Source organism: Poecilia mexicana, unplaced genomic scaffold (genome assembly GCF_051168715.1).
Source record: "Poecilia mexicana isolate PSO_F unplaced genomic scaffold, ASM5116871v1 scaffold_4, whole genome shotgun sequence".
Classification (NCBI taxonomy): domain Eukaryota; kingdom Metazoa; phylum Chordata; class Actinopteri; order Cyprinodontiformes; family Poeciliidae; genus Poecilia; species Poecilia mexicana.
In genome coordinates this window covers 4464622-4608800 of record NW_028263373.1, presented here as the reverse complement: position 1 = coordinate 4608800, position 144179 = coordinate 4464622, and the positions used below count along the sequence as shown (strand labels likewise).

General features: G+C 38.1%; 4 protein-coding genes and 1 long non-coding RNA gene across 10 annotated transcripts; 4 read left to right on the top strand and 1 right to left on the bottom strand.

Moving 5' to 3' along the window:
* Window positions 1-43419: 43419 nt before the first annotated feature.
* usp1 (ubiquitin specific peptidase 1) lies at window positions 43420-52294 on the top strand. Of its 2 annotated transcripts, none has more exons than XM_088004834.1 (10): window positions 43420-43487; window positions 43613-43780; window positions 44267-44481; window positions 45909-46050; window positions 47043-47144; window positions 47303-47484; window positions 47681-48375; window positions 48564-48722; window positions 49046-49247; window positions 49320-52294. In XM_088004834.1, exons 3-10 carry the CDS (start codon window positions 44312-44314, stop codon window positions 50074-50076), a joined length of 2409 nt encoding a protein of 802 aa, XP_087860960.1. In that variant the 5' UTR covers window positions 43420-43487; window positions 43613-43780; window positions 44267-44311; the 3' UTR covers window positions 50077-52294. The 2 variants fall into 2 exon arrangements, with proteins under 2 accessions (XP_087860960.1, XP_087860961.1); XM_088004835.1 differs by having other exon boundaries at window positions 43430-43487; window positions 43617-43780.
* Window positions 52295-52898: 604 nt separating this feature from the next.
* dock7 (dedicator of cytokinesis 7) lies at window positions 52899-102870 on the bottom strand. 5 transcript variants are annotated; one of them, XM_088004831.1, is made up of 49 exons: window positions 102744-102870; window positions 99139-99238; window positions 98044-98219; window positions 97394-97462; window positions 97176-97305; window positions 96569-96781; window positions 96314-96399; window positions 96145-96211; window positions 95531-95680; window positions 94567-94647; window positions 94153-94315; window positions 93429-93571; window positions 93256-93349; window positions 92987-93149; window positions 84432-84549; window positions 84208-84278; window positions 83170-83308; window positions 82961-83062; window positions 82416-82502; window positions 81164-81395; window positions 80876-81040; window positions 79682-79851; window positions 72417-72506; window positions 70681-70776; window positions 70440-70580; window positions 70041-70154; window positions 69259-69426; window positions 69004-69143; window positions 68744-68913; window positions 67262-67440; window positions 66976-67158; window positions 65840-65999; window positions 65484-65580; window positions 62511-62607; window positions 62221-62355; window positions 61965-62117; window positions 61410-61568; window positions 61152-61252; window positions 60867-61059; window positions 60643-60786; window positions 59770-59901; window positions 59001-59015; window positions 56173-56298; window positions 55970-56059; window positions 55648-55884; window positions 55096-55239; window positions 54907-55013; window positions 54668-54835; window positions 52899-53633 (listed from the first exon to the last, which is right to left on the bottom strand). In XM_088004831.1, exons 1-49 carry the CDS (start codon window positions 102779-102781, stop codon window positions 53591-53593), a joined length of 6339 nt encoding a protein of 2112 aa, XP_087860957.1. In that variant the 5' UTR covers window positions 102782-102870; the 3' UTR covers window positions 52899-53590. The 5 variants fall into 5 exon arrangements, with proteins under 5 accessions (XP_087860957.1, XP_014845219.2, XP_087860958.1 ...); XM_014989733.2 differs by having other exon boundaries at window positions 65840-65975; XM_088004832.1 differs by lacking the exon at window positions 59001-59015 and having other exon boundaries at window positions 56173-56307.
* Window positions 88217-91649, top strand: angptl3 (angiopoietin like 3). The gene is made up of 7 exons (XM_014989741.2): window positions 88217-88893; window positions 89258-89368; window positions 89477-89588; window positions 89680-89793; window positions 89886-89981; window positions 90147-90422; window positions 90505-91649. Exons 1-7 carry the CDS (start codon window positions 88366-88368, stop codon window positions 90681-90683), a joined length of 1416 nt encoding a protein of 471 aa, XP_014845227.1. The 5' UTR covers window positions 88217-88365; the 3' UTR covers window positions 90684-91649.
* A 1794-nt stretch (window positions 102871-104664) lies between the features above and the next one.
* Window positions 104665-115945, top strand: atg4c (autophagy related 4C, cysteine peptidase). Its single transcript, XM_014989739.2, has 12 exons — window positions 104665-104761; window positions 104860-104916; window positions 105012-105138; window positions 105827-105910; window positions 106013-106231; window positions 108183-108522; window positions 109243-109313; window positions 110265-110467; window positions 111170-111248; window positions 112039-112115; window positions 113523-113642; window positions 113979-115945. Exons 3-12 carry the CDS (start codon window positions 105063-105065, stop codon window positions 114138-114140), a joined length of 1431 nt encoding a protein of 476 aa, XP_014845225.1. The 5' UTR covers window positions 104665-104761; window positions 104860-104916; window positions 105012-105062; the 3' UTR covers window positions 114141-115945.
* A 10266-nt stretch (window positions 115946-126211) lies between these two features.
* Window positions 126212-133184, top strand: LOC106919407 (uncharacterized). The gene is made up of 2 exons (XR_001418616.2): window positions 126212-130335; window positions 132657-133184. It is a non-coding gene; the product is annotated as an uncharacterized LOC106919407 (long non-coding RNA).
* The last annotated feature ends 10995 nt before the right edge of the window (window positions 133185-144179 follow it).

Sequence of the window (144179 nt, the reverse complement as noted above, 5' to 3'; positions counted from 1 at the left end):
CCTTCCCCCGAGCTCCCCGAGTCTGCTGCCGGAGCGCAGCCTTCCCCCGAGCTCCCCGAGTCTGCTGCCGGAGCGCAGCCTTCCCCCGAGCTCCCCGAGTCTGCTGCCGGAGCGCAGCCTTCCCCCGAGCTCCCCGAGTCTGCTGCCGGAGCGCAGCCTTCCCCCGAGCTCCCCGAGTCTGCTGCCGGAGCGCAGCCGCCCCCCGAGCTGCCCGAGTCTGCTGCCGGAGCGCAGCCTTCCCCCGAGCTCCCCGAGTCTGCTGCCGGAGCGCAGCCTTCCCCCGAGCTCCCCGAGTCTGCTGCCGGAGCGCAGCCTTCCCCCGAGCTCCCCGAGTCTGCTGCCGGAGCGCAGCCTTCCCCCGAGCTCCCCGAGTCTGCTGCCGGAGCGCAGCCTTCCCCCGAGCTCCCCGAGTCTGCTGCCAGAGCGCAGCCGCCCCCCGAGCTCCCCGAGTCTGCTGCCGGAGCGCAGCCGCCCCCCGAGCTCCCCGAGTCTGCTGCCGGAGCGCAGCCGCCCCCCGAGCTCCCCGAGTCTGCTGCCGGAGCGCAGCCGCCCCCCGAGCTCCCCGAGTCTGCTGCCGGAGCGCAGCCGCCCCCCGAGCTCCCCGAGTCTGCTGCCGGAGCGCAGCCGCCCCCCGAGCTCCCCGAGTCTGCTGCCGGAGCGCAGCCGCCCCCCGAGCTCCCCGAGTCTGCTGCCGGAGCGCAGCCGCCCCCCGAGCTCCCCGAGTCTGCTGCCGGAGCGCAGCCGCCCGAGTTTCCTGAGTCTGCTCCGCCCGAGTTTCCTGAGTCTGCTCCGCCCGAGTTTCCTGAGTCTGCTCCGCCCGAGTTTCCTGAGTCTGCTCCGCCCGAGTTTCCTGAGTCTCCATGTGCGCAGTCCGCTGCCGGTGCGCAGCAGTCCGCTGCCGGTGCGCAGCACCCCGAGCTCCTCGAGCCAGCCCCGTCCGAGCCTCCTGCCGGCTGGCCCCTCTGCCGGCCTTCTAGGGCCTCCAGCCGGCCCCACGGGCCCGAGGGCCTCCTGCTGCGGTGGCGGGAACGACCGCCGGACCCGGCTCCACGTCTCTGCTTCCTGCGCCGGCGGAAGAGACCGCCGGACCCGCCTCCGGGACTCCGCTTCCTGCGCCGGCGACGCCCGCCGGACCCGCCTCCGGGACTCCGCTTCCTGCGCCGGCGACGCCCGCCGGACCCGCCTCCGGGACTCCGCTTCCTGCGCCGGCGACGCCCGCCGGACCCGCCTCCGGGACTCCGCTTCCTGCGCCGGCGACGCCCGCCGGACCCGCCTCCGGGACTCCGCTTTCTGCGCCGGCGACGCCCGCCGGACTCGCCCCTCCGCCCACCAGTTGGGTTGTTTTCCTTTGTTGTTTTGGACAGTTTTCTGGACACTTGCCCTCCGGCCATCGCCCCTCCGCCCACCCAGTTGGGTTGTTTTTTGTTGAACTGTTTTTGTGGGCGTCTGGTATCCGCCCTTGAGGGGGGGGTATTGTTAGGTTCCGTGTTTCTGTGTGTTTATTTTTGAGTTTTTCTGTGTTCAGCCCTGTTTCCTGTGAGTCTGTCCTGTCCTCCCCGCTGATTGCTCCCCAGGTGTGTCTCATTTCCCGATTATCCCGTGTGTATTTAAACCCAGCTGTTGTCTGTGTTCCTCGTCGGGTCGTTGTCTAACTTTGTCTAACGTCTAGTTGGTTGGTTTCTGCTCTGACATTATATCGTACTCACCAGTGGAACTGCCAAGTCCTGGTTTGTGCGTGCTCTCGTTTCATGTCCAGTTTTATCAGTTGCTACCGGTATTTGGCTGTGTGCCTGTCTCTCTGCCGTGCTGCCTGTGTTTGGACTGTTGGAGTATCTTCGTCATTAAAATCTTCATCATCATCACTATACCTGGGTCTCAGCGTCTCTCCTCACCACTACCAACCACACCTTACGACAAAAACTCAAGCAAACATTTTTCACATCAGGTGAAAATAATTTCTGGCATGCCATCGTTAAGAAAGGCGGGTTCAGTCCAAGGAATGAAACATGAATAAGAGAGCGATACACTGTAAGAAATAAAGTGTACTTTGCATCATTAGTCTGTCTTCCTGCCTTGGAAAAATACCAGTGCTGAAATGTTAAAATAACAACCTGTGTGGTGCAAAGTCTGGCACCCCAAACCTATGTGTATAAGTGTGAAAACATAAAATAGCAGAACTCCCACGAGGGTAGTCATCGCTGACTATTTTCTAGGCATAGGTCTGACATAAAAATTAAAACTCATTTTGATGAGAATGTTGTGAAAACTGCTGCTACTCTGCTAAAACAGCTAAAATTATTTTTGTGCTATTGCTACATTTTTACAAGACATTTGAAAAATTATAAAACATATAATTACCCATGTGGTGTTGGCAGGAAGTGTGCATTTGTTTGCATTAAGGTGAACGTTTTTGCCAAAATTAGTTGCAGCCCAGTCAAAGGAAAATATTGTAGACTAAGACGTAAAGTGAGATGATATTTCTCATAATGATAAAATCATTAAAGTCATGATTAACAACAATTCAACTGAATTTAAGCTATATTTCCTTTGGCAATGGCTTGTATTTCGTACAGTGATGTAATTATTTAAGAGACCACATTTTGCTTTGGGATTAGTCATAAATCATGTGTGTAATCATGTCTAGTGTTTAGACATGCCATTCTTTCATTGAGTTACTGAGGATTTATTGATCAAAGCAAAGATTTACAGTATAAATCAAGAATGTTGTTTTAAGAGATCTTGAAAAGAATTATTAAGGTAAAACCAGCCACATTCTTTTTATGTTTATAAAGTATGTTGAATGTATGTGTAATTTAAGCAATGCATCAGTGCTTAAGTACACACAGTCTGGAGTTCAAGACCATATATAGCCTCAACCTGACCCAGCAACGCCAGCTGACGATATCACACCCCATGAAGCCAAACAAAAAGAATGTGAGCTGCATTTATCCCCCCCTTTCTTTCTCTGCTCTGATTTTAGTTTTTCCAGGAAAGCAAATACATAGAGGAAAAATACAAGAATATAATTCACCAGCCACCATTTTTGACAAAGTGTTGCTGGAAGATGCTAATATTTCCACAAAAAAATCTTCTCTCTGCCTCTTGTAGTTCTGTTTTAGGGTGAATTTACTTTGTGCATCACAAGAATAAGCCACAGAACAAGTCGAGCTAAACACGTTTCAAAAGATTGTCAAAAATAATCTAGGACTTACTTGACACACCACTCCTGACATTTTGACAGTTGGCTGAGCTCTGAATCAGACATTTGTTACTAGCCAGAAACAGTGCAAAAATATTCCACTTTGCAATTGTACTTTATTTTTCATTTGGTTATCCACATAAAACCATAATTAAATACACAGGAAATACACTAATCTTTTTATTAATTCATAACATTCAACTGTGGCAAGGAATATTGATAAAAATATATACCTTAGAATAAACATATTAACAATGGAATAAAGTCCCAACCAGGGGTTTCCAAGGTGTGTTTGTGTTGCTGTTCGGTGACTGGCAGACATCCTGAGGAAGGCCAGTTACTGATAAGGCTTTCAGGCAGGGAAACGACTGTTTATACGTTGAAACAGTCGCCCTCAAGGCTAACCGCAGCACACACCTCACTGCACAAGTGAAAATGATTTGAAGTATTTCAAGCAGTGTGAGTTCATGGTCAATATGAAAGACAGAGAACAAATCAGCAATGGCAAAGCAACTGCAAAACTGAAATCCATAAAACCAGCAACTTCTTTTTGAGGTTCATTAACAAGCCTGTTAAACACAGTGACCAATGTGAAATACAGAAATTAAGAGCACGATATTTCATTCCTTCCTTAGTGAAATGTGTCAGCCAAAGTTTATCTCACCACTAAATACTGCGAGGGGTATAGCAAAGAGAAAAAACTCTCCAAAGATCAGCAGCAATTGTTGCAGTGCAGTTTCCTAATACAATAAAAAAATATTTTATTTTAAGGCTTTAGGAATTGTGGGGGACATTGCAAATAAAGTACATGATCACATGGTTTGTCCTGTCATATGAGATATCCTAGAACACTGACCACTGTGAGTGTAGCTTAGATAGCCAACTGCTGAAAATGTGCTATATAAATAAAATTACCTTATCTTACCTTACCAACATGTGAAAGAAAATTGGTGTGCAATTATGCTCATAGCAATATTAGCACTTTTTACAGTCAAAAATTGTAATCAGCTGGGCTACTATGGCTACAAAGAACATTGTGTGTATCCTCCACCACACAATTTCGTACTACTTTCTACCTTGATCTGTCACATAAGTCTAATTGCAGTACGTTTGTAACAGAACTAAATATATACGGATATGTTACACAGGTATAGTAGTTTTGGAAGACACTGTATTTAATGAAAAGACTCAATTTATTTTGTTACCTTTTTTGTCAAAAAATTATGATATGATATTGATTTTATTCCTGTCCTCTGCTAAACTGCTAAAGGAGGAAGACAGGAGGCATTGGTAGATATGGGATTAGAGTAGATTTAGTCTGTCTGCCTGTAATTATAAAGGAAGTGTATGAACCACCATATGGTGCAAATTGTTCTATAAATGCCCTCACTTATAAAGATGGCAATCTAGTTTCATAATATACAGAATAGCAGATATACACCAAAACTAAGAAAAGTAATTAGAATACACAGACAGACTAGATAAGTTTCATCGTTATGTTTGGGTAAAATGTGTCTGCACTCGTCTCTCAGGTCGGCTCCTGCTGGGCTGATCTGTGCTCAGATCTGTGGGCAACCACAGGCAGACCTTGATCTCACTCACAATCACAAAGAATGTAGAGAAGCATGGACATAGAGTCTTCTTCAAATTTATTGCACTGGTCTTGTGAAGGAAGAGCACCGTTTTATGTATTTCTATATCTCTGTTTGCATTTTATTGCGTTTTTCCAGACCGTGACTAAATCTCAAATCCAGTGAAGCCACAGCTTTGATCACAAGTCAAATTAAAAATGGGCTCCACAGGATAAAGGAAAGCAAGATAGCAGAATAACAGCACTCTGAATACAAAGTGACTAAATCAGATGAAAAGTGGAGAATATCACATGCCAGTTTTCATCTTATTTTAGGAGGAGTAAATAATTGTCACAAATGTGGGAGGAGAAGCAAACGGTCGACACTAGTGCATTAAATTCAAACCATCTGAACCAAAAACACCCTGAGGGAAGATATTGATCTGAAACCACTGCATAGAAGGGAAAACACTACATGGTTTTTAATCCTGTTGTGGCAAAATCCAGGGCAATACAGGGAAAAAAAATCCTGCTAGAGCCTGCAAAAGATTTTAGACTTTGGTGAAAATTCATGTTTTAGCAGGACAACAATCTCAAACAAACAACCGAAGCTACAATGTGATAGCTTTAATCATAGCATTTCTATGTTTTAGAACAGCACAAAGTAGGACTTTAGTTTAACTGAGAATCTGATGCAAGACTCAAAAAATGCTGTTCAAGGACACTCTCCACCCAAACGGACATTTAAGGAAAATGTATGCCACACTTTTCAGATTCTTATTTGTAAAAAAATATATATAAATTTCCCTCCATTTCCCAGTTATGCACTACTTTGTGTTTGTCTAGCTCATAAAAGCTCTGTGGATGTTGAATAGTGAAATGTAGAAAAGGTTAATAGATATAAATACTATTTATTTTGATCGAACCCTAATAGTTTTGTTTTTTTATCTACCACATCTGCTTTAGCATATTTTGACCGTAACTTGCCAGATATTTTAAACCGTCTCTTGATGCCAATGTGCAAACCTGTTTCTACTCAATCACTCCTGGTAGTACCAGCCAGTTTTTCCCAATTCTCACAAAGAGTATTTTTAAAACCCTAAATAACCCTAGACTGCTTTTGTCTGTTATTTGTGTGATTGTATATCAGTCAATAAGCATATGAAAAAAATTTGGACTGTGTTTTCCAATGTCTCAAAATGTTAAAGAGATTGCTCATTTTAAAAACATGAATTTGAATTCAAACAGTACAAGTAACGAATAGCGGTATTTCTGTCTCAACTCTCAGCAAATGCAGCATGTTGATCCTCACGGGAAGCAACCAGGGGGTCACAGCCTTGTCTGAACAATTCCCAGAGATTCTCCCGTATGTAGGTAATAATGGGAGGTTTCTCATGTTGTAAGAGAAAATATTTGATAGGACAACAGATTGGAATGATTGCCATCAAAAAAGCTAAAAGAAATTAGGCTTAAAAGATACAAAGATAAATATTGGTTTAAACAGATAATCCTGTTTTAAAGCCTGCAGGAGCCCAGATCCAGCTTTATCACCCCTCAGGAGAACCTTGTGGTATTTCAATGTTTTCCTTTGAGTTAAAAATGGAAATCCAAATATAACTTTGTAAATCTTCACAATTCAAGCAAAATGCTCTAAATGTGGAAAATTGGGAGCACATGTTGAGGATGTCTTTGGGGATTTGTATAATGGCCGACACAATAGAAATAACTTCTTTGGGTAAACAAACTGTCTTGTGTGGGAATTTGTTCTTGGTCTTTATCCAACTACAGACAAATAAGAATAATGTTAACATTTTAATTGTATATTTTATTTTTAAAACATGCAGAAAAGATATTGAGATTTTTCCAAATAAGAAAAGGGGATAGTGGGAAAAGGAGGGATTTACTCTGGAGCACGCCGAGTTTTCTACAATGATGCAAAGATTCAGATTTGGCTAACAGCCCTCTGTGCATGTTCCACCCACACTCTTATCTATCCTGACACTCTCTGTGGTTCCCTATCTTAAAAAAAGCCTCAGAGTCAAACTCATCTGGAAGAAGTACAACTAAAGTGGAAGCATTGTAGAGCAACAGCTGCCCATGGCTAAAAAGCAATAGGTCAGGGTTAAAGCTCTGTACCTGTGTGTTATTTGATTATTTTCTCCTTCCTTCATATGTCGAGCTGCCCTGAGATGTACACTAAATACTTCAGTGTGCTCCAGGCAGAAGGACTAAACGAGGAAAATAATCAGCAGGATGGCCATAAAAAAAATGAAGCTTTCCTGTTATTAATGAGGTGACAGAGATTAGAGAAACAAAAAAGAGGGAAAAAAAGACAGAGCAGTGTCTTTCTAGTCTTTCAGATTTACTTGTTGACTCTAAAGACAAGCATTTGGGCATAGTGCTTGTTTACAAGAAAATCTTGGAATCTGTGACTAATCCAGTCATTCTGTTCCGATGGTTTAAAGTACATTTAATGACAGAGTTAGCAGTATTTCTCTCACTTTATGCCCCTCCCCCACTTGTTCCTGAACCCTGCCATTCACATAACTGAAAGACATGTGACTGAAAGTGTAGTCAGCTACACTTTCTCATTACTTTCAAAAAGGACAAATTTACAGCAGAGGTAGATTAAACTTAATGTGTACTCTTTGTACAATAAGCACATTTATTAATGCATCAGCCACTCATTCAGTATTTTTGTTGAAGTATTTCTATCAAAATCAAACTGATAATCAAATGTTATAACATTAGCAGAAATGAAAACATATAACATCAGAATCTCATCCTGGTTCTTGTCTAGCTGGAGGCTGAAGAAAAGAAGAATGATGTGACACATGACATATCAGGAAAATAAATAGATTTGAACTTGAATTACAAATAAAAACCTGCCACTGCTTTAGGATGAAAATAATCAACTGCTGAGAGGAAATAACAGCCTATGTGAAAATGTTCATTATTGAACACTTACATCGACAGCAGCGCCATCTTCCCCCATCTCACTACCAGCTATGTCATTAGCTTAGATGTCAGCCTGTAATTTTTTTCAGGGAATTTCAAAGGGGCTTTTGAATGTGTACTCTTGATCAGTTTCTTTGAGAAGTGTGCTGCTTTCTTTCACTGGTATTCTTTGCAGTTATTTTAACTAAGCAAAGTTTAAGTGCTTTTTAACTACTTTTATTTAGTCCTACCATTACGACTGTAGCACACCTAGCATTTCAAGCAGTGCTTTAACACTACAGAAAATACTCAATATTTGATCCCACAGTTGGAAAAAAATATGATTTAATGTTTTTTTTAATATTTTTTTCACACAAACAGCTCCAGAACCTTTTTATTTTCTGTTTCTGTATCAGTCTATTAAATACCACAGATTTAAATTCTGATTTATGATTCAAATAATGCATTTTAATACAATTTTAAAAAAAATCACAATGATTTTTCTGCAATATTGTCTATGATTTTGTTCTTTGCACATCCAGAATGTACAAGTCTTATCATGTCTAAACCAGTCCAGCTGAGAAACAAGCATTGACATTTTGTATTGACATCTTGTAGGCCATCACCAAATTAGACCTTATGCATTTCTCATAGTTTAGAAAATAAAATTAAAAAAAGTCTTAAAATGACAGCATTTTACCTTATGGATGGTGATTCTTTAAAGAAGCAAATAATACAATAAGGGAGCATGACAAAATTGTCTTTATCTACTGTTGATTTAACTTAGGATTTTTACAGTTGCAACTATTTCTATTACAAAATTAAAACACTTTGAGTTAAAGTTGATACCTTTCTGAACGCCCCAAATTTTATGTGAATAATTTGGCTTTTGACTTTGTATCCCATCAGTGTCATTGTGTAACGTAAATTGCACCTTCTTTAACTTTTTCAGAGACTCTGGGGGCAAATTTCATGTCAACATGAGCGCTGGAGATAGCTCAACACTTTGCACAGTCAACATAAGCTGTAATTTAGTAGAACAGGGTCTCTTAAGGATTAAAATGTCCTGCGTTTTCTATCTTTAAAGGGGGATGGGGTCGGGTTTTTCCTCATGCCGGAGCTAAGCAATAAACTGAACCTTAGGATGAAAAGAGGATCACAATTTGCAAAAAAAAAAAAAAAAAAGCTGCTTTGCTTCCCATATGCCACCAAAGTCATGGGTCATATCTAATTCTTTGCTGAGGTATTAATAGTTAAGAATTAGTCAACAGGTAAATCAAGCATCCTTTACAAATAATCCTTCTGAGGCGTCACTTATTTTTGAATTTGGCCTGAATCCACTGTGAGCACATGGAGACAGCCTGCTCATTTTCCATCACTAATTACTTTTCTAAATCTGTCTACAATATTGTTTGTAAATCTCACACAAAAACTGGCTTACTTTGCTAGCTGATGTTTAATACCAATTAAACATCATCCAACATGCTCTCTATATTTGGAAACAGAGAGAAAATTGTAAGGGCATTATTTAGAAAATGACTGCAGGTTCCCTCAAAGCAAATACTCTTCCATTTAAAACCTGTTAGAAGTCAGAAATCTGGTTGTAAGGCATTTAAGTGTGACTTTTTAGCAGAACAGAACTGAATAAACTTATACAAACATTTTTAAAGCTTCATTCTGCTCAGCTCTGTAACATATAACATCTTAATCTGTTTTAGACAGATGGTATAAACACAAGTTTTCTCACATGATAGAGCCATAAATAAAGTCACAATAATTAAATGCAAGATGCAACACAGTATCTAAAAATGTGACAATTTTAGCAAGCTAGAGGGACTAAACAATATGTCATAATAATATTAGATATACAACCTGCCTGGAGACATGTTTAGTGGTCATGCATTCATTTTTAGAAGCTGGTTTTAGATGGGGTTTCTCTGCCTTTTATTGCAGTTTTCAGGTCATACATATGCACTGAAGTGAAATAAAAATAATCTGTTTTTCTTTAAATCTATAATCCTGATTTCAATATAAATCCTGACCCAATAAAATAACCTAGGAACTCATTGTTTTCCACTAGGCTCTTTAATACTTTTACTTGCTGATTGTCTTTACATTCTATGGTTTTAATCTCAAACTTCTTTAATAATAGCAGCTATAGAGGATAGAAAATTAAGTATTATAGCAAAAAAGTAGAGAAGCAATGTTGCATCTTTCTGATCATCTAATTATAACATTAACAAAACCTTTGCTGAATTACTTTTTTATTTTTGAATTGCATCAGCAGTGAAATATTCCGCATATTCTCCAAAAGAGGTTTAATCATCTTAAAAAAATAAAAACTTTGAGGGCCTGCATAAACTGGTGCATGTTCATAAAGCTGTGAGTGGCATGGCTGACTTTTAAAGATTGCTAGACAAATTTGAAAGAAAGCTCTCTTGATAGTTGTGTTTTAACAGGCAACCCATACCCCACCAACATTTACGAATAGTGTCATGAAGTGGTGAAGGAGGTGAGTGAGAATGCAGGCAGGACCCAGGATGTAGTGAGGACGATGTCTTTAATACTCAAATGCAACTCAAACAGTCCAGGAACATGCAGCACGGCAGAGTGGAAACAAAATACTCAGCACCGGCAGCAACTCAACAAAGACTGACAAATGAGAGCTATCGCTGCCACAGGACTTTACAGGTCTACTGCGACGACTTCAACTAAACTACAAACCAACTTATTTGACTGACGACATGCAAGACAGCTTAGACAGACTGGTACAACAAACGACATTTGACGAGGATCCAACAAGAGACAAAGACAACAGGTGGACTTAAATACGCAGGGAGGGAACTCAGGGAATGAGACACACCTGGGAAGCAATCAACAGGGAAGACAGGACAGGGACAGGATTAAACACAGAAAACCTGAAAAATAACTACACAGAAAATACAGAACACAACAAATAGGGCTCATATGTGTAGAAAAGGGACTAAAAATAGCCATCAGATGAGCTTGTCCAATGATTCCAGTACCTACCACAGTTAGGTAATTGCTTTTTTAAAATTTGATGCAGCAAACCTCCGGTTCAAATTGCACTATATTTCTAGGACCCATGATGCTGACATTGTGTGCACTGATCTCTGCTTGATTTTTCCTAGACTGACGTCAATAAAGGCTCATATTGTGTGGTAAAATTCATCTGAGTCTTAAACATATAAGTGAATGCTTGTTACTAGCAGCCATGAAGCCAGCCATTAATTCCAAGTGCAGCTTTTATCCAGCTCTGACCCAAAAAAGACACAGATAGTTGGACTGAAAGAGGAATGAGGGAGTATTCCCTGAGTACGGGAAGGATATCAAATAAAATCCTCCCCCCACTCCTCTCATTGTTCACTCTTTGCTCTACAAAAGAAATAAGACGGAGAGGTAGAAAGGTTTACCAAGGTCACTTTTGTTCTCTCCTCACTCCACTTTCTTATGTATGTAATCAATTTCACACACATTAATGTACAGACTCAGAGGCCTTGTAATGTTTCAGTCGAATGTGGGAGCCAAGCTTAAAAAAAAAAGAAATACTGCAAAGGAAATGTGACTCCTGCATAAGCAAAGAACTGGCTGTAGGATTTTGTTCAAATCTAAACGCTTCATTATCCAAAGTGAAGCAAGTATGATACAGAAGTAGGCTGAAAGGCCACTCAAAAAGAAAGAAGCCATTACTCCAAAACAACCAAGATTTTTATAGTTTGTAAATTAACACAAAAATGTGAATGTAAATTTCTGCTTTTAGCCATCAGCCCTAAGCAGTACCTGAAAGACCACTTTTGAGACAGATTCCCAATGTAACGATGTTATTCACTTATGGATGTACAGTTGGGTGACCATAACCTGAGAGGCCCGTTAAATTCCAAGAATTAGTGATAAAATTTGATCAAAAATTAACTGGCAAACTTTTGTTTAGGGTTGTAGAAAAGAAGACTTGCCCTAACCAACTAAAGTTTGAGTCATTACTACAACTTTACCAAATGTGTGAATATAACAAGGAAGCCGCTGTGGAGAACCGATTGGTGGAGGACGACTAAAATCACAGCTTTCCATTCTATATTTTACCTACAGCTACACTGAAAGAAGTTTTTTTTCTCCTCTTTCTGAGCCACCACTACCTCAAATGTATGTCAGTAAATCAAGACTGAGCAGACAGGCTGACTGAAACACACTGCTCTTTAAGGCTGGTTTTTGTTTCCAAGGCTTCCAAAATTACCATCTCCCTGAAATAGACTCTCTCTTTGGAAAGATCCATTCATTTTGGTTCAGCGGGAGACAAATAGAAGAGGACAAAAAGAAATTCCAACACACAACTCTGTTAAATTTTTTACCAGAGAATGTATCTCTCTTGATGATTGTGGTAGATAGTGTATTTTGGAAGAGAACCTAAAAAAATACACTATACGTTACCCTTTTTTCACCTTTTATGGCTGTTTGTACCCTAGGGCTGACTGCGTTACTGTCATCTTGTCTGTTGTTTGGAGACAAACACAATTTGGGCAAACGGGGAGCAGCTTCCTTGAGGTGAAGGTGTGTTTGACAGGCTGAGGCGTCTGTAAATCAAGCAGAAATGGCTCCATGTCTCAAGGAAAATATATCCTGGTTTGGTTGTTCTACGGAAGAAAAGCTCTCTCTGCAGGAGAGTTATGCTTGTTTCACAATTACAATGTAGCATGTGACTTTCAAAAATGTTGGTAAAATGTTGTGGCTGACTGTGTGTTGTGGTGAATGTGTGTACACGCGTGTGTGTGTGTGTTCACACCACCTACTTTCCAGATGCTGCATTGCAGCTACTGATTGAACAGTGTTACTGCACAGCAATATGCTAATGTTGATGCCCATCATCATGACAGGCTTTGATGATTTTCAGTCTCCATGATAAATTGCTTATGCATTCAGTTTCGGTTTTGTCTTTTTTGTGAATTGCTTCTATGATGCAAGCATCTGCAATTGTCATCTAATTTCCTGGTTACCTGTCTGTGTTGCAGCTGCTGATGTACTGACTCCAGTTACAGCCTACACTTTGAGCATTTCCCCTAAACACTTGATGTGCCTCCCTGCTGTCTTTTGCACCTTTTTACCACAGTTTTTCCTTCCACTAAATTATCCATTGACATATTTGGATACAGCAGGTCCAAACTAATCAAAACCAACACAAACAAATGATTGAAATATATTACTTGATGTCCAATGATACGAGTTTTACTTGTAACCTAAAAATAAATCATATTTTATCCTTTATCCTAAGTTAATGAGATGAACCTGCATCTTAGTAAGGAAATGGGTGCCTAATGAAGCATTTAAACTCAGTGAATTCTGAGTAGCTTGGCCTGAAAGGAACTCATTTTTAAACAGTGGCTTTGGTTAGGGAGCATAAAGCACTCACTTGTTGGCAGACTTGAGGCAGTTACACTCCTTAGGGGCAGCTCAGACGTTTCTAAAAGATGTGCATGACAGATGAGGGTGTGTGAATAAATGACTAATTAAAAATACTACAAAATTAAGGCCGGATGAGGGTGCAAGATAGATTTTGTCGATGCGTCATATAATTGCAAATGTCAGCAAAGGGACACAATGCACCTGCTTTAGCTATGATACTGCATGATGAAAAATAGATTTCTCTATATAAGGAAAGGGCAATTTTTACAATTTAAATAGGGAGTCCTGGCACCTCAGAAGAAAATGAATTGCTTTCCAAGAAGAGACAGTAATAGGAGGCTCCAAAATGGGAAGAGAACAGGCTGTGATCTGAGAAAATCTGGCTGCGTTCGGGGAACCCTCTGAACTGGCTGAGATGGTTTTGCTAATGCAAAGGCTTCCTGATTTGTCTGGTAATGGCTCACTGCTAAACATTATCAATTGAGAAAAAAACATATTCTTTCCAATATATATATATATATATATATATATATATATATATAAATATATATATATATATATATATATATATATATATATATATATATATATATATATATATATATATATATTTCAGCATGACTAAATTTGACTTAATATGTCTGAGAATACCAGGAAATTATTATCAAGAAAAGGTGACAAAATTAATAACTTAATTTATTAAATACATTAGAGAAAAACAATGACAAAAAATAAATCTTTGTATTAAGCATGCCTGCAGCTTAGGGAAGAACTGTCCTCAGGGTTGTTTATATCGGTAATTAAGCACAGTTCCAGTCATTAATAATATTTTGAGAAATGAACATCCATAAATTCCTTCACATAAAAGTTGTGTTGTGATAGGTAACCATAAATTCCCTGTTCTTAAAAAAAAACAGTTTCAGTTGATTAAATGAGGCTCTTGAAGCATAATTTGATCAAATAAACGCTGGTTTTATGCTGTCTTTTCTGATTTTTGGTCACACTTGGTCTTGATTTCTCTAAGCTCTAATTTATGCCTCCACTTTCTTTCTACACCCACAGCCGCGGTTAAAAAAACTGAAAATCTGCCTTTTCACATTTGTCTTCATTATACACATATGATCTTGTCAACCCACTGAATCTCACCAGTTTGTGAAGAATTTTGTAAAGTGAGAATCTTTTCTTTTTTTTATTGTTAATAACAGAATATAGTCAAAAACAGACTGAATTCCAAAACATCAGGAGAACCATTAGAAGTCAATTTAATAAATTAAAGCCAAAAGGTGTCACAGCTTCACGGTGACACTTTACCAAATTTCAATTAAACTGCACAGCAAGAATTAATAGACTGTCAGCTTGTGACATTTCAGATTTTTTCCCCCGCATTATTTTCAATTCCCTTTCAGTAGTTATTTAAATTTCAAAATCACACTTGGACAAAATGATTCCAATAATACTGAAACAAATAAATCCTTCAGTTTCACTCGGGCTTACTGCCTTTTTAGTGAGCTTTACACATTTTAAAAGAATTCAGAATTTAACAAAAGGAATTTTAAATTTGCACTGGAAGTGAGGTGACACAATAATGCAGCTCTAAGCAGGTTATTTCATAGAAAAAAGTTAAGAACTAGTGAAACACAAGATCTGGGAATAATGTTGAATAATTTGGATTTTAAAAAACAACTTACAGAGTGAGCAAAGTACTTGGCACACAATTTATAAAGCTTTGCAAAGTTTTTATATCTATATTTGTAAACAATTTTCAGGGAAAAAAATATTTATTGTACATTAATGGACATAGTTATGAGTAAAGTGACAAAATTTATTCAAGAAAATGTCCTGAACCATTTAACCAGGAGCAACCATCAACATGCTTTCCCTGTAAACAATCCAAAATAATGCAGACAAAGGAGAAGATGTCTCATGCAGCTATTCTGCTAGACACATAGAGAATGAGATACAGAACATTGTGACACATTGATTTGTCATGTAGAACCTCCATTCTTGCATGCAGCTAAATGTCACATGTGAGTTCTTCACAGATAACACTGAGGGAGAATTATGGCTACTTTGAGCAAATCGTTGTTCAGTTACAAAATAAGCATCATTTCCAAAAAAACAAAAAAAAAATAAAACTAAAACAATCAAAGTGAGTCAGCAGTTTTCAAAGTGTGAGTAGGTGTGGAGGAGGCAATGGATTAGTTTCTATCAAAGAACCTTCAGATCTGAGTTTATTAGAAAAATCACACTGAGGGAAGTTAAATCTCACATTCAGCTCATCACGGTGCTGCAGCGAGAGAACCTCACGTTTCTATTATCATTGTTTGGCGGATGAATGGTATGAGACAAAAGAATAAAAATTCTGACTGTTTCTCAGCTGCAGTGAAAGAGCTGCCCTTTTGACTGCTAACGGACTAAGAGAACAGATGGCAACAGCTTTATTATCAGGGTTAATAATAAATCTACATCCCAAGATTTGTTTAAATATGATGTATGAAGCAATTAAAAAGTTGCAAAGAACAAAGAAAATCCTTATAAGCAGTCATGTAGCAAGTGGGGATGTTTTCATCCGATCTCAGTTATGAGCTCATCGTCCCCAAAGTGCAAAATTCCTGATGCTGAACTTCTGCTGTAAGTTTTGTACACACACTATTAAAAGTGCTCTGAAATATGTTAGTAAACAATTAATCAACAAGTTGTATCAAAACTGAGAGTAAGCCCACTTAGATCTTGAACTAAATAAAGAAAACTGGAACAATAATCAGCAGAAGTGACATGAACTCACTGAAAACTGTAGCTGTATGTGTTGATTGAAATCGATGTATTAAAAACCAATGATGAAGCTGTTACATGTTTTTGTGTGACCGTATCAAACTGACTCGACTTGGTATCGAGTATAATAACATCCTGAACTGGACACTCATAGAAGCAAGTGTTGGAGCAAAATATGAAATATAAAAGGCCAGTCAAAGAGACATCCTTGAACTTTATTTAGCTGTAATATGTAACATATGGTTGCATAATGACACCAGCAGGCTTTAGTATCTCTGTGAGCTACCATGCAAACCATGACCTTTAGAGGTTTTTTATGATTCATTTAATTCAAGAACTGGGTCTCACTCACATCAACCCATATCTCGTCCCTCTTTTATTCTCCTGATTGACTTCCTTCCTGTCCCCCTGCTGACCCCTCCTTTGTCTTGCAGGATGGGATGTGACCACAAGCCCTTCGCTGCTGTAATGAAATCCTTAAGCAAAAGGAAGGAGAAACAATTTACAATGTGTAGGTGAGGAAAACGGATGACTAACTCAACAAAATCTAACAAGATTTTTATGAAGCTGTTGCCTGAATTTTGTGTAAATACTATGAATGTTGATTAATGGGTGCGGATTTATTCTTCCGGTTGAATTTGTACATGTAACACCAATTCTCAACAAAATGTAATCTAATATTCTACAAGTCTTTTGCTTCATTTAATACTAATGTGGTCCATTTTGCTGCAGTCACACACACTTAATCTACAAAATAAGGAGTAAAACGCTAAAGTATGAATATGAGAACAACATTTTACCAGTGTGTCACTCGTTGCAAATAGTTTTCTGCTTCTTAAAGATTTAAATTCAAGCTTTACTGTTTGTTTCTTCCAAATAGCTTTAGCTCTCAAAATAAATTCAAGAAATGTCCATTAAAGCACCAGAGCACTGAAAGCTTTCCACACACATATGGCAGGGCAGCTGAAAATGCAAATGTAAACAGCATTTCCTCATGGCTTCTCACGTCAGATTAACCAGCCAGCTTCCATGTAAGACATCTGGTCTAATCGAGTGAAACCGAGTGTGAATACAGTAGGTAATCCCTGCAGGAATTTCAGATCATTTTTGCGCAAACCTGAACATCACTTTACAGCAGCTTGTCAAAATACCTTCAAGTCTGTATTACAATAACATAGCCTCATGTTGCACTGCTACAAAAATAAAAGTTGTGACTTCGTCAGTGTAGTTCTGACATCGTAACATGCCTCTACTCAAACTATTTCAGCATTGGTTGTGGATAATCCCCGGCTGCAGAGTAAATGTGGTCATGACTTGAATACACTTATGAGGGGTTAAAACTGAAACAGGAGAATTTTGTGTGAAAAGCTGTATGCGTTCAACACTTTGAGAGCCAACTAAAACTTGGCTCTCAACTTTGTCTCATTTTGTAGTTTTCCAGTAGTTTTCAGTAGCAAAAAGTCATGAAGGTTTTCTATTTACACAATCAGACTAAACATTTTAACCCTTCTCTAAGTATTCATAACCTTCTAATCTGCTAAACTAATTAGAAGGAAATAGCGGGTTTGAAATCTGGTCAAAGTTAGCTTTAGGTTCTAAGTAATAGTAAAACATTAGTATGTTTAAAGCTGAGCAGAGAACCTACTTAGCAGATGATCAACCATCAATACATCCATCAACCAAGTTCTGGGTCTTTCCAGGTGACGCCTCAACATGACAGCCTCTTAATAAAAACACTAATTCAGCCAAAGTCAGAAGGAAAATCAGCTACATATTGTGAGAAGCCTGTGATCCTTTGAGAACAAATTGTTCCTGCTGAAGAGCAGCAGAACGCAGTGAGACGAAACCTCAAAAGGACACAGTTCAGTTTCTGCAGCAGTAAGAAATCCTTGCTGACTCCCTAACTACTTATTTATTGCTTAATTGCTTTCTTCTTTGATGCGACTTCTGTGACAGACACTGGTTTGTTTTGTTCTTAATATATGGATACAGATGTACATTTTGTTAAGTCACAATCATAACAATATAACAAATTTTACCAAGCTTACAGTTTTTTCTTTCTTTACCACAGCCATGTTTTGGATGCTGTCAGCAGCAGAACAACAGTGGTTTGAGCAGCTGACTGTCCCTGCAGGCTGTGCGTTGTTGATTCACCGGGTCAAAGCTGGCTTCAAAGAGACAGAAACAGATGCTTCATCCACTCACCTGCCCTTGTCCAAATAGCTCACTTCAAAAATCCTTTTTTTTTTAAACAAATCACCAACCAGCTGCATGACTACAACATTTGTGTTTTCCATTATATCCTGGTAGAAAGTCATGGATTTGGTTGCTGATCTCTCTTCCAGTTAAGAACGTTCCTACCACTAACAAATTTGGTGAAATCTTGGAGAGGGCGATAAGTTTCATTGAGTGAGTTTAAAAGCAATTTATTTTGGTCATTATTTGTTAAGATGTCCTTTGAGCTTGAAAACAAAGAAAAGATTAGTCTTGTATGATCAGATTGCAACTCCTATACAGCAATCAAACAGTTAGAGTTTGTAGTTTTTAGTATTCTTTGTCCTTTAGTATTCTGTAGACAAAAGGTTTTTAACTAGACTGCTAAAGAATATGTTTGTTTGTTTCTGTCTGTGTGTGCGTGGGCATTTATGTAAGTTTTGATAGTCTTGGTTTTATGTTTATGGCTTTCTGAAGCACTTTTACTGTCTGTGATCGGTGCTATATAAATAAATTTTACTTACTTTCTTACTTTTACTTAGTTTAATTCACAACTTAAACAGTACAAATGGTTTAATTTATCTGCTAAACTATACAGTTTAATTTAACAGGATCATCATTCTCAATAAAAAAAATAAGAATTTTGCCTTTCCCTTTGGCTGCCTCTGATTCCCTGCCTGCACCTGAAAACAGTGTCTTACTGTTTTGAACCAAATCAAAACCAGCAGAGACGATCCAATTACATGGAAAATATCTTATGTGTAATCTGTTTTACGCAGAAATTATGTGTGAAAATATAACAAATTGTTCCTCCATCTACAGATAAACTAATATTTCATGTGTTACATGCTGAATATTTTTAATAAAACACCCTCAAGATCTTAGATCACAGATGGGATCATTTTATATAATGGGTTTTCTTTTTTTTTCCTAAATAACTTTCCTCAAAGGTCAAGGAAAATCATAATAACAAACCTGAATCACATATTATGATTCAGGTTATCGGCGCTGCTCTTTGTTTGTTTGCGATTATGCATCTACCGTGAAAATAGGGGGTGTTGCATGAGGCTGCTGGTCACACATGTCACATCAGGAGGCACGATTATCCACCAGGATTACACTTTAATCAATCTAAAGCACTAGTCCCTGTCTGCCACTGTACTAATCGCATCAAAGGAGGGCTCTTCCTGCCCGTCAGCTTATCTCCTTCCCATTCACCACAACGTTAAACGCCACAGAAAGCTTCGTGTCAAGTGTCAGCTGGGCCTCACTCAGCAGTTCTGCATCATGTTTACCAACAATTCAATTTCAAGATGCTGTAGGATGGGTTTTTCTCACTGATGAGGCAAATTAGAGATGGCAATACATTTAAATGGAACCAGGATAAAAAGGGTATTTATGTTGTTGGCCATCGTTGGCGGCTGCTGCAGTGATTAGCTTTTCCCATTATACTAAAAGGATGGCAGTGTTGTTGTTCTAAATGGTACCCACTTGGTCGATTAGTCATTAAACCAAATAATACTAGAGTGATGCAATGTAAAAGATGCCAAATATTTACTGATTATAACTTTTTAAATATATTTTGGGGATTTATCAAGTTATTTTGAGTTGATCAGCTTTGCATTTTTGGATGGATTACATGTCAAACAAAGGAAAAGAAGAAAATACAACAACAGCATGCAAATGTGTACCCATTACTCAGATCCAGCATTATGCATGCAACTGGGTGCCCACCCACATGCAGACACAAACATATTCTTTGTGAGAAGCTAAAATGCACTGTCACGCTTTGACAGCAATGTGCTTATCCTGGTTATTTTTGATTGATAAATATAAATGCAAGCAGACCAAAAATATAGCATATCTGAAACATAAATCCAATTTAGAACATTTTAAAATGCATTATAGCTTTTAGTTTTTATATTTATTTATTTATTTATTTATTTTTGGTGAATTGTATTAAACTATGGAGAGCAATTAAAACCGTGCTCTCCATAGTCAACGCAGTGACCTAATTTGTCACTGTACCGCCACAAGTTTCAATGTCTTTTATTGGGATTTTCTGTGATTAGCCAAAACAAAGTAGTGCGTAAGTGGAATTAAAATGATTCAGATTCATTTGAATACATTACAATTTGGTCCTAGTTGTAAGGCAATGCTGTCAAATTCAGCTGATAATGCAAATCTGTAAAAAGTTACATATCTAAGGAAGCCTAGCCATCACTTTTGCTGCAATCCTTCCTCATTTATATTCTGTACCACTGATTTAGTATTTTGTAGAACGAACCCATCAATTGTTTTTCTGTTGGATTTAGGTCAGAACTTTGACTGGACCCATGCATATGTTTTGATCTAAATCATTTAAGTGTAACTCTGGTTGTATATTAAACAATGTTTTCCAACTGAAAAGCGTAACCACAGCTTGATGCTGCCACTATCATAAAAAGCCATTCTTTTATTTTGTGCAAAATTTGAAAAATCGTTTTTCCTTTGTTTCTCCAGAAATATCTTTTTATATTTGTCTACCTCATAACATCCCAGCAAAACACCTAATGTCTGCAGTTGTATAATGGAAAAAGTCATGCGCTATCAAGTTATTTCAAGGTACTGTGCATGTAGAGATTACGAAAATTGTGTGTCTGCATATTTGTATAATGATGGGGGAAAAAACACTTGAGGGTCTTTCATCTTCTGCCTCAGATTCACTTTCTCACTGCTCCAATGACAATAGGGGGAGAAGGGAGGATGTGAAAGGAGGATAAAAGTCAGCAAGGCACAAAGATACACAAAAAGGAAAACCCACAATCTTACCACCATTCAAGTTAAAAATAACATAAGAACCAGGAAGAGACAGAAAGTCATGTTTATATTTTAGCAGGCCTCTCACTGTTCACTTGTGTGGGTTATTTATGAGTCTGCATGGTGGACCGAGGGAGGCTGAGTGTAAGAATCATGTTTATTATCAATAAAGAAGATGGATGAATGCAAACAGACACTCTGTAAATATACTGATGTCCTTTACAAAAGACATAAGCTCCCCATAAATCCACTAGCAGATAAAAAACAGAGGAACTCAAGATAGCCTGCATGTTTTCATAATAAACAAACTGCGAATGACAAGAACCGGTCAGATAAGCTCGTAACACGGTAAAAATGCCCAGATAAAGACATATCTGGGCTGTGATGAACAGATCAACTGTCCATCTGCTTCCTCCCGGTGACAAATTGGGTTTGTCGTGGAGGCTGGTTATTTTCTGCCTGTATTAAGGCACAGTTGGTGTGATTCTTCCAACTCAAATGGTTAGGGATAAATCTGGGGCTCTGGGTTGTGGCCAAACTGCCTCATTGGATTGGGAGATTTGAAGAGGCTTAGTCAGTAGCAGACAATGCACAATGCTGCCGTCGTGACACAGAAAGACAAAGTGACGCTGGTCACTCCTGGCTTGTGTTTCAGCCATTTGTGCATGCTGGCAAAGCATGTGTTGACATTAGATATCTTCTGGGAAAACAGCACGACCACACAGCAGGGACAAACTGCTACATACTGAAGTCTCATAGTGGGAACAGCAATAATTTTTTTAATCAATTTTTCTTTTTTTCTCTTCAAATGGAAAAGATTGGATATTCCCACTGTCCTCTGTGAATCCCCACTGGATTTACAGAGGGCAGAAGATGATTAGCAGCCTTGTGGTATCATTGCAAAAAGCACCTGCAGGTCATGGGGCACCATTTCAATTTAAAGCTGAAAGCTGCATGTCTGACCTCTTGGTTTTTAAGTAATATTAAATGGAGTTGCAGTTAACACAATTTATCAAATTCAGATGCTTTTGGAGAAAAAATGAAATTAAAGTTTTGTTAGGCATTAACCGCTTATTACTGCATATTGTAATCATTCAAAATATACTTCGATATGCACAGAGGAAACTATCTTGGCACTAACATCCAGAGTCTTCCTTATCGCCCGTCTTGGGGATTCTATGCCGCTGGAAATGAACGTTAGTCCTGAATTGCCTGCTTACAAATATCAGCTAATTGCATGTCAAGTAGCAAAGTATTTCAACTTCCAAGCTGCTTTTTATTTTCAAACATTTCAGATATGTTCTATGAACTGGACAGTAAATACAGGCATTTTCTTTTTTTTATTTTGCAAATAAGTTTCCCAACATGCAACTGAGCGAACGCAACTTGTGTGTGAAGTCATGCCCAGATCTGAACTCAAACAGCCAAGACGAATTTGAACATTGCATAACATCACATGTTTAGTCACCAATTTTATTAAAACACAGCAATACATATGTTTTTCAATAAATTCATATTTTTGCAATGACAGAGGATTTTCAGTGTTGTGTGATATATATTTAAAATCCAAAAATGTGCCTCAGTCCTTGTTGAGATAAAACTCTTATGCAATAGTTATTTTGGAATTGCATCATCTTGAAACTTGTGTTTTACTCATTATAACTGGTTTCTCCATTATTAGTCGATATTGCACACTCTGTACTACGAAGCGACGCTGCAAGCAAACTGAACTCAGTTAAATATTTCTGGAGAGGAAGCTGCCAGTGGTTGTCCTCTTTTTTACTCCCAAGTCTGAAACATATCCTACTCTCAAAGGTTTACCTAATTCCTACTGACAGACAAAGCTAGCTAAATTAAACTGAAATGTTCTCACTGTTTATTGTGATTGTGCCACATAACTAGTGATCATAGAAATGAGAAACTTGGTTTGGGGATCTAAGTAGCTTCATTACTTTTGACCAAGAAGTAATTGCAGTGCCCTAAAAAAGACAGAGTTGAGTCATTGTGCTGGTGGTACCTAAGCCATCATTTCAGATGCCAAAAATATCTGCTGATCCAGCTTTCTCACTTCTCTTTCAGCCACCACTGCCACCACTTCATCATTCACAGTCTTACAACCTTCTTTTTTTCTAACTCTCTGCCTCTGAGCGGCTGTATGAAAGGAGCTGAATGCCAGAATTTTCAAGGATCACTTGCTGATTGACTGAAATATCTGATTGGAGACACAAATACAAAGACGGATACTTTTTGAAATAAATGGCTTCTAGAATCCTGCACTGACATCCTGTCTTTTCCTTCTCTCATAACATCTCTCCTCACAGCTGCCATGAGAGATGGGATCTGAAGGCGAGTTAATGTCAACCTGCTCTCATCACCGCTTTTGCTTTATTGATTTATTGTTTTGTATTTCTGTAACCCCTCCTGTCTTCATCTGTATTTCTGCTCTCCTCCCAATTCTATATTTCCTCTGAAAATTAAACTTAAGGTCATCAATCTGTATATTTCCCCCATTTGTGCAGTAAATGCACATAGCAAAAAGGCTATATGTTCCTATCTGTCTTGCAAAATGCTGTCTAGCAGCAGGGTGAAGTGCTGATTTGAAATCGGGGCTACCTCCAATCTGATTGGCTGACATGGAGAGCTGTCTGTGGAATTTTGTTACCGGGGAGAATGGAGAGATAATGGTAACTTGTCAGCAACTTTGGTAGCTAAATAGGCCAGAAGAAGATAAATGGAGGATGTGTTTACATTTTTCTAAGTTTTGATCATGTATTTATTTATTCATTTATTTTGCATGCACACCGGTGAATTATTAAAAATGATTGCTAGGCTCAGGAAAAATAACCTTTATGTGACAGTAACAATGCCTATAAAACTCTGAATAGTTGTTAAAGTTACACATATTTAAATAAATACATATTTAATAATTACAATGCACATCACTCTATTTGTCAGGTTTAGATAAAGAGTTAAAAAGTACAAGTGGTTATGGTTTTATAGTGTCACAAATTGGGATTAAGTTTTTAAAAAAATCGTCTAGTGACAATGTTATATAATTACATTTTTACAACCTTATATGAACAGCCATTTATAAAATATTACTTTTGTCCTAGCTTTTAAAATATCTGAGCCGATAAGCAGAACAAACCTGTTCAAAGTTTATGTCAGAATGATTCAAAATCTTTAGGACACATTTTAACCAAATCAACTTCAAGTACTTGAAGAACATTGATCCACTTGTCAGTACGCTGATACTTGCAAGGTTTTTAACGATACATGCAATTTAAATGTTATTTTGTCCTTTAAAATTGTATTTTCACATTTACGTTTATGCTATGATTGTAAATATTTGACATATTGCGCTCTCTTTTAAGCAAAACCTTAAGAGCATCTTAAGAAAATCTTTTTTGTTTCTTCCAATAAAGCACTTTAGATTTCCTTGTGTATTAAGTGTGATGAATAAAGACATTTGCCAATTTGTACAAGAAACTTCTTTGCTGACTGAAAAAAAAGTTAAAAATAAATCTCTAACATATATGAATAGTTTAGAGTTTAATTGTATATTTAAAGTGGGAGTCGACTGCATTGGAAAATTAACTTTAAAAATCTAAAGGCAGGTTAAATGAGTATTATGGCAAAGATGGTTGAAGACATTTGCTAGAAATCAAAGTCTTTAGCTATAAGCAAACTTCTAACACTGCCTGAAGAATAGTTGGGTTTTTCCTGCAATCATTTTTTTCTACCAAAAAGAGCATAAAGTATAACAGCTTTTCATAAAGACAACTTTTGCTCTCTCTTACTCCTCACTTATTTTAAAGCAACAGCTGTTCTGCTACACTGTAATGTCCTGCGTTTTTGCACAAAGGGGTATTCAAACTTTGACTCTAGCCACATTAGTGGATGATTCAGATGTGATTGTTTGAGCTAAACCATGGCTGCAGTCATAATCGCAGCAGCAGCTCATCCCGGTATCAGTGGAAGTTGACTGGAAAGCACTTTGAACTGTTGCTCCCTGGTTATTTTTACACTGCCACTGAACTGACGACGCGGTCAGAGCTAAAGCAGTAATGACTCACACTTAGCCACCCGAGATCCCCGTTAGGACTGAAAAAAGAAAAGAAGAAGACATTTTCTAAAACTTTTAAAGAGTTATTATTCATTTTAATCTCATGCAATTAGTTTTGGTTGTTTTTAAATTTGTCTCCATGTTTTTACTTGAGTATTTTTCTCATGACAAAAATCATTATAATCATATATTTATTGATTCATTTTTCCTGCTGTGCTATTTAGATACGCTAACATGAAACACATCGAATACTTGCCCCTGATTGACAATCACAAGAGGCCCCCTGATGATACACTCCTCCTGATTAGAGTCATTCATCATGGGTGTGGGAGTTCAAGTGCTGCAATCTATCTATACTGATTGTATCACAGCGACACCTGCGCCTTCCCACTTTACTACTTATGACTGCTGAGACACTTTACTGAGTCTTTAGCAGTTCCCTAACCAGAGTATCATGTGTTTAAAGAAATGGTAAATAAAGTGGCAGTTCTATGAAGATTGGACATATTTCAGAAGAGCAAGCTGTTTCAGACTGCTATTAATGTATGCGTTGTTTACCGGCACACTTCAGGAGGTCTTGTTTTAACTGCATGTCTCTTTAACTAATTTCTGCTATGTGCCTGCCTGATTTCTGCTGCGTGGCTCCACTGGTTGGTCTTCCTTCTAATTTTAAAGCATTTTACACATAATCCCATCTGCCTATTATTTAGTAAAGGTGTTAGGCTTCTTGAATTCTTTTATGTACAAAACGTCCGATCTGTCCAGCAAATCTGGGTGGGAGGCACATGTTTTTGTTATTCCACACATTTTATCTATTCTATACAGACACCCGATGGGAGTTAACACATTTTTTTAAGCAAAAATGTTTGCTTAAACAGTATTAAATAATATTTCACTCTCAGAGTAACATTTAAAATATGGCAGAGTAACATTTAAAATATGGCTTACAATACATTTAAAGGGGCTTTTTGGATCACAAAGTAGAACAGTGGCTAAACATAGATGTGTCTGCGTGGTCCCGGGTGGGAAACAAGTGTTTTAGCTGCTCCAGTAAGGGATGGTGAGATGCTGAAATGCACAAACACAGTCACTCACAGGTGGAGCAGCAGCAAGAGTTCAGGGCTCATTAAATCCAGGTCAGAATCTGTCCCACTGAGGCCTAACCTGGTGCAACTCGCACAAGAAACACATCAACACTTCACTTTGTGTTTGCGTCTGCCCACAAACACACCTGTCTGAAAGCTCAAGCTAGCCTAAAAACATCTGTATGTGTTCATGTTTTTCTATTCTGTCCATCTACATAACCGAGCCTTGTGCAACCCATTAATGTATTATAGTTTTTGTGAATGAAACAGGAGAGAAACATCAAATAACTAGAGTGCACACACAAAAAAAGTTGCTTACACAAAAGTCTTGCATCTACCTGCACTCTGTTATCTCGTCCCTTGTTTTGTCCCTTCTCACTTTGTGCCTTTCCGCCTGACTTCAATCATTTCAAATGTGTGTTTTTGACCTTTGGTAGAATAGCATTCACCTCAGAAACTGCACATCGCTGTAAAAAATCCAAGATCTTTAAACTGTTACCACCTTTGAAGAAAACCCTTGGAAGAAAAACAATCAATCAATAGCCCACACAATTACATAGTCAGGGGAGATAGAAATAGAACATATCAGCTCGCAAAATCATAAATAACCTTTAAATAAATGCCAACACATACAGCACTCTGAGAGGAGGATCAAGAGGTTAGAAAGTGAAGCTGCTGAAGAAACTGATTTGGACTCTGTCAAAAGCTCTCAGGGTAAAATATGAAAAAAGAAAACTCACCCCTCTCTCTCTCACACACACACACACACGCACACACACACACACACATATAACTACACTGCAGAAAAGATGACAAACTGACAGGTCTCTGTCTCCTCTGTCTCCTATTCCTCACAGCCACCACTGCTGGTGTTTTTCCTTTTGACAACAGAAGGTATATCTGCTCACAGTAAACCTTTTGCAAAAGTGCGAGTTTTTCATTTTGCATGAAATTCTTCACTTAGCAGCAAAAAAACAGCATTTCACTGATTATTCCAGATGCTAAAAAGTGCTGGAATAAACAATGTCTACATTGTAACTTCTCTGCTCAATAAATCGCTGCAAGACAATCAAGTGTCCATGTATGCATCTTTTATTTGAATTAAATCTATGTTACTCATGAGGAGAGATTTTTTTTAAATGTCACATCGTCTTAAACTCTTTAAAATTTCACATCTCTTGAAAAGATTGTGCTGTGCAAGATGGAAAAATCAGAACAACGACAGACTAAACGTGACACTTTAGTCTTGACAGCTGAGGCCTTCCTGTAGTTCAGCAGCTTCCCTGACTCTCTGAACAGTCACATACTTGTGGTTTACCCTCCGCCTCTCCTTGCTGTTCATGTTGTCAGCAAGAGCAGTGTGAGACACTGCAAACAGTAAACCGCACGCGCTGAGTTTTGGTTTTGGAGCAATTCGGTCAGGAAGCTCACATGGAAGAGAGCTCTGGGTGTGTGCACAGTGTAGATAACTCTGGGCTTAGCACCTCATCACCCCCTGTAAGGACAGAATACGTCCAGCACAGCGGAGGCCCGGCAGTGAATGTAGTGACCTTCCATTTGAGGAAAACGTGTAATCAAAGGCTGCAGGAAGGTGATGGAGTGGAAATAAAATACTGTAAAATTGAAGGTTTTGCTTGACATGAAGAGTTTGTGTTTCCCAGCTAAACATAAAGACAACAGTAAATGTGATGGTTCAACACCTAATGAAAAACATACATGGTTTAAAGTTTGATTTTCTGACAGTTGTTTTCTTTATTAGGGCATAGTAAAATAGGGTCAGATCTAAGAAAAACTCTTAAACAGAAAAGAACAACTATGTACTTTTAAGATACGCTTAAAAGATGTGTTACAAAGTCACACCTTATTATTTATAGTGAGTAATAACCCTTTTTAAAATACAGCAGGGTTGATATCTGAATTCACTCCTATTTGGACTGTGAAAAAAATAAAGCTTAAAATTTAGAAGCCTTGGTTTAAATCCTGGCAAGGGGCTTTCTGCATCGTTTTCTCCAAGTACCTCACACCATTCATCATATTAGTATGTTAGGTTAACAAGCTACATAAACTGCCCTTAAGTCCTCGGCTACTGCAGGCAGATATGCCATGCCAGCAGATCTGACACCATGACAGCACCCAACCTCCCAAAATTAAGTGAGGAAGATGGGGATTTATCACAACTATTACTGCCATCATAGTTTCTACCAGTAATATTGTCATTGCATGACTTTCTTATATTATGCAACCCTACTTCTCTGACTTTAATGCCTGGATATTTTATCATGTCCTAGATCTGTTAGTAGCCCTCAACCTGGTAAACCTCCCAGGGGAACATCTTTATTTAGATCCTGGACTACTGCAAGAAGCACCACTGTGGAGGTTCAGCATATATCTTCCTGTTAGGAACCTGAATTTTCAAATGTCCTATTCGACTACCCAGTATTGGGATATTGAATATATGTATAGTCATGGTTTTTTATTCATAAGCCCAAGATTATGGCCATGGGTTTGCGAAGGAACATTGAATACAGTTGGAAGATTGAGCTGTTTATCTCACTTCTTCACCACAAAGATATGATAATGTGACTGCTGAAACAATCATACACCGAAACACTAAGTTGATCTAAGCTAACTGGTTAATAGTCAGTCATCTCTAAAACTTCACCTAAGGTAGCATAACCTCCTCCCTTTCCTAGAGAGAACCACAGTCTCAGCTTTTGAGCTGCTAATTTGCATTCAAGGAGCATCAAATCTGACTGAAAACAACCCAGCTGAGCTCTGGAGCCTCATGGAACCTCATGCTCTGACTGCGTCTGAAGTGCATGTCATGCACATAAACAAAGAAATGACATCCTCATCCACATGTTGAATGTCTCTCTCATAAAAGAAATGCAATCTTCAACTCCTGCTGCAAACAGATGTGACTTACTAAAATGCATGCAATGTCACTTCATGCTATTTGTGTACAAAGACCCTTTACAGGATCTTGGAGTAAACCTGATCAGAAGCTCTCTGGCTCTCTCAACTTTTGGGTGACACTTTGAGTTTTGGTGTAACATAGAAATGGAGAAACCACAACAAACATTTAGACTCCTATGTGGCTGCACTTCACTCCACACACCTGAAAAGCATAGCCAATGATACAGGCACCAAACTCCACCCTTAGAGGAGAGAAATGATGCACAAAAATCCTGCTTTGGTATGCAGATCAGCTTTAGAGCCGCAGTTTGGTTTGATTCAAACAAAAGAAACAAGCAAAATATGTTCTTATCAGTGAACAATGTTTCTGTTCTTTGTACAGACAGTACAGATCAAACTGAGAATTTGATTCGATTTTGTTAATTGATAAAATTCTTTAACAACAAAAAGCTGAAGGATAACTGTCAGTGTTGGTTAGAATTTTCAAATACAACTTTGAAGATTTGATATTGAATGAAATATCTGAATTACTTTAGAGTTTGGATATTTAGACCAAACAGTGTTCAATCTTCCATCTGCTGTGGGATACGAACAGACGATTCCTCTCCCAGGCTTTTGGGTCTGGCTGAGTGCGACAGGCAGCTGCATTTGGAGTTCAGCCTGCTTTTCTCCATACCAGGAATATTTACATTTGGCTTGACTTCAGGAGAGTAATTAAGTTAAATGCAGAGTAAACTACCGTAGTGATGTTGAAAACTGCTGACATTAAGCTCTGGTCCAATCCATCCTTCTTTCTCTGTTGTCAATGTAGCTTAATGAGAGACTCTAAAGTTGCCAAATAGCAGACTTTACTGTTAGCTGGGGATCCTCTTAGACTAGTGCTGCACTTTAAAGTTGCATTGTGTGCACTGTGTTTCCAAACCACAGAATACACATTCCTAATCTGTTCTCCTTAAAACATTGTTGTGACCATGTGGTGTGTGTGGGCCAATCCAAAAAAGGCTGTACCACAGTTTGTTTTGGTAAAAATACATGCACCTTTATTTTTACAGAGTCTTAGTAGTCACATCAATCCATCATCCAATCAATAGCAGAGCGCTTTAGGCTGGGCGTGAAAAGCTCAAAAGAACCACCATATTGCAGTCTGTCATGTAACCACAGGCTTTTGCCTCCTCCTCTCCTTACCTGTTTTCTAAGTCTCATATTCAGTGCAAAAAAAAAAAAAAACAATCCACCTCAATTCCCATTCATGTCAATGTACATGTATCATCTAAAATGCTAAAAGGTGTCTTTTAAACACTTTCTAGCACAAACTTAAATGCATCTCATTACAGGGAGCGGTCATTTCCAACAATATTGAAACAGGAAGTTCCTGCCTCCTGCGTTCAGCAAATTAGAACACAGTATTTGACGACAAAGGTTCCATTAAGGAAGTCCCGTGTTACCCTCAGCACTCTAGGCTTCTCTCACGACAGACTCTGTTTTTTCCTGCATGTCAATGCCAGGAACCCATTAAGTAGCAGCGCTGGGGAAACAATACAGGGATGGACCTGTGCTATTGTTTCTCATTGCTGCTCCTTGAGAAATCTCCAGCCTTTTCCGTTATTTCTGGCAAAAACCAAGCCAGCTGTATATACATAACATGATCTCCCTAACCCAAACAAATGCCATATTTTTATCCTTTAATGAATACACTGTATCACTGTCTTCTATCAGCTCTGATAGAAGACAAACTGAGTCCTGATATCAACCTGATAGAATAGCTTAGGGATGGATTAGCTGGGATTCTGTGCCAGTCCAACTCATCCAACATCAGCGTCTGACCTCACAAGTATTCTCAAGAGAAAAATATTGTCTTTTTTTTCTTTTTCTTACACTGCCTTCTGCTTTTGTCTTCAGCAAAATGTTGGAAAATGCTGGATTTTATAGATTATTTTAGAATTTCAATAGTGCAACTGAATCCAGTTTAAATTACTCATTTTATTTTAAAACAGTTTTTGTTAATACTCTATTTTGTTGGTATTTTAATCTTTTAAGGATGACACATTTCCAGCAATCCAGAGTAGCAAAGTAAACAAATATCTGTTTTAATAAATAAAGGATGTCATCAGTTCCAATTTGTTTTATTTATGATATCAACCGCTAGTTTTCTTTGAAAACAAAAACCAAGCAAATATCCTCCACCCAACGTGAAAACAAGAAACAAGGGAAAGTCTTACAGTATTGTTCCTCTGATCTCCATGCCTTCCCGCCCAACTCACTGACCCTTGTCCAGCCAACGTCACCCACTCACACGTCCACAAAGGAAGCTCCACAAAAACACACATACCATCACGTCGCACAGCAAAAAGGCAGATCTATCCTTGCACATTAACACATTGTGCTTCAAAATATTTACTCTTTTTCAGAGGCATGACTCCAAGACACTAAGGATTTATATTAACATCCATAATATAAAATATGTTACAAAAGCAGTAACATAAATCGCAAATAGGAAAAGAGCAACATAGTGATAGGGTAAATGGTAATCACTTTATTCCAGTTGAATGATTGTGTGACATTTAAAAATAGGCATTTCCGTCAGTGCATTAAAGGCTATGCAATTTATGTGCAATCTGATGCATCTCAGGTGGAAATAATTAACCACTAATAACCTCCAAATATGCAATCTCCTCATCAGCACAAATCAGCCACAGTTTTGATTTTCAAGATGTTCAACTCCATGTACTGCCATGTGTCAATTCAGGTGCTGGAATGAATAACGCTGAGTTAAATAACTTCAATTAAATCTGCCCAGATATCACAGACTGAATCAGTTTGGAGCATGCTGTGCAGATGTAAAACATTCCTTTAAAAAAACGAAATGTGCTTTCTGTGCAAAGGCAGAAATCTGCCCACGCTGGCAATGATTTCAGTGCAGGCAACTGCAACCACAACAAACTCATGAATTGTCTGGGACAAAAGTGCTGAGTCCACAACTAAAGGGTAAGTAAAAAGGCAGTTCACTCTTTTAACTGTGTTGTTTCATTGTTTTATATTACACATAATTTATGTCTGTGTTTCGTAAATCTGAAAAATCTAATTAGACCAAACGGCTTGCAAATCGCAACACTGTGCTCAAGCCAAAAAATATTCATACCTTTGGCAGATTTAGGTTTAAAGTAATCTTTTAAAGATAAATGAAACTAAGAATATCAGTGAAAACATGCAAGGCACTGGTTAGGATTGCCAATCAAGGTTTAATTTAAAGACTGATTACTGTGGAGAAAAACTAAATAATTTTCAACATTCTTCTGAGGACAAACAGAAGCAGTAACCAGTTTTGGACCGTACATAAGTCATGTGGATTTTTTTTTAAAGAAATATGTATGATTTTTCAGGTAAAACAACAAATCCTAGACTTGATGAAATCGGGTTTTTAGATCACGATCAGTGCTTTTATTTCTTCCTGCCCTGCAAGAATTGCTGTGCTACACAACAATTTTTTAGCAAAGTGTTGCAGTTAGTGGGACGCTGTGGTTTGCAGATTAGAAGTGTTGCTGGTAAAAAGTGAACAAACACCCCTGGTGCCTCTGTGAACTTTCCTGATCTGCTGACACAGATAGAAGCGAACACACCTCCAGCTTCGGAATACCAGGATAGCAGAAGAAAGAGCTGCGAAAGCATGCACAGATGATCACTAGTGTGTCAGCGGAGAATGAGATTAGTAGTACCCTCCCCAGGCGTTCGCTCAGCTGGTGTGTGTGTATGCTCTGACTCCTGGCTCTCGTGTATCTGTGTGTGTTCTCAGCTAGGGGTTTTTGGCTGCTTTGACTGACACACAGAGAGTTTAGGGAGTCCCGTCCCTCCCACAGCTGAGCTAAGAAGCCTTAAAGCTCCTTATCCCATGACTCTGCCACTTGTTTGATAAAAGAGAATTTGTTTAAAACCATTAATATCATGGAACTAAAACAATTAAAAGAATCTGACTTTAAGGAGGGCAGTATGCTGCAAATATACACTCTCGTCTGAAAGTTTTCATATATAAAAGTAGGCCTGTCACGATAAACGATAACTCAATTAATTGCACGATAATTTAAACCTATCGACCTCATTTTAATTATCGGCTTTGTCGTCTTTTCCTGCCTTTTTTTTTTCTTTCTTTCTGTTGATGACACTGAATGAAATAAGGCTCAACTCCGGTGCTCTGCACTGACCCTCCCTTCCTCATTTCCTTAGTGTAATGTCCAGCGCACATTACACAAGTTGTCGGCCCATTTTCAAAACCTGAGACACATTAGCCGACAGAATTCCTCGGTATAACGGTTCAATCGAGTTCGATCATGCCATGTGGTGTCCAGCCACATGGGCACAAAATAATGGCTACAAGTCCAGTTAACTAATTTTAAAATCAGACATTAATCAATGCTTTACTAGAATCATCCTGTGATGCATGTGGCTAGATTCAGCGTAAAGTCCTGACTGAATGAAAATCATTAGAACCTATTTATGTCACGTTAACGAAGATCAGCTGAAAAGTTACCGGGTTTATCAACTGCGGTAACAATTTGGCTCCAACTCCTCTCCCTGTCATTTCTATATTCTTTGTACGAAATGTTGAATAAACATTAATGTTGTTTGCACATATAATCTCCAATGTCCGCTGGACTTCGGGTTGCACCGTTTCAGCTGTTTGGGATTCCCCTCTGTAATTTCCTCTCAGAAAGCAGATGAGAATCCGTGCTTTCTGATTGGCTACCCGTCACATTCAGCGTTAAGCTCCCAGTCGGGGAAAACCCCTGATTTAGATCGGAGAGGCCACGACGATCTACCGTAACCCACCACACACTACAGGATGATCGGTTAGGAAATCACCAGCGACAATCTTAGATCGGCCAACGATCTAAGATTGTCTTAAGGGGAAAATAGGAGCAAAAAAATCGTGTAGTATGAACTACTGCATCAGGTAGTCGGATGGCCCATCTTCTCTACTTAAATCTAGTGATTACTGAAGGGCAATATAGTATACAGACTTCATAATCTGCACTCTTTTGGTTGAATGCAGTATTTATTTTCACTTTGGCTTTATGTTTAGTTTTTATTCAAGTACGTTTTTTGCTAATGGAGACTGAGAATCCATTTTATTTTTGTTTTTAGTTGTTTTGTTTATTTAGTTTATCAGTTCCAGTATTATGTGTTCTTTTGAAAATAAAAAGTATGTATCTATGACAGGAAATCGCATGCATTATTACATCATTTCCATTAAATCAGTGTCAGAAGGTCTTGAAACAATATTATTGTTTAGTGCAATAATTTTTTAGACAATTAATCGCTCAGCAAAATTTGTTATCGTGACAGGCCTATATATAAGCTAATTTATCCCTGAGGGCAATAAACTTGGCACAAACATTTGCAGATAAACATACTCAGGCTGTGTGGGCTGAAAGAGGAGTTTACAGGTTCAGTGAAGCCTTATGAGAAGTCGTGGATGTGGAAGTCTGTGGAATATGAAGCACATGAGGAGAGCTGGGCATCCAGCCAGCTGAAGCACAGAACACAGCCTGGCATCGAGTGGCACAGGCCGACTTCAAACTCTCATCTGGGAAAATTATGGGCCATCTCCATCATTGACTTGCAGTCCTTGACACAGCAGATCTGCACAATGCTAGTGGGTATAGACTGCGTAACCTGTCACATTGCATACATTGACTATTTGCCGGCATCTATGTTTAGGGAAGCAGGTTGTAATAATTACTATTTTGAAAGTCATAAAACCACACCAAAAAGAACAAAAAAAAAAACACACACACACACACACACACAGTGGGAGAGTTATGGGTTAAAAAGCACTGTATGGCCATTTGTTCATAGTGCAGCAGCTCTGTATAGGAGCAGCCATCCTAAAATGCTCACTGGACTGGCTGCAGATTCTCAGAATGTGTCTGCATGTGCGACTACTCCAGTGCTTCAATACACTTTCCATCAGATTAAGCTGCTATGCCTTTTTTTTAGTAGAGTTCTACCTAGGGCATTGGTCTTTAATGGCCTGCTTTTCATAGCAGAACCAAAGTAGGATAATTTTTCACAGGATTCTAGTTTCACATCAAAACTGCCTGTGGGTCACAAAAGTGTGCATACTCCTGGTAAAATACCAAGACTTTAATAGCTACTTTTGCCCAGTGGTGCCCAAAGTCGGTCCTCCAGGGCCGGCATCCTGGATGTTTTAGATCTCTCTCCGGTGGTAGTTACAACCTTTTCAGCATGCCATTGTTCTTCTTGGGCCTTCTAGTGAACCATCATTTGAAGTCTGTATTCAAGACGTGGTGAATGTATTGAAGAAAACTGGGATTTTCTCCAAAATGAATAAAAAGACAAGAGGAAAACTAATAAGGGAGTCTGCAATGAAAAACAAAGAAACAATCACAACACTAATGGAGCTGCAGGAATTTCTTGCTTTTACTGGTTGATTTCCAGATGATACTAAGGTTCATGAATGTTCAATATATCTGGAGTAAGGAGTAGGGTTGCAGAACAGAAACATGTTATTCCGCTGAAAACATCCTGACCTGCATGAAGTCTCCAACATGTGGGAGAGCATTTTATGGTCAGATTAAGACACTCTATTTCACTGGTATATTCGACACAGAAAGAACATTGTAGATTATTCAACAAACAATATACCTACAGGAAAACATGGTGTTGGTGGAATCACGCTGTGGGGTAGCTTTTCTTGAAGTAAAACTGGGTCATTTTTCAAAGTGGACACAATTATGAGCAGATCCAATTACGTCTCAATTTTAGCCCCAAACCTTTGGGTATCTGCTACAAGGCTGAATGGACTGTTGTTTATTTCAAAGTCAGTCCAGAAGTAAAATTAACAAATATTCAGTGCAATAACATAAGATTGTTGAGGATAAGACATTTTCTCTCATTCTGACAGAGATGAAGAACTTTAGCAAAACAAAACCCACATGTACTGCAAAGTCAAGATATAGAACGCTGACAGTTATGCCCACTTATGTTATCTATTGTTTATAAAAACACATTAAGTTCATCGGCTCTAAACCTAAAGATTTTAGATGCCATCACATTGCATAATGTGTCAAGATAATGAAAATGTTGAATCCAGCTTAAAAGATCAAAACCTCATCAATACAGACACACTGATCAGAATTGTGTGACTGATTTTTGAATGCCCAGATAATCTTGTCAGTAAGGGCATTGATTACTTCTACTAAATGTCACACGAGATAAAAACCCTTGTAAGTACAAGGCAGCTGCATTCAGGACAAGTGAAACATTGCAGATGCTTCCTGCAAAATTCACTGGGATTTAACAACACAACTTTGTCCTGTGTGGCTTTAAGCTCCATTAAGAAACATGGTGTGGGATGTGGAATACTTTAGATCTGTTATATACTGGCCTGAGGTTATCTTTGCCAAACTGAGTGCACTTTATTGTTCATGTTTCTTTTAGCACTTTTAGATTCCTTATATATTAATATTACACACTGGAGAGTAAGTTACAACATTTATTTATTATTAAAATCATAGTGTCTTTCGCACCAAGTGGGACACATTTTCTTAGAACAAAATGGTGCTTAATTGTGAAGAGGAGAGATAAAACCAGAGTTTTTCTTTTCTTTATTGTTCAAGTAAGAATCGGAATAATTTGACTTCCATTTCTATTCAGTCCCCCAAATGCAATTCTTTGACTGAAGGGTATTTTGCAGTTGTATAAGGTTTTAGCTATAATGTATGAAATTCTGTTGGTCTATCAGATAAAATCTATTTATCCATGTCTACACCCGCTTATCCTGGCAGGATCACAGGGTCAATCATTGGGTGAGAGGCAAGAACACCCTGGACAGGTCACCAGTCAATCACAGGGCAACACAGAGACACATAGGACAAACAACAGTAGCTCTGCCAATGCTAAAACACAACACCAGCACAGTGTGGCGTTCATACTTAACGTGTACCATAAGTGGTGCGGTATTCTTTAAAAATGAGCTCTAATGGAGGAGCCATTTAAATGCCAGTGCAGGTGGACCAGCTCTGCAAGAGTATTTTGAAAATCACCCAGTTTGTGTGAAAGATGGCATGTGCAATCCTCGAGGACTCATAAAAATTCAGAGATGCACGGCAGTGACAGCATGACAACGTGAGAGGTGGGGACGGCTCAATGCACCAACTATAAACCTCGCTATGACACTCCATAACCAAAACTTCAACACATGTCAAACTGAAAATTTACAAAACACCCATGTAAATTATCTCATTTCAAGTTATCCGGAAAAAATTATTTTACGGAAAGCTAAGTGCGCTAAATATTTTTGAAGTTAGCAAAACCATTAAGCGAAAAATTAGCTTTGGTATTAGCATATTAGCGGATTAGCAGAAATGTGCCCACCTCCTTGTGGAGAAGATGCAAACTCCATGCAGAAAAACCCCAAGCAGGGATTCTACATACAATCACAAAAACTTAATATAAAATTTTTGGTTGTGAAAAATTACAAAATGTCAAAATATTTCAGGTGTTCTAATACCTTTTCAAGAGAGTAAAATCAAGTACTCTCTGTTAATACTAAACAAGTGTACAACTTCTACTTGTTTATGATTTCCTCTGAAAGCTACTGGCTTTATAAAAAATACTTTCAGATCTGACCTCCTCCGAATAAGACACATTGCACAGAAAAAAAAATCAATAGATGGTAAGCTCTTCAAAAAAAGGCAAATTTGCTTGTTTTCATTTCCTGAAAGGTCGACATTTCACAGATACACTGCTTCATCAGACACTGCCGATTTGCAAATCACACAACACGATGTGGTTACACTGAACGCCGGTGGCAGCCACCAGCGTGTGAGCCGGTATGACTCACCTCTCTGCACCTCCAAGAAAAACACACCAACACAAACATAAATAAACTCAGAAAGCGGGACGAACACCGATCTGGGTCAGCCCCGTTTAATGTGCTCCTTGTTGGGCACTGAGGTAAAATTGTAAGTGTAACAAACAAGACACGTGCACAGTATGACACTTATAGTGAACAGCCAACATTTAATGTGTAACTGCAGTCTGCCAACCAATCAGAGCCGACAGTCTGTGGCAGGCAAGCAAGCAGAGCAGAAGCTGAGACTAACTGTGAATACATGCAGACACAGGAGAGAGGAGAGGCAAGGAGGGGTTTGACAGTGAAGGAGGGAGAGGAAACCAAGCGAAGACATCCCCACTGAGTGTTCACCGAAGCCATCAGCTGAAGCTGCTGATATGATCGCTCTAAACAACAAATAATCCCCTGGATGGTAACTTTTGAAATTATGCCTATTGCAACTATATGTACGTAGATGGAAATATGATTTAAATAGTATGATGATACTATTGATTGTGGCAATGTAGTAGTAAAAACACCAAATAATAAATAAGAGAAAACTACAGAGAGAATGCCAAAAAAATGTGTAGTGAAGAAATAAAATGCAAATAAAAATGATCTCTTACCTTTGTGAGTGTTCTATCCTTTGTAATAAAACTGCAATTTAGTAGATGCTTCTGTCTTTGTAGGACAAGTTACATCTACATGTATGCTTCTTTCATCTGAGCATGAACTCCTCAGTCCTCTGTGCCAGCGCTTTTGGTCCACCTTAGTAGGTTTGTGAAAATACACACAAGATGGTAATGAATAGTGGAGAGTGAAAGGACAGCACTACGCTGGAAGGCAGGCAGTCTGCATGAAACAGGAGAGCTGGGAGAGTAGAGAGCAGACTGAGTAGGATGCAGGAGCTATTCTTCCCAACATCAGAGTGGCCGGGTTGGAAACACCCACCTTCTCAGCATGCATCAAATGGGAAGCCCGCTCTAAAGTATGTGGACATGGAAAACTCCTGCGTGCGGCGGGAGATCATACCTGATGAACGGCGGCTCTAAAAACTGTTCGCCAGAATTGCCAGATTTTTTAATGCAAAAACAAGAGACTATGGGAAGGAAATTTTCCTTTTAATCATTTAACACATAAACCAAAAATATACACCTGTTTGCATAAATGTGCACTCCCTTAAACAAGTACTTTGATAAAGCACCTTTTAATTTGGTTTTAACACTCACTCTTCCTGGGAACACTTCTGCTATTAATTATAAAGCATCTGATAACCCAGAAACAAAGTTCAGCTGCCCAAGCAAGATTTTTTTGAAATTTGCTCATTTGTATCTGTTAGCTAAAGGAATAGTTTGCAGAGAGATTACAAAAAAATTGAGTCATCTAACTGTAGAAATGTATCAGTCTGGAGCCAGGAAGCAAAAAAAGGGCATCACTAGAAGAACACGTTGTGACTAAGTCTGTAACCAAGTCAAAGTGTGGAATGCAATTAAAATCCTACCAAATAATGCAGAACACTGAAATGCAATCAGAAGCTACTTCATACTTTGATTTGTTTATTTTTAGGTTGTTAGAGGACATATGTAACATTACAGGTATAATGCTTTAAAGGTATTTTTCCACTCATATCATTATTTTATGAAAATGTGTCATTTTTCCAACGGTGTGTAGACTTTTAAGATCCACTGCATACACATGTGAGGCTGTGAGCGCTTGTTAACTTCCGCTTAATTACATATTAAACCTTTCCCCTCAGCCGAGTGCAGCCTGTGAGATTTGTCCACCGGTACTTTTTTTCAGTGGAAAGAAATAAACCGCGATAAGAGTCTTCATGCCTTAAACGGCTGCTAATGAGTTGAATTCGGGGCTCAAGATGTATGTTCTTATAAAATCACTGCAATGATGTGATTAAACCAGCTGTTCCCAACCTTGAAGGATGCCCTGCAGGTCAAAGGAGGAAATGTAACTCTCAAACACGAATCCTTTAATGTGTTTGTGTTTTACTGCCTTATTCGCAATGAGTTCTTCAAATGAAATTAGAAAGACTCAAAACATGCTAAAGATGTATTTCCAGGTTTGCTAAAAAGTGTTGTGGTACAGTAATAGTTCATCTGATGCAAATAACAAAATAACAACTGTGTGCAGCTGTAACAACAGGATTTGTACTGAGAGCTAAAAAGATTCTTGGAGTGCACCGTTGCCTGTCACTCAACATGCCTTCATTTTCCCATCAGTGATCTCCTCCTGACAGAGATGGAGCATGAGAGTGGGGAGATTTCTTTTTTTTTTTTTTTTTCTGGGCTTTAAAGCGTTCACACCACCTACATCTCCCGGTCCGTGCTGTGAGGGCTCCACGCCTCCTGGGACAAAGCCTGCTTTAATAAAGGCCAGCAGCATTGCACAGGGCATGCAAAGAACTCCTCATTAACACAAGTTGAAAGAATAAAATGTACAAAATTGCTGCATTTACATCAGGTGAAAAGAAACCAACTAAATTCTTCCTTCAATAGAAATAATATTTCTAACATTTCAAAGCTCAAATCTGCTTAATGACTTAATTATGTGCTTTAAAGTTTCATTTCTACTGTTTTAGGAACGTCATACTCTATAGCTCAGGACATGGGTGGTGGGATTTGTCTTTTGTTGAAGAAAAAAAACATAATTATTAGGAGGCGATGAGAGAAAGGCACCACAATAATGCTTCTTTATTATGCAGCCCCACGTTAGGATTTAGATGGACTCTGAGACGGGATGTGGAAAATTACTGCCCTATCAGTTGTATCTGTCAGCTCCAGGGCCAGCATAAGGCTTAAAAAACTGAGAAGCATCCCCCAGTACTCCCTCCTCCAAATCCTCCCACACCCCCAACTAATAGTGGGCCCCTAAAACCACCAGAATTATCATTCTTTGGTTGCATTAGCAATCGCGCAAAACAAAGCTCCCTAATATGTAAAAATGCTTTCATTATGAAAAAAAAAAACCTAGTTGATTAACATGTTAATGCTTCTGAAGTCCCCACTCCATCTCTCCTAACAGCTAAATCCCTTAAACAACAGCAATAAGGATAAACTGCTTGTTTGTTTTTACATTTGGGATTTTTTTGTGTGTTTTATTTTATTTTTTTCTAAAAATAATCTGCATAATTTTTTGAGAGGCTAAAATAAAAACCAAACACCATTCCATTTGATAATTTCCATCCTTTACTCTGCCATTAACTTCTGAAGTCCTAGCAGAATTTATGAGAACTAAAAAAACAACCATATATTTTGAAACATGTCCACCAAGTTTGTAGACTAACAAACAGTAGTGCAAACCTGTGCAGTGGAGGGGAAATGGTTCTAGGACAACCATTCACTGACATTACAGCTGCAGGTCTTTAGGGTCTTTCTGCCAGATTTGCAGATCTACAGACTGAATATTTTCCTTTTTGTTCTTTACAAAAAGGCTCTATGAATGCCACTTTGACTTGGATTCTCTAACACATGAATGAATATTCTTTGATCCAAACCATTTCAGCTCTGACCCTGTATCGTAGCTGCCCTGCTCAAAACAAAACCTCAGGTCTTTTGCAGCTTTTAACAGTTTTTCTTCAATTTTTTTCCTGCAAACATCTCCATCCATCTTTTAATCAACTCTATTCAAGTTCCTTTTAAATACAATGCTTCCCCATAACATGATCCTGCCACCACCATGTTTCACGTTAGCTTGTTGAAGCAGAAGTGCAACAATAGTTTTCAACAAATACTGTTTTTGCTTTGGTTTCATCTGAACTTCTCTTCCCAGACTTTATCTGTCCCTTACACGGCTTGCGGAAAGCTTCAAATAGAAGTCTGCATGGCTTTTTAAAACTATTTTCTAGACAGTTTTTCATAAAGGTCAGTTTTGTTGATTACTTCACTAGAGGTTGTCTTTTCAACACATTCTTGCACCTGAACAAAAATTCTGTTTAGGCCCCCCAAACAGGAGCTCTGAACCAGCTCATATTACAGCTTGGTAAATCATTCTCCTGATTCATTTTCTTTATTAATCAAGTTAATTTTGAAGAAAGTGTAGCTATGTTATTTGGGATGAAATACCCTGAAATTATTCCTGTTGTGAGATTTTTGCACACTGAACCAGTCATGAAATTTATATTAGTCACTCCAAAGCCCGAGATAGAGGAGACATCCTATTCTGGAGCATTAGACTGAGGATACCTTTGGGAATATCAGCCAGTCCCACAGGAAGTACTAGTCTGCGAAACTACTACTACCGTCCATTATCTGCATCCTTGCTGCAACAACACTTGATAACCAAGGGGTTTCTTGAAGCTCAGGCACAGTATAGCTCAGCTCCATTGATGCAATGTTTGCTGCTGACCAAGCATCCACTCTGCAGCAGCAGCAACAGAAGAAACGGAACGTCCAGCTCGAGTATCGTATGGAAAAAATGTCCCCGCAGTTTGAATCCCACCGTGCAACGACGCACCTGTCGTTTCGCTTTTTTTATTTTGGCAACATGCAGGTGCTACGATACTCCCCTCATCGTACAAACACACGCCAGAACCAACAGTCTTTAGCCCTTTTAACATCACAGTGCAACTGATACTATTAAGGTGAGACGAGATTAAATAGACACCTTAGTGCTGCGATCAAAGTACATTTACGTTTCCCCCCAGAAAGCAATGCACAAACAAACTGTATCTTACCGTTAAAATCATGAAGGAGTAGCCTGGTGACTGTCAGATGAGGAGATGGTCCAGTGAAGATGGTGATGCTGCTGGATAGTTTGCTGTCATATTCCCTGGATAATGTCGCCCCCTGTTGATCAAAATTTTGTACAACCGTTGTTAATCATTCCAATGGACGGGACCGTTTTTTTTTAAATTTAGGAATGTAAAACTTTACTTATAATGAAACAATTTATAATTGCAACTGATACAAACACGGTATACACGGTAGTTCAGTTATTATTATAATTGTTTTGGAGCATACAGCTTCCCGAAATAATGATAATGCAAGGTTTGCAGGTAGAAAACGGATTTATGATTTCAAAATAAAAGCACGAAATTGTTGACGTTTAGTTTACATTTTACTTGTCATTATGCCACATACTATGTATGTGCGGACTTTTAAAAACTAAATATATAACGACAACGGATTATATTGAATAAGCCTGAAGGTTTAGTTTTATTTATGTCAAAACTATACTTGCAAGCAATGTGTTCCAGGCCTCTTGATTAGTTGTTATGCCCTTATATAGAATCGTGATTGCAGTACATTATGATGACGGAAAAGGTAGAAAGTGATGTAATCAAAATATCACCACAATATCAAGCAATAATACCGCAACTTTGCAATAGTTTTTTCCAAATACGAATACTTTTGCTGTGAATCGCAAACAGCAAACAACTTTGGATGGGCTATCTATCCCTAAAGTAACAATAATTATCCAAAAATGGATTGTATACCTAACCAAATTGTCTATGTTTGTTGATAAAATCTCCTCCTCTCAGCAAACAGCTATTTTGCTTGTCAGCCTTTATTTTGATGGGAACCCCAAACTCTCGATCTTTCTCCTTTTTAGCTCAGCTGCCCTTTCAGGAAACACTACAAACATGGCGTCAACAGGGTGGATGGAGTTCGTCTTTTTAGGTGTCCTTAGATCGGCCTGCGTTTTAGACTGTAAATTTTCCACGTTATCTAATTTTACAAAAACCTGTGCATATTTATAAGATTTATGTGCTCGCATGGTTTACATTCATTATGAAATGGAACCGTTATGTGATATTTTTGTCGGATATGTTCAGACAGTGTCGATTCTTCACCGGCGGAGAAACGGTCAACGTGTCTTCGAGCAGGAAAAAGCGCCAACTTCTCTTTGCACCGTCTGAATAGTCAAACAGCGGACTACATGGTTTGAATGACTATATATTTGGGAATATATATTAAAACAGAAGCTGGAATGAGTCCTTCAGGTAAGACTTAAACGTGTCCTCTGACTGTTCGAATTAAGAGAGTTCGTTGTTTTGAATTAAGCAGTTGAAGGCAGCGTGCTGCCTGTTTACTCCTCCCACTGCTTCACAACACCGCTCCATGTCGACCCAGTTTTTGGACTGTGTTGTGTTCAAATAGTTTGGAATTAGTTTTTAAATGCACACTGCTTTGTTTTTACCATTATGTAAAAAATAGAGAGGCAGAGGTTCGTCTCTGGTTGTTGTGGAGGGGTGGTTATACAGGCATCATTAAGTTAGCGTTAGCTTGGTAATATGTTATATAATACCGAACTGAACTTGTAACTGTACACTACACTGTAAACCAGAACCGTCTGAACTGATCAACTCGAACTGTTTTGCTCAAAATTACATTACAGGAGCAGAAACTTAAGTGCGTAGTTACGTTCGTTCATGTCGAGCTCTGATGGCGCCCACTGAAATATAATGTGCAATTCTCTTTTTCGCCAGTGCGCTGCGCTGTTCGGTCTCAGTAAGATACTAAGGAGAACGAAGATGTCAGGTCTGCTGGCTGAGAATGCTGGAGCAGGACAGGGGAGTCCTGTGAAAAGGAACAAACTTTCCTTGAAGTTCTTCCAGAAGAAGGACACAAAACGAGCTCTGGATTTCTCCGAACCTCAAGCAGAAGATGCAAAGACACTAGAACAAGAAGATTCTCCAGCCAGGTGGGTCTGTGAGTAGTAGTAGTGTAGTTTAGTTCATTTTTCAAACTTTGCAATAATAAACCACATTGCCAGGTTATGAACAACACTCAGTTAATCACTGAGATACAGATGTTGATATTTTAAAAGTAGTCCATGTTAACTTATTTTGTCAGCAGTACACAAATCAACTTCTTTTGTTTTATAAACAGTTGACAAATGTCAATTTTTGTAAAAAAAAAAAAAAAAAAAAGTCAGTTTATTTATAGAACACTTTAAAACAAGGAAAGCTGAACAAGTAGAATTTGGGTCATAAATCATATAGGAACAGCAGTCATTAGTTGCTGTCCTGCAGTTTTTAGCTATGCCACAGGTACAAAACACTGGAATGAAATGGCTTAATTACCTCCTCCTTGTGTAGATAGGTTCTCCAGAGCCTTGTGTAGCTAGGCTACACAAGGCTATCTACACAATCTACATAATTAGGCTAATGACCTAATTATTCTAATCAGGTGTGGTGCAGCAGAGGCACATCTAAATGTTGCAGAACACCGGCCCTTGCGGACTGGACTTTGACACTCCGGATTTAAGAGAACATCAAGGTTCAGCATTTTAACCTTTGCCAACTTAAACAGAGATTGTAGAAACGAAACTAAAGGAAAACTGACATCTTCATTTATTATTAATGTGTAAGAAAAATAACAATATTTATTTTCTAGACTTTATTGCTCATTCAGTTCAAAGTTTTCTCAATCTCGGTTCAGTAGACTTAAGATTTATGTAAATAAACACGAATTGAAAATGAAATGGTTCTTTAGTACCAAAAATGTACATTTAATCACATAAGTAGTAAATAATGGTATTTTAAATGGGCATGTAAATATGAAGTGTATCCCTGTAGGAAGAAAAAAACACACTATGTTTTGTTTCTCCAATTTGTTTTCTGTGTGTAGATAATCTCAACAACTACAAACATCCAGCAGCTTTCTAACACCCACTGAGTTTAATAATGACCGTCTTCAGTCTGCCGGCTCTGCCAATCTGGGTTCTCAAAAAACTTTTCAGCTTTTTATTTTTAGATTCTTCCTATAATTTGTATAAATTTTCACAGTAACTTTTTCCATTGCAGAATTGTTTACACCCTCTCTATATACACCACCAACAGGTTTTCAACTCTGGATAGACAAAGAACATGTAATCTCTCTCCACTCTGAATGAGGGCTGCACAATATAAATAAAATCTGTTTTAAACATTTGTGGAATTATTGGATACTCAAGACACTTTTGGCCTAGAACACTGGAGAAAAAAACGTTGGCAAGCGTAATAATATTGCTACAGTTATATACAGTTTATGCTCTCATTCCATATAAAAAACCTAGAATAATTTAAGCAATGACTGTGAAAATTAAAACAATCCATTTCCTGTTTTGTTTTTCCTAATCTGCTGCAGCTGTGATCAGGTGGTCTATGGCCCCGCCCCCTGTCCATCTTCACCTGGCCTTCCAATCCCATGTGAGAAGAGGGAGAACCTGGTGCCTTTTGTGGGTCTCAATAACCTTGGCAACACCTGCTACTTAAACAGCATCTTGCAGGTGGGTGATTACTTCTTAGTTCAAGTTCCACAAATCAAAAAATCTCCTTCAGAAATGTATTTAATACATCGTAGGTCACATAATTTGACTAGTGCCCTAAAAGTATATTTTGCTTCACCAGTTTTTAAGTTTGTTCTGGTTAATACTTGCTGGTTTCTAATCTTGAAGGAAGTTTTGCACATGGCAGCACAAAACAACCCATAAAGAGGCAAAGAGATGAAATTGTTTCTCATTCACTAAAAGAAGAGAAGGGTTTTTTCAGGTAGAACGGCTTAAGGCTGGAGATAAGAGGCTGCTTTGCAGTGCATTGTCCTCCTGAATGATGCATTGTGTGCTTAGATTGCCCCATTGTGGCTTATCTGTAGAGGCATTGTTTGGAAGTGAAGAGACGTCAAGCGGTGAACGTTTCATCACTCAGTTGGACTCTTGTGTGATCTCCTCTGTAACACCTGTTCACACAGCGGGCCTGTTGCTGCAGTGTCATATTTCACCAGTTGCTTACAATAGGTGAGATGTCTCTCCTTTCCAAAGAGAAGAGGACAAAAGATAAAGAAATTTGCCTCGTCTTCACAGTGAAATGATATCGGATATACAGAAAAAAGCACAAAAAATTTGTAAAAGTATGAGATGGATTTAAGTTTGTTTTGATAAATATTGACTCATAAAACTGTTTTACTTCATTACTTTTTTTTGTATAACTACTTTTACATAAACTATGAAAACCCATGGAGTGCATTTGTTAAAATCAATTGATAAAATCTTGATACTCCTTTTCTTTAAATTGTTGTGTGTGTAGAAGCTGTTTATAATAGCAGAAGACCGCTCACACACACTCATAGCCTCTGACAATTTTTTTTTTTTGAAAGACCAGTTAAACTGTGGAAGGAAGCCATCCTACACATGTTCATGTCTGGGGCATTCATTGGCTGTTGGGTTTTAGAAATCTGTGTAAATGGAGCTAAAATGTAATGAATTGTGTTTTTCACCTGCAGGTTCTGTATTACTGCCCTGGGTTCAGAGAAGGGGTCAAGAAGCTGTACGACCTTTCCAAAAGACCAGAGAAACCAAAGGATGAAACTGCTAAAAATGAAGAGGTTGGTTCAAAGCAAACTGCTTAAAGAATTACTTTTAGAATATTGCACTATTTATCTGGATGTTGCTATATAAACACACTTTAATTGTTTTTCTAAAGCTCTTGTGTGTTACAACTAGAACATTTATTCAACAAACCTCTTGGGTTTTATTTCTTCAGCCTCAGAGTCAGCAGTCAGAGTGTGTGTCTGAGACTGTGCCGGCTCACATCGAGCTCCTTGGGAGCTTCAGCAGCCTGATGACCTCAGTGGAGCAGCTGCAGTCCAGCTTCCTGCTCAACCCTGATGGCTTCAGCGAGGGAGAGCTGGCCACGCCCCCTCGCAAAATACTTCACACCATCAGGTCCCGTCAGCCTGCTGCTGCTATTCAAAGGCTAACCTGAGAAAAAGTAGAACAGGATAATTAAAGTATTTGCAACAAAATAAAAAAAAATGTTTAATCTGAATGAGTAAATTGAAACCTAATTTGTTGTTTTGATATTTTAATGTGTTTAGAGTGAAAATGCTTTGAGTGTTTACTGTGCTTTTGTGCTTTGCAGGCAGCTGAACCCTATGTATGAAGGCTATCTCCAGCATGATGCTCAGGAGGTTCTGCAGTGCATCCTGGGATACATCCAGGAGGCCTGTGACACTATCAGAAAAGAGCTGGAGAGGAAGGAAGAGGAGGAGGAGGACGACAGAGACGTTAAAACAGAGAATGGTGTTCCCTCGGATTCCAATTTCTCTGGGGCGGAATCGAGAGCTTCTGTGGACGAGGACGGACAAGTCAGCGGAAAGAGGAAGAGCGACACAGAGGTGGGAAATGCCAAGAAGAAGCCCAAGTCTAAGAAGTCTGAGAGTGCTGAGGAAAATGTCTGTAGAAATAAACCCTTCACTCGCTCCAAGAGGAAGTCCTCCAGTGATATCACCGTGGACAGCGCTCAGAGTAAAGAGGGAGAGCAGGAGGAAGAGAAGAAGAATCTGAATCCCGATGAAGAGAAAGATGAAAAAGCATCCAGTAAAGAGACAAGCGGGAAAAGGAAGAAGAGAGGTACTCTGGGTTGGCTGAGATCCTCTGGGAAGCAGCCGAGTATTTTCTCAAAGTTCTGCAGCGTCGGGAAGATCAGCTCTACAAATCCAAAAACTTTGAACAAATCTGAGCCAGAGAATGGACCATCGGAGGAGCCAAAACAGAAAAGCACTCAGCAGTCTGCAGCAAAGAAGTCAGCTAAAGGTCAAACAGAGAAACGACATGGTAAGAGATGAGAAATGAAGGTAGAGGGAGTAATGTGGGAAAATGTAGTAAGTTTGAGTAACGCCTGTAAGGCAACACATCGTCAAAAACTGATAACTGTTGCGGTAAAAATAGATTCAACTTCTGTCTTGAATCCAGTATGTTTGTTAGAGATCTGATCATGATCCAGACTTCTCTGTTTGCCTCAGACGTTCTGGGCCTGATGGAGAAACTGTTCCAGGGCCGACTGGTGCTGAGAACTCGCTGTCTGGAGTGTGAGAGCTTCACTGAGCGGAGAGAGGACTTCCAGGACATCAGCGTGCCGGTGCTGGACGACCAGCCCACCAGTCCAGAGGACCTATCTGACGGTGAGGTGTTGAAAATATTGAATTGTGACAGAAAAGTAAAAACAGAAGAAACCTGTAACTTGCCAAATTTTCACAGCTCCACAGGCATGCTGTGTGCCTCATCAGCCATTTTCTCGTCACTGATTGTATTTGTTATAAAGTCAAGTTTAGCTTTTTGCATTTCTCAACATTGCTTTATCGGAATAACATTTCCCAGAAATAACTATTAACCTGAGAAATAGAATTTTGATTATGTAGTAGAGATGTTTTTAAACTACTACTTATGGTTACTTATTAATGAAATTAATACAATACAAAACAAGTAATATTGTTTATCTTCTCAGTCTCTCCAGACCCAAAGCCTGAGATGAAGACCTTGACCTGGGCCATTTCTCAGTTTGCCTCTGTGGAACGCATCGTTGGCGAAGATAAATACTTCTGTGAAACCTGTCATCACTACACAGAGGCTGAAAGGAGTCTGCTGTTTGACAAAACTCCTGAAGTCATCACTATTCACCTGAAGCGCTTCTCTGCCAGCAGCTTGGAGTGAGTTCACAAACGATCCTTTGTAAAACCAAAACCTTTAAGGTTCGGTGTCTAACCTGGTTTTCCTGGCAGGGTGGATCCGTACGCAGGCCTCTCGAAAGTCAACACTCCCTTACAGACGCCCCTCACCCTGTCTCTGAACGAGTGGTGCACAAAGCCGTCGGCTGCTACAGGGCAGCAGTACGAACTGTTTGCTGTGGTCATGCACAGCGGTGTCACCATCAGCAGCGGCCACTACACCACCTACATCCGCATGTCTGATCTGAAGGATGCGAAGGTCTGGCTGCAGGACAAGAAAGAAAAAGTTTCTGAGGAGGATGTAAAAGAAAGCAAAGAGGAAGCACAGACAGACGAAAACACAACCTTCGAGGATGGCGAGGTGTCGGTCAGCCTGAGCACAAGGGGGCAGCGGCGAGCAGGTTTGGCTAGCACTAAATCAGGGAGCAAAAAGCTTTTGGAGGGAGGTGTTGGACTCCTGGGGGGACAGAGGAGTTTGCCCAATTGTGAGCTGGGAAGCAGCAGCAAAGCAGCTAACCGTGACGCAGCGGAGGGATCTAAACGGAGAAAGACGCTAAGCATCTCCAGCCAGAATGCAAGCGGACTCAAAAAGGAGCCAGAGGATTCGGCAGTGGCTCCCCCTGGTGGGATGGAGGCAGCAGAGCAGCAAGCATTAACCAGCCTGCTGGAGTATGAGGGGAAATGGCTGCTGTTTGATGACTCTGAAGTGCGTTTGTTTGAGGAGGAGGACTTCCTGCGAGCCTGTTCTCCTGAAACGTGCTCCTCATCCACACCGTACCTGCTGTTCTACAAAAGGATCCCTGAGCCCTGACACTAAAATAAGCACAAGACATAAATGTACACACACACACACACACACACACATAATTGTTGGTGCCAAAAACATTCATTGCCATTTCAACACATTATCTAAAGTTTGTCTCCACCTGCAGCAGTCTCCTCCTTTAGGACCAAGGCCAGTTGACTCTACTCTAAAGCCGGGGCTCACTATAAAGACTAGCTGAGTTTAAAACTGTTTCGTTATTTTTTTTTTTTTGGACTTGTCAGGGATGTTTAAGCCTTCTTTGTACAGACTTAGTTGTTTGTAGTGGTGTATTTTTGACACTGGCTTTCATACTTGTCATGCCTTTTGTTGTTTCTGTCTGTAAGGGTTATTAGTGGCAAGAGTACTTTTCAGCTCAGCTTTTATTTAAATCGAAGACTTTTTTTTCTCTCCATGCGACAGAATTTGCAAAATACTTTTTTTAATGCATTGTTTTCTCAAGCTGTCCCCTAATTTTTTTTCTCAAATCTCCCATTTGTATGCTGTTTTTTTTATTACTGTGCTTGGGCCTTCAGTAAGTAAATTTTTTTTTTTGATATATCGAAGCATATTTACAATATATTTCTATTAGAAATACAAAAATAACCGTGTGCAGTCTGTTTAGAAAACCAGGTTTTTATATCACATTTTATATAGTCAAAGTTTCAGTAATGTTCAGAATTTTAAAAGTGCAACTCTTGATTGAAAATCCTTTATCCTTATTACAGAGATTAGTAGTATATTTAGGGAAAGTAAATGGTTAAAGCTGCCCATTATCCAGTTTTTTTTTTCTTTTCGTGCAATGTTATGTTTAATTGATCACACATTCACTTCCGTCTGAGAGAAAATTATTGAAATTATTTCTGGAGAGGCTATTTGATACTTTGAGAACTCCTGGAAAGTCTAAATGGGTCCTGCTGTATCACTCAACAGTAATAACCACGGACAAAAATCTTTTTTTTTTTTTTTCCTGGATTTCTTCAAAAAAAATCTAAACACAATTTTTTACAAACCCTAGACGGGAAAAGAAGTTGCAAGAACTCACAGGGTGGACATATTTTTCTGCAACGCTGGGGAAGAGAAATCGGTAACACTTTATTTGAAGGGGGTTGAATAAGACTGACATGACACTGTCATAAACATGACATAACACATGTCATGAACATCAATAAGCCTTCATGAATATTTATGACTGTTGTCATAAAGCGTCATTCGGTAAATTATGACACTTTTAATACAAAGTTGACATTATTAAAATGTCTTTGTTATGACATCTTGACATTAACCAATAAATCAGTACTGATAATTTTTTTGATAAAAGTATTACTGATTGCACTTTAAAAATTAGGTAACTTTATGTCATCAAAGGTAAAGTTTAAACAGTGATGATTTCCTGGTTAATGTCAAGTTGTCATAAAGACATTTTAATGTCAACTTTGTATTAAAAGTGTCATAATTTACCGAATGACGCTTTATGACAACAGTCATAAATATTCATGAAGACTTATTCATGTTCATGACAGTGTCATGTCAGTCTTATTCAACCCCCTTCAAATAAAGTGTTACCCAGAAATCAGTTGCTTATATGATAAAAAAATGTAAGCTTTGGGTCCACTCAGCCTACCTCACTGCACCTTGGTCATGACATGGAAAAATTTGAGGCTACTCCCATTGCACAAGTTGCTTTCTTTTTTTCTTTTTATTGTTTTCCCCTTAACAGCTCTAAGTGTCCCACATGTTCAGTTATATTTTAACAATATTTTTACCAAATTCAAATGCGTTTCCATCTGCCCTGGGAAAAAGGATGAGAATTGTATCATAATTGTCATACAGTCCAGCAACCTTTTGACATCCTTCAGTTCAGAGGTTCCCAAACTAACAGTTGTCTATGTTCAGCTACTTCAATTCATTTTGCCCCCAAAATAAGTCGATCACCCCCCACTCCCTCCACCACTCACACACATCGTTCAACCAGGTAGCCTCCATTTTGGTAATCCACAGGGGGGGCCCAGGAGAAAAAGTTTGGGAACCACTGCTTTAGTTAATTGGCTACATTCATGTTTATCCATGTGAGACAAAACTTCATATTGTGAAGAATACTCTGTATTTTGCTTGAAGATTTTCTTCAGAAGATAAAAGCAACCTTGATAAGCGTGAAGCTGTAGCCCATACCAGCTGTAATGACCCTTCGGTTGAAAGCAGACGAGCAATAAAGTTTTTACCTCCAGTTTTGCTTTATTGTCATTTTCTTTTGCATAAAGCAGCTTAACTGGAATTTTGCATAAGTAATACATACCGAGCAATATACAGGTGCATGTCTGGGAAACATTTTTTACCAGTACATAAAAAATTAATGGGCTTAATTTATGGTTTGATTTAGTTTCTCAAATTTGAATATTATACGTCAATAAAAATAGATTTTTATAGCAAATGTCTACGAAACCATGGTGAAGACTGCTGACTTGACAATTGTCAAACATCCTGCATAATAAAAACTGCTGAAGAACTGTTTGTTCAGAGTGCTTCAACCAAACACATTAACATAAAGTTAAGCTGAAAGAAAAACTGGTTGCTACTGAACCAAATGTCAAAAGTCTCTTTAAAATGAAAGTTTTAGTCGTCAGCCAGACCAAGTACTATTAGTTTTGTAAAGCTTTATCTGTTGTTTGTATTTTTATTGTAAGCCATGATAAAAATGAACAGAAATAAGTGATTGACATGTGTCACTGAGTATATATGTCTCAGTTTTTTAATTAAATTACATTTTCAATGCTATTCCAAATTATTTACATAGGTTTGTTTGTTACAAGAAAAAAAAATCACACACCATCTGAACATTAAAATATTTATTTAGTAAAATATTTAAAGTAAAACAAAACTACATAAAATTATACAAGGATGTTTTAAGTACCTAATTTTAAAATGTTGCTTCAACATAAAATAATAAAGGATCATGATAAATACTGGTACAACTTTCTTTTTTTTTCTTCCTCGCCTCCCTCCAATACATAAACTTTCAAGTCATAAATGCATTGCTACGCTATAATAAAAAAGTGCACAAATGAAATTGAATACATTATTTTTTGACACATCGTACAGAATTAAATAAACACCTTGACTTTTAAAGTGGTACCTTTTTCTGTGGACGCTTGTAAAAACGTTGGTTGTAAAAAGGGGAGCAGGGGGTTTGGCACTTAACCGGGGCTCAGAGCACTCTTCATATTCACTGGTTTACAGCTTGAAGGTTCTGTTGGTATCAAGTGTTTAAATGTGTGGGTTTCTTAAGGTAGCTGAGGGGGAAAAAAACATCCCCATAGCAACAAACAGCAACTCCTGATCCTCAAGATCTCCTTGTTCACTTTTCAGACTGTGCGACCGTTTGTCTAGAAACAAATTAAGACACTGGAATGACGTACCGAGCTCCGTTGCTTGTAACAAACACTCCTATTTACACTTCAAAATAAATTAATACTGCAAATTTATGTAGTCTTTGTGTCGGTGACTGAGTGCAATCTCTCCATCTTCAAATGTCAAGTTTGCGAAGACTCAGTCTGCTGAAGGAATCTCTGCAAAATGGAAAGAAAAAAAGAATTTAGAAAATTTCCTGCTTTTTCCTGGACTCCTTTTACGTACTGATGGACATGAGCTGGATGATTTACTTTAAAGCTTGATTTGAGAGGTTGGGCAGCATTTTGTGACTTGCAAAAGTATTTACAACCCTTGAACATTTCACCTTTTAATTTAAAATCACACACTTAAATGTATTTTATGTGATAGATCAGCACTAAATATACAACTGTGAAGTGCATGAAAAGAAACACATGGTTTTCTTGCTGCTTCTGAGAGCTCTTGCCACAGATTCTCGGTTGCATTAAAATTTAGGACTTTGACTAGGAACAGTGTTCTGTGAAAACTTATAACTAGTATTTTTTGATTTTCATAGAACAGCAGGATTTATAAACACACAGGTGGACTCTATACTAATTAGGCAGCTTGGAGAGAATTTTATTTAGCGTATCAGAGTGCACGAGGGTGAACACAGATGTACACCACACTTTTCAGATTCAGTTGAAAACCATATATCATTTTCTTTCAATTTCACAGTTTTTCATTACTTTGTGTTGGCCTATAATATCAAATCTCAATCAAATATATTAAAGTATGAGAATGAAACATGACAATGTGTAAAACAGTTCAAACGGTGCGAATACTTTGGCAAGGCACTTCATGTATCTGCTGTTGAAATATCAAAATCTTTTTATTCAAATGGCAGAAGTGTTAGCAACTGTGATTTTTTTAAACCAAATGCATAATAAAAGAATCATTCATATTTGGGTGTTTGTGTGCAGCATCACTACTTCCATGTTAACTTCTTTGTTTTTAAAGGTGGCTGCAGAGCTGCAAACTGTTTTCATTTTACTTGAGAAAACTCTCTAAAATCTCTAAATGACGACACAAAAACACAAAGTGTGGTTTCAGAGCTACCTTATCAAGCTGTCCGTTTGCTGCGTGATTATTACAAAAACAAAACACTGTTTAAAAAAAAAAACACCACCAAAACAAAGAAGTGAGCGCAGACGGGCAACATGTCTTCTCTCACCTGTGCGAGTTGACCTGCAGGACGGGTTTGTAAAGCTGCGGGATCTTCCTGTTGATGAGGGGCTGCAGCGCCTCCTTCAGTCTGTGGTAGTTCCTCTCCAGCTCCCTCTGGTACTCTTTCTGGTCCGGTCCGATCAGGCTCTTGTTCTTCCGGAGGGCGTCTTCGCACCTTTGGCAGGACAAACTTTCCAATGTAAAACTGAAATGTCCTAACAAACAGAGTTTGGAAGCATAAAGTACCTCTTTGTGAAGTCCTTAAAGCACAGACGGAGCTTGTTGTGATGTCGATACAGTTTTGGGTCAATTGGGATTTCTGACAGGAACACCTGAGCCACTTCCAACGGACCCTAAAAATGGGTTTTCTATATGAGCATCAACAGAAATAAAATAAAATAAAAAGAAGTGCAGTGTGTTTCGCTGATGTCTGACCTGATTTACCGTTGTGCCCACAGATCCCTGCAGGACCATCTGCAGCATTTTGGCGTCAGCAGGGTCCTGGTGGGTGGCAAAGGCCAACTCCTGAGTCTTCTTCTGCATATCCTCTATCGCCACCTCTATGGGTGTGGAAATAATCTGGAAACAGAAAAATGTCCAGAGATTTTACTAACTGTAATAATACAATATGCTAAACAGCATTTTCTAATCTGTAACCTCCTATTTCTGTAAAGAATTTCCACAACAGAATGACAGTTGTTGTTTGTGATGGGTCACAGACTAGTCATATTTAAAACAAAATTACAATACATGTTCCAATGAGCCTAGTTTGTCAGACTAAAAGTACCTTTTGGGAATAAACCTTAATCAGTTAAATTTATGCATTAAGTATTAAACATAATTTTCCTTTTACCATTTTTAACATTTCACAATAACTCCTTCTAAAAATACTTGTTTACATATTTGTGAACCTTTCTTCAGTTCTCAGCAGACATCTGGCTTCTCCAAGTCTTTTCCAGTTTAACCTCTTGTTCCTTCGTGGCCTACCTCTTCCTTGTGAATGATGTTGATCCTCGTCTTGATGTAAGGAAAGGCGTGTGACGTGGTAAGGATGGTCTTGCGTTTGAATTGCTCGTGCAGGTCCCCGTGGGCTCGGCCGTCCAAGGTGAAAGGAGTGCAGTACACAAAGCGCCTCAGGTTGTAGTTCTTGTCGAAGTAGGTTATGCGGTCTTTCATCTCGTAAGTGTCGAAGTACGGCTCCACATACGTGATCTGGATGAAGGCCTGCGCACAGTAAAATGTCGTCAGATGACCAGGCGGGTTTGCTGTGGATGAATTTGACGTGGTGATGAGGCTTTGGAGCACCAACCTTATTGGGGTCAAGTTTGCACTTATCTACAGGGTTGGAGTCCTTAATGACTTCTACCTGCTCCTCCCCGAAGCGCTCCCCATAGAAGCTCTAAGAGAAAAGAGGGCGGGGCCTTTACACTTCTGCTAGGTGTAAACATTTTAGACCGGTTATTCTATTTCAGTTCAAAAGTTCAGGAGTTGTTGAAGAGCAATGCTGTTTACCTCGAGCCTGTGGGAGATTTCGGCCAGCTTCGTGATGGCCGGCTCTTTATACACAAACTCCTGCTCATCCAAGTCGCCAAACTTTGAACCATAAAATCCCACCCTGAAGTATGTACCAAACATCCTCTTCCCGTCCTGTGAGCAGATAAAAACACCTGTCAGAGGAATGTCTTCCAGTCTAAATAAATTAAAACTTTAGATAAAAATCACAGTTCTCCACAACGGCGGAACCAAGACCGGCCGAGGCTTGTAAAAGAGTTCAAAGCCTTTCACTTTAGGTACAACGGAAACGGGAGGTCTTTTCCAGAAGGCAACCTCTGGGAAGAGTTAAGGTCAATGTGCAAAGATGTTCAATAATATTTAATTTCAAGAAGTATTCATCAAATGCAGATGCAGCAATGTATTAATATCTTTACAGTTTGTTAATGGGCAGTTTTATCAATGCATTCTGCCCTTTAAAAACTTTGATCTCGATATGGTCCAAAATAAAAAAGTGAAATATTGAAATAAAAATGACCTACAGTTCAAGTAACATGACCTACACACAGCATGTTGTGGTATTTAGATTGCAGCATGTAATGGATTACCTAGAGATTTTGCAAGTTAACAAGAGATGCACCAAGAAATGGGCTGGGAAGCGATTACCTATGTTTAGAACTGCTACTTGTCAGATGGAGATTGAAAAAAGAACGATAACAGCTGACAGAGCGGAGGTTTCTACTGAGTAAAGACAAGGTTACCTACAAGGTTACCTATTGTCAATTTCAGTGTAATTAATTCAGAGCAAAAACAGATGTAACAAGCTATTCAAAAGGAAAGTGTATTTTCTATAACAGTGAGAAAATTAAGTGGTTCATTTAGCCTGAGACAAAGAAAGAGAGAGCAAGGCTTTCAGCAGATAATAGGAAGAACATAGTTCAAGTCTTCCACTGTTTTATTCTTTTGATATGGAACATTCTTGATTTGAAAATGTTGATACCATTTTCAAAAGCTAACACTTTGGGAAACAATCTGCATTTTCTAGGGAAACCACAGACTGTCTATTGTCAAATTCGATACTGTAGAATTAGGACATTTTTTTTACTGGTTTTAAAGTCATTTCAGAGCAAACACTCACGTGCGCACAAGTTGTTAGAATTGTTAAATTGCCAGGTTTTGGTGATGTAAGTAAGTACATTTTAAAAATGACTAAATATGAATACAGGAAGTCCTAGAGAATTAAGAATTGGCTAATGTAAGAATAAGAGGTAATAAAATAAAATAAAATAGGGAATTGGAAATCAGAAAGCATGTATGAGAAACCCAAAAGCCTCCAGAAATGGTAACTTTCAACTGTTTTTCATTTAACACAGTTCAACTACAAACAAAGCAACAAAAAAAGAAGGGAAAACAGACAACAGACGTTTCTATCCACATAATGTAAACTGTTGAATTCAAGTCATGAATCGAAGCAGGAGGGCTTGCCGAATCAAAGCCTTGCATGTTTTATTTGTAGATAAAATTGAAATAATTATACCCTGAGAAACAACAAAAAGAAGACCAAAGGAGAACTGGCGTGTTATTTTAACAGGTGTGTATGTCAAAGTCTAACATTTCCTTTATAGGATATTACAATGTGATGGCTTGGTAGATTTTCAAAGCATTTAACAATATTGCAACCAAATGCTGTCAATACCCTTAAACTAATGCACTTACCACAAGACACAATTAAGTAAAGTGGGAGGGGAGGGTCAGCAACCAGGCAAATCAAAAAAGGAGAAAACAGAACAAATTTTAATCAGGATGGGGTTTCCCCCCAGAATCAACAAAAACAACACAAACACAAGATCAAAAATATCTTCAGTGATTTGAAGAAAATGATTCCAAACCATGCAAGATGAAAGAAAAAGAGAAAAAAGTCAGAAATAAAGAACCTTAACCCTTAAACACCACCATGCACCCTTCGTGCAATTCCAAAACAAGAAAGAAAAAAAACAAAAAAACAACCAGAATCTGAGCCAACTCATGCAACAAACCATGAAAACTCACCCAGACGTTAATAAAGTTAACACAATGAAGGGTGGATGGAAAATAATAGTAATTAAAAGTCAGGGGTCGATTTAGTTTATATAATTAAAAGAAAAAGTCCATCATAATAGTAACTTTAAATCAATAGGAAAAATCAAGTAACTCAAAAAATACAGTTAGTTGAACCCTCTCTGGAGAAAAAAAAATGGCAGCTTAAATAATCTGACTCCAGCTTCCACCCAAAGTTTGCAACACCTTCATTTGAAAAGGCTTATAAAATTGAGTGAGGCAAGAAAGATCCGAGACCCTTCGTGTTTAAACAGAGTACTGAAATCGAGCCCTGTGAATGAAGATGAGGGTGAGATGAAGTGTGGCAGCAGGCGGTGTCAGTCAATGAGGGAGCGCTGACTGACACCAGCAGACAGACAGAAGACGAGGGCGGATTAGGAGCGGATTGTGCTGGTGACGCATTCATGTCGACTTTTTAGTCATTAGTGTCATCTCGTGGCTGTCATGCACAGCCCTTCAGCACTGTCACATTTGAAAAAAAAAACAAAAAAAAAAAAACAAGTTCCTCCGGCACAAAATGAGGGAAGAGACATGAAGACAGGTGAGGGCTTTGGTGAATAAATACAGCAACATCCCCAGCAGGGCAGACGGTTGGGAATGTCTGCAGCTGTTAATGGGCTGAATGAATGAAAGTAAAGCAAAGAGCAACAGAGCGCTCGCAGCTGGCAAATAAAAAGATGGAGAGTAAATGAAAATATTTAAAATAAAGATAAACATGAGCAGGGCCAAGCAGGAACTATTTAACCACCTACCTCCCAGCCAGTACTCTGTGTAACAAAGAGAATATAGGACATGTGAGGACAAGACATTCACAACCCCCACACACAGCGTGGTCCACACATGCACAGGATCATACAGCCAAGAGAATTTCTCCTTCATAATTATTCCAGATTGGAGAAAATTCCATCTTATCTAGAACCAAATTAAGCAAATATAATTCAAGAAGAATCATTTTTGGGTCACCACTAAAACTACACACCAAGTGACTAAACCAATGCTGACATTGGAATCTGGCATCTCATGCATCCATTATTTATTGAAAAACAAATTAAATAAAGCATGCCAGGAGCCCGACATATCAAATAATAATAATAAAAAAAACATACAGAAGATAAAATTATAAACAATAACATCGTGCAACATTGTGTCTGTGTGAAAGCCTGTTTCACTGCTGGGCTCCAACATGGTACTGGATGAATAAAACAACCTCTGTTCAGTGAAATACTGGTTTTGAGCTTCTACACAGTTTTATTAATGTGACAGTTGATGGGAGTGATGAACATTCATAAGAAGGTGAAGGCCGAGTTTGGACTTTTTCATTCTGTGTGCAGACTTTAACAAAAATGCAACCTGGAGATGATTAAAAATGAGTTCTCACAAAATCTACATGTGCAGCAAAGTAACTGTTGATGATCAAATCCAAATGGCCTAATTTCCTTAATTAATAGCTAAATTAATATTTAATTTGACAACTTTAAACTGTAAGCAATGCAAAACCTTCTTCCTTTGTTGTATATTTACCTGATGCACAATTTTGCTAAAAGCTTCCTGCAGTTTACCATGGATGGTGGCTAGCTTCTTTGCGTCTCTGTTGGCTTCATGGATTGGGATTAGCACCTTGTATACTTCATTCACTGCCTCATACATCCCGGCCTGAAGAGAAAGGAAACTTCAATAAAGTAGAATTATTCACTGAAACAACCAAAACTTCAGCATTAGTCCTTAGATTAGGAGAAATTAGCATGACTGGATTCATGATAAGCTTGTTTCTATTGTCTTCACCTTACAGACTACTACTGTTTTTGCTGTTTTATCACACTTAAATTCTTTAGATTCAGTCGAGTCTCAAAATCTTAGAAAAAGCATTAAAACTCTTTCCAGACTGTTAGATGTCAATGACTTTGGTTTTAATTTCCTGATTCTACAGAACCTGCAGTATCAAGGCCAGTGTGTAGCCAGTGAAACTGAATCATAAATGTGGTAAATTCACATCTCAATTATTATTTCACAATAATTGTACAATAACCAAATTAGTTGGGTTTGGAATGGTTGTTTTGTTACTGTGATTGTCGAATTAGATTATCATTTGACTGTATTTCATCATAATTCTATTGAACTCAACTGTATATAACTGTATGTGAGTCCTACAATGTAGGTGTATGAAATTAGACTGATTTTAATTTAATCTAAACTAAATTAGCTTCTACAAAACTGAAAATGAATTGGAATTGTTTTTGCTGAAAAGTAACTCGAACATACCTCACAACGCAGTTTTGGGATTGTTATAAATATTAACCAATGCTGTCAATTTCCCGTTCAATGTCATAACTGAGTAACGACTTGATGAAAAACTGGACTAGACATTTGTTTTGGACAAAAAGGAAGTCATCTCACCATGGAGAAGGAGGCAGCGGCCTGCTCCAGGAGGCCCACAAGACCGATTTCAGTAAAATATTTCCCAGAGCAGATACCCTCTTCATCTGGTGACACGACATCGTCAGAGACAGCCGACTCCTCCAGCACATTTGAAGAGATGTTCTGAAAATCATACAATTGGGCATAAAAACCAAAACATAGGGTAGCAAACTTGATCTCATTTCCACCAGACCCGTCCTTACCTGAAAGGTGACGCAGCCTACAGGAAGGTACTTGCGGTCCTCCAGCATGCTCAGGTATTCTGCTACGAGGGCAGCGCTGTGCACCAAACACTGCGCCGCCTCGGCATGATTGCTCCTTTCCGAGTGTTTTCCTGCCATGTTCTGCAGCCACGTCAGGCGCAGGTCTGGGGATGTCTGGTATCCCTTAGCAATCCTAAAGGTTAGAACAAAAAAAAAAGTTAGGACAGAGAGAGAAAAACCAAAGAGGGATAAACTTAGATTCTTGGTTACTCCTGTGTTCGTTACCTGTACATGAGATCTACCAACATCTCAGGATCTTCTTGATGTTCCTTCATCTTCACTGTGTCAGATAGGATCATGTGCAGATTAAACACGAGATCCTGGACCTGGGAGGACAAAATAAGACAAAATACAGGAAAGAATTTAGGCTACATTTAATTTACTCTAGTAATATGAAAAGAAAGTTTGGTGCTAAAATGAAAAAGATTAAGTCAAAATTATCAAATTTAATAAATATCTGATATAGATTTGTTAAATGAGTACTTGATCTGGAAAGGTGGTCTCTCGGAGTTCCAGGTCTTCCTCTGCGTAGGTGAGGATTGTTTTCAACGAGCGACGGAGAAACTCTTCATTAAAATTCTGGGACGTTCCGACCAGCGAGGACAGAGACATGGTCACCTGCATTTTCACTCTGGCAAAGTTCTAGAAATTAAAGACAAATAAAAAAGGCGAGAAACAAGAATTGGTAACAACTTTAAACATGGATTGAAAATGACTTGCATACCATGCAGAGAAATTTGACTTTAAATCCACATGAATCATTTTTAAAGCCATCTAGGGTTTAATTTATTTTGAGTTCTTGAAATGATGCTTTTAATTAAATCACAACAGTCATTCACCCACGTCTGAGTGAAGTGTGGGGCATTTTAAGCTCTGCAGCAAATTGGTTGATGTTAATGAAAATAGATTGCTTTTGCATACTAATTGTACGGTTATATAACCTGCATCGCAACAGATTTAAACTTCAAACACTAGAGAACAAATGCTGAGATCCAGCTATTTAGTGTTGGCAGCCTTACAGTTTGCAGTTTTACTTACGTTACCAATCTCAAAGTTTTGCCTCATGAGGAGGTAGAGGGAAGCGCTGGCGTGGGACCTGATGGTGCTGATGCTACTGCTGCAGCTTCTCAAGAGTCGCAAACACAGATCCGCACACTGCTCTGTTTCCTCCTCAAACAGCAGCTCTGGAAACTAAACAAGCAGAGTTCAGCAAAAAAGATTTATGAAGGACAAAGACTGAATAAAAAACAAACAAGTCAGCATTTAAGTATTCTTAAAAGTCTAAAAATCCAACCTTGGAAACCAGAGCTCTCTGTGTGGCAAAACAGTGCTGAAGGTACAGGGCGCTCTGGTTGCAGGCCATGCTGTGAAGCAGCACCTTTAACACCCCACCCAGAATGCTCTCCTTAGACTCAGTCACTGATGCCGTCTGCAAGATAAACAAAGACAAAATTATTTGAGAAATGAAACAAATACAGTATAAAAATATGAAAGTGTTTTCTCAGTCTTTCAATTTGTGTAAAGTCCTGCACAAAAACACAAGCAGTACTTGGGGCATCTGTTGCTGTGTGTTTGCCTGCTTACCTGTACAACAATCTCCAAAGTATCAAGAATAATTAAGTTGGCCTCTGTTGCTAGGTTACCATCTATAAGTGCTTCATGTTCCAACTCCGCCCGCGTCCTGCGATCACAAAAAACCCAGAAAGGAATAAAATGTAATGGTAATATTGTGGCTTTAATTTATAAAGTCAACACTTTCAACACATTTCACAATTAAAAACTGTTTAAGGGTTCCAACAACTTTTTAATGGTCAAGTTCTATTATTTTTGAGACTCATAGAATTGTACATAATGAAAACCTGTACATTTACTGTACATATTGTTATCAAAGTCCAGTGTTAAATAAAAAGAACAAACAAAACTATATGTATGAAAGTGGAGTTAATTATATTTGCAATTATTCAATTTTTTCCACACAATTTTTTATGAGAATACTAAAAAACCCTTTCTGAACACCCAAGGAAGGTTTTTAAGTATTGTTGTAAATGTCAGTCAGTAATAAATACAACATAGAAAATTGAGGGTGGCACTGAAAGTTATATAATGGTACCATTTGAGGCATTTCTGCAATTAATTTAAACTACTCCAATGGTTATTGGAATTATTATTACTTATTACTGAATTAATTTATTCTAATAAGCTGGTTTACTTTTACAGAAACCAATGTGTGTATGAATGCCTCTTTCCTTGCTTTAAACTAAATATAAACTTAAGGCTTATGTCCTAACCGTATGGAAACATATCTGATGTTTCCATACGCTAACACCAACATCTTAGTGCATAGAACGTGGGTGCAATCAAAAACTTTTCAGGTAATGTTTCAGATTAATTTGACTTTCTAAACACTAATGAAGAGAAACTTGTGAATTAGAACAGCTTGCACTCCTATACGCAATGCAAACAAGGGAGAATTAAACTACTGAAAATATGTTGGACAGAAATGCTGAGCAGTGACAAAATATGCTATCTGAACCATAAATTTACGACCTATAAATGTGGAGAAAGTACAAGGAGTAGTTCATGTTGGGACTAAATTTATGTATGATCCAAACTTGTCTAAACAGAAAATATTCAAGTGCTAAATTATCTACATTGCCGCATATCAAAACAAAACATGTTGGGCTTTTAGTCATGTCACTCTTTTATTGTATCAAACATTACATGAGTTCATAACAAATTAGCAGCAGTACCAGAGACACATAATACTGGACTTGTAGCATACTAGTTAAAAAGCCAAACACACCCACAGCAACCACTATCAACCCAAAAGCATACGATGTTACCGGGACAAAGGGAGTGGAGGGGCAAGGGGTTCAGGGGGTCAGAACCAGGATCAGCGGGGTCTTTGTTTATGCCATCATGCCCATGTGAGACTTAAAATGTTAAAATGGAGAGCAAATGAGTAATGAAAACCTCAATGACTTCCCTGCATAAACAGCTACTGCTTGTCATAAGAAACACAAATAAATCAGAAAATTATTTACCGACTGGTCCAAAGTCCAGTACATCATGTTGTAACTGAAACAAACATTTCGTTTTCCACTTTAACTGGCTCACTTCCCACATGTATGACAAAACACCTTAAATGAGGCTCTAAAGCAGAGGGCAACTCAATGCAGCACACGACAGATGTAGGCCATACAATACCTGACTGATCTGTGACTCCTACATAAACACACAGCGACATGAGAGAACACATGGGAATTAACACAAAAACAAAGCTGGAGGTAGACTTTAAAAAAGATGTGAAATGAAATGAAGACCAATAAAGGGAGATTTTTTGCTTGCTGGATTAAAAAAAAAAAGTAAGTTTCTATATTAGATATATTTTGATATAATTTTTTAAAAATCTGTGAACAAATAATCAGAAAAACACCAATGGCTGCAAAACATGTAATCAGAGTTGTCTTGATAAAAACTTGTCAGAATATAAAATGTAATATTTAATATGCAATGCTTCAATCAGTCAAAATGATGGAGGTCTGTAACTGAAACATTGCATATTGAATTTCTCCAATTTTAATAATGTGCAGAAATTTATACTTCCTGATAAAATTTTGAGGTACCCCAGATAAAGCACAATCTCCCACTGAAAAATTGCTGCGGTTCATTTAGATTTAAAAAAAATTGCCTCCTGTATTATTATACTACTTACTATTCATAACAGACATGCCTGATTTAAGAAATAATGTAATTATTGCTTTGACCCTAGATATGGGTAGGGTTGTAGCATCCCATTGACCACTGTGTCATTTCATACTTATGCCATAGGGAACCAGATTAGTAAAGACATTTTTCTATGTCAATTGATAGTGAAGTACACATCTGCAAAAAATTCTGAAGTCATATGAGGTTGGATTTTTTTTAAATACAATAATGTAAGGTTTTGCTATTGCAATAAAAGATCTATTTATTTTTAAGAATTTTTTGTCCAGCTTCAACAAAGAGTCCATCAAAATGTGGACTGAAGGGCACATTCAAGGTTCCAATGTGGGGCATAACACATTTATCAAGATTTCAAAAATAAATAAAAACAATATCATAAAACCAGCAATTTCATAAAAATAAACATGAAAGCTAAAAAACTAAGCTGTTTGTGAGAAAATATCTTTCAAGTGTTGGGACTTAGTTGAGAAGGATGGGAAATAACTGAAAATAAATCAAATTAGGACTGGAAACTAAATTTACCTGAAAAAATCCCGGCTCCATCACATTCACTCACTCAGCTCCTTGAATTCACTGTACATATTTGTAGTTGATGCTTTTTAAATTTACTTTCTAAGAAAAGTGATTTGTGTCTATTCTTTCAGATAACTATATAAATGATCAGAACCTTGCTAAGTAATGTTTGCCAAGTTCAAACATTACTTAAATTTAACCAAAATTGTACAAAACCATACAACAAATATATCATTATCCATTTACATAAAATGTAATGACTAGGCTTTCTGGAAAATAAAACTAGAGTGGTAAGGAAAAACTTTTAAGAGAACATACTTGTCCATCCTTTCACTGTTTTGTCTCCAGTGGGTCATGTCCTTCCTCCACCGGAGGTTTTCTTGACTGCCAAAAGCACTGCCAGATGGACTCCGCTCTAAATGATGGAGAAACATTATTTACTTTATTCAGTAGTGGTAAAAAAGGTTGTGTTTACCCTGGGAAACATAACTTCTTTTGGCAGTAGCTTTATTTGATAATTGATAATAAGGTACACGTGTCTGTGGCTGTACACTGTAAGCTGTCTGTTAATTTCCATTTGAGCCAAGCAAACTGTTGCATTTTCTGAAGCTTAGCTGTTTTTTTTTTTTTGCAGGTCTTCCTACATGTGCATGTGGCGAAGTGTGTAGCCTCACCTAGCTGTCCCCTGCTGCGGCGCACCATTTCCTGCCTGGCGCCGATGCTGCCCAGTATGGCCTCCTCCAGCTTGGCCTTCATGTCTTTGGACTTCTTAAACGTTAAGCTGTTCATGCGCTCGAATGCCTTCTTTCCCTGCATGGTGAACACAACATGGGCCTTGTTTCCACGGAGAGCACAGTGAGTGAGAGGACAGAGAGCACACAGTGCGGGAAGTTACTTGCAGAACAGAACCAGCAAGCAAAGCAAGTTAGTAGCTAAAGCACACAGAAAGAAGAGCAAGCAGCAAAGATCCAGCACAGCAGGAAGTTTATCTAAAGCAAAACCAGAAACCAAACAGAAAACTGGAGCACAAAAAGCAGCAGATGATCATTTTAATCACCACAGTGGACAAAGCATGATGATGCTTTTGTTTCATATTTTGAAAAATGTACGACCATCTTTCACAAGAATACTGGAAAAGCAGCTATTGTCTATTGTTGCTTATGGTGTGGGATCTGTGTTGCACAAACTCGTATAAGTATTAGTGTGTCACGTTTGTTGTGTCACTGATATGACGCTTTGTTTGGCGTGTGGGTTTAACCCAGACAGTGGCGTACCGCTCAGTGGAAACAAGGCATTGAAATACAAAAGAATTGATTGGTTGTACGGTGTTGAAATCCGGTTTTCATTCAGTATTTCCGAAGGATAATCAAAAAATTAACCTCATTCCATGGACATCTCAGCCCTCACATATAAATCCTACAGAAAACTTGAGGGGTGGGCTGGATAGACACATGTACAAGAGAGGAACCAGGACTGTGAAATATCTAGAGAAATTGTGCAAACAGCAATGGTCAAAGATCTCTCTCTGTATGCTTTAAACTTGTGAAACTTTAGATTACATGGTGTCCTGTTGGAAAAAGCGTGGTGTATAAAAATCTTTCAGCCGCAGTACCAGCAAAAGTAACACTGGTCGTTTCTGATATTTGTTTCCCAACATGTTTTTTCCTGACCAAATAAATGTACATAAATTACACTTTTCTAGATATTTCATGGCAAGTATATCCTACAGCAACAAAAGAATCATTTGTTTCAAAGCTTTTCTTAACCATCTTTAGAAAAGTAAATCTATCCATCTCATCAGGGATGCTACCTTGTACTCAAAGCAAGACACGCAGAGGTAGAGGAGATCCAGCAGGCGGTTGAGCTGAGACACAGACAGGTCTGTAAACCATTTCTGCAGCACCAGCTCGTCGGCGTTCTTCAAAACCCAGAGCAGACAGATCAGCAGACTGCGACTCGACTCGGCCGAGAAGCTCCCATGCTGGCGACCCGTCTGGAGAGATTTCCCAGATCAAATCACAGGGAGGAAAAACGACAACAGATGGGCACAAAATGTGGTCAGACACTTCAATTAACTTATACAAGCAGTAAACTACCTGTGAGTTCAGCAAAAAGCTACTTGGTCGGGACATTGGCGATGCGGTGGAGGTGCCAGCTATTGCCATGGCAACAGTCTGACTGATCATACTGTTGCCCTCTCCTTCTGCTTCTTCTCCCCCACTACCCACAGCCGTACCTTGGGGACAGCCGGGCCGACCCCACTGATTGTGCGACTCTAATGTTATAAAAAAAAATAATTACAAATGACAAATGATAAAAAAGTAGCAATACAGAAAAATCCATTATAATTCTAAAAACATAATTTAAAAGCAAACGCACAATTTGCATTAAACCTTGGTGGACGCAAAAGTACACAGTTTAAGAATAGCAAAAAAACATGAGATAAGGAAGGTTAGAGATTAGCAGGGAACATGATGTCAGGGGGTGCCATGCTTTGAAGCTCAACTGATAACCTTAAAGGGTGCAAGGTGTTGTTGCTATTTAAAGTCCAAATTCAACAGTTAAAATCCTATAGGTATTTGCCGTTTTGTCACATTCTGGTCCAAACAATTTAATTTGACTGCAGGAAAAGGAGACCAATACAAATATCCAAATTTCCCAAATAGATTGTTCCTTTCTAACTTTCTGGAAAGAGAAATCTGATTAAAAAAAAAAATTAAAAAGTGAGAGCTAAGTGCCCAGTGGTAACAGATTTGTTACATTTGACAAGAATAAATATGAAAATATTTTAGATTGATTAATATTCAGAAAGCCTGAAATGATCCAGCAGGATTAGTCCTGATTAGTCAAGTACTGACATAATTGTCAATTAATTTAGTAACTGATTAATCATTAACTGGAGTAGACTCATAAAAAGGCCATATACTGAATGAAAATAGGATATTCAGAGAAGTAATTAAGCCAAAATAATTATATGAAAAGTCTGTACAATTTGAATTTAAGATTAAAAACACGTTTGTAAGTATATTTTATTCAAAACTCAAGTGACCTAGTTTTAGCCAAAATGCTGTGATATTACAATTCTGGCAGTATGATAGCATTTTTCATATTCATGAAGGGAATTGAATTATTTGTTTATTTCCATATTTTGATGTATTTCCTTCTATTGGCTAAAACAAAAAATCAGCAGTAATTTTTTTTATTGTATTAAATGATTGTCAGAATAATCAATAGATTATTTGATTACTAAACATCAATTACTAAAATAATCGCTAGCTTTCTTAAAATACTGCAACTAGATTTTTTTCCCTGCTCACGAAATGCATCAAAAATAAAAACTTCCACTAATCTGCTAAATGACAAACCAGGATTTGTGTAGGTCAAAATCTGAATGAGCAGGTCAGACATCAAAGAAAACTGAAAAAAAATCTGAAAGATTTGTTTGTAATTATAACACTGTTTTTTTCTGTTTCATCCCTGCAGTCTCAATCCTTGCAGAACTACTGTGAATTTGGAGAATGTTTCATGCCGTCATGGATTCACATAATTACTCTTAAATGAAAACTCCTGAACTCTACCTGTAAAATCATGGAGCTGCGGCAGCGTTTCCATAACAATTCCAATAAGAGGCAGGTAGAGCATAGCGACCCGAGCCTTGACCTCTGTGTCAGCATAACGAGGATCAGAGTCATGGCTTGACAGGAGGTTGTGAACAACACTCACCACTTTCTTATGCAGGCCAAACATTCTGCAGTCAAACATTTAAACATAGAGAACATGAATGTAGAGCATAAACAGAATCTATCCATTTTTACATCACCTTTACAAACATACTAACCCCTCATTGTCTGGGTCCAGTATAACAGAAAGCTCAGAGAGCACGAGCCCAGCCAGGTAATGTTGCTCTCTGAATGGGATAGAAAGCTCAAACATATTGGCTATCTTTTGGTCTTGGACGTGAGTGGAAAATCCAGAGCTCTGCTTAAGAAAAAGGCAACAATTATTATATGATTTGAGGCCAGTCAGACAGCAACTACCATAGTCTAAGTTTATGAAATTCAGAGTATCTGGCATTTGAGTGTTTCTGACTGACCTGTGAGGTTGCTGAGGACACTGATGGTGAAGGCGAGGCAGGTGGGGTTAGCAGACTGCAGGGCAGATTCAGGGTGACGTAGTGTTCATGACTACAAACGATTCTTAGAAAATCCAGCCGTAAAGATTCCAGAGTTGGGTTCTGCAAAGCATAGAGCTTTGTCGACACCTAAACAAAGAAAATTGAGAACAGGAATATAAATCTTCCAGCATGGTGAAGTGTGTTATTTAAGGTAAAAAGAATTGGAACATATGTAGTCAAAAGTTCATGTAACATCTAGAGCTGTGATCTTTCTTAAATATATTCAAAATGTGCAACAGCAATTTGATGGTCAGACTGTTTTCATGTTAGATTTTTGTGTGTTTCTGCATTTAAATTTCCAGTTCTCAAACTATTTTTAGCTTATTTTAAAGTAAAAACACAAACAAAATTACTCTGGATTTGGTAACACTTTATTTGAAGGGGGTTGAATAAGACTGACATGACACTGTCATAAACATGACATAACACATATCATGAACATGAATAAGCCTTCATGAATATTTATGACTGTTGTCATTATTCAACCCCCTTCAAATAAAGTGTTACCCTGGATTTGAATATATTGCTACTACAGTTAGGCTTTAAAACAGCAACCTGTGAAAGCAGGAGACCATAGGGAAGAAAAGGGATGGATGGAAAAATGAACTGGGAGAGAGAGAAATTGTTAAACAAATGGCAAGCCAAAGCAGAAATTAATTGATGGATGGATGGATAGATAGATGGGTGAAGTAACACCTCACCTGTTTCCAATATGTCTTGATTAATGTGAAGACAAAGCCTCGGTCCATGACTGACAGCAAATCATTGAGGAAGAAGGCCAGGCTAGTGTTTATCCTCTCCACCAACTCCAGATCCTGAAAACATGACAAGTACAAACATATTTTTTATCTTAATTCATAAACAGTTGTAGGGTGTAATTATAGGGCCACCTACATTTGTTAGCAAACAAAACTAGACCAAACAAATATCAACATTTCAATAATTATCTCTCTTACTTCCCAAACTGTTCTTGTGTAGGCAGGAAGTCTCTGAGTAACTAACTGTTGAAAAAACAAAATCCTCCAAATCCCCTAGCTGATATCTCAAGAAACCCTACTTCTTGAGATATCAGCCGATATCACCAGAAGGTCTTCATTTACCTTCTGGAAACGAGAGACGATGTCTCCAGTAATGGTGCTGACCAGGGCTGTGATGTCATCCATAAAGCGCTCAGGAAATCGGTTTTTCCTTGGCGACTCCAAGCGCTCGGTAAAGTAAAGGTGGTGAATAATGCTCTTTACCTGTGGTGTTGGTTTTAAGTGAAATAACATATGACACCGTCATGTTTTTGCAAAAGGTAGTAATGAGGAAAAAACATGTCATGCACACATAATCTCCTACCATCAGTTCAAAGAAAAACCAGGCCTGTTGCAGAGCGCCCTCCCGAACACTTCCACTGCTCACCACCCACTGCAGGGCCAACTCCTCGTGAAAGAGCTGGGTGGCAGATTGGAAACATAAACATCGAGAGATGGAGGGGAGAGACAAGGATGGAGAAGGATACAACAAGCAACAGAGCCAGAGGAAGACAAAAGTAAGGACCCTGAAAAAGTACAGCAGTTTTTCTGGCATAGATATTTAGTGGAGCTCCACCTGCAGTCCCTTCTACAGCTGTTCCCTCCCCTAGTGAAGATGTGAAAAAAGCCTTAAAATAAATACATATTTCAGATTCAAATTGTAAAGACCAGAAAAATCAAAAGAGTGTTTGATTAGTAACTGCTTTGTGTGCTAGAGGTGAGCTCATGGGTGACGGCGGCCAATCAGAATGCCACATTTAAAACTCTGTAGCTTAGTTCTGTTTGACCAGTTAAGTTTAAAACATTGACTCAATAAAATAAAATGAAAAAAAAACTGTTCAGTTCAACTATAATAAAATAGTATCAGGATAACAAATTGTGGATGTATCTTTATGTTTAATCCCCATCACAGAGTTTGAGTGGCTGCTTATTTTCCCCTTTAACTCAGTTGTTGTCGTAAAGGCTCTGAACTGGCTCTAGCACCAGCCTGAATCAAAAATCTGAACCTCTCTAGTAGAAAATCGTTGTGTGTTGCTGTGGACCTTTCCCCTCTTATAAAAGGTTTTGAAAACTTTTGTGCATGTATTACTTTTAAGGCTCTTTAAACACATTTTACCATACTTGCTATAAATATAGAGGGCACTAAAATACATGTAAAATAACATTTAGAAATTTAAGCACTTGATAAAGACTTTGATCAAAACTAACTTGCTAAAATTCAGGGGAAAATGTTTTTATTATGTAAAGGAAAGGATCAAATTCAGTAAGAAAACTACATTCTGTAAAATACATAAGCAAAGGAATCATCCAGAAGGCATCTGAAGGTTTAGCACTTCAATTCAGAAAATTATTTTTAAACAGAGAGATTAAATAACCAAAGAATGATGACTGTGTGGGCTATAAATAAAATCTAGTTTCTATTTAGTGTACAGCATTTTACAGTGACACCTGACAATGCTATTTGAAAAGCTTTTATTGCTAACTAATTCCTACAAATGAATTTCCCCTACTGTAGATTCAACACTAATATTCAGTGTAGTCTGGCTAACACACCAACTTTTGCCTGGCAAGTCTTCCCTAATTGTGTTCACAAAGACGAAAACAAGACAGAAAATATACCATAAATAATTGTTAAACCTAAGAAATGTTGGACTGTAGATTACACAACCTGACAGAATTTATTTTCATCTCAAACAGAAAAAATCTTTGAGTATCAAACGGCTTTAGAAAAGATTTTGTATACAATATTTATACATTTGCAAAAAAGAAGCAAAAGCAAAACAATACAGAGATTGTTCTGACTGGAAAGACTTCCCAGACAATGTGATCACCTCACAGTCAGCTTTAGCCAGACTAAAAAAAATAAAAAGTAAAACATTCAAACCCTCTTAAAATATCAACAAGAGGCAAAAGTATTGGTATACAGCATTCAACAAAAACAACACAAAAACCAAATACGACATCAACCAATCCAGAGGCACACATCCACAGACAGAACAGGTGAGGAGGCGGAGACAAGGAGGGCGGGATTGGCTCCTCCCCCAGTGCAAGTGGCTCTACCTTTTTAGTGGGTAACCGTCCTGTTAAAGTTTGCAAGAAACTGGCGCTCTCAGTGTGCGAAGACATGCGATTGCCACAGCGCTCCATGGCCTATGGGTGGGATGAATGGAACGGTGACAGTAAGATTAGTGGAGGAGCAACAAAAGTGTGGGGCCATTCCTCAGCACGTGAGCCGCTGGGACCGTGTGCTGGGTCACGCATTCCCCACATATACATGCAAAAAACACACTTTTTTTGTGATTGTGTTGCTTTTCAGACATGAGGACACAAAACAATTAAGACACAGGACGGGACCACAACAGCTAAATGTTGTGCCACTAAGCAAGAGGAACATTGGCTTGAATGCCCTACGGTAGAAATGCAAAATGGCTGCATACAAGTGTCTAAGTGACATTTTTCTGAGGTAGTCATTGTGATGATGCACCATTCTGCATCTCTGTAGGTTATTACAAGAATGAATAGACGTTACAATGACAAACACTGACACACTAGCCTACAATGTCTGGGGTTTATTATACTTCAGCAGTGCATTTCAAAAGTAGTCATGCCCCTTGTACTTTTCAACATTTGGTGACATTATAACCACAAACTTAAATTGATTTCTTTGCTTTTTATGTTACTGATCAATAATTTAAATAAATAATTTGCTTTGATCTAAAGAATTTTAAGGTAACTGTAACTGTATCTATAGGGGTTATTGCCTGCTAAAGTCTCAAGTCTTCAGGACTGCCCAGTATTTATCACTATTTCCAAATCATGATGCTGCCAACACCATGTTTCACAGTGGTAATTGTGTATTAAGGGTGATGTGCAGTGTTAATGACCAATACCAACACAAGCCCTTAGACTATATATTTAATTATCTGTGCCATTTGAATTTAGTCATTTGGCAGGTTTTTATACTCATTTCTCAAATTTTTATGCTTTGCCTTTGTGAAGCACTTTCTAGTAACTTCCTGTGAAAATTGCTAGTAAAAAAAAATTATTGACTTAAGGTGTTAGTTTTCCTGGAAACATAGTATTTTGCTATTCATCTTAATTCACATGTTTATGAACGCAAACCATCCAGACCAAAAAAGTGAACCAAAGGACTTTCCTGGTGAACACTGCATTGTGTTTTTATGCCAGCAGTTTGTAATTAGTAAAGAAAGCCACACAAGTCATGGTCATTGCTTAATTTGGACAGAAATGATTGGGGCAAGACAGAGCACAGACCTGGAAAGTAAACAAACTTGAAAGTCCTCAGTGCTACATTTCTGTTGTGCACATTTGTGCTGTTATTACAACTGCAAAACCATTATGAATGTCAAGAGCAGCTCATTTGTTTCACAACGTGATATTTCAAATTTTGGAATGGCGTCAGCAAACGTGAGCTGCTAAGTGAAGGAGACCAGGCGTCGCTTTGATCCATCCATAAGAGAGCAGCTGGCAGGAGAATCGGAAATCAGAAAACTGCGAATCAGGTACAATTCCAGCACAATTAGTATATGCAGCTCTGCCTAAAGTCCAAAAAGATGCACATTTCCTGTAATAGGTCAGATTGAGGCTGGTCTATATTCACAACTAGCCCTGTCGCGATAAACGATAAATCAATTAATCGCACGATAAATTAAACCTATCGACCTCATTTTAATTATCGGCTTTATCGTCTCTTCCTGCCGTTTTTTCTTTCTGTTGATGACACTGAATAAAAAAAGGCTCAACTCCGGTGCTCTACACTGACCCTCCCTTCCTCATTTCCTTAGTCTAATGCCCACCGCACATTACACGAGTTGTCGGCCCATTTTCAAAACTTGAGAGACACATTAGCCGACAGAAACTCTAGGTAACGGTTCGATCGGTTTCGATCATGCCATGTGGTGTCCAGCCACATGGGCACAAAATAATGGCTACAAGTCCAGTTAATTAATTTTAAAATCGGGCATTAATCAATGCTTTACTAGAATCTACCTGTGATGCATGTGGCTAGATTCAGCGTAAAATCCTGACTGAATGAAAATCATTAGAACCTATTTATGTCACGTTAACGAAGAACAGCTGAAAAGTTACCGGGTTTATCAACTGCGGTAGCAATTTGGCTCCAACTCCTCTCCTTGTCCTTTCTATATTCTTTGTACAAAATGTTAAATAAATATTAATGTTGTTTCCACATATCATCTCCAATGTCCCCTGGACTTCGGGTTGCACCATGTCAGCTGTTTGGGATTCCCTTCATAATTTTCCCTCAGAAAGCACAGAGGAGAATCCGTGCTTTCTGATTGGCTACTTGTCACATTCAGAGTTAAACTCCCAGTCGGGGAAAACCCCTGATTTAGATCGGAGCGGCCACGACGATCTACAAGTCCACACACCATACACTACAGGATGATCGGTTACAAAATCACCAGCGACAATCTTAGATTGGCCAACGATCCAAGATTGTCGTAAGGGGAAAATAGGGGCAAGAAAATTGTGTAGTATGAACTACTGCATCAGGTAGTCGAATGTGCCCATCTTCTCTATTTAAATCTAGTGATTACTGAAGGGCAATATAGTATAAAGACTTCATAATCTGTACTCTTTTGGTTGAATGCAGTATTTATTTCCACTTTGGCTTTATGTTGTTTAGTTTTTATTCAAGTACGTTTTTTGTTAATGGAGACTGAGAATCCATTTTATTTTTGTTTTTGGTTGTTTTGTTTATTTAGTTTATCAGTTCCAGTATTATGTGTTCTTTTGAAAATAAAATGTATCTATCTATGGCAGGAAATCGCATGCATTATTACGTCATTTCCATTAAATCAGTGTCAAAAGGTCTTGGAACAATATTATCGTATATCGCAATCATTTTTTAGACAATTAATCACTCAGCTAAATTTGTTATCGTGACAGGCCTATTCACAACAGAAGCAAGCCACACCAGAGCTCATTTGAGTTGAGTGTATTCACACCTGCCCAAAAGGTCCAGATGAATGGGGGACATGACCTGTGGTTTGTTTAAAGCAGACCAAATGTGTCAGGTGTGAATACACCATTGACCAAATGGCAGGGGGCAGCACTGCATGGTGCTTCACCAACGCCTGCAAGGTCTATTGTCTCACACCTCAAGACCCTACTTAAATGTTGCTATGTTTAGGAAGAGGGGTGGGTGCCAAGGCACCAACAGCAGTCCAATTGGGGGCAGCTGCCCAACTGGCCCCTATTGTCCCACCAGTGTGTCGCTTTACGTCTTTGTGGCATATTATTGAAATTTTGGATTGTGGGTTCTTGGAATGTCTAAAGCTTGGGATATTGTTTTATAATCTAATAGTGCCTTAAAATATTCCAATGCTGTGCTCTGGACTATCTGTTCTATACCTCAGGCTTCATGATGCCATTTGGTCACTGATGTTTTCTAACAAATGTCTAAGGTATTTACAGAACAGCTGCATTTATACTGAGATTAAATTATATCCTGGTGGACAAGTGTTAAATAATTTGGTGACTAATGAAAGCAGGAGGTTGCACTGGGTTTAATTTGGAGCATCAGAGTAAAGAGGGATAAAATACAGTGATGTTTGTGGTTGCATATGATAAATTGTGGAAAAGTTAAAGGGGTATGAATAATTTTCTGAGGCAAATTTAGTGGGTAAAATAGAGTACTTATAATTTCATAAACAAACACAATACTACCTTCGGAGTCTTATTAGGTGAACATTTTAAGTAACAATCCCTATGTCATATAAAACTTGAAATGAAACAGGACTAAACCTTAGATGAAAATGTGTGGCAAGAAGCTCACATGAGTTGATACACATTCACACTCACCAATACAAAAATCTTAATAAACAAAGTGAATAAAAAATATAGGGCGAGTCGAGTCATGCAAGTGAAGGAAAGGAGACAGAGAGCGAACAACAAACTGGCATGACGATTGAGATAAATTCTAACACTACTCTTTTTCTTCCCCATCAAAAAAACAATGTGAATGAAATCTTTATAGTTGGAAGATCATGTTTCTGTTAAATTTTTGAGCAATGTCTAATTATTGTATTAAGACCAATGATGAAATAATGAAAAGAAAGAAATGGAGAATTCTAGTCCCAAATCAAAACTGGCTTTTGGATATCTGAGTCTACATGATTTTCATGCAAGTAAAAGAAGAAAAAGAGAGGCATTAGATGCGAGAAGCAAAGAGTGTTGATATCTGAAACCTTTTTCATAATTGGCAGCAACATGAGTCTTCAGTGATCCAATCACAATTCATCAAAAATTATGAGAAATTAACAATTTATCTCACTTATTATTGTTAGCCTTTTCTAAAATGAATGGTTAAATAAAAATAATTCCTTCATATTTTTATTGGAATAATCCATACATTCCAAACAAAACAAAAAAAAATAAGTTTTCCTTTTTTACTTCATTAGTGGGTGATAGTTTGTTCCTTTTCAGCAAGTACCGCAAAAATTACAATATTTATATCTAATATGTTGAACTTAATTTTTCATGTGGCAAACAATGTATAACAGCCACATGAATGCAAAAACTTTGTTAAAATGAAATGTGTATGTATGGGACACAAACATGTTCTGTTATAACAACCCAATGTAACCATGTAGTAAGACGTTAGTACATCACATCAATACAGCTAAAATAATCTCAACACTTTTGAATATGGTCTGATTTCACGTCCTGAGATGTCGATTTATTGTCGGATCACTGAAAACAAATATTAATGCCATTTTTGAACAAGGTCTAGGATGAAAGGGAGGTCATGGAGGCGGCTGTGACTCCCATGAGTGAAATCATGGAAGGATTGTGGTTTAAAGATTAGGAAAATGCTGTAATATTCTAAAGTATTGGTCTTTTATGTCGCTTTTAAACATTATACATGACTTTTTATATGGAGTGCCAAAAGTGTCACAATGTCATAAATGAACATTTAAATGAGTAAATAATTTACATTTTAATAAAAAATAACAATCATGAAAATAATAACATAAATAAATATATAATAAATAATGCAACTAATTCCATATAAAATTTATTCACTAAAGTTAGAAACCATCCTATGTTTCTAGGCTATTGCTGCAGTGAACCATGAAGGTCAGTGTGACTCTCATTTAGATTCTTCACATCTGATTTAGTCATTTGCACAGAATGTTAACTTTACACCAGTTATATCTGACCAAAGCAGTACTGACTCCATCCACTGCATTTGATGAGTAAAGCAGACATAAAAGAATTAATTCATAATGTCTTGTAATCTATGACCATGAAATACTTACAAGGATTCTGCAAATTTCAAGACGTTTGACTGAAGTCTTTGAGTCCATTTTTAAGACCCTTTAGATTCTAGACCTATATGCCTCATATTATATAATTTAAAAGAAAATTAAATTATTTAGAATAAGAATAAACTTTATAGGCCAAGCTTGTACACATAAACAAGTAATATGACTTGGGTTCCATGTTGCTCTCAATGTATGGACATTTTCAATATAAATATATAAAATTTCAAGGGAAATAACTTTTTTGTTTTGTTCTGTTCTTGTAAATCATACTAAAGTCATTGCAAACTTGGATAACTATTTTCAATAAAACTAGATTGCTAAATTGACCTACAGTTTAAATTAACTATATATCTGTATTTGACCATAATGGTGGTAGTTGTGGGCATTAGGGAACCGTACATGAATAGCTAAAATCTGTGAAGACTTAACACCATCTCTAAGTCATAAGCATATGACAGCCTATTTTAATATTTCAATCACCAAATATATGTTAATATGATTTAAAACGCACAGTGGAAACTGTCTTCATACTACCATGCAAAAACATCCACATTCTACCTTATTTTGGCTCATGGACGTACAGCCAATCAGCACCAAGGAAAACAAATGGCGCTCCTGGATTGGCTGCTTTGCAAACGCCAGCTAATAATCTCCAGTAGCATTGCTGCAAGGTATTTTACTTTCTCCGGTTCTATTTTCTATGGAATATTTTACACATGTTTTAGCTATTCATTAAATATGGCACTTTTGGACCTCTACAGTTTTAGACTCCTTAGTTTTGTCATATGTAGTAAACAGTGGTTGACAATGAAAGTAATGTGACTTAAGAATGTTGTAAGCATTTTATAACAGAGTTTGAAACTACAATGTATTTATCAGCACTTTTCTGTGACCATCAGCAACAACAATAGACCAAAACTTCAAATATTCCAGTATCCATTCAGTGTGAATAAGGTTGTTCTTGTAGTGAGGCAAAGTGAAGGACGGGGCATTCATAAAACCACCTGCATGGTTTCTGGAGCGGACCCAGGGCTGGATCCCCAGGGGGCACTACAGCCCATGGTGTGCACCCACGAGTTGGAGCGGTCTAAGCCCTATGGGTGCCAAGGTCAAAGGACACAAGGCAGGCAGGAGGCAAGGGAACAAGCGAGCAGCACGGGGGGGAAGGAGGAGGGAAGGAATAATGACAAGTTAAAGAGGTTCAAAAGTCATGACTGCCGGAAGATGCCAAAGGCCCCCAAAAAGGTTAACTGTCAGTAAATTAAGATTAAAATCATCACCACAGAGAAGCAAGGCTGAAATGTACTTCATAAATGTACTTCATATCCCTTTCACTATGAGCACAAATAAAACGAGGTTTAGTTAAATATTAGCAGAAAGTGGGAGATTTATCAATAAAGGGCTGCATCCATCACAATGGTTACAAGAAAGCAAGACTGTTAAAAAAGCACATTCAATCATTCACTCACTGAGTAAAAAAAAAAGGTTTAAAGTGGGAAATATCAAATGATACAAGTCAAAATGCATGAGAACAGATAAATACAATGAAATAAAATACCAAAGAAATCCAATAAAAACATGAATGGAACCATTTGTCATTGCTTTAAAAATATGTCACTGACAATATTTACTGATATGTGTGAAAGAAGAGGCTCTGTAAGCTTTTTAGATGTGTCTGTCAGTGACAGGTTGTTGTTACAACGGTTAGAGATAAGATGTTCAATTTTATGTTTGCGGATTAGCCATACAGCTCACATGGTGACAACATCCCAGCTGGGTCATGGTACACATGGAGGCCTCAGCGTCATGTAGGTTAGGAAGTATAGATCCATTTCACCTACCTTTTGGGGTCAGGCTATTTCCCTAATCAATGAGTTATTAGACTGTAAAAATGCTAAGTAATTAACCATAGTATTTAGCAGCAATGTAACATTTTTATTAAGGGTTCCTCCTCTATACTGTCTAAGAAACCTGACATATGAAAGAAGTTAAAGCCATTTTTGACCCTCTTACCTTGCTTCCGATTATGGAGCGAACTTCATCGTCGGGAGAGGTGGGCGTACCGGATATGTCAGGGTTACTGTTGCTCAGGCTACGGGAGCGACTGAGGTTGAGGCTGGCTGGTCGAACAGCTGAGCGAGCCATGGTGGCGTAGTGAACCGAACCGCCCAACCCTCCAGGACCTACAACATAGCACAAAGGGAGACATTGGATGTGACGAGTAGGGTGTGTGAGGAGGTGGCACCACAGCAAACCATAAGGATGCAAGTCTATAAATTCTAATAAAGCTCGATAGACATTTTTCAAGTCAGTAATCCATACTTTCCATCACTTAAATCTACAAAGAAAAGGGGGTTTTATGCAAAATCAACTTATTTTGACACCTGGTGGAACAGCAAGTAAACTGAGATTATTATACAAACTACAATGTTCCAAAGAGCAGTTGTCAGCGGCATAGAGACAAATTGTGATGATATGATGAAAGGGGAGTGTCAGAAAGGTTAGGAGGTTCTTAAAGAGACAGAAGCCAATTTCAAGGAGTCAGGTACAGCTATGATATAAAGTCAAATTTCTTTTAACTTGTTTTAGATATATACAGCAATTTTATAATAAGGTCACACTGACTGTGGTATAAAATGGCACCGTTTGCTTGGAAAATACATAATACCCCCATTAAAACATTTTAATTACAAATAAAGAAATTTTCCAATGAACCTATGATGCATATACATTCAAATATGAAAGAAAAACAATATTTCAAACAAAGTCGATCAGGAGGAAACCGTCAAAAAAACAAGTGGATGGATTTTTCACAATTTTTCCGTGAGCACTTGATATGGAGCTGGATTTAAAAATGTGTCTTAAAAAACAGAAAAATCAAAATTAAAATAGTCTTAGGTGAAGAGATGACAATATTTACGTGAAAAACTGCATATTACATTGTAGAGTAATGGATCATATATACCTGTTGAAGATGAGTTGTTGTCTGTGTTGGGCAGGCAGAAGACAAAATGGATGTGGAAGGAGGGAAAAAGTCAATAGGTAAAAAAAAAAAAAAAAGAAATGAAAGAGAAATTAAGGCAGGCGGGTCTGGTAAAAGACGAGCAGTGAGGGTGAGCCGGAAAATCAATCCAGTTAACAAAACAAGGTGAAAAAAAGATCAGGAATAAGGATGGCGTAAAATTAAAAGTGTTGGCTGTAAAATACCTGGTGATGGCGAGTTGGGATCTGTGCTGGGTAAGCGGAAGACGTAGTGGATGTAAGAGGACAGCAGGCTGTTGCGGCCATGCATGTCCTGGCTGGTGTCCAGGTACTTGTGAAGTCGGTTCACTACAGATGCCATTACCTCGAAGGATGCTTGACCTAGATTCACTGAAACACACAAAGCATTAGAGCTTTCACTGTAAAACCGAATGCACCGGAACAGAAAAGTACCATTCATTCAACGTGGCCATCTCTTTCAGTGTTCAGAACACATGTAATCCAGAATCATACCGATCTGTCCAGCGATGACTGGCGGCCGAACTACGAGCAGCACCAATTTGTCAAGAAGAAGGTGAAGGAATCGAACCACCGGCTCCAGCTGAGCAGAGTTGAGTGCTGCGATGCTGGACTTCAGCTCGGTCTCAAGGTTGTTTTCCATGATGCGCATATCTCCAATCCTGACCGGAAACACATGCTCATCCAGGGCATGCACCAAGGCAAAAAACTTGTCCAGGTACTGGTCCTGAAAGAGAGGGGGACAAGCATGAGAAATGGTTTGCGGATGTATTGGTAATAAATTGACAAAAAAAGATAATGAAAAAAAGGAAAAAACAAATGGGTAACTGGAGATGCACCAACAATTAGGCAATTTATTGTTTGGCTATTTTTAATTGGTGATTCTCCAGATGGAGTATAAAAATCTGATGTTTTCCCAATCAGTGAATGCACTGTACTTGAAGCTCAACCAAATTGTGAAAACAGCATCCTACAGTGTGGAAGTTGTCACTGAGGTTGTCACTCTCATAGACAGGTTGACTTTTAATCTACTGTAAAAAAAATTGTGTAATATAATCTTTGGGCTGTTTTTCATGAATCATTGTTTCAATTCCACAATAAAGTAAAAATAAAGTATTTTGTTATTTAAAGAAGAGAAAATAGGAAAAAAAATAGAATCAACAGGTCAGAGCTTTACAAACTTCCTGATCAAAATTTCTGACTAGTGCTTCTCAAATAGTACCTGAAACAATTTAAATACAAGTTGTACAATAATATCCATGTTTTAAAGTTGACTCATCGAGTGAAAACTGAAAAACGAACTTTACCACAAGAACATGTGGGAATCTAACAACTCCAATCTCTCCCAAGAGCAGTGATTTATGAGCACATTAGCTGCAGTGCGGCTTCTAAGCCCCACAGTCAAGTCTCCAAACAGCAGCTGATCCGGAGATGGAGTAGACCTCAGTAAATTGCTGGCAAGGTAACACTTAGGTATTATTAAAGTAGTATTGGGAAGGAATTATGGAGTTAAAATGGAAAAACAAGACTTCAATTTCTTTTTAATTCAAAATGATTACCGATGCAAAAGTTATGCCAGCAAACAAAGAAGTAGTTCTTTATTCAGAGGAGTTATTTTGTACTTATTAATAACCTACGTCAAAATATAAGCAGATAAAACAAACAAATGAGAGGGTGAGAGAGTTAATCTGAAAAAGTTACTAAACTCCACTAGATTTTCTGAAGGTGCAGCATGAAGTAATTTTACCTGTGTGTGGATAGTTGAAACAGCCGCCAGTTCCACATTAAACACTCCTCGATGGTTGTCTACCCACTTCATTCCTGGGAGGGGAACCTGAAATATAACAGAGAAAATATTGGGATGGGAAAGAGTGAACAAATGAGATCTGTTCATTCTATAAGAGATTATAACTGAAGGCCAGTCAAAGGTACATAACAGCAACGCAGCTAAAAATAAACTCTTGTTGGAGATGATTAGAGATCTGTATCATTTCTTTTTAAGGCATTTTAATATTCATGCACTTTTAATATGGGTTTCTCACTTTTTAAAGATTTACTCATATCTACAAAAATCTCTGAAGAAAGAAGATATAAAATAATATCTATTAAAGAGGTTAAACTTTCACCTTTAATTGGAATTGGCTGACATCACATAGATTGTGTTCATTTAATGTCACACTCACTGTGAGACCTATAAACATGCTATTAGGTTTAACAGGACATTGCATACAACCTTACTGTGTTTACTATATTTATATGTAAGAAATAACACACTATTTTAGCAGATCTTACATCTGGAGAGAGAACAGAGTAGGACTGTGGTGGCTTTTCAAGAGATACAGGCAGGCAGAAGTGTCCTGTTCTCAGACGGCCATTCTGTAACATGGGGATCCACTGCAGAAGGAAAACATACATGGATTTTTTTCATCACTAGGTGTAAACTTGCATTCGTTCAAGCATGAGATCCGTGTTTTTAAGAGTACTGTTGTGGTTTCACCTACCGTGTACCCCACAGGGGTCTCCAGTGGTGTGTTCTGCTTCTGCTGGCAGCTGACGTGGTAAAACGTGAAGAGAATGTGGTGGTGGTCTGAAAGGGAGGCAGGCAACTTGATCTTCACCTCATCATGGAAGTCAGGGGATCTTCAGACATTAAGGACAAATGTTAAAATGTCTTTAAAAAAGTGTATGTTGGACACTTGACATTGTCAACTTACAAAAATATTGTTAGTCGATCATTCATTCATTTTTGACATTTATAGTACTGCAGTAGAGAGGCCCTTGTTTGCTGCATGAATAAATTGATTAATTTACCAATATATAAAAAATCAATCGTCATACTCATTAACACAAAACAAAAGTTAACAGCCTATTATGTTGATTGGCTGTAGCAGAAAGGACTTACCAGGTTTTCCCAGGGGCCACTCACAGATTCAACTCTACTTTACTGGTCAACCCACAAATGAATTTTCTTAACAAATCTGTCATTTATATCTCAATCAATTTTATTTAAAGTCAACAAATAAATTGAGGTCGCTATGTGATGAAAAAAGACCAGTTATATAACATGTCACAATTAACTTCTGCTGAATTCTTTAAGGTCCCAAAGGAGGAAACTCTCTGCAGGCCCAAGCTCAGAACCAACCAAACACTACAACAAGCATTCAGTATCAACAAATACACTGGAACTGACTGGAAGGGAAATGTTTAAAAGAGGTCATAGCTGGGCTCTCATTTCTCATGGACAAAATTATTTCAGTTCAGAAAAAGACGAAATTTATTCTTTTTTTATTGCTACTGAAAATTACTGGGCAGAACTTAGGTCAAACAGGCTTAAATACAGCCACAATAGAGCAAACTTTTCAGATGTAACAATTCTTATTTAAAAGAACCGCACACTTCAGTTAAACAGTCTATTTCTTTGTCTGCTCTTTTTTGTTAAGCACCGTTTCAGGCTGTGATGAAGACACTGGGAGCAAAACAATCATGATACTGCAATTAAAAATAAAAGGTTCGGAATCTTTTTAGATTAACACACTCACCTGTTGTGGTACACAACTGCAGTGTAGGCCTCTTTATAAAAATCTGCACAACTTGACTTCCCAAATATGACCTGAAGGATAAGAAGCAATAATGTCACAACAATAAGTATAAAAGCCAAGAGCTTCGCAAAAAAGCAAAATTCCCAACTTAACAACACTGTCATAATTAATCAAATGTAACATTCTCTGGAGTGGCTTAACTATTCTTTTAGATAATGGCATACCGGCATTGCATTGCTTGGATCCTCTCCATTCATAAATTGCACTTTGACTGTGATGTTGCGAGCAGAGCCCTGCCGGTTGGCAAAGTTAAGACTCTGAGGGTTAACATACAGCAGATTCCTGAAAGGAAAGAATCCAGCACATTAGACAGTAATTTACACAGAACCCAAGAGTCACCATAAGTTCATTAAAGAAAAATGCATTTCAAGTATGTAAGTTGTGCAAAAATACTGGATCACGATTTTTTTTTTTTTTTTTTTTTTTACAGTAATATCTTAGTTTTATTTTAATTTCTCTATCCAAAAACATAACCCTAAAGGCAAACACAACCCAGAATTTAGCCAACAGTATTAGGAAAAACAATTTTATTCAAAAAAGTGACAAGAGTTTATGCTAGCTTTTACTTTCAAGGAAAAACAGGCACTTTTAGGGAGTGCTTGACCCATTTATCTTAAAATGTAACAAAAGAATTCAAGAATTGATTGATGTAAGGCCAAAGGTCACACTGTTGCATAAGCCATGCTCTGATTGGCAAATACGGGAGGCTCGGCCTGTCAAAATGTCGATGTACAGTAGACGAATAATCCTCAGGAAAACTATCATTCAGCTACATTTCTACAAAGCAGAAAATAAAATATTAAACCTACATTTTTGTATCTTTTAATTCTACATTTGTTAGCCTGGAAACTACTGTAATTTTCCTTTTTTCTCTGCCTACTTGACAAAAAAAAAAAAAAAACAGTAAGTGGCAAAATATGTAACAATCACTGGAAGCAAAACTAAAGCTTCAGTTGAGTCACAAAGGCTGGTTGTGACACAGTGGGGGAGAAAAAGGGGGCCCCACTATAGGAAGTGTAAAATAGCTTGGGGTTTGCTGGCTAACCACAATCACGTAATCAGTCCTGGGGGGGATCGACCCACAGAGACAACAGCTGGAACCACAACCAGGAGTGTGGGAATCTCTGTCTCATAACTACAATTTTACTTATTTTCTCTAAAATATTCCTCTTACATGAGCAACAGCCGTGGCTGCTTTGAAGTAGGTCATTGACCTTGAACTGCAGTAGACTTCGACATAATTTTGCTGTGGCAAAGTTAAGCTATCAATAAGGGCAAATAGAGTCAACCATGATTGGTCCATTCATCTCTTCAGATTCACTTAAGTTAATAAGTACACAAAGGAAAGTAAACTTTGCTTTGCCAGTCCTTTTCGCTGAAAAAAAAAAAAAACAACAATCAACATTTGAATTTGCAATGGAGCACGAGTGTGTGAACGGCTTGTCAGCTCCAGACACGAAGACTCCACTAGACCTACTTAAATTTAAGTTCTCAAGTCTTTTGTTATACTAACCTTTATGGTCCAGTGGAAAATAATAAACTAGAACCAGATTTGAGCTGATGATCAGATTCTTGGCACATTTATCCAGCTTTTGGTCGCCAGAAGAAGAAGAAAAAAAGTTTTTAATCAATTCTTCATTACTGGGAACTGAGGTGATCCAGCCTCAAAATCACAAATAACACAAGAGCTCATCAAGATGGCTGTGCGGGATTTTAAGATGTACTGTCACTGCCAGAGTGCATAGCGGCAGAGCGCTGCAATAAATTAGTCAGTGCAGATAAACTATTTGGTTTGTTGCATCACTATGCCTGAGATTTAGGAATCCACCACTGGGATTGTTTACGATATGGGGGTACAGAAGTGCATTATTTTTTGCCCCAGCAGCTCGTGTCTGTAGGCTGAAGCTTCTCTGGAATCAGCTGCTTTCTGCTGAACTTTGCCTCCCAGCACCAAAGTGAATATAAAAAACTGACCACACAATGATGGTTATTGGTATGGGCAAACTTTGTGAAACCTTTACTTTATTATGAGAGCCAAAAACTGGTTTTGAGCAAATAGCAAGGGGGCTTGCTCAAAGCGCCAGCATTCCATGATCAACAAGAAAAAGATTTTATCTCTTGCATTTTCTAAAAATAATAATAATTTAAAAAAAAGTTATGTGCCAGTGTAATCACAATTACTCAATTCAGCAGTGTGGTAAAAGATGCTTCGCCAACTCAAGCTTTAATTGACCAAATCAACCAATGAAACCACTCGAAAAGAGCACAAAATGACACAATTTTCCTTTTACTATTTGCTATTTAAAAGTAAGCACACTGCATTGACTGTGGTGGAATCTTTTTAATGATAAAACCACTATTCCCTGCAGACATATTCACTCCAAACAGGGACATCAACAGGCAGATGCAGCATCCCGAATCTAAGCATCTGTCATTAATTAGCAATGTTTTTTTGTTTTTTTTGGTCTTCATGCACATATGTATACAAGCATAAGTGTGTCAGTGTGTAAAATCAATGAGTACCGCACATCACGTCTGATTACAATTCTTTTTCCTTATATTAGATTATAAAAAAAAATTAATTAAGTTTTGAAGCAACTAGCAGCATATTGGAATACATTTCAAGTGTTTATTCTAGGTTTTTGCTTAAGTAAATGTATTAAAGTTAAAACTGTCATAGATAATACTATAGAAAGCATACTAATAAAATCAAATGTCTTAAAACTAAGGGACTTGGTTAACTTAAAGAGATTATTGCCAATTAATTTACAATTTATCACTTTATCAAGATAAAGTGATAAAAAAAACAGAAAGAAGTATGATTTCAAAAGTAAAAAAACATACCACTTTAAAGTAAATGCATTTTGGTGCACGGAGTAAAACGATAGAACAATTTGGATGAAGAGTTAAAAAAATGCTCACCTATAAATCAATTCAAAACACTTCATAAGCTAAAAATGATTAAGTCTTATACACTTCTGAGACAATATTGAGGAGAATGTCATGTTTTAAACTTAACATATTGTTAATTTAATGTATACAAGTATGAAAAAATATTTTGTAATTATTGAGAAAACGGCAGGTTTAGAAAAGACTTTTTATCCTTCTTGCTCCCACTTGTATAGGAAGTGTTTTAAGACAATGCGGTTGTGAATTATTGATTGATTGATAACAGCAATCAATAAGTAATTGATAGCTGTAAAATACATTCAAGCACAAGTATAAATAGAACTTAGCTAACTTTTAAATTAAAGAAATTAGACCATGAAACTCCTACTTAATTTTTTTTTTCACAAACAAAAATATCAAACTGTGGTGTTTTTTACAAAGGTTATCATGCAGCTCCCAAGACTGTCCTAATTATATCCATCCTGGTGCACAAATTTTATTTAAAATAAAAATACAGACCACACAATAAAACCACAAACAAGTGTAGACCCCGTCCAAATTGTTCACACTAATTCATACACAGAAGCACAGATGTAGAGTCTTCTGCCCTCGCCACAAAATAAAAAAGAGAGAAGCAGCAAAAGAGACAGAGAGAGAGTCTGGCTGGGCTGAATCAGCACCACGCTAAATCAAACCTCGGAGAATTAATTACAAACAGCATTATCAATCTGAGCAAAGTGTGTGCAGGGTTATAAGGTTTGAGATTGATTAGGCTGACGATCCATCAAAAACAGAGATAGCCATTGTTGGCTTTCTGCTGATCAGCTAAAGTGCCGCACCACAGATGGAGAGTAGGGTAGGGTGTGGTATACAGAGGGGATTGGGGTTAGATGGTTAGTAGAGAAGGGGTGGGGGGCACATGTCATTTGCACACTACTGTGATTTGTTTGTTTGGGAGAGGGAGGGCTCGAGGGGGATTTGGGAGGAGGTGGGAGACAAAGCTAAAAACATAGTAGGGTTTAATGATCAGCTAATCCCCCCCGCCTCTACAGTGGGTATATAACGCAGCACCGCCTGCTGCTCTCTAATCATTTTTAACAGTAAAGGAGACTTGGTGGTAAGCACAGGCAGGAAGAATAGAGTTAAAAAGTAGTGAAAGCAACGTTAGAAACAGCTTACACATTTAAGGATCGGAGGAGGAAAATCACAATGAAGCTGTTTTGCCTGTTTCTGCTGTTAGCTGGTTCGACTGCTGCGTTCCATCTGGACACCTCGCCCAGGAGGGAGCCCCCCACCCTGCCCTCAGAGGCTCTCACCACAGAGGCGACTCCAACCGAAGCAAAATCCCGCTTTGCCATGCTGGATGACGTCCGCCTCCTGGCCAACGGGCTCCTCCAACTCGGCCAGAGTTTGCGAGAGTTTGTCCACAAGACCAAAGCCCAAATCAATGACATCTTCCAAAAGCTCAACATTTTCGACCGTTCCTTTTACCAGCTATCGGTGGTCACATCCGAAATCAAAGAGGAAGAGGAGGAACTCAAGAAGACTACCAATATCTTGAAGGTCAACAATGAGGAGATCAGAAACCTATCCATGGAAATCAACACCAAGATCAACACCATCCTGCAGGAGCGCACGCAGCTGCAGAGCAAGGTGGGAAGCCTGGAGGAGAGGCTGAAGGGATTGTCGGACAGCATGATCCCCGCAGACCAGCTCAGCGAAATTACAACCCTTAAGGTGAGGAGATAGAGATTATAGAACTCCACGAAAAGCTAAATTAAAAGCCTTTCTCTACAACTGGTTTCACTGAAATACATGTTGTGATACCCATGTAGATGTTCCATAAAACTTTAATGCTGAATGTTCAAAAGTAGGAAGTTGGTATGGATTATAAATGAAGACATAACAGTAACAGTATTCTATTCATAATGAAACTATTTTGGCATTGCATTTCACATTCCTCATACTTTTTGTCAAAGTATATCAGAATATCTGGTTTTTTGTTCAACAGTGGAACATTAAATAACTTTTTTTTTAAATACCACATTAGAATTTTATTAATAATAATGTGGAAATTATGCATGAATCAAATATTTTCTAGGAGGTAATTGAAGCACAAGAGAAAACAATCACCAGCCTTCTAAAAGCAGTGAAGGAGCAGCATGATCAGCTGGACCACCAGAAAATCAAGATTAAAAATCTGGAGGAAAAGGTAGATGTGGAATATAAAGCAACCTACACAACACACTGCACCTTGAAAAACATGATGTAGACAAATTCTGTCAAAATAGAAAATACTTGTGTTTTCTTTTCTCTGCAGCTTAGCTTCAACAGCTTCCAGCAAACTATTGATAAGGCAATAGATTCAGACCATTCAGCCACTGACATGTTTGAATATCTGCAAATAAACTCCACTGGAACAGAAACACGTGGTAACTGTCTAAAATGTGTCATTAGATAAAAATATTGATTAATTTTAGATCAACTGGTTATAATCTGTCTTCACTTATGAATATGTTGCAGACATTCCTGCAGACTGCAGTGAGTTATTTACCAGAGGAGAAACAAAGAGTGGAGTCTATGCTGTCAAACCAAACCAATCTGAGCCATTTTATGCTTACTGTGAAATGAGTTCAGGTAAATAAAACAGAAAACTTATTTTTACCTTCTATAGAGATGTCTTAATATGATATAATACGGAACTGTACATTTCTGTTTTTCTTCTATAGATCACGGTTTCACTGTCATTCAGCAAAGAGTTGATAGTACAGTGGATTTTGACCAAACATGGGAAATGTATCAAAAAGGCTTTGGAAACCTAGAGCGTGAGTACACTTGTAGAATCTGAGCGATTAGAAAGTTTTGCAGCTTTCCTTTTCACAATTAAGACCAATCATGCTGCATTTCAAAGTGTTTTACATTTCAGAGAAGTTTCTTTCACATATAGGCAGTTCAGAATGGATCAATTTGTTGACTGCTGTTTCCTACAGAGGACTTCTGGCTGGGCCTAAAGAAAATACACACCATCAGCCAACTGGGAAATTACATCCTGCGAATTGACGTGGAGGACTGGAAGGAGGAAAAGCATTGGGCTGAGTACAGCTTTTCATTGGAAGGTCCCTCCGAGGACTACACCCTTCACGTCAGCCATTTGGCAGGGGACCTACCTGACGCAATGACCAACCTAACCGGATCGAGATTCTCCACAAAAGACAAGAACAACGACAGCGGCTGCAGCTCTGACTGTACTACGCGCAACTGCACAGGTGCTGTATCTCTCATGGCAGAAATTGTAGAAATTAGTTGCAGAGTTTGTGTTGATACAACTGTTGTTTCATGCATTTGCAGGAGGATGGTGGCAGAGTGCGTGCAGTGAAACCAACCTAAATGGAAAGTATTTCTCTTTGAGAACAAAAGGACGGTCTGTGAGGAGGAAGGGCATTCAATGGCGGCCTGGCACAGGGCCTTCATATTACCTCAAGATGAGCAAAATCAGCTTACGTGCATTAACAGATAGTGGGAACTAACCTCACACCTCTCAGATGTTCATATACTATTGCTATTCTGTGTCTTTACATTATGATCTACACTCAGTTAAAAGTTTCATCAGAAAGGGAAGTAAGATTGAGTTTGCCTTCTAACCTTTTGTTGGGTGAAATATGTCATTATTTGGACTTACAGATGTGATGCAATGGTTCAATAATGGCATGTAGGTTGTTAACCTATTGGATCTGATGCACCAAGGACACTAGAACGGTTATTACACAACATCTGCAATCAGTGGACCTATTGATCCACATCGCAGCCAGATTCTGTTCCAGATACCCAGGGACTTACATGGGTTGAAAACGTCTCAATGAATTTCAATCATAAATTGTGCAATCAGATTAACCCAAATACATTTCAGCTTCTAGGCAAAGTATACTATTAGAAGTGTATTTTATCTTTATGATGTGAAACATGTTGTCTGAAGTAATAGGCAGAATAGTCATTGTCTTATTACATAATGCATGCACATTACAATATGTAAGCTTCAATAGGAATGGTATTTGCTATAACTATAATGTGCAGGCTGCTTTTGTTTTACTCGTATGTAGACATTCTAGATTTTTTTTATTGTTTTGTACCACCCCATCCTCTCATTTCAACCTCTCAGGTTTATAGGTAAGGTAAGGTTTTGTCAGCAAACTATTGATCATTCAAACTTTGGCAGTGCACTGATTACCTTTTATCATTGTCAGGTCAGTTTTCTATTTTTATTCTGTATAGTATTTAAAATATGTTCATGCGATAATGATTAATGCTGGCATTGTTAGCTAACATTGTGTGTTTGAGTCTCCACTGTTATTGGGTCATATTGACTCGCATCATTAGTGCAGCACAAATTCCTGTTTTGTAAATGTGTCATGCTTGGTGTCTTCCTGGCAAAAATGTTTGTATGCTATCCAATCCCACTGTATTTATGAAAGAGGAAATAAATAAATCAGTGTCAACATGTGTTTCTATATTTGATTAATCTTATTAAAACACTTTAAGAGCAGTTGTTCAAAGAAAATTAAAAATTCAGAAATTCTAATAAGACATTCTAATTATATCTAATCAGAAGCCTGGAGTCGTAGCCTCAATTGGCTTCTTTGTATCTTCCACAAAGGCTCATAAGAACTTTGATTAAAATGACAAAGAAAAAAAAAATTTAATATAGATTTTTTTTTTCTTTTTATTGTAATTGCACTAAATTTTCAGTAAAGAATAGGTTGGAAACTTTGTGGGGTTTTTTTATTATTATTATTATTTTTTTCAAACAAATATCAGGATATTATAGAAGAAGATATATCTGTCCTCTCTAGCAAAAATACTTCATGTTTTTCCTTCTTAAACTAAAAATTGTATTTCTTTGTTCAGAACATCATGTAACATATGCGGCTCTTCACATGTTTTGTTTTGCTGGACTGAGGGCAAAATTGGCTCTTGAGATTGTAAAGCCTGCAGTCCCCTTGTCTAAATTATTTTTAATTAAAGTACATCACTAAGTACAATTTAAATGGACATTTTATGGTAGTGATTCAACTCACTTGATTAAAAACAATAATAATGCTACTTCTATAAGGCTATTGGTATTGTCTTAGCACTCTGACATTGTACTAACATGCTTGTTTGCTCCAGACAAACAAACTTCTAAAACCTGTGCTTCTATACAGGAAGTAATCTTTGATCAATGTCAACTATTTAAATACGTTTGATCGTTATTGACATGACTTTTTGAAGACATCCTGGGAAGTCAGCCATGTTGTATTTAGTCTTTTACATGTCCGAATTTTGTGTTGTATGATTTGAAGAGAATTTTAAAACATGCTAATACCAAAAGTTTCCCCCACCTCCTCCCTTCACCCTGAGAAACAAAAAATTTCTTTCAATCATAGAATGTGATAAATCAGTCTCTACTGGATGGAGACCTTTTTACATGCAAACCAGCAAGTCTGGCAACAGTGCGCCCTGTGGGCTACTGTCTGGTAACATTTAGTTTTCTAAGTCACCTTGACAAAAATAGCCCTTATTCAGGTGGACAACATCCACTATGTACACAGATCGAATCTGTCTGTGCATGCAGGTGCTGTCAGTGTGTGCAGTGTTCTGGCAACTGTGACCTTCACAAAACAACAGGAATGAGTTAAACATTCCTGTTGTTTACCTCAACAGTGAACTGACCCAATTAATCAAGTCATTTTCAAAATAAGGTAAATGGATGAGAAGAGATTTAATTGGTCTCCTGAAAATGATGAGACAGACATAATTAAAGAAAACTCTTGAAGTAAAAACTATTTTTGTGTACCTGTACGTGGTGTTTGGCACATAGACATCTCTGGCAGGAAATTCCAGGATCTCTCTGGTGGGGCGCACCCTGCTGTCTGGGTAAGGTTTAACCTGGGTAAGGTCAGGAGTCAGGCAATAATGGGGGTTCTCTGGAGCTGGGGAGATGTCCAACTTTAACTGGGCTATGGTGATAAAAGGTAGGAAAGAAAAAATAAATAACTAAACTGAACAATATTGTTCTGTTTTTCCAATGTCCTAAAAGGTGACACATTGAAGAGTTGTCAGAACCTGTTATGGGCCTGAGCCTCCTCAGGACTGAAGAAGGTCTCCTCATGTCAGCCAGAAACTTAAACAAATCTTCATCACTGAGCCTGTCCCCTTCCTATCATGAAGCATGAAAGCAAGCAAATGAATTAAAACACCATAATGAAAGATAATGGGTTTTCTGAATAAACTTGTACCTGTTTAAAGAAGTTTGTAATGGTAAGTGTTGCAGGCCTAAATCCTGTCAGACTGCAGGATTCATCTCCACTGGTGGTCCTCTCCAGGGAACGCCTTCCCATGATGCTCGAGTTCCTCCGTTCTGACCATGAGCCTTTTCTCTCTTTAAATATTAAAGAAAAACAAAATCTAGAATAAAAAACCTTTTAAACTTAGCTATGTTTTTTTAAGTTTTTATTGGCTCTAGTGGCCTTTATTTGATAGTGAATTGACAGGAAAGAGGGTAATGAGAGAAGGGGGAGGACATGCGGCAAAGGTCACCAGGCCAGAAATCGAACCTGCGACGGCTGCGTTGAGAACTAAGGCCTCCATAGATGGGTTGTGGTTAACCCCTGCACTCCAAACTTAGCTATTTCTAATCTGCCCAGCAACTAAGGCAGCTAATAGAAAACATTGCAGGACCAAAGGCTGAACAAACAACTCAAAGTAACACTCCAGGGATCAATATAGCTGCATGTTTTTGTTGGATGTTTATTTTCTCTGACTTTTCTTCGTATTTGTTATCAGAAAGGTTTTTTTAGATAAAGATTTCAAAGGGTGGGAATACATTGACAGGTCCAATAGGCTCATGCATGGCTGCCAGCGCTTCTAACGCTCTCCAGTTAAGTGCAAACACGTAAACATTTTGTGGAATTACACATCTGTAGTTTTCATTTCAATGTTTGTTTGAGTTATTATTCAGACCTGAAAGGCTCATCTCTAATTCGGTATCTCTCTCCAGGCTGCCGGCGCTGTTGACAATGTTCATCAGGTGGATGGCGGTCCATGCAAAAGGCATCCTGTAGCGACCCAGACGCTGACAGAATTGCTCTGACTGACTTCGGAGCTTCTCCAGCTTCTCTTTGTTCTATAAAAAATATATTAAATGAAGCATACTAGCAATTTACTAATTAGAGAATCACATCACAAATTATGGTCCATCCCTGAAGCACTACATCACTCCCATTAGTTAATTTAAATGCCAATACTGTATTTTTTGATAAAACAAGCCATCAAAAAAGAAATCCAGGTAAATATATGGATTACCTGCACATTATGTCTTCAGTTCAGATATAAAATTCAACATTTATTTTTCGATCTAATTCCGACTGATCGTACCTTGGCTGCATCTGATTCCTTGAAGACCATGTAAGGCTCTGCACATTCTCCAATATCACCTTGCTGTAGTACCTTTTCTAGCTGTTGACAAAAGAAAAGAAAAAAAAACAACAGGTTAATGTGTGTATATATATATATATATATATATATATACACATACATACATATACACACACACTTTTTTTTTTTCCCAGAAAAGGCTCCATCAACACAAACCTGTACAAATATTTCCTTGAGCGATGTTTTAAACATGTTAAACCAAACCTATAGGGGGCAGCATAGTGCAACGCTAAAATCTATATCAGCCAATCAGAATCCCTCAGAACAACCACTACTTCCTGTTACAAATTAAACATGGGGCCAGGAGATGCGTTTGTGTGGACAGAAGTATAGGTTGAACTACTTTTAAATACCATATTAGAATATAAAGTTAATAAAACACAAAACTATGTTGATTGGGAATCGTGCCAAAGCAAGTGGGGTTGCACTGGTGCATTCTTTGCCACAGACTGTAATATGTGCAAACCTAAAACTAAGTTTTAATTTTATGTAAACACAAAAAAAAAACAAATACTGATTTTTCTCAAATCTCCACTTTGGAAACCATTTATGAAATCTTCACTGATAAATAATTGCTTTTAGTAATATCAAACTGAGTTTTTGTGTGGATGAAAGGCCAAAACGCATAAAAATCTATGTTTTCCCAGACATCCCAGAAAAACTTGTTTGTTATGAACTACTAAGGCATGAAAAGAAATTTAAATAATTTACTTTATTATTAGTGACTACATAGACCATCTAGTTAGTTGTAATTGTTGTATTTCAAATATATTGTTTACTTCATCTCTGTTATAATCAACATAAAGTATTACCCCTAACATTTTTAATTCTTAAGAATTAAAAGTAGTTCAGAATTTTTTAATTCATCACTGATGCAAAGGAAATCATAGCACAGCTGCTTCACCTTGATGACCAGGAAAATATCCTGGGAAGGATAGGTGATGGAGAAAATGGCAGAGCGCGCCAGAGTGGAGATGGCTGCCGTCTGGATGTGCGGACGCAACATTCCTTTCATCTGCTCCGAATTTAAGTCAAAGAAAAAGTTTTCGGATATCTAAAGGGAACAGAAAATAAGTTATAATTTGATTATTTTAGACAAAAAAAAATGCATCCATATGACAATAAATACGCTACAATAATAATAAAATATTATTTTATCTTTAGCCAATGGTTTTGTAACTGCTTCTTGATTTCTTGCACACAGTTGCTGACAAACATGGTAGTTTTAGAGAAAAATGAGCCCCTGGTGAATCAATAGAGCCCAGAAGAGAGGCAATATATATATATGAGAGAGCTACATCTCAAGGCCACTGCTACCCTCTAGTGTTTGTTACTGTAACATAATTCCAGTGTGTGATTTAACAACTGTAGATTCTTGAAACCTTAACAGAACACAGCATAAATTTTTATAGTCCACTCATCAGATTTCCTTTATCCTCCCAACAATTTTAATGGTTTGCAGAAGTGACCACACAACTCAGGGCCAGGAAAGGAACTGAAAAAAGCATAACAGCTTACCTTTCTCTTTTCCTTGACATCGTATAAGGCCAAACTAGCAAATATGGGTTCAATTTCGATCTCAAACCTTCAAAAGGGGGAGTAAAAACATGTGAGTCAGCAAAAAGGAGCAGTTAAATATAACTAGAGAGCTTTTCTTTCTTCCTGAAAAAGCCTCTCCACCACTTACTTCAAGGACAAGCATTTGACGAGTAGCCTTTGGCCAAAGTGCTCTTTAGGTACTTCAGGCACACAGTGGCGCTCAATGGGCTCCTCCTGCACATGTACAAAGAAAGCACAGCTGAACACCAGAAACTATACTGGTAATCAGTTATTAAAACAAAAATCTAAGTCCTATTTGGATTGAGTGATGCACAAAACTAAAAGCTAAAAGCTTTGAGAGACAAGATGTTAATTTGAGAATCAAAATTCAAAATGCTGTTACCTCATCAAGAGCGGGATGTAAAGCAAAGAGTTCGCGATGGCGGCTGGCCTTGCGCTGGTCTTCATTGTGCCGATCAATCTCCTCGTTGGGAGCACGGTCGAGGAGGTGAGGGAGAAGAGCGTCTGGGAGGGAATTCTTCAAGTCAAAGATGCTGCAGGCCCAGCTGCCACGCGGAGTGTCATCTATAGACATCGATCGCCTCTTCAGATCATCCTAAAAAAAAAACACAATCAAAATCATAACTGTAGTCCACTTCCTACTTTTGGAGCAGTCTCCAATCCATTTGGCATTCACATATGCATTCAAACAACACTACAGTTCACTTCAACTGAACCAAGACCCAGGATTGTAGGCAGACCGCAGTTTGTTTTTTGGTCTGGATCAGAGTTCAATTGTACATTCACACCTACGTAAACAAACAGCTCTTTCTAGGCACATGAACTACAATGTGATTAAAGTGGACTAGTTGGGGCTGGTGTGAATGCACCCTAAAAACAAAGATCACATTTAGGAAACACTTAGAATAAAACGTAAAGAACAAGAGCAAGAGAAAGGACAGTTTATGTGATTCACTGCATCTTGTCAATAGGGAGATGGAAGCTGGTACCTGGTCGTCCTGATAGCTGCTGCTGTCTGGCATCTCATCGGCCTCAAACACTTGCTTAGGTAAACCTTTCTGACGTTCTTTCTGCTTGTCCAGAGTGTTGGGGTTAAAACCAGTGCCAAGTTTATGATATCTGAAAGAGGAAGCAGCCGTTAACATACACAGTAAATCACCCAATATGGGAATGAAATGGTGCAAAGAGTTAATAAGGAAAGCCTTACTTTCTGTTAACAATGGCCCAGTCTTCTGTGTATGACCTGACACAATCTCTGACATGAGTGTCAGTGTCCCTGCAAACCGATCAGACAAGCATTATTTTAATATCAGAGTGCATAGCTACAAACAAATACACAAAAGACAGAACCTTTCACATTTCCAAGTTTCAATGTAACAGCCCATAAAATATTGCGATGTAAGGCTAGAATAGCTATGCATGAAAATAATGCATCATTTACCATAGACCTACTCAATATATCAAACCTTCCATTAATTTGTTTGTTAGAAACTTTACAAATGTTTTGATGTAAGCATGAAAACACATACTTTCAGAAAAAAAAAACAATTATGAAGTTATATGATTTCAACTCAGTAGTATGTTTTATCAGTTAACTATTTAATCTTATTCAAACTAAAAAATAAAGGCAAAGGCAATCATTTAGCACTTGAACTTCTCACATAATTGTTACTTCTGCTGATGGTGAAAAGAAAAACATCACCAGACCATGTCAATTCAGTCCCACTGATGAGGTTTTTTTTCAACAAATGTCTAACCTTAGGTGATTTTCGGTTGTTTTTCTGGTTCATGTCCACCGCACTGATTGCAAATTTGCTGCTTTATACTCAAATGTGTTGCTAAATAACTTTTATTTACCCTTCTTCAGGGACAGCTGGTACAACGGTGCGACATTCCCTGGGTGTGTAGGTGACCTCGATGTCATCAGGGGGAAACTCAATCAGATCTCTGAGAGGACCGGACTCAACAATGGGGGGGTGTGTGATGAGATACTCCTCAAAGTCCACTGGTTCCACTGCCTCTGTGAGTGGAACCTGGTGGGCAGACACAATGAAAAAAGTTTAGGGAAAAAAAGTGAAAGGAAGAATTATTTTACTTGTTGTTTATCACCATGTGTAGAGTGAAGGAACAACAAAATCAAAGTATGAAATCATTCTTTTGTTACTTTTGCTTTGTAGAGCACTTCTAGCTTTTGGATCAGCTCAATTTTTAGCAGAGTGGCACCATGACATTAGCTAAGTTTTCTCCAGTCATTTTCCAGACAGTTGGGAAACTAAAAAAATGCATTTGATTTTGACTATGGAACACACCTTCCCAAACCTCTCCAGGTTGAGAGCATAACAACACTGTACAGTTTAAGAAGACTCAAACTCATCTATTTTCAGTGCAATTAACCCGTTTAAAACCTCAGTCAGAAGATTCAAGATGGGAACTTGTACTAACAGAGTGCATTAAATCTGCTCTGCTTTATCTATTTTACCTTTAATCGCTATCCATCATGAAATGCATTACATTGGGAAATATTCACAACCCTTTTAAAATTTCAGAAACAATATGAGATTCTATATTCTCCAGGGAATAGACATGTAGACTTCACTTGCAGTAACACTGGAGTAGGAATCGAACCTGGGACAGCTGTGTCAAGGACTGCAGCCTCTCTATATGGTGCATTTGCTCTGCCACTGACCACCAGGTGCCCCAGCACTACACTTTTATCAAGCAAGCTGTCAGAGCTTAGGCAAGGCAGCAATAAAATTACTACAGCAGCAATGATATCAAAGTCATTCAACTGTCACTCCTTATCATACTAAATAGTGAAAGTGAAAGTCGACTCTTTCACATAATCACAACTTTAGCCGAAGTGGACCACCTACACTGAATTACAATCTACTCTTTGTGTAGAAAAGCATGCAGCTGAAAGCAGCTGGGTGGAAACAGCTTTACATCACTCACTGTGTTGCTAGATGTTGTTCCAACGTTGAGGTTTTTGAAGAGCTGCGGGGAGCCGCCATACTGACCAGCTATCTGCTTCCTGACCTCTGCTGCCACAGTCCTGCAGAGAAGAACAAAGGAAAGATGGTCAACATCAAAAAAGTGCATTTACAATTCCTGAACTCTGACTGTAATATCAACAACGCATTTGAATACTCTTGTACCTTATTAGTTTTGTTAATTGGTTTTATCACTTCAGACATTTGAGAATAAAAAAAGATTTAAATTACTTTGGAGCTGTTTTTATATTTAAACAAATCTGTGTACAAGATTTACTTGAACGTACCATAAGAGCACAGTTTTATGGATATCATCATTTTTAGACTGTTTGAATGCTGCAGGCGGATGGACTTTCACTTTAGCCATTTTTCTTTGGTACCAATGTGGTTCATGATCAGTTTTTCCCAATCAATCAACCATAGTAAGCATTAGCAGGTGCAGCTGACCATAGTAAGCATTAGCAGGTGCAGCTGACAACAACACTCTTAAAGTGTGGAAGCTGGTTCTGACTAATGTTATGTATTATGTTTATGTTTAACAGAAAACTACTTTTACCACCCCATGAAACATATTTGTGCTTCATTATGTGCTGCGAAAGGGTGAAAGAGAACAAGTAATTTTTAAAAAAAAGTTGTTGTTGAAGTAGAGGCCTTTAGTGACAGTAATCAGACAGGAGATGGAAAGAGGTTGAACAAGGAAGAAATGCAGGATTCAAGTTTAATAATCAAACTAATAAGTATTTGTAAAACTCTACTCTACAGAAAGTGAACTCAAACACTGTCAAACTGCCTCCGTTCCAAAAGATGATTTATGGCTACTCTGCATTGACTGATCAAAGCTGTACAAAAGGCCAGGACATGAAATTGACAACAAATCCCAATTGGTGCATCTCTAATATTTATCAGTTTTATACAATTTTATTTCATTTTGATGTGAATGTATCAAACAATAAAAAGCAGCTGTGTGTGCCATATATTTAAATTTAATTATTTAAATTTATTGGGACAAAATCAATTTCTTTACATAATATGGTTTAAAATCTAATTAGTTTGTTATTATGATGTAATCAAACGCAAACTACTAGAGTTCCTAAATGCCTTGGTTAGTTAACTGCCTCAAGCAAAGCTGAAAGCAGTTGGCTATAATATTACAGACTCACATTTTAGCCCCACTTATTAGAGGGTTTTCTCTTCTGTCTCTGGTTTTTCAGCACAACACTTCCAACGAAATGACATGATAAACAGCCTGGTGATTCACACAACATTCTGGTTACTTAACAGATTTATCCTCAAAGCAATATACAGTAGGTCAGGGAGCTAGCATAAACTCTGTTCTATTTTCTGGAGACAACCTAGTCATATCTGTTCCATCATAGATAGAATGTAAACAACCAAGTGGCGTTAGAGAGCTTGGCAAAGCTACTAAACAGAAGTCAAAATAAGCACTATGATCCAACCTGCCGGTCTAATGTGAGTATGATAAAGTTCGGGAGCTGAGATCCAGTGGCCTCTACAGTGAAGAGTTGTCACGGCTGCAGAAAAGCAGAAGTGACAAACACATTCCGTAGTCCTCCCATGTGCCTTAAAATTTTGGCACAGCTCACTGCACACAGAAGACTAACTTTATTCAGTAAACGATAGCTTTGTGGCCACAACTTCTGGACATCATTAAAACCTAGAAATAACACATGAACTCACAATAAACAAGGGTCACAATGATACGTGTTTAAGAAAACGCATTCAGTTTGCTTTTAGTGTCACGCAATCAAAACTTTCACAAGCATCAACATGCCTTAGACGGATTTTTTTGTCATTCGGTAAGATGAATAAGATCAACCATTTAAACAGCCTTCACTACGGTGAAAGTAAACAAAAGTTTGACTTGTATTTCTGTATTTTTGAGCATTTCAAATTACAAAAGACAAGAAACTCAAAAGCAGAAAAAACATGTTATGACTAAATAGTAGAGGTTTGTTGTCACACTAAAAACACATTTGTCTCCTTATGTAGTACAATAGAAAGTATTCAGACTCATTGACACAATTTGTTATGTTGAAACCACAAACACCAACGTATGTTTTGGAATTTTATGTGACAAGTCAACATATAGTAGCACATAAATATGAACTTGAAGTTAATGATAGATGATTTTCTCATTTTTTTATACAAATAAAGATCTGAAAAGTGAAGCAAGCAGGAAGATCAAGGAACACAGCTAAAAATAACTAAAACATAACTAAAAAATATCCCGAAATGCATCAATCCACTATTCAGAATTAAAACTACTGGATAAATGCAAACCTGCCAAGACATGATTTTGTTTTTACCAATTGAAAGGAGTTTATCTGACTAAATGTCTTTTGATCATGCTTAGAAACCTGGTGTCCTTCAGTAATGTTTAAGGTTAAACAAACGAACAATTAACTACAAAATGCAGAAACGATTATTTTTAATTAAGTACAATTATAACAAGATATAACATTTTACACTGGTTGCAGTTCAGAATTAAAATTCTGATATTTTGAAGAGATCTAGTAATCTTTAACTCACAGTTGTGGTAATTGTGTTCAATTAATCTGGTAAGTGTGTGTGTGTGTACACTATATAATACTTTAATACTTGATACCATTAAATACATTTTGGTTTTATTAGCAGATTTATCTTGACAACAATGTCAATTGCCAAATGTACACAATGATACAAAAGACAACTGGTGATTTGATTCCTCTTTTTTTTTAAAGAACATAAAGAGATGGCAGTTAGAATGTTATTCTTCCTCATAATTTCCAGATTTCCTCATTCTTCATCAGATCTTATCACACAGAATTCATAAACGGCAAACAAGTGGGTGTTTTCCTTAAACAAATGCATAGTGACTTGCCTGTCTGTGCATTAAATCATCAGAAAAAAAAAAGATGAAATGCGTTCATTTGGAATGCTGAAGTGTAGAATAGAAGGAACGGTGGCATTTGACAGCTTGCACAAAGCCCCTTTGTTAAGGAGATTACATTGATCTGTCTGAGGAGCCGAGAGCAGATTATCACAGTGTTTGGCTGCTCTTGGGAAAGGCATTTGTTTCTAATCATCAAAGTTACACGTTTGTGATCTACAGACATCTTAAACACATAGCTCCACAAAGTTCTATGAGCGTCAGCAGCGGTTACAGTAGCTTCCCATCGTTAGCTACTGTAGACGAGACAGCTAACAGACCAGAATTAACGGTTTTCCTTTCATTATAGTTCAGCCGTTTTAAGGATGGGACAGATATCGGAAATATTTTTGTCATGCCAAAATATATCCGTATACACATTCCCATCAACCATTTGTTTGCACTTAGTGTAGTTTGAAAGTAGTAGCTAGCAGAACAGCTGTCTGTCTGGGTGGGTCTGAGCATCTTCTGCCGCTACAGCTAACTAGAGGTTAGCTAGGAGGAGCCAGGCTACTGGGCCTCCTTTAGCAGGGTTTCCCCGCAGCGGTGGTCTGAGGGAGATCCACATGAAAGCGAAAAGAAAAGGGCGTTCAGAAGTGTTCATTTACAGCGCTCATTTCGGAGTCTCCGGTCTTTACCTGCTGATTTTTTGGGCGAATGCGCGGCGTTCAGCCATGGCAGTGGCCGCTGATGTGCTTTCAGAAAATTCCCAGGCAGGCACTCTGCTCTTCACTCAGAAAAAACACGGCCACAGGGACAACGGGAGAATGGGATCATTACCGTAAAGGCTGGAGTAGTACGCAACAGAACACACCCAAGAATGAGCTTTCGCACTTTTCTGTAGCTTCAGTTGAACTAATATCACAATTTCAGCTACAGCTACTATATAATAATAATAATAATTAATAATAATAATAATAATAATAATAATAATAATAATAATAATAATAACAAGTATTATTATTATTATTAGTGGTAGTAGTAGTAGTAGTAGTATTTGTAGCATAGAAGTAGTAGCTTTCTATTTATGCATGTCAATAAGAAGTTCTAAAAGTTTTAAAAACCAACTTTCAAGGGTTGTGATTCCACTATTCTGGCATCTTCTTCTTGCTCAGAAAATGGTTTCTCTAATATCAGTGTACACCCTTTTAAAAGAGCCCTCTGGATTACAAAGTATTAATCATATTACTAATTCAAATTCCTAAAACAGCTAGTACTATTGTTAATAAGGAATGAATCAGAATGAAGCATACGTTACTGTAGATTTCTGATTCAAACTGTTTAAAGTAGAAATATTGGCTGTGAGCAAAAATATACAAGGTAAAAATGTATTTTTTTCTTCTTCTTCTTCAAAACATATTAGATTTCAGCAAGATCTTTCTCCAGATTTATATGATATAAATCCAGAAAAATAGAAGACATGATAAATTACTAGGCCATAGCATTCAGGGGTTTTTCAGTGAACTGTGGGTGAAACATCTTATTTGGATCTTTGGCAAAGATTTAAAGTAGAGTGCAGACAAGCATTCTTTTTTCCTCAAAAGTAAATTCTAGATCTATATGACAGGCAATTTGTATGTATTTCATTGATGTCTATAAATCTTTTGACTATATGTGAGTCATGAAAAGTTATTGTATAAGTTCATTACAGTATTTTCAAAATTTTGGTGAGGATTTTGTCCTTTCAGTGAACCTTCCCTTTTTTATGAAAAACTTTGTCTTGTCTTCTCTTTAAAGTCTTCATGAATGATTTAATAGAGCTGATTAATGACTGTGGAACAGGATGTTCAGTTGTTATTGCCTTTTTTAGCCACTTGACGCAAGCAGATGATCTATATATTTTGTCCACATAGCGCTAGCCTATGACAGTTATTGAGCATCTCCTCTTAATATTGCTTGGAATGTGACATAAATTAAGATGTAAGGAGTAAGAAGGAGGGTTAATCATAAAACTAGTATTTCTTGACTTTTCTCTATCTGGCATTGATCTACGCTGGTGAAGTTTGCACTTTTTAATACATCTTCTTCTAGGTACCTCACCATTTCTTGACATGTAAGAGAAAAAGCAGTATAATACTGTACACATTGCATGATGATAAGATGAAGCGCAATGTGGAACCAGGGGGGCCTTAGCTTACATGTAAATTTGGGATCGCTGTTATTTTTATCCCTTTATTTTTCTTTCAATGAAGTCTGTCCTCTAGGGCCGGCATCCTGCAAGTTTTAGTTCTCTCCCTAGTGGTAGTAACAACCATTTCAGTATGTCAGAGTTCTTCTTAGGCCTCTAATGAGCCATCATTTGATCCAGGTGTGTTAAACCAGGGAGAGAGCTAAAACACGCACCGGACTGACTTTGCGCACCCCTCAAGTAGTTGTTACTCATAGCTGAATACGTCCTCTTTAATACTACTCGTGCTGACGTAGAGTGAAAACATTATATTTACCATTTACTATATGCTTCTAACAGAATATGGCGATTATTTTGTTAAAAAAAATAAATGTCGAAATATTTAATTGAAATTAAAATACTAAACTGCAGGAAAAAAAAGCGTCTTAATCTCCGCCTGATTGGGCTGCCTTGGTATATAAATCAAGCTAACTCCCATTCCCGCTCCACGAAAAACCGCGAGATTTACTGTTCGTACTTCCTCAAAGCGTAAGTATTGCTACTCTCAGGAGATCCCAAAGTTGTTAAGCGGGTTAAGAAGGAAATGTTGCATGTTTTATGACACCATACCACGTTTGAACTTGAAGACAGAAATGCAGCGCGTCTGTCACAAGAAAACATCATTACATTGATGAATCGTTGAGGTATGTGTTTTCTGCAAGCTGTCAGTTTATGTAGTACTTCGAAGTGAAGTGATATCGCAGCTAAATTGTGTGTATGTTTGTTGCCTTGCACAAAGGTCAGGTTGGTGTTGCTGTGAGGGAATGGGTGCTTTCCCTCGCTGGTCCAGATGGAGAATAAAGGGAGCGACGAGGTGGAAAAATTGAAGACAAAGTTCATGTCAATGTGGCACAATATGAAGTACAGTAAGTGATTTTCTGCAGGCTCGCAGACCGATGTAGTACAATGCTGGCATGCATCTATGTAGTAGTGCAATGCTGCAAATTATGTCTTTATATTTTAACAGCGCCAATTGAGACTTCTCATTAAGATCCCAAAACTTTTTTCAAAAACTGAGTAGTTGAAACATGCACTTATAAGTGTAAATTCATCACCTAGGTATGAATTTACACGGTTCTTGTACCAAGGCAGTCCAACCAGGCGGAGTTTAAAACGCATTTTATTTTTTTACAGTAACTGGTAGTATCTCATCACTTGCTGAAACAAGTTATTCGTTATGACAAAATCAAAAGCTGGGTTTTCGTTGCAGCTTTACTGTGACTGGAAGAAACTTAACAAAAAAAGCACCTAAATATAATTCTTGGAGCATGCTGCGGTTGAGTCACTCCTGAGAATTTCTTATACTGGGAATAACTGCAACTTTAGTTGAACAGTATTTCTTTTCCTGTTAGCATGAATTCAACTCAAAATGGAGTTCTTACAAACTTTTAAGTTGGATGAAATAACTTTAGCAGGTAGGTAGCATGAAACTCTAGTCACACAGAGTGGCAGTTATAAAGCGGGTTTCTCACTTAGCTGAGTAAATGCAATCTTTGAGTCACTTTCAAAGTAAATTGGCCAAGTCCTGATACATGTTCTGTTTATGTATTCTAGGTTGGGCACTTAAATCCAAGACTGCATTCAGTAGAAGCTCCCCAGTGTTTCTTCTGGGAAAGTGCTATCATTTTAAGGCAGAAGGTAAGTTGCACAATATCATAAATTACATTAACTTGCACTGATTTTGAAAATTTGACTTTAACTTATTGCAGTCATCTAAAACATTTTTTTCTTTTTTCTAAGATGATGACTATCCCTCTGAAGACTTTCAGGGATTCTCCATCATGGGGAATGTAGAGGCTTTCCGAAAGGATTTTGCATCTCGTTTGTGGCTGACGTACCGGGAAGATTTCCCTCCGCTGCCAGGCAGCACCCTGACCTCAGACTGTGGCTGGGGCTGCATGCTGAGGGCCGGGCAGATGATGATTGCTCAGGCTCTTGTTCTGCACTACTTGGGCAGAGGTGAGTCGAGAAATTAAACAGTTAAGCTTGGATCGCTCAACATTTTAACTAGATGAGCATTTTGTTTTTTTAAAGTCCTAAGTTGACAAAAGTCTGACACGTTTGCATGTTTCTAATGTTGAAAGCAGGAACCAAGCTTGTTTTTCCATCAGTCTAAATTTGAAACTGAAAGCTACATTTAGTCTGAAGCACATTTCACCCCGTAAACATAATTTTTAGCTCAACCTTATTTCTATAGGGTTTGGTGCTGCACTGGTGTCTTTCCTTTGTGGAATAAGGGGAATGGCATTATAGCCCTTAAAACAGCTGTAATCAATGTAATGTGTTCCAAAGCATGTTTTTTTAATAAGACATTAAAACTTTTATTTATTTATATAACTCGTATTGATTTTTTTTTTTTCTCAACTCTTCTGTCCAGTTGTTTCAGTTCAGTCTTTGAGTTTGGAGGGTTTTTAATCATAGTTTGTCGGAGAAATCAAAATGTGTAAGACTCCAAAGGGTTAAATGCATTAAGGCCGTTTCATTTGACTACCATACATTTTCCTTTAGAAGTATAACAAACACCATCTGTTGCAGAACTGTGTATATCAGGGGTCTCAAACTCCAGTCCTCAAGGGCCACTGTCCTGCAACTTTTAGATGTGCCTCTGCTGCACCACACCTGAATAGAATAATTGGGTCATTAGCAGGACTCTGGAGAACTTGTCTACACAAGGAGGTAATTAAGCAATTTCATTCCAGTGTTTTGTACCTGTGGCACATCTAAAGTGCAGGACACCGACCCTTGAGGACTGGAGTTTGACACCTGTGGTGTAGATGAAGCTTGGATGCATATTACGTAATGCATGTCTTCATAGCTTGGATTAGATGGAACTGATCAGTGGAATATTTTAACAACTTCCTGAAATGGGAAGTAACAATGGGATTGGGCTGCAAAAGTATAACTAGGGAATTTCTTATATTCTTTACAGTCTCACTGACTAATGGAGTAATTTAAAAATCTTTTTTTTTTTTTTTAAATTTGCTCTAAAATCTGTCGCTAATAAAACATTTCCCCATAAAGATATGAAGGTCCACTTCAGGGTATTTATGGAGCAATTTTAAATTTGATTGACTTTGAATCAAGGTCATTTTGTTACTGCTTCTGACTTGACTCTGGGTTATTATTACCTGGTCTACTCCCATTCGCTCTGTGTTCGTCTCCCACCCTGTTTGTAAGGCTATCGTAGTGTTAAAGTGAAATACTGGGACACTCAAACATATAATTAGACCAAATTATGACTAATCTGTTTCTGAAATGAGTAGAATTCAGGCTTCTTGAGCCAAGATGGCTTATTTTTAAGGCCTGCATGAGTTTATATTTTTAATGCTCTAAAACTGAGGTTAGAAATGTAAGAGCAGGCTTATTACATGGTTGATTAGGGCTTGGCCAAAAATGAACATTAATTTCTTTGAGCACAACAGCTTATAATAGAAAATGAGAACTCTTAAAAAATTAAATGGTTCTGCCCAATAATGTCAAGTTCAGGTGTAATTTAAATGCCATCTTACACACAGCTGAATAAGGAAATGTTAGAGAATTGCTTGCATGAGGAAAATGCAATGCATTTATTAAAAGCTATAGCTGAGGGTAATGTAGAATGTTGTCACAATTGGTTCATAAACATTTTAACCAGTTGGCTCCAGATTACTTTGACTATACAGAAATGGAACTATTAATAAATGATACACCTACAGTTTATACTGCATTTATAAGGTTGAATTGATTAGCTGCAAAGGTTTAAGGAATAAATGACTTATTTGCATTGTAAATGATATTTGAGAAAAATGTGGGGAACTTGAGGAATTTTGTAATCAACATAAATGCATAGAATTGGTTTTCTAATTATAATAATTTCAATCCACTGACCAACCTTTCGGTGGATTCTGACCCAACCTTCATTTTTCTGCAGACTGGTGTTGGCCAGAGGCGCTCACCCTCCCGCCTTTAGATGTAGAATCACGGACCGCCACAGCAGCTAAGCGATTTGTCACCTCTATGCAGGCTTCTCTGCAGAGCACCTCCAGGATTTCTGAAAGCAGAGCATCTCTTGCACCTCAAGCCCAGGTGTTGGGATTCGCAGAGGAAGCGGATACACATTTAAACGAGGAGTACCACAGAAATCTGGTGTCCTGGTTTGCGGATGTCTCCTCGGCTCCACTGGGCCTGCACAGACTGGTCCATTTAGGATCTGCAATGGGAAAACAGGCGGGGGACTGGTATGGTCCAGCTTTGGTAGCACACATCTTAAAGTAAGTTTGACCTTCAAGTATGCGCTATGCAAGACGATGACCATTTTAAGTCATTGTCTGCACTCAAGTTACTATTAAAATCTTCAAGTCTCAACTTTTATGGTGCTTAGCATAATGCTATGGTCCAGGTTAAGTTGATGCAACCTAACCTTAAAAACTCACTTTGAATGACTAGAACATGTACAAATTATGAACATTTAAATCAGAAAACCACAAGACAAACATGTTGGAGGAGATAAAAATCCATTAGAGGTTGGCATTATATTTGTCATCAGGATTTTTTAAGTTTCAGTTTTTGATTGTAAATAAACTTGTAGTAGGATCAGAAATGTTTAGTTTTTTTCCTATATTTGTTCCACAAGACAAACGATAAATATCAGTAAATTCAAATATGATTAAAATGTTGCTGTGCACAGCTTATCACTTTTTTTTTAAAACAAAGTGGCATCCTGAATAAGTATTACAAATGAGAATTTTATTTTTATATTTTTTGGGAACGGTGTTTGTGGCTCTATGAATGTTGTGCCATGGCTCTTTTGGTATCATACGTGTCGGTGTAGTGTTGACAAAACATTCTTCAGCACAACTCAAAGTAATGTTCCCTTTTCAACATGAAAGTAGTAATGTCCCATATTTTTTGTTCAATGTAAACTTGGCTTTCTCCCTCAGTTTCTCTCCTATTCTTACTTGCCTCTGTCTTTTCCTGCCTTTTTGTTTTAGGGAAGCTGTCAAGGAAGCGACGGAGCCTGGCTTGGCGGGTATAACTGTCTACGTCTCCCAGGACTGCACAGGTATAAAAGATGATGCTGCCGTTGATGGTACAGGAAACTGGGCACGGCGCCCGAGTCGACTGCTTTTATTCCTCTGTTCTGCTGTTGAGATTCCAGCTGCTAAAAGTGGGGGACAGGGTGTGTCTGTTCTGTGTCTATTCCCCACAACAATCACATCCATTTCAAATCATAACATGCTGCCATGACCTCCTCTTAACCTCAATATCTCAGCTGATTCATGTTTGTCTTAATAGCAGAAGATGGCTGCGAGTTGGTAGCTTTTTTGTTAGTGCAGTAGTGCTAGTTGCAGTGAGAAACATTAAAGCTTTTGATTCTTTTGGAAATCAGTCAACCTTGGTAAAATTTTACTTTAGTAACTGAAACTTCTGTAGGGGAGAGGAGTTTTCTTTGTTAATGCACATTTTTCTAATTCTAAAGGGTCTAAACATTTATTTCCACTCTACAGACTTAACATGCTTTCTGGATGGAATAATGACTGTTAAGAAAAATATTTGAGAGAAAATGTGTAAAACAGAATTTAAGGTTCCTACTCGCTCCAGAAGAGTGGATGCATTTTTGCAGGTCTGCACTTAGGATGATCAAGCCAACATCTGATCCTGAATGCTCAGAACGACTCCATCTGAAGTGTTCTGACCCACTTTCTGATCAAGTCAGGCAATGATTTGACCTTATGGTGGTCCTCAGACTGAAAATGAGCAAAGCACTTTTGTAAATGTTATAAATGAGTTTATTGAAGAAAAATCAAGATCAGTAAAAAGTTTAAGTGGCTTTTGTGTCAAACAACAAAATGGTATGAAATTCTCCAATAGTGCCCAATATGTAGTTCAGTTTTGTCATATGGACAAATTATCAGAATGTAAAGTAGCCTAATGTCTTAAAATATTTTAAAATGGACTCGTTTCCTAAAAACAGACATCACTCAATTGAACTTTTGCATCGTTTCTTTTCTAGTGTACAGTTTGGATGTCATGGACTGTCACAAGGCACCGAAGGCAGGAGAAGCCTCAGGTGGGACAGCAGAGGGTCCTCCTGTTGTAGAACACACTGAACTGTCGGCGACCGCCATGCTGCCAGAGACCCAAGCCGTCATCATCCTCATCCCTGTGAGGCTGGGAGGAGAAAGGACAAACCCAGAGTATTTTGGCTTTGCAAAAGTGAGTGTTTTTTTTTTTTTTTTTTTTTTTTAAGATCTCATAGAAGTCGTAGGGTTAATGTTGAGTCCAAGTGATTATCATAAGATAAGTAGTCATTGTTGTAAATTACAAATTTAGAATGTTTTTTACATTTGCTGAGATCAGTTTTTGTGGATGATTTCAGGTCTTTGTAAAGCTCTGACTGGCTGATATTGAATTACACCAATTCTGATTAAAATGACAACTTAAATCAACATTAGTCAAAATACTTGTTTAATTCTAATTTATATTAGAAAAAGGGAAATTGTGAAATCTGTCAAATTCAATATTTGTGCTTCCTGTGACTTTGTTTCAAAACACCACACTGAGATCGAAAATTCTTAACTTTAAATCTGCTTCCTTCTGTAACAACTTCAATACTGAAGAGTGTTAATGTGGTGCATCCACTCAGCAGAAAAAGATCACATTTAGAGTTTTTAACCTGTCACCAGGCAATAGTCATTTTCTACTGTTCAGCTTAAAGATGATCCAGAGATTGTTCTGCTTTTATTTAATCAAAGTAATAAACATTAAACATCGATCAGTGGTCAGACCCAGTCAAACTGAAAATTGGCCTATTTAGGTCACAAGCTCATTTCTTGGTTCATCTCCACAGTTAATTGCAGTGCATTATGAAATAATTTGAGCTATAATTAAGACATATGTGCTTCTTTGCTCATTTAGAAGATACTGAGTCTGGAGTACTGCATAGGCATCATCGGAGGGAAGCCCAAGCATGCCTGCTACTTTGTGGGATTTCAAGGTTAGTGGCAGAATAATGGAAAACTGAGAGATGCATTCGCATAGAGGCTGGTGTGAATAACAAATTATCTTTTGCATAATATACCCTTTGTATGTGTAGAGACAAAGTAAGTTAATGTATTCATGTTTGTATGAGGAAAACGAAGAGGAGTGGAGATGAAACCGAGTGAAGCGGGGCTTACTTTATTCTCTCTGACCCATCAAAACCTCGTCCATTTATCACAAGTAAACCTCCCAAGTTGTAAACCATAATTGATTTCCATAGGCGGCATGCATTAAATTTCATCCGGGCGCCCAAAGTGAGCCACTCTTCATCACCTTCAGCAGCCAGGAGAAACCTTCAGTTGTACATCTTGGCAGTCAATATTTACGCATTTACATTTTACCCATTTGAAATACAGTGTTGGATGATGTCTAAATGACAAGCAATACATTCTCCCTGCCAGTGCACAGCTCAGCACTGCATTCATCATATGCAAAACGGTCGAATATAATTGCGTGTTTGTAAAAGTAATTCCCCCACACAAAAATTAAATGACAGCCTCTTTTCTTGCTGGTGTAAAAAATGTGCTTGTACAAACTCATCCGATTATGCAGAATTTAATCCACCCTGCTGGATATTAAAAAGCAACAGCCTTCTTGAAAGCACATTTGACGCACACAACCCCAACATGTAGGTCCGGTGGGTGACTTTGAGCTGCTCTGCATAGATATTGAGGAGAAGCACTTTTTTTTTTCTCTGCAATAATCTAATGTTTTTGAATAACTTGTCTTTTGTTTTGTCCTTGCAGATGACAGCTTGATTTACATGGACCCTCATTACTGTCAGTCTTTTGTGAATGTCAGCACCAGCGACTTCCCTCTTCAGGTAATGTACAATTACACAGACGAGCTGACTGAGGGCTCCAGTAGATGTGGATTTTATAGTTTCTGTTAGTACTTATAGGTGTGAGTCTTAAAGCAGCACTCCGCCCAATCAGAGTATGTATTGGCTGATTTACTTGCTGCTCAGGTAAGTGAAGCTGCCACCCAGGAAATACTGAGAATGCAGATTTAACTGGAATCTGGATTCATTAGACATTGAGTGGTGCATTTCAAGTGTTTAGTTCTGTGGCAACTGACTGGTCTAAAGCAAATGAAACCCAAATTAACTTAAAGGTAGAAAATTGCATAACACTGGTAAAGGTTTTTTTTTTTTTTTTTCTGTTTGGGGCTCCTTTTACATGGGCTGCTTCATCATTGCATGAACAGCCTGTGGCTCTGCTGAAATGTTGAGGAAGCCCAGGTTGGTTTAAAAGAACTGCAGCCATTTTGCAGTTTTCTGAATGTTTGTTCCAGATTAGAGGGTAGAATGTGAATCTTGCTCCCGTCTGGTTCTGTTTCTGGAGATGGAGAGTTGACCAGAAACGGATCCGAGTGGTCTGGAAGGTTGATACAGTAGCAATTGATTGAGAATGGATTTGGTGCTTAGACATTCAGCGAGTTATTTACTAACAGAAGTGGTGTAGCAATTTTAACCCATGTTCTGGATACATTTCTGTGATATTAAAGGGGAAGTAGTATGTCATCTTTTTTAGGACTGCATCATATTCTAATACTCCCACATTAAGAATATACCTGCAGTGTTTGAGATATCATTTAATCTCCCATGGCAACTATTTAGCTGTCCAAAAAGCTTGGTGGGACGTAGCTCCACCTTTAAGCTGCAGCTCCTGAACTTCCGCCTCACAGAGCAGCCCTTCCCTGCGACTCCCCTACTCAGCTCCATCAGACTATCTAGCGCACCTGGTGAAATTGCACATCTGCTGAGCTAATTATTCCAGCTACTTCTCAGTGCAATGCTGGGAAAAATGGATTAATAGATGAAAGATTAATTTCCAGGAGGCTGAGTTTCAGAAAGAGCAGGAGTTTTTAAACAAAGACCAATTTCAAGATGTTAAATCAGGAAGTACAATTAACAGTTGTTTTATAACACTATATGGCTGGAAAACACAATATTGCCTCATTTAAAGTACCAACTTTTTTAATATGCAATTTTCTAAGCATACAGGAAAAAAGTGAGAAATATGAGTTGAATTTCTGCAAGTTAAAAAAAAATTACTTATTGATTCATGCTGCACCTTATAACATTGCAATAGACTAGTTGAAAATGCATACATGTTGGTGCAGATAAATATTTTTCATTAAGTGATTGTATTTGTTCTAGACAGGTGTGACTATTTACTCCATTTTGATAAATGTCTAGATTTTGAATTTTCCCTCTTAATTTTGCTAGTCATACCATTGCCCCTCACCGAAGAAGATGCCTTTTAGCAAGATGGATCCAAGCTGCACTTTTGGTTTCTATTCTAAAAGCGCTCAAGATTATGAAAGAATCAGGGAAGAACTGTCCAAGGTAAAGAAACCTTCTCCAACTCAGAACACCTTGAAATAACTTGTAGTGCTAATTTTCAGATATTGGGTTTGATGGGGTTTTTGTTTAAAACAATTTCTAGATTAATTTCATTGTGCTAGTCCTACATTGGTTGAGCAGTAGGTGGCAGCATTTAGCCGCAAATCTAATTGACTTGTTGTCCAGCTGTACAGCCATTTCACCCAAAAGCCTTGTTCCTGCCTATATCTGTCAGTTGTGCTTAAGCTACTTATTTTACATTAAAATTAATTCAATTTGCATCAAAACACTCTTTGGTGTAGAAATGCAAAATAAAAGTTACTGCTGTTTTTGTTCCAGTTGCTGGAGCCGACAGCGAAATATCCAGCGTTTACTTTTGTGCAAGGTCGCAGCACAGATTATGAGCTGCCGGTGGATCTGAGTGCAGAGAAGCGGGAATGGCACTTTCCTAGGGATGCACGCAGAACCTTCACTACGTCCGGAGACTTTGTGCTTCTCTGACAGCCCAATTTGACGGTACAAGAAATGTTCACTCATAACGATTCTAACTGTTGAAATCCACTGCATTGTCAGTTTTTGTCTGGCAGTGCAAACGGTGGATTATTTTTGGGAAGTTATGCAACATTATGTGGTGGTCTACTGAATCTAAATTCATAACATTTTTTACATGTAGAATTGAGAAATCTGTATTTTGCATTACTATTTGTATTTTTGTAGTCGGTATGTTTATATCAAAATGGTTCAGACATCTGAAGTTGGGTTTCATTCATAAAATTAACTTGATGCAACAAAACAAATCCAACTTTGGAAGGTCGTAAACATTTACATTAGAAGCACAGCTTGCACTTTGATACAACAGCATCTAAACTAACTGAAGTCTGTAGTGTGATTAGTTTGTAGGGAATAAATTGACAACCATAATGTTTTGAACAAAGCTATAAATCAACTTTAAAATGTATATTTTTTCCAAATGAAACCCCAGGTTTAGGATTTGGTTGCATTTGTTTTGAAGATATTTGTATAACTGACTCGGTCCTGATCTTTCAGTACAAACAGTGTCATGCAGACATGTTTGGAATAAGATCTCCAGCTAGAGCAGCACTCTTTATAATCGGTGCTAGTAAATACTAAGTCATGTTGTGCAACTTAAAACGGTAGCACAACCTAAATTTGACTAGTTCAGTTTGTCATGATTGATCAAACAAATGCACAAAATTGTATCCAATAACTCTACATAATTGGTTGAAGCATTTTCAAGTAAACAAATCATAAAATGTAGTTTTAGCAGCTGTAAAAAAAAAGTTAAATTGTAAACCCATAGTACTGGGCAGCCACTTTTAATGAAATGCAAAAAATTTGATGTCAGTAATAAGTAGCCTGAACTAAACAAAACATCTGCTTTTAAACTTGGAACTAGAACATTATTAGCTGGGTTTGATGTTGTACCCAGAACCAGGTTTCAACTTCATAGGTAAATAGACCAAAGCATAAATGGCCAAAAAATATTTATTCCTGGCTCGGTTTAATTCAGCCCAGTTATTTACCAGATTGTTTAGATTGTTTTGTTTTTTTTTTTTTGAGAAAATTAAAGGCAGATTAATTTGTTGGGTTATTTTTAAAGGTATTCATTGTTTAGTTGGAGTTCTGCAAAAGGTTTTTAAGACTGCACACTGAGTGATTTGTAACACTGGTACCAAACCACTGACCTAGAGTATTTACAATGCGTTCCAGGTGAATGAACACTTTAAATATTTCACTTCGTCAGCAGCTTAAGTGAAGGTGCTATTTAAAGGTAGCGTAGCTATTTTGATTTCTGTACTTTCTATTCTTAATCTATGAAACACATGAAGGAAAAAATGCACACATTGAAGAAAGTTCTTAACAAGTCAGCACAGAGTTACTTAAGTTATAGTTGAGCTTTTTTTTTTTTTTTTTTGAGCAATAATGTATCAAAGTCTTGACACCATACCACCAATGTGCTTTGATCTCTTAACTGGAAGATTGCTGGTGTGAATAATCTATTTGTGAACAGATTTTCATCAGCATGAATTAAACACTTGAATCAAAGTCAGAAAAGTGCAATATAAAATAAGATGCATTTACTGTATGAATAAACATTACTTTTTATCTAAGGTACATTTGACATGCCCTGCTGTAAATGTCTTTCAAATATTCAGATACATTTCCAACACTACACTAGCAAATGTCATTGTCACTTAAACACTATAAAATTGTATTTTTGAAAATGTTTTTTGTAAATTAAAATGTTGAACAAAGGAGCTAAATAAAGTATTTTACTTGAATAAGTTTATTTCTTTCTGTACTTGAAAAATCCATAACCACCCTAAAATAAAAGTTAAAGGAAAATGAAATGTTTGATTCATTTTCAGGACAGCATGCAAACTTCACCGACGTGTTGAAATAAATTCAGTGCCTTTTCTCACCCAGTCAAATGTAGAAGATTAAAACTAATCGTACGTGCTAACCATCTCTACAGCCCATTAACCAGGAACCGGGAAAAAATGTGACCCAGTGACACTGGCAGCAATTGTGTTCCTCTGTGGAGGAAAAGAAAATATCCTTGTGTGCAAAGCTCTGTTGCCATAGATAATCTGTTGCCTTGTTGCTGTTTTCCCTGTACAATGCAAATTCTTGTATTATGATGAGCTGTGCTTTTTAAAGGAGGGAAATGTCCCTTCTGTGGGGAAGTCGGGGCAAGGGTGAGGATAGATGGAGAGACGGATTAAGAGTGGCTCATTTGTTCTCACCCTGGACACAAAGGCATCGTTTAGATCTTCTGCCTGATGTCTGTTTTTTGGCCTAGCAACAGACTTTGCAGATAGAGCAGGGACATTAAATATCCAAACACAAAGCATCTATAGAGACATTCCTCTATTTGGGAGATTAAAAGTGTGGATAGGAGGAGACATGAGGGATATTTGTCCGAAACATGAAACACTCATTTGTTCTCCAGGCCTGGAGATCTGAGAGTTGACTTTGTTTGCATTGTATTTACAGGGATCTATGAATATTTGTCACAGGAGCAAGAGAATTGCAATAAATGAGTAGTGGGTTTTATAAAACAAGCTAGATGCAAACATGGATTCTTTTTAGAAATCAGTATATTGGGAGGTTGAATGAGTCCAGTTCTGAATCCATACAGGAAGTATAAGCACAAGGTGTGCTAAGGAAAGAAACATTGTGGTATCTGGCAGTTGAGCCTCAAATTAAAGATGAGATCTGGGACCAACAAATACTAGCTCAATTTTATTTTGAGTTCTTAACCTCAAATTTACAGATTAGAAAATTATTGAAAAGTAAATGTGGCTGTCTTGTTGCCAGGCATATAAAGTCAAATTTGTAGTAGTGAGTGTGTGATGTAAGGGTGCAAAACTTACCAGTCACCAATTACAATTTGCCTTACTTCCATGTTTTAAAGAGCAAAGTGAGGTTCTCAGATTCTCCTCAATGTAAGATCAGACACTGATGGATTGCTTGAACATCCAGGTGAATTGGTTGCTACTAAAGTAAAATCCTACACCCACAGTGTGCATGTGTGTCTATTGAGGAAAAAAGTGATGTGTTTTTTTTTTTTCCATTTCTCAGGAGCGTGTAAATTTATATAGATGAATGTGTAGTTTACACATGTACAGCTTGTGTGTTAGACATTCTAAATCTTAGGTGTCACACTCCCTCCCTGACTTCACACCAGGTGCAGGGGCGCTAGATTTATACCCAGTAGCCCTTGCCCACCCTTGTGGAATGCCATGCATCTTCAAACAGGTACTTCACTTTGAAATCTCATCTCGGCGTGATCTCTAGGCGGCTAAATATACCCAGCTCCCAGATCCCGCAGCCGTCGGAGCGTAAATACCGCCTGCGCTGCATCGGACTGCGTTCGGAGTCTTAAGTCTGCCCGTGCAACTGTCCACTTGTCTCCACCCGTCTCCTGCAACGCCCTCCACCCCCACACCCGCCAAACACAAGCTCCTGGAGAAGTGCTGAGGCACTGCATGCCTAACACATCTCCTCTGGGCTGAAGCCAGACAAATGTCATGATGCTGTGATTAATCAGCACCACACAAGACAGCTTTAAGGGCGTTCTACCCAGTGAACATGACCTACAGCACACAGGTCAAAGGTCCCTCACCTTTTTCCCTTTCTGGTTAAAAATGTGCTTTGTGGCATAACCAGAGCTGAATATCTGGATCGTTTTGCACCAACAGAAAAACTGTGTATGGGGTTGACGTCTGGGGGGTAAAGTGTTTATGTTTCAACTTTAGATAATTCTGGAAGGGAGCAAGGAATATGGTTGATGTTTTGCTGAGCTGATGAGCCAGAGTATTTTATAATCAGATCATTGGATGACTTAAAATTAACAAATTAACAAGAAATTGTTTTTGAAGGTACAATGAACAAATTATTGTAAGACTATATATTGTAAGAATAACTAAATAAATACATTTCAGGACTGCTTTTACAGTCCTGATATAGCTTCATTATTTTTTAAATTTTCTTTATCTCTCTCTTTTCCCCTGATTAATTTACAATTATTTTAAGACATGTTTTTAACCTGGTGCAATAAAATGGATTTTTCAATGATTAAGGCAACCTTGGAATTTTGTCCCACATCTACTTTGTCCAAATTGAATAATTTATTTGACGCAATACCTTAGATGAGTTATTTTGTGTTCCTAAAATTTTGCAATAAATAGCTGTACATGAGATGAGAATGACATAGAATTATATATATGTAAACATGTACTCCCTCCATTTTTGAGGTTAAGGAAAAGATAAAAATGTTCCAAATTCTGACAATTTGGTGTCTTTGAATTTAGACTGAGAAAATCCTAAGTTTAAGAAACTTAAGATGGTGTTTGGTTGCCTCAGCAAGTGCAATGTCCAATTTATGAGCTTTCACAAACCATGGAAATACAAACAAGTCAAGATTTCCATTTTGGATATCTTCTATATGTGTAATTGGACCTTTTTAAAAATCTACTTTATCTTAAAAATAATTGACTGTGTCTAATGTCTGGGTTTGCAGATTCTTTCTATGTTACAACAGAGAGAGGCTTCCTGTGGTAGGGGCCCAAAGCAAAGCTTCACACCTACCGTTGGCTAACCTCACCAGGCTGTGACAACAAGAAGGGCACTGGAGTTAACATTTAGATAACGGATGTGTGTACTGCTTTCGATTTCCATTCCTGGTGACAGAGAATCTTGGGAACACATTACGGGTTGTGTGTGAGGGGAGCCTGTGCAATCCCATGTTTCCTGCATCTCAGGGGTGATGTGGAGGAACATCGAAATTCCTCATTCTGCTGTTTTCTGAGGCATGGCCAGCCCTCTGTCAGCTTTTACTAACCGGATGCATCCGAAGCCGGTGCCGAGGCTGAAGGCGGGGGGATATTGCCTGCTGTGTAGCTGTCGACTTGTTTCTTATTGCATGCCAGTGTTGGGGAGGGCGGCAAGTGTGCTGTGTGTACGTGTGAATGCCGATGTTGGAGGTTAGGAGGTTGTCAGCCTGTCTTTGTGTCTAAAATGCATATGGCGGGACATGCTTTGAATAAAGGAGAGTGTATCATCCTCCACAAACCCTCTGGAACACTCATACCTGACTTTTGGCATCAGTCTCTGCCATGCAGTAGGCAAGCAAGCTCTGCCTGGTTATCATTCCTTCACATACACCTGGTTAATGACATACAGAGGCATGTGTGTGGAGGATTATGTGTTGGGGACAGACAACCATAAATCAAGAGAAAAGAGTTTCTGATGTGAGCTTTTTCCACTCGGGTTTTATTCGATTGTGTGTGTGGATCTAGCTGCGTGTGTGTGAGTGTGATCTCTTCCGTCCTGTTAAATTTGTGTCTTTGTGCTACTTTGCAATCTCATCTCCATCCAAAACTCCTGCAGGCCCCGTGCTTCATTACTACGCAGTTGCAATAAAACCCACAGTAATTAAAGGGGATCTGGTTGTAATTGCCTCAGTGAATCAACTTAATCAGCACCTGTGCTCACAGTCGTCGTAATAGTCCAATCTAACCTTTTAATACCTCAGAAATTAGAACTGTAAAAAATTATACACATGATAATCATTCTGTATTTTGAAACTCTTGAGTGGACAATGATTCGACTATTGGCCAAGACAAATACTAAAGCTTCGCCATGCTGTGTGAGCAAGTCTGTTCACATTGAAAGTATGCAAAGAATTATTAAATTTTTTTTAAATTCTTTACAATACAGCAGGGATAACTGCAGTAGTGATAAAATGGACATGTGTAAATCTTTTGCAATATTTAGGTTTTGACATGGTGCAGTCTCCTAGTGAGGATATTCCAAAAGATCTAATGAGTTGAATGTGAGGGTCTGAACTTGCATAGGAAAAGCAATTAAAGCATTTAAAATTTTAGAAGCAAAAAATAGACTAAAAATACATCTAAAATTAGTTTTTGATACAGTTTATTATGATTGTGCAATGCCTTTTTTACTTGAAGTTTTAGATTTTAGTGTTCTTTCACCAACATTAACTCTGTCCCCTACTGATAATACAGTAATAAAAATCTGAAGTTTCAACAGATTAACCTTTTTTTTTTTAAGTTAAAATTTGAATCTAAAACTGGGTCAAGATCAAAGTAAGCAATGTAATTTTCTTCACCTTTTATAAAAATATCAACATTAGAAAATTGCACCACTTAGAAAAAGACATACACCTTATCAGATGGAACTAGTTACTCTGGTCTCTACTTATCAAGTGGCATCCTGTAAATTCAAGGGTCACCCATTTAGTATAACAAAACTAAATGTGATTTGTTACATTATTTTTTTTTAAATCGAATAAATTAGTTACAATACTATTACATGTTAAATGGAGCAGCTTGTCATTTTAACCAGTTGTATTTTTAAAATCACCTGTCCAAACCTGATGATATGATTTAAAAAAAAGTTCCATTTTGGTCTCACCTACCGAGAGCGCCTGCTTTGACATGTTTGCTGTTTGCGTAACATGACTTCTTACAACTTCAGAAAAGATCTGCATAAAAGCACAGAACTGCGCTAACGTACCAGATGTTGCACAAAACAGTTATGTACGGTAGTCTCATTTCTATGGTGTTATTTACTATAATAGTTTTGCACAACAATTTAGATGTGAAACACCCAGCATACACTGTTCAAGAAGAAGAAGAAGAAGAAAAAAATCAGGGATAACGACACAGCTAAAATCATGAATAAATTAGCACACCCATTACTCTCGCACCACTGGGCCCATGGCCTTATTGAAATATAGGTCTTTTCAACACATATACCTAATATACTAAAAAAGAACATTTAAAATGATTCAGTGGCTTGTGTGAACACATTAATTTTCAGTACTAAAAATATATTTTTAAGCAGGTTTTGAGCCCTTCTTCTTCCTTGTGTGGAATGCATAATAGATTCCCGTGTAATCCATTATGGCTGCTGAGGAAACGGGAGATAAAGAGTCATCGGCAGCACCCACCCGGGGTTGTTCTTCTTTAAATGAAGTTTTAATAAAGAACGACAGAAAGGCTGTACAAGGTCAATTATCAGACTTTGCCCACCCACTGAAGCCCTTCTCAGATCCTTGTGCTTAGTGCACCGTAATGCCTGTCCGTCATAGCCTGCTGATCTACATGTAAAAATGTCAGACGACCAGATGAAGGCTGAACCTATCTATCCAAAACCTCTGTCAGAGTGCGTTTACTGTTGACTATTTTTCGTCCTGACTGGCACATAAGGTCACCACTGTCACAGACTGGCAAATCAGGAGAGCTGACTGTGGTCGATGTTCATTTGTCAGCGCCCTCGTTGGGGGGGATATCTCTTTATGCATCAAGAATACGTTAAAAGTCACTGGGGGCACAAGTGGAGATATTAATTTTGTGTGTCTGGCTGCTCATTCAGCGTTGAAAGTTGAAAGGTCCCCCCTCCAAGCCCTCTCAAGCTGTGAGGTGGATTTAATGTACATGGTGCTTATGAATATACTTATGTATTCATTTGAGCAATAATCGCCAGGCTGGGTTCCACACAGAAAAACAAACTGCCTAGCTTCCGGCAGCCATTTTAATTAAATGCCATGGATTGTCAAATTTATTGATCTCCCTCCCCTCCCCTGACACAACCCTGAAGGATGTCCTGTGCCATTTCCATATCTTTAGTGGGTTTTCCTGCTAATGCGAGATGAGGGATGAAAGGAGATGGAGGTCTGCTCGGCTAAATTAGGCCTGGCTCCCACAGCTTGGAGCGAAGGGAGGGAGGCGAGGTGAAAATGGATGTAGATAGGCTAAAGTGGGGTTGCACATGTCCTGAGGCGATAGCCTGGGAGCTGCAGCAAGGCCTCACTCTCAATCCTGCTCTCTCAGAGCAGATCTGTGTGCAGATGGGTGTCTGACAGGCCTACAGCTGTTCTCCTAATTGTTCATTAAGTGTTCTATTGATTCCCTTATTTCAAATACATGTGTCTTTCAGCCGCTGCTCTCCATGTGATGTGGCAGGCATGCATGCCACGCACACATATTCACACGTGCACACCGACACGCGCATTCCTGGCTTGGCCAAGATGACAGGGCTGGCTGATGCCGAAAATGTGAACTGCCACTTCTAATCCAGGATTCCTCTCTCAGTGGGGTCCGGCAGGGCCTCGGAAGCAGAACCTCATTCAACGTACCAGGCTTTTATTTTCCAAACTTTTAGCATCAATCAATTAGAGTGCTGGCAGCAGCGTAGAAAAAATGTTTAATTCCTTGTTAAGCGGCAGCAGCCTCAGATTGCACCTGGCTGATAAGGGAGTTTTCGTGAGTCTATTAGGTCCGGGTACTCTTGCCTGATTACTCTGAGAGTGTGCAAGCTTTATTTAGGTAAAAAATGATCAAGCAAAAAGAGGGAGAGAGGAGACGAGAAGGGAGAATACAAGAGGAGTCAAGAAGTTGGAGAGGAAAAAGGCTGCAGAAAGGATTAGACAGTCGACAACACCTTCACGTTTGAGCAACTTTTATCAGCTGGGGCAATCTCCAGCTTTCAGACTGATTCTCAGCTAATCTGCTTCCAGAGTTACTAAAAACAAAAAGCTATGCTTAGACAAGTGTTTTGGCACAAAAACTATTGGTCTGAAAAGTTGTATAAATAGATTGTGTTAAGCAATACATTTGTCCATACTCTGGGTCGAATGCATGGAAGCATCTAATCTTTTTACTCATCCTTTAAATTAGCTATGCAGACTTTAAATACCCTGGTGTGCAGTGCTGGTAGGAATGTCATTTACACTCATCATTTGCATGAATAACATTAAGTTGATTTAAAAATACATTTTTACTATTGTTTTTTAAATAAACATCCATTCACTGTCTACACCTGCTTGCAGATGTCAGTGGTCAAAAGGTGGGGTACGCCATGGACAGGTCACCAGTCTGTCAAAGAGACACACAGCACAACCAATCAACTTTAAAGGGAGACAGTTTCTCCTGTTCTGTTCAAGTTGAGCCAACTAGAACACGTGCGGGTAAAGGCAATTTGTTCCAATGCTTTTGTGGTTTTCTAGAAAGAATAGTATTATGTAGAACGGTCAGAGATAAAGGGAGAAAATTCACCAGGCAAACTGTAACCATTTCTCTTTTTCCCACTCTGCTCTTTGCCTTACAATTTGGCTTTCAAATTGGACTTAGCGCTTCAGTGGGTCAAGTCATATACTTCCAGCCTGGGTGGTCGTCTCCATTTCCAGAGCAAAGAAATTCCATTGGCATTCCTGCGTTGAGTAGAGTGATAATGTTCTCTGTAAAACACAATCATTCACCTCCCTTCTCGCCGTTGTATAAGGCGTGAGGACCCCCCCAATCAATACCGGCTGGCTGGGTGACTTATCATCGCTGCCTGGACGCAAAGCTGAAGAGAGTGCTGGGCAGCAGACAGTGGGCTGCATTCTGATGCAGACATGAGCCAACACCTGGTAGCTGTGTCAGTGACCGATATGTTATAAACCTGTCGTACAATAGATCTGCTGCTTGTATAATTAAAACAGAAGACAAAAATGATGCAATTTTACAAAAAAATACATGTTTACAAATAAATCTGAAGTGTGGTGTAGGCTGATGACGGCAATGGAGAGGCTAATGAAAGCATGCCTAACTTGATCATCTGCTTTATTAGATACATGCTGTTTTTCTTGAAATAAAACTACCAAGAAATTGGTTGACATAAAATATTTTATGCAATGCAAGAGGGTGTAAGAACACATCTTCCCACTTGACTGGGAAAATGACACATGCAGGCACAACAGTTTAAAAGTTTAGATTAGAGCACATCAGTGTGTGAAGTTAGACCAGAAACTCCAGACCAAAATTCAATTAAGGTTCTGTGGCAAGACAACTGTTCTTTATCCAGTCACCTCCACCCCCAAAAAATTGTGTTGCAGCAAGAGGTGGTTCTACAAAGTATTTATTATATGACACATTTTTTTATATTTTGTATTTCTACACAGTTGAAAGCCATATTTAATTTAACCCCTGCTTCAAAGTTATACAAATCTTTGCATTGGTCTGTGCTGTATAATCAAAAGTAATTGTGTTTGTAACATGAAAAAATGTGAACAATTTCAAGGGCTGTAATTTCTTTTACATGGTACTGTGTACAGTTATTTTTCAATCATCCATTTTTCAATCAGTAGCATTGTGGGAATATTATATATCTTCAGGTATGTCACCCTCTACAGTATGCAATCACAGACTCTGCCTGTAACTCCAGTGCAGGTTCCTTTGGGAGACATCTTTCCTACCTGCCCTAAAAAAATAACCTTGTTTTTACCTCTGAGCTAATTTGTAAACATTTTCGAGATGACCAGCTGCCTGCAGACTCCCTGGGATTGTTTGAAACATTTCAACCCATTAATTGAAAAAAGTTAATAGCCCACCACTAAATATGCATCTGAGATTGTTAAATCTTGCCAAGCATGGCGAACACATGTTTAAATGGTTGACTCAATGATCGGCAAATGCCTGCCTACCTTTTTTCGCTTTTATCTTGCTGTGTGATGACATTTTCATAAGGAAAAATTGTAGTTCATGTTTAATCTTTAGAGTGATTGATTTACAGTGGTAGGATCTGTTTTTTTTATGTCCCATCTGGACAACACCAGATAAGCAATTTACCTTGTAAGCTTAGGACACTTGCAGACTGAAGATGAACCAGCTGAATTTTAAGTTGGCTGAGTGTTTACTAACATTTCATTTACTATGGGTCATCTGGTGAATAAATGGGCTGGAGGGATGCTGTTTGGAATTGTCTTTAACTTTGCTGATGTCTGCTGCTGAGAGAGCCCGTTAATGGTCTCTAATTGGGTTAGTGAAGAGAACGTGTTGACATTTCTTATGTGCTAACAGTCCAGGGTTTTGCTTCAGCCATTATGCTAATTCGACCATTATATATCTAGGGGTATTAATGAGACTGACACAAGCGATGTTGCAGGTAAAAGACAGTGAAATGGTCTGTAAACAGACAGAATTGATTCCAAGGCCGAAGCAATTGTCACCAGGCTGCACTGAGATGAACAGATTCCCTCCTCCTTTTCCTTTCAGCTCTTCTCTCTGTTCCTCCTCCTCTTCCTCCTGTTTCTTCTCTTCTTCTTCCCTCCACACCCCGTTTGCTCCTCCAGCCTTGTCCAGCCTTCCAAATAGTCTCTGACAGCATTCAGCAGAATCTGTCAAGGCCATCAAAAAGGTACCCAAACACAGCGTGAAGTGCCGTCTGCTTACAAAAATGAGACTTGATCAGAATCAATACAGTTTACCCCTCTTGCCCAACACCAGAGCACATCCATCCACCAGCACAGAATCAGTTACACTGTTACTACTGATCTTCAGGATGCCGGCTCTAAAAGCATTGCCTCTGAACAGAGGTGGGTAGAATACCCAAAAATTATATTAAAGTAAAAGTAATGTTACTTCAACACATTTTTATTTGTTTTTATTCAAGTAAAAGTAAAAAGTAGTCATCTGAGTAATTACTCATATTTGATCAGAACATCTGATCAAAATTTTAAAATTGATGCAGTCAGACAGACAAAAAGCATCTTTTCCAACTCTTTTTTTATGCAAAACCTTTGAAACTAATACTTACAGTAGCATATGTTAAAACAGGTTAAAGTTCCAGCTTCAATGCAGTGTTTACTGTATCTTCTTGATCTGCACATGGCACATACAGCTCAGCAAATGGAAAAAAAACCCATTAAAACCACAAAGCTTTTGTAAAAATAAAACTGCTCAGCAGATACAAATAAGTTTGATTGCAGTAATGCCAAAAAAATCCTTTTTCTTGTTTTTTGAGAAGGGTATAAATCCTCAATATACTTTGATATGCCAATGCATATACAGTATAAACACAGGGCATTTGCCATTTTATTATTTTAAGATCAAACTTTGAAACTATACGTTACTCCTAATTCAGATTTTTAGAAACAAATTACATTTTTTCTTTTTAATTTGAAATAAGATATTTCAGGTAAATGTCTAAGTAAAGTGAACATGTCAGTTTGTTGTGTTCAAACTGTCTTTGTGCTAAGATCTAAAAATCTAATTATATCCTCATTTTGAAACCCCAGATATTTTGTATATGAGGTAACCTAACAACATGGAGGAGTTGACCATTGCATATCAAGTTAATATCTTATCTGGTCATCCTCAAAGAGTGAAAACCAGGCTACTATGAAGTAACTGAATTATATTACCATCAACTCTAGATTTCTTTACTGTTCTAAAATCTGCTGAAACTACAGAGCCATCATTTAAATGCTGTCGCTTGAACAGTGATGAAAGTACAAAGTGAAAGCCCAACTGTACCTGCTTTTTTTTTTTTTTTTTTTTCATTATATAATCATTTGCAAGCCGCAGGGGTGTGCGTGGTTATCTCTCAATGGTGCAGGAGTTGACAGGGATATCAAATAAGACCTTGATAACAAGATCTGAACACAAATAAGAAGCAAATAATTATCAGCCTTCAGATGATGGGGTCAGGAGGAGGTGCTGCTTAATAAATCTTCTGGCTTCATGCAGAAAAAAATTCAGTTTTTCACTATTTTTTGCGATGGGGTTTGAATACGAAGCAGAGGCTAATAAAAGATTGGCCTGTCATAATGAATCAAGAGAGCCTGTGTCAAGTAGGCAGTGTGAGTCCATTCTCTCACATATCCATCTACTGAACAAGCCTCCCTGTGCCTGTGTGGCTGGAGAAAAAAAGACCAGTTGACACCCTATTTGGCTGTCTCTCCACTGAAATTAACATTAAGCCTGGGAGAAAGAGAGACAGTGTTTGGCACAGCATGGCTTCATTTTCTCCCGGAGTGAACACCAGGGCCCAAAGGGACACCAAGACAGATTTGCATGCCACTTGCTATTCTCTCCTTCCTGCTGCAAATTTATTATTGTGGCAAGTTGCTTCCCCAACAGCAACTTAGAGGACTTTTCAAATCTAAATGGTATCTGCAGGCGGTCAGGAGACATATAGAAATGCCTGGCGCGCACACACAAAGATAGGGGAAAAACTGCATCAAAAAAGTAATCATGGAGATCAGAATACAGCTGTCAGCAGTGCCAAGCAGAGAGTGATGCCTCTGATGAAGTTTAGGAAACGAGGAAACTTTTCACACAGAACTTTGTTGCTTCAGATTAAGTCGAAAAGTAGAACTATAATTGTGGTTCGGAGGGCTAACATTACCTACTTTGCAAAACTGTTGATAACCTTTGAACTTCTTTTGGTAAATGCAAGATTCAGTTCATTTTGGTTGGATTTTGTGTACTAGACTGACAGTGAGTATGAAGTGGAAGGATAATCATACACTGTTTTTATAAGAAAGGTTTGCATTTCTGTTTAGTTCTTTTAATGTCATATCACTAAATGCAGTCATGTAATTGGTTTTAAATATCACCTCGTCAGTGAAATAAGTCCAGTTGTTTCATTTAACCTTAGCATAGATACTGTTCTAATTAAGATTTTTTCTTTTCTTCTTCAGGGAGAGTGAAGATTTTGGATGGGGCTGAATTCAGGCAATCCAGGAAAAAGAAAAGCTACAATAGACTTGAGGAGGTTCACCTTAGACCAGGACAAATACCCTCAACATACAACCAGAGCCATAATGAACCAGTTCAAATCATAGTTATGTGTTAGAAGGATCCAGTTAAGGTCAACGATTTAATTCACTAAATGTGCAAAACTTTTAAAGACATACCTCAAAAGACTTATAGTTGTAATTACAATGGAAGGTTCTGGTACTTGTTGACTGAAGGGAACTTAACACAAATGTATGTCAAACTCAAGATGATTCAGTATAGTTCTCTAAATACTCCATACTAGAACAGGAACAGATTACAATGGACCCAGGCATATTCACATTTCAATATTTACAGAGTTGCCACTTCAAAGTATTTGCCGATATTTTTTTCTAAAAATATAAAGACAAACTACACCTCAGCTGGAATACCTAGGTGCAATGCTTGTTGACATGCCATTGACTGCCGTTTGCAAAGCAGCCAATCTAGGCGAACCATTCATTTTCCTTGCTGCTGATTGGCTGAAACCCTGAAAGTAGAGATAAGGAAGACAGCAGATTTTAGCTGCTGTGGTAGTGCTAAGATGGTTTCCACTTTCCATATTAATCCATGTTATGGTATATTTGGTGTTTGAACTAGTAAAATAAGCAGTTATAAACGTTTTATAGAGGGTTTGAATTATTCATGGCTATGGTCATTCAAAGACAGCAACGGTCCCTGAACCCTGCAAATACCACAAGTCCACTGTAGTTTGCTATGAGCTAAAATCCATCCAATAGAAAAGTAATGACACTGTAAAGATTTGCAAATATATTTGCCTGAACAAATATGTTTACAAACATTTGTTGTTTAAGTTGTTTTAAAGGAGCAGAAATGAGCTCATAAAACTATGAGAATGCACAGATAAATAGTCAACTTGAGGCACGATGTTAGGCAGCAGAAAGCTGGAGTTGAACCCACAAGTTATGAGTTACAAGATGCACAGTTGCACCTCAAATGCACCACAAAACATCCCGTTGTATCAGGAATATTTGTAAAGTTCAGGAACAGAAACTGAGATAATCTTATAGTTCCTTTATGTTGCATTCAAACCTTTCGTCTACATAATCTTTTTTTCTCTCTTTCAGATGTTGTAGTAAGACAAATTTAATTGTAATCATTTAAAATTTGATTTGGCAATGTGACCTAACATACTTTGTACTAGAACAGCATTGGTATTTTCCAGGAAAAGTCTGATTGGTGCATCCGCAGTAAAAACAGACCTGATGTTTGACTGCTTAAGCAGGACACAACATCCAACACTGTGAGCCTCTGTTGACCTGTGCTGAAAGATGCTCGGAGGTCATGAAACAACCGGATGAAGAAATATGGTTGAAGTCAAGGTCACTGGCGCCAATTACCTTTCCCCTGTCCCCTACAAATGAGTATCATTCACCTGATTATCTATTATCATGTTATTGGACGTAAATTTAACAAGCTGTTGAGAGGACTGGAAAATCAATACCTTTTAAATGCTGTTTATGCGTGATTAACGGTTAATATCCTCACAAATTATTTAATATAATAAGGTCATTTGTCTTTCACATGAGCCTGAAACCCTGCAAAGAATAATAGAATAATAAATGAGGACACTACTGAAGAGGAGATTTCTGATGCTTTCTCCAGCTCCATTTTATTACCCATATCCTCTTAACAGCTACAAAGCTGCACTATGGTTATTTTATGCAAGTCATAAAATTAGGCTGAGATGGAATTAGCAGACTCGGGGCTCTTTATAGGTCAAGCCGGTAGTTTATGAGCCCACGACTCCCTAGCACTATTGTCAGGAGGCTAGTTAGAGGGGTCTTTAAGCATGATTTAATATGTCCCTGCCTTGGAAAATAGTTAAATAGCTAATTAAATGGAGGAGTTAATTTACATATTAATTGACCTTCCAGTAATATTTATATTGATGCCTACATGAGGATCCCTTGTCTTCATTGCCTTTCATCATAGTTAGTTTGAGCAAATATGGTGTAACTTTTTTTGTTTAAACTCAAGTTTCTTTTTATTGTCGCCAGAGAGGAGCTGTGTACTCCCCGTCAGAGCCAGCTGGGGTTTTGTGCATGGCGGGCTCCTTTTGTTGGCAGATAATGGAAGAAGCCCCATAAACAGAGATGGGAAGTGCTCCGGGGGGCCAGTGGAGGAGCTGGAGGACGGTGCCTGTGTCAAAACTGCTCTTAATTATATCTCTAATCACCAGCCGACCTGCCAACAGAAAAGGACCCGGGGGCTTGACATTAGCCCAACCTGTACAGAATTAACACAACATTTCACCTGCTAAGCTTTTCCAAATAGGCACTGAGGCAAAGACACATACATGTGCACACGCACTGCTCAGCCAAGCTGCCTCTTCAGAGACATAAATCTGTTTATTTGCTGCTCTCCACACTAGCTATTATACTCCAGAAGAGATTTGTGCTGCGTTTTCTATGATAATAATCTCTCTCCCTGATGTCGCCTCTGCATGTTGCATTGTCATGTTGATGTCCGCGCGGCCATCGAGGGGTAATGATGACGTGGATCAACGATGATAGATTGGAAGCACATTGTTTGTTTTCGACAGGGGGCGCGTCCATTCTGCGTGCCGTGTTGTTAGCATGGTAAGTGTGTCTTCCAGCCTATTATCTGCCTGATCATTTGTCACCAGCCTGTCTTCACTTTGTCTCCCACATTCTTTCTGGATAATGATCCCTCAAATGAATCTGCATATGAGGCCTACATTCAACAATGGCGATCATAAATCGGTTTTATAAACTTGAAATACGGCAACTTGGAGTAGTGCAGAAGTCGTAACAGAGAGTAACATGATTGACATTTTTAAAGCTAAAAATATTTAAGTATGTAAAACGACGTAAGGTGTTAAAACCTTATTTGTGCATGTTGTATTTCATCATCAATCCTCCAGAGGCTTAGTTTCCTGCTGATTTTGAAAATATGGCCGCCAGCCTGAACTCCCTGATCCAGCACCAAAAACCAGCAGCTGCCCAGCAAACCCATGCAGCCATCAGCAACACCTCAGGGCCATCAGCGCCCATCACTCACCAAGGCTAAATACCCTGTCAAAGGGTGCTGTGGCAGCAAATTGAATATTGTTATGATCCATAAAATGTTCTCATCAGCGCTCTGTGCATGCTCCTGTTGTTAACATGTTGATGTGAAACAGAACAGCTTGTGAGACAAGCTTAACATTAATTTGCCGGCAGAAAAAAATAGAGCTCCAGCAAAGACAAACATGCTTAATTCCTTTATTGATCAAATTTTGCTTAAAAATATACCAAAAGTAAAAAAAGAAAAAAGTGAATTCTAATTCAGTTTTTTTATGTGACCATATTCATGACAAATGTCATCTCATTTTACATCACAAGATACATTGATCCAATTAAATTACATTTACATGCTTTCAAATTTGGTCAAAAATAGGTTTCAGCACACTTTTAATACAATTACAGTGCATTTAGAAAGTAATCACAGTATTTCACTTTTTCCACATTTTATGTTAGCCTTTTTCCAAATTATATTAAATTAATCTCTTTCCACAAAATTATTACAAAAAATACCCCATTACGACAATGTGACGATATGTTTTGGAAAGTCATAGAAAACAGAAAACCAAGAAATCACATTCACATAAATGTTCACAACCTTTGACAGAAAGCTTAAATTGAGCTGTTTCTACTTTCCAGCTGTGGTAAAGTCAGTTGATTTGACTTGATTTGGGAAGTCCACACCTGTCTAATTAAGGTTCCCACAGTTGACAGTAAATGTCAGAGTGAAATACCAAGTATGAACTCAGATGAACCGTCTGTACAACAATCAGACAGGATTGGTCTGAGGCACAAAGCTGTGGCAGGATACAGAAATATTTCTTCTGCGTTGAAAGTCTCAATGAACTCAGCGGCCTCCATCATTCGTAAATGGGAGAAGTTTGGACCAACCCAGGTCTGAAAATGGCTGATGGATGTCTCCCATCCAACCTGATGGAGACTGAGAAAAACTGCAAAGAAGAATAGGAGAAACTGTCAAAAGATAAGTTGTGTGCTAAGATTGTGGCATCTTAGACTTGAGGGTGTAATTTCTGCCAAAGGTGGATCAACAAAGTCTTAATCAAAGGTTGTGAATATGTTGCATAAATGTGATCTGTCGGTTTTCTATTAATAAATGAGCAAAAAATCTGAAACATTTTTCAACATTGACATAATTTGGTGTTTGTGTGTAGAATTTTGAGGAAAAACAACTTAATGCAATTTGGAACGAGGTTTTAAAATAAAATGTAGAAAAAGTGAAGTGCTGAATATTTTCTGAGGCACTGTACAAAATCTAATTCAGATCCAGTCTTTCACAGTTCAATTCAATCCTGAACCCCGAATTTGTTGAGCTAAAAAAACACACTACCTTGTTCCAAGTCATATAAAGAAATAATATTGTCTTTGACTTTTTAAAATGTTTTCAGTTCATTTCTTAGATCTACATATATTTATTCAAAATCAATTCTGCCTGCATGGGGACGGCATATCCATTCACACCTGTTAATTGAACTCCAGTGTGTCATTCCACACACTGCCACCTACTGGACAGTTAGTGTGCAAAAGATCTTTTGACTGCTACATATTTTTTAAAATCATACGAGCAGCGTTATTAAAAAATACTTCAACAGCAGAAGAATCTAGAACAAAGAGTTGAATGAGGGATGAAGAGGTGAATTTATTTTTAGTACATTAAGCAATATTAAAAATAGTAAAAATATGTTACATTAGTAGCAATATTTTCATACAATGTATTGTTTTTAACTCAGTAGTATTATGAATTTGTTTTGCCACATATGTATTTCAAAGTCTAAATTCTTGTTGTTCCGAATCAGATAAGTGAAAAAATAAAAATAAGTTTATTTTTTTATATTTTTATTTCTCCTTTATTTGTACAGGTTGTCTCATTGAGGTCCAAGATGTCATTTACAAGAGAGACCTTAATATGTCCCACTACATCGACCAGCAGGACGAATAAAGACCAGGAGCTGAACAACTTAAATTCCTACTTTGTTTTCATATTTTTTTTGTGTGTGCAGATTTTTGTGTGTTGCCTCTTCTCTTGATATTCTCCTCAAAAACTTGCTGTTGGTTTTTTAAAGGCTAAAAGTTAGCTGGAGGCCGGTGTTGTGCATGGAGAGCCCGGGAGCTGCCAGCTGTGCTATGACTATAATCTACCCAGGCACTCCTTCCCATCCCAAGCCTTCGCCAGAGTGCAGCATTTCCAACTGAATAACTCTATAAAATGGACACCTGCCACGAGACCCTGCATGCATCACCAGTGCCAGAGTGCCAAGCACAATCGCCCAGCAGTCACGGCCAGTTGCGTGCTGATATATCAGATGTGATCCCAGAGAAAGGGTTGAGTGCACCCCACCAAATGTTAAAGTTATTTGTTCTTGTCATTAAACTAAACTTTATTGTGACCCTCTCTTCCTGTTATTGCACTACTAGCAATTCTGCTGGACTGAACTTTATCATTGCAGCTGTCTATGAATCTCAGAGACTTAACCACTGCAGATCACTGAGCTATAACTCCTTGTTGACCTCTTTGCTCTGGGCACAAAAAGAGCATAGAAGAAAAATAAGAAACAAAAATCTAAATAATTTTACACATTGCCATCTGATAAAAGAGTCTGATGAAATAAGTGAAGTTCATAAAAATAAATGGCTCTGGATGTTTGCATGGGTGTTCACAATTGCCTGATTAGCTTTATAGATGAAAAGAAAAACATTAAGAAAAACAGAGACTAAAGATGAAATGTATTCTAATAACGTTTTATGAAAGTAAATTTTAGACAGTTTGGGCAAGATTGAATGAAATATAAAGAAAGGGTAAACATAAAATAGCCACATTTACTGACATTTATTTTAGTTTTAATAAACAAACATTATATATTACTTTAACTTTAATTTTCTTTAACTTGAATTAATATGGAAATGCATTCTTGCATGCTTAAACTAACATTTTTATATAGATATAGAAGAAGAAATAAAGAAATGCATCTAAAAATAAAATTTAAATGACTATTAATTTGTGAATTAATAAATTAGTTTATTGCAAGTAAAAATATCTCTGTATCTGTGTATTATATATATATATATATATATATATATATATATATATATATATATATATATATAGACACACACACACACACACACACACACACACACACACACACCCACACACACACACACACAAATACAGAGGCCTGGGAGCTTGAGGGTTCTGCATAGTATCTTGGCTGTGCCTAGAACTGCACATTTCCGGACTGAGAATGTCTGATGTTGTTCCTGGGATCTGTTGTAGCCACTGCTCCAGTTTGGGGGCAGTCACCCCCAAACTGGAGCAGTGGCTCTATATATATTTCTTATTAGACTGACCATACTGCATTTCCCGACTCAGCTAAGTTTTGGGTGGAAATATTTTGGATTCCTCACTGCAAAAAAACTAGTATCCATCCCATTAATCAGTTGGCACAGGGAAAGTCATTATTATTCTTTTTATTATGGAACTTTACATAAAAGTCTTGGTTTTAACATTTAAAGCTGATAGTGGGAAATGGAGGGATGCTGATAGTATTGTAATGAAAAGAGTTGTGATCCATGCGTGTTTGCCTTGCCTCAGTGTGCTTTATCACCAACTATAAAGGCCTTCGCTCACTTCGCTCACTAGCTTTATGCCATCTTAAGAATGTTTCATTTGTCATCTATTTTTTTAAGGATTCCACCCTCACTGACCCTAACTGTGTTGCTCAGAAAAGGAAAGCATTTAAAACAATATTAGAAAGAAATATGTTATACAGAAGTGTGTGTGGATCATTAAGAGACTCAAGCTGTTATGCAAACATTAGCGTTTGAGAGGGACAATGCAGGGTGGCGGTTTTTACAGCTGGTGTGATTCCGAGGGTTCCTGAAAGAGACAATGCGGTCATAGAAAATATAAACTGCTGATAAATGATGGGACATAAAACTGCAGCCCATGTCCTGTCAAGCTCGGGTGGCTTCCAAATTTAAACTGCCTTAATTTTCGCCTCCTGTGAATAGTGCTAACATCCTCTTTCTCCTCTAGCATGAAGAAAGGGATATTTTTGCTGAACTTTAATGAGGTAGTGTTATGCTTGATTTGTTGCCATTTTGCATTTCTAGACATAAATGTGTTGAACTTATGACACTATCTGTGGCAAAACAATAAGTCTAAGCCCAGGCATAAAGTTGTGTTTCAGCTAAATTGGCCAAAAGTGTTTTTAGAAGCAAGACTCGGGAACACTTCCATCCATTTTTTCCATCTCCTAATATTTTAGGCCTGAAAATCTTTGTAGCAACTATCTGCTACTTTAAGGTCCATACAAAGTCTGTGGAAAAATATTCACTCCCTGGTTTTCTTCCCTTTTTATTGCTTTTACAATCTTTAACAGAATCTGGCTTTTTTGGCAAATTACCAAAAAAACCTTCTTTGATGTTAAAGTGAAAACTGATTTCTTCAAAAAAAAAAAAAAAAAAAAAGACAATTAAATAAAAATATGAAACATAAAATATGTGGCTGCATAAATATTCACTCCCTTCAGGTCTGTGTGGCTAGGTCTCAATGAGGCTTGCACATCTGGATTCTACAATTTTCCACCACTTGTCCTTGCAAAAACTTTTCAAGTTCATAAATTGAGGTCTGAGCTTTAACTAGGCCACTTCAGGACATCCCCCTGATTGTTTTCAAATTATTTCTAGTCTCCCACATGCCTTTTGACAAACTCTGCTCGAGCTTTGATTTTATTTTCTCTGAAACAGGACACAAAAGAATGAAAATACTTTGTAAAATTTCCAGATGTCCATTACCATCTCAATCCTAGAGGACTTCTGTCACTTTTTATTGTAAATGTCCTCCCTTATTATTTCTAAAAACGTTAAAAAAATTTCTTTAAATTTTTCACTTTGCAATATCAGAGATTCTTAATGTCAAAAATGTATATCGTCAATCAGGGAAAATTGTCATTTTCTTCACTCAATTTTGAGAATTAAAAAAAATCAAAGAGTGGTAATTTCCAGAAAAAAACCTTTCTTTGTGTACTTCTCTGTGGCCGATTAAATTTTTTCCTTAAATCTGCATCAGCCATAATACCTTATTGTATGAATGAAACCAAATAAACCAAATAAACCAACCAAACCAAGTCTACTATACTGTCCTAAAGTTCCCCAAACTCTATTAAGCCAATAATTTCTCAGAGAAAATTGTTAGATGCAACATGATCACTTAGACATAAACAGGCATTCAGTAACCACAGTAACCAGTTGATGGGAGGAAGAAATATTAACGTTACACTTCCTTAGTTGCAGAGGTTGTCGTTGTAGCATGTCAACAGCAGCATTGGTCATAATAATGTTAGTTTTAAAATAACACATAAAACTGTACAACAGCTTACGAAGTCAGAAGAACATTTACTAATTTTAGAAAGCTTCTCATCAACGGTTCAGCTTGAGAGGTCAATGTGAAAGGTCAAAATCAAAAGTGTTGATTCACCTTCTAACTGGTCTCCAAAATCCATGGCTTTCCCAGTAATATAAAAAGGGCAAGTTTTTGCTCTTTGAAGATGATGGTAGGTAACTTGTCCATGGAACATAAATGTGTCTGCTGGTTGGGCAAGATGAATGGATGACGACATGCATGCCTTAATAAAATGGTCTTTAAGACCTCATTCAGATCTTCTCACCAAGGAAGCATTGTATTAAAGCCAGGCAGGAAGCTGGGCTTGGTAACTGTAATGGATTGACAAGGAAGTTTAAAAGCACCAAGGGAGTAGGCCATTATGCAAAACAGGGCTCGCTCAAGTAATCTGAGCCTTGTCTCTCAGCTGCCAAAGACAAAGAACACATGCAGAGGCCTTGATTGCTTTGTAAGGAGCTCTCTTCATAGCCATGATGGATTCTGGTATTTTGACTGTTAATATGTTTGAATGAAAATTATTTATACATTTTGGTGAGGCTGAGCGCCTCTCTCTGTGATTACTACATTTGAAAATGAGATCGGAGGAGCAGGAAATTTCCATGTCACTGAGGCCTGATGTATTCTCAGATTATGGGCTGATTGCACTTCAGATGAGCATCGGGTAGAATCATTTTCCACGCCTGCGACAACTCCCCGTTCCTGACAAGGCCTTTTAGTTTCCACGGTTATTGATGGATTCTGCACAGATGCAACCCTTGGATGTTCTCCGCTGTCGGATCATAGGTATGAAAGAGAAGCGCTTTGTTGTGTGTGTGTGTGTGAACTGAATGAAAGCAGGTTGCTTAATGAAGTCAGTGGCAGGGAGACGAGCAGCAAGGAAAGCATCCTAAATGTTCTTTGTCCAACAGCCTACAGAGGAACTGATCAAAAACGAATTGAGGGGTCTCTGCGTGCATGATGATACTACCTGAGCCGGTTCAATAGGGACAAGCATGATATGGAGAACAGGAGCCTTGACAAAAGAGATTTGTAATATACAAACAATAACAAGGTCAATGGAGGTTTAATGTGTGTGAAGGAAAACAGAATAGTTTAATACACATATATAAATGGCCATTTGTCCTGTTAATGTGCAAATGACCTCGGATTAATGTCTCTATCTAGCTAAGTTCCTGACCTGGATACTTTATTAAAGATCCTCAGTTTATAAACTGAAATTAAATTAAACATGGATGGATTCTACTCACTAAATTGGCAACTAGTAAAGACAGTTGATTGCACGGAGCAAAGTAAGTACCAGCAACTGTGCAAGACATTTTTCAGATTTTGTTTTATTGTAAAACAATCTTTTGAAAATTTAGCTTGGTACTAATTAACTGCATCAAAATTAAAATGATCTGTAGTTACTATATACTATATAACTTGTTTTAAAAAATAAAGGTAACTACATTGGTAAGTCACTTCAAAGACTTTCTCTTACTATAAATGACTGGTCCACTTAAATCAAAACAGTCCCCTGAGAATAGTTACTCAGTTCAACATGGCATTAGTTAAAGTTTTTTATTGCACTTTTCAACAATATAAATTTGGGATTCTCTTTTTTCAACAGAATGAAAAAAACAACAACAAAAAACTGTATGAGTATTCATATTCTGAATCAGTGAAAATCTTTTCAGAAAGAAAAATGGCTAAGAATGTATAGTGGACCAATGTCACCTTTAGATAAAAGAAAATAAGTTAAGAAACAAATTGGACTCTCCACAAAGACAGATGCGCACACACTTGAATGTTCATGTTCAGTCAGCGCCCCCAGGCTTGCTTGGGTTCAGTTGTCCCATCTCCGTCCCTCGTTTTTGTGGCCTGATTTGAATACAAGCCTTGTTTTATGGAGGAAAGTAATTGGAAGTCTGTGATTTACTGCAGTGTATACAGGGATTGCATCCAACAAAATATCTGGAAGCAGGGAATAATCACTTTGCAGCCTGCTGCTGAATTTATCTGGACACAGGTATATTTTCACCACCGGGTGTTGACAGTGTTGACTATTAGCCAGCAAATAAATTATTCAGTACTTACAAGAAGGGAAAAAAATGGGGAAAATCTCCTTTCCGAGGCTTACAACAGGACAAAGAGGTGTGTGGTAGCAGAAAGAAAGGCGGCAGTCATTTTTTCTTCAATTACAAAAGGCAAATATTTATTATTTATAAGTACTTGCCTTGTATGGGTTTAAATGTTATTTATGAACCTGTTGCATAGTGATTTCCAATGTAACTCATTATTTTTAGCTGGAGGGTGTTGTAAAGGAGCAAGGATATATTTAATGACACTCTGCTAGTCGGTGCAATTACACTGTAATCATTATGTAAAATGTCCTATTAATTAAACCAATTTCTGCTAGGGGAACATTTTTTCCGCAGGGCCTGCGCCTCATCTTTCAGCCGCCTCCCTGTGTCCTGTTTTTCACCAGGTCCTTATTATGTTGCAGCTTCACTGCATGCATATTTGTAACAGAATTTTTTTTTTTATTGTCCCCAAGAATTCTGAACATCTTCACATTAATGAAGAAATCTGCTGCTGATGTATGAAATAAAACAAGCCTATTTCCAGGTTTACACCTTTTGTAATTTGCAGTTCTTTAATTTGACAAACAATAAACATGCACAGAGAATATCAATGTACCACACAGTAAATATGTAGGCAAATGTCTGCTTCTTCTTTTTTTTTTTTTTTGCATTGTGTAAAAAGGTGTCTTAATTTAAGTTTGAGATGAAAAATAAGCGCAGGAATTAAAAAAAAAAGGGTGCAACCAAAACAGAAATCCAAATTTGTCGTCTTTAGGAAAATGTTGGTGCAAGCAATCCCAGCAGGACGAAGTGGTTGACCCATCTGGCTCTTTATCTGCTGTTCTGGCAGTCCTAATGTTGCTGCTGTGACCAGGGGTCAACAGCACTTCCAATGCTCTTCAGACACAATCTGTTTTCTTTACTTCTTGGCACAAAGGAAACGATTAAGAAAACAATTCGATAGTGCGCAAGAACACACAGCAACATCTACATTGCAAATAGAGGAAGTGGGATGCTTACTATTCAGAAAGCATCTTTTGAAATAGGCCCTTTCTTTGCAAGAGTGCTTATACAAGAGGCTCACTCTGGAATACAATGCGTTTGCAATGAAAATCTAAGACAGAACAGATTTTGTTGCTATGGTGCGTTGCAAACAGCAAATAATTTCAGCTCAGTGGATTTAATGAAGAATTCAGCTCAATAATTCCAATAAACCCCATTTCCCTAATAATGGAAAAATGCAGAGAGTAATAGTTTTACGAATTTGTTTGTGCTGTATTCCTCAACTGTATGAAAAGACAGCCTCTTTCTCTTACTGTCTGACATTAAATCAGACTGAATTGTTCCCATTTAAGCTCCACCAAATGTACATCTTGCATGCTAAATTCCAGAATAATTGGCAGGATTTTTTTTTTTAGGCATGAGCAATACAGGAGAAAAATGATTTGATCCCAATGGCTACCTGTAGCACCCAATCAGCTCAAATTCTCTAAACTTTATAAAGTGCAAGTCTGATTTGATGAGACTGGATTTTCCCCCAAAGTGCAGCTGCTGATCCTGCATTTAGGTACAGCTGGAACATTCGTTTGTTGAAATATTAAAACAATTCCAAACTGATTTGAAAAATATTTTTGTCAAGATGCCAGGGGAGTTGTGCATGTGTATTTTCAGACTGCCACCAGAGGGAGCAGCAGAGCAGGATTTTCAGTCCCATCGGAGGGCGGGAAACTGCAGGTGTGCACACCTGCAATCAATCAGCTTCGTTATGTGGAGGGAAAGAGGAGCTGGTTGACGCCACTTCAGTGACTGAGTTTGTAACCAGTTATGATGAATTTGAGCCTTAAAGCAATTTCCTTATTCCTTATTTCAGGTACTGACCCCGATATGATTTCTACTATCAAAGATAAAAGTTATATTTTGCTGGACTCTAGATCTGTTAATTTATCCTAGTCACTGGTTATGCCTGCTCGTACTACTTTAATTACTAAATAACTAAAATCCAACAAAATTCCATTCAGTTCTATTATATCGACCAAAGGAAAACATGCCAGAGGGACTGTGTTTCTTGGCTGACCTAGGAACACTTTGGAGGACCTGGCTTAAGTGGCTGAAGAGAGGCAAGTCATATTTTCCTGTTTGATTTTATCATTGTCCATTTGTTTGGAACTTCCTGGCTTATATCTTGAAATATTGCTTTAATCTTTCTGCATAACGGTCTTTTCTTATAATGCCATCTATTTTCCGAAGTACACCAGTACCTCTTTAAGCAAAAACTTCTATGTTCTTTAGTTCCATTAGAAGAAAACTAACTCCAGATTATGATGTTGCCCCCACCATGTTTTATCATGTGTATGTTTTGGGCAGTGCTGTACAATGAAATCTCTTTAACCCTTCATAGAGTCAAAAAGATTTGACTCTACAAAACATTAGTCTACATATAACCCAAATTAAGAAAAATATTAGCTTTGGTCACACTGTCTAGCTCTGAGGATATCTGAAAACTTTACCAGTTGGCCTTAACATTGTAGCTCATACTGTTGTAGCTAGAGATCATCCATCTCGGTGTATGAAGTTGTTGCAGTTGATCATTGCAGCATATCAACTGTATTCAAACTAAGAAAGCATCAAGAGACAAAGACATGTATCTTATCAGGCTGGGCAGCTAAAGCTAGATGAGAGCGTGACTAAAGTGCTGAAAGACTGAGCAGCTTATAAAGACAAGCTGGAAAAGTCAAGACACCTGCTGTGAAAGACAAAAGGGATGATTGTCAATATAAAAATCAAAAAGAAAATAATGATGTATGATTAAACATATTTATTATGCTGACATTTAAAGTTATAGAACATTCACAACAATTTATTCATGAACATCTATATGAACAGTCACCTCAACATGGCTGAAACAACACTTCAAGTGGTGGAAAACATCTGACACAAGCATGATTTTCATTGTGTGCATTTCGAATGCAGACAGTTCAGGGAATGAATAGAGCAGTAGCAAATATCAGGTCCTTAATACAACAAGGAAAAAATGATCTCAGTGAGAAAAAATGTTAATGCTGTGTGCAGCAGAAAATCAATCCACTTTAAGGATTCAGGGCGAATTGTACAGGCAGGTAAATGTGGTGCTTTTTCTCATCACAAATCTGATAAAGGATTTTCCATTATGCTCTTAGGATATGTGATGTGCATTGTGTATGGTGGAATATAGCACAAACGGTGAGATAAAAGCATGTGCGAAGCTCTGTGTGTTCCTCCTCTTGGGTTATTAATTTTATTTATTTTTTTTATTTTTGCACTTCTTGGGTTTGCACTGGGTTTCTAAATTTATATCCATTCGCAATAGATTATTAATCTGACAAAACATCAGCCTGCGAGTTTTGTCTGGGTGTGAATCTTTTTTTTTTTCACTTATGTAATCTGTTTATTTGTTTCAAAAACTGTAAATCTGGAGAAAGCACATTGTCATCTAGCATGCCAGTTCATTTGGGACAACAGCAAATAGATAGTATGGTTATTTCTCTCAGCACACTGTGTGTTCTGTGCACTCATCAGTTGTTTTTAGTAATTCATCTTGTCTCAAACATGGAAGGTATTACAGTTAGCAAGAAAGAGCTAGGAAGAATGGGGATAAATCGCAGCTCTGGACTTTTTCTGTTATGTTAAGCTAGCTACATAGCTTTTTTTGTCATTCAGTTGCCTTTTTTCAGTTAATGTTTTACATCTTTATCTGTTTGCCGATCTAATTTGAGCCAAACCCTATCTACAAAAAGCTATGGAATACAGAAAGAACTCAAGAACCTTTAAGTACCATATTTTCTACACTATAAGGCGCACCTAAAAACCTTAAATTTCCTCAAAAGCCGACAGTGCGCCTTATAATCCAGTGTGCCTTATATATGGACCAATATTGAGCCACAACAGGTCTAGCAACTACGGTAAGCAGCCGCCGACTTCTTTTCGCCCATAGAAGAAGCAGCGCTCGGTGCATGCTGGGATAGTTGTCAGAACGCTGGTTTGTTAATAAAGTTTGACTGACCTATCTACCTACCGATCGTCTAGAATCAGGTCGTCTGCAGGTCATTTAGCACCACTTTCTCCACGAACATGCTGTGCGCGAACTGAGAAGGGTGACCATCGTCCGGCCACGCCCCGGCCCAGTCGCGGAAGGCTCTCCTAACCGACCGGAGTCGGACTGTTTTGTTGATATTCCCTGTAGTGCAGCTCCATCTAGTGGATGCATAACGTAACTCTAGCCTCTACTGTAGTGTCTATTCTATGCGCCTTATAATGCGGTGCGCCTTATATATGAAAAAAGTTTTAAAATAGGCCATTCATTGAAGATGCGCCTTATAATCCGGTGCGCTTTATAGTGCGGAAAATACGGTAAGGTGGAAAGCAAGCCCTACATTTATGGGCAGGAACACTTGCTTCTGTTTTTTCTTAAGATAAATTTGCATGCTCCAGAAAGCTAACCACACTTGCTGATAATCAAATAATTAAGTGCAGTTGAATGTAACTTCCCTTTAGGGTCAATAAAATATATTTTAATTTGAATTGTAACTCTTGGCTGTCTTTTCTAAATCCCGTAGATGCAGCAAGAATGTGTGAAATGAAAGACCAATGCACACGCCACTGTTCCATTTGTTTTAAATAATGTGAAGATGGAATGTTCTGTGTGTGCTTTCGGCTCTTTTTATATTCTGGCAGCAAATACTGAGATATTACATAAGTCTATGCTATTTTTTCTTTAAAGTCACAAAAATGTTTATGAAAATCACATTTAAATCTGGACAGTTATGCATAAGGAATATATGTTTATCATTTAAACTTTTGCAGGTTATGATAATGATCCCATAAGCAAGAGCTGGACATGATTCGTACCACAGGTACAAATTTAAATATTTATATTGCATTTTTTACTTCTGACTCATAGATAGATAGCATGGTTGCATTTTAATCCATTACACTGCAGCAGGGTGTCAAATTAGACCGCTTCATTAATACACTATCCACAAGTGAGAGAATGAAAGCGGAGGAAAAAAAGGAAGGAGGAGGAAGAGGAGGGGGGAAATGAACATGAGGGAAAGATTATTATTATTCCCTCTCTAAGAAATGAGAGCAAATTATAAGAACATACACCTTCTTCATCTGTTTGGATAAGTGGGGGTCCTGTACCTGATGGATGACTCTGTTTACAAATGAGGGTGATAATGTTAAGCAGAGGAGCAGTGCATGCATTCCCACCAATGAAGCTTTGCCTGGTCACACAGCCAAACACGCAGGCACAACACACACACAATGAAGAAGCAGACTGATGATAAGAGTCCCTCGGCTACCGGATTAGGCAATCTTCCCAGCCGGCAGCAGATTGATAGAGTCACTGCTCCCAGACGCAATTGCAATGGGAGGAATAAAGTTTGACCTGCTGGTATCATCTGTGCTTACCAACTTGGTAAGAATCTCTGAGGAAGGATGACCCGGGACAAACTGCTTGCAGTTAAGCAGTTCACTGAACCTCCATTATATAGAAAATAGTGTGGTTTTCCATAGTGCAATATTTTAATTCAGAGCTTTTGAATTAAAATAATAATTCAATGCTATTTGGGATGTTAATATATCCTAAATAGCATTACCTGAAAAGTAATTTATTTACTTAATTCTTAATAAAAATAAAATAGCTGTTTTACTGAGACTAGTTCTGTCAGAATTGAGGTGTTATAATGTTATTTATGTGAAGCTCTTTATGAAAAATGCTAAAAGAACAAGAGCATGTTTGTTCTGCTCAGGTGATGACTGCAAAGAAACTGATTCAAACTTTGTCCTCATCTCTGAATTGTGATTTTGAGTAAAGACAATTACAATCCATGGCACAAATAATCATATCTCTTGAACTTTAACTTGATCCTTGATAC

Coding starts and splice junctions, on each gene's coding strand:
- usp1 (XM_088004834.1), top strand. CDS start 44,312: ATGTCAGGTCTGCTGGCTGAGAATGCTGGAGCAGGACAGGGGAGTCCT. Junction 48,723..49,045: donor TCCAGAGGACCTATCTGACG/GTGAGGTGTTGA, acceptor TTATCTTCTCAG/TCTCTCCAGACCCAAAGCCT. Junction 49,248..49,319: donor TTCTCTGCCAGCAGCTTGGA/GTGAGTTCACAA, acceptor TTTTCCTGGCAG/GGTGGATCCGTACGCAGGCC.
- angptl3 (XM_014989741.2), top strand. CDS start 88,366: ATGAAGCTGTTTTGCCTGTTTCTGCTGTTAGCTGGTTCGACTGCTGCG. Junction 89,589..89,679: donor CACTGGAACAGAAACACGTG/GTAACTGTCTAA, acceptor AATATGTTGCAG/ACATTCCTGCAGACTGCAGT. Junction 90,423..90,504: donor TACTACGCGCAACTGCACAG/GTGCTGTATCTC, acceptor ATGCATTTGCAG/GAGGATGGTGGCAGAGTGCG.
- dock7 (XM_088004831.1), bottom strand. CDS start 102,781: ATGGCTGAACGCCGCGCATTCGCCCAAAAAATCAGCAG. Junction 70,155..70,439: donor TCGTCTCTCGTTTCCAGAAG/GTAAATGAAGAC, acceptor TCATGTTTTCAG/GATCTGGAGTTGGTGGAGAG. Junction 59,902..60,642: donor CCGCTGCCTCCTTCTCCATG/GTGAGATGACTT, acceptor CTTTCTCTTCAG/GCCGGGATGTATGAGGCAGT.
- atg4c (XM_014989739.2), top strand. CDS start 105,063: ATGGAGAATAAAGGGAGCGACGAGGTGGAAAAATTGAAGACAAAGTTC. Junction 109,314..110,264: donor CGTCTCCCAGGACTGCACAG/GTATAAAAGATG, acceptor TTTCTTTTCTAG/TGTACAGTTTGGATGTCATG. Junction 113,643..113,978: donor TCAGGGAAGAACTGTCCAAG/GTAAAGAAACCT, acceptor TTTTTGTTCCAG/TTGCTGGAGCCGACAGCGAA.